Source organism: Alosa pseudoharengus, unplaced genomic scaffold (assembly GCF_046254945.1).
Source record: "Alosa pseudoharengus isolate Yale_2024_CS ecotype anadromous, Long Island Sound unplaced genomic scaffold, YU_APseudo_1.1 YU_APseudo_1.1_scf_23, whole genome shotgun sequence".
Lineage (NCBI taxonomy): Eukaryota > Metazoa > Chordata > Actinopteri > Clupeiformes > Clupeidae > Alosa > Alosa pseudoharengus.
The window spans coordinates 16,092,484-16,236,662 of NW_027468685.1; the positions used below are offsets into that span (position 1 = coordinate 16,092,484).

At 42.5% G+C, this 144,179-nt stretch overlaps 7 protein-coding genes across 18 annotated transcripts in view; 4 read left to right on the top strand and 3 right to left on the bottom strand.

Annotated features, from left to right (window-relative positions):
- Positions 1-3,814, bottom strand: part of ndrg1a (N-myc downstream regulated 1a) — a 12,390-nt gene extending 8,576 nt beyond the window's left edge. Inside the window, exon 1 of the mRNA XM_076301778.1 lies at positions 3,702-3,814. The gene's annotated coding sequence lies outside the window, so the exon portion shown is untranslated. The remainder of the gene's footprint in view (positions 1-3,701) is intronic.
- Positions 3,815-26,689: 22,875 nt separating this feature from the next.
- LOC143140725 (protein tyrosine phosphatase type IVA 3) lies at positions 26,690-51,650 on the top strand. Of its 3 annotated transcripts, none has more exons than XM_076301783.1 (6): positions 26,690-26,791; positions 40,990-41,708; positions 42,796-42,888; positions 47,305-47,435; positions 49,977-50,051; positions 50,248-51,650. In XM_076301783.1, exons 2-6 carry the CDS (start codon positions 41,502-41,504, stop codon positions 50,363-50,365), a joined length of 624 nt encoding a protein of 207 aa, XP_076157898.1. In that variant the 5' UTR covers positions 26,690-26,791; positions 40,990-41,501; the 3' UTR covers positions 50,366-51,650. The 3 variants fall into 3 exon arrangements, with proteins under 3 accessions (XP_076157898.1, XP_076157897.1, XP_076157899.1); XM_076301782.1 differs by lacking the exon at positions 26,690-26,791 and adding an exon at positions 39,725-40,313; XM_076301784.1 differs by lacking the exon at positions 26,690-26,791 and adding an exon at positions 39,782-40,313 and having other exon boundaries at positions 40,990-41,606.
- A 1,001-nt stretch (positions 51,651-52,651) lies between these two features.
- Positions 52,652-65,321, bottom strand: LOC143140726 (casein kinase II subunit alpha). 3 transcript variants are annotated; one of them, XM_076301786.1, is made up of 13 exons: positions 65,236-65,321; positions 60,746-60,882; positions 59,413-59,524; positions 58,647-58,748; positions 58,239-58,289; positions 58,073-58,132; positions 56,593-56,676; positions 55,868-55,978; positions 55,544-55,645; positions 55,242-55,342; positions 54,554-54,702; positions 53,399-53,476; positions 52,652-53,089 (listed from the first exon to the last, which is right to left on the bottom strand). In XM_076301786.1, the coding sequence occupies exons 2-13, from the start codon at positions 60,844-60,846 to the stop codon at positions 52,971-52,973; spliced, it is 1,170 nt and encodes a 389-aa protein (XP_076157901.1). In that variant the 5' UTR covers positions 60,847-60,882; positions 65,236-65,321; the 3' UTR covers positions 52,652-52,970. The 3 variants fall into 3 exon arrangements, with proteins under 3 accessions (XP_076157901.1, XP_076157900.1, XP_076157902.1); XM_076301785.1 differs by having other exon boundaries at positions 53,387-53,476; XM_076301787.1 differs by having other exon boundaries at positions 53,000-53,089; positions 53,325-53,476.
- A 4,767-nt stretch (positions 65,322-70,088) lies between these two features.
- On the top strand, positions 70,089-72,676 carry LOC143140141 (uncharacterized). Of its 2 annotated transcripts, none has more exons than XM_076300962.1 (6): positions 70,089-70,163; positions 70,964-70,996; positions 71,092-71,127; positions 71,241-71,270; positions 71,684-71,716; positions 71,861-72,676. In XM_076300962.1, the coding sequence occupies exons 1-6, from the start codon at positions 70,091-70,093 to the stop codon at positions 72,004-72,006; spliced, it is 351 nt and encodes a 116-aa protein (XP_076157077.1). In that variant the 5' UTR covers positions 70,089-70,090; the 3' UTR covers positions 72,007-72,676. The 2 variants fall into 2 exon arrangements, with proteins under 2 accessions (XP_076157077.1, XP_076157078.1); XM_076300963.1 differs by lacking the exon at positions 70,089-70,163 and adding an exon at positions 70,470-70,584.
- Positions 72,677-78,737: 6,061 nt separating this feature from the next.
- On the top strand, positions 78,738-88,413 carry stm (starmaker). Its single transcript, XM_076301788.1, has 19 exons — positions 78,738-78,846; positions 79,698-79,759; positions 80,170-80,187; positions 80,352-80,384; positions 80,722-80,760; positions 80,853-80,891; positions 81,069-81,098; positions 81,998-82,045; positions 82,359-82,412; positions 83,053-83,103; positions 84,576-85,562; positions 85,709-85,747; positions 86,002-86,052; positions 86,298-86,336; positions 86,701-86,727; positions 86,959-86,997; positions 87,196-87,249; positions 87,355-87,431; positions 87,591-88,413. The coding sequence occupies exons 1-18, from the start codon at positions 78,836-78,838 to the stop codon at positions 87,384-87,386; spliced, it is 1,653 nt and encodes a 550-aa protein (XP_076157903.1). The 5' UTR covers positions 78,738-78,835; the 3' UTR covers positions 87,387-87,431; positions 87,591-88,413.
- Positions 88,414-108,379: 19,966 nt separating this feature from the next.
- hsf1 (heat shock transcription factor 1) lies at positions 108,380-124,667 on the bottom strand. Of its 7 annotated transcripts, XM_076301798.1 has the most exons (16): positions 124,201-124,667; positions 123,284-123,392; positions 122,968-123,104; positions 122,027-122,151; positions 118,442-118,517; positions 117,942-118,003; positions 117,466-117,553; positions 117,005-117,135; positions 116,181-116,492; positions 114,052-114,129; positions 113,163-113,268; positions 111,695-111,748; positions 111,488-111,551; positions 110,828-110,862; positions 110,586-110,643; positions 110,209-110,266 (listed from the first exon to the last, which is right to left on the bottom strand). In XM_076301798.1, exons 1-15 carry the CDS (start codon positions 124,324-124,326, stop codon positions 110,629-110,631), a joined length of 1,518 nt encoding a protein of 505 aa, XP_076157913.1. In that variant the 5' UTR covers positions 124,327-124,667; the 3' UTR covers positions 110,209-110,266; positions 110,586-110,628. The 7 variants fall into 7 exon arrangements, with proteins under 7 accessions (XP_076157908.1, XP_076157907.1, XP_076157910.1 ...); XM_076301796.1 differs by lacking the exon at positions 110,586-110,643 and having other exon boundaries at positions 110,078-110,266; XM_076301797.1 differs by lacking the exon at positions 110,209-110,266 and having other exon boundaries at positions 110,348-110,643.
- Positions 124,668-125,040: 373 nt separating this feature from the next.
- The window catches only part of bop1 (BOP1 ribosomal biogenesis factor), a 78,292-nt gene continuing 59,153 nt past the window's right edge, over positions 125,041-144,179 (top strand). The window contains exons 1-3 of the mRNA XM_076301882.1: positions 125,041-125,171; positions 125,674-125,907; positions 139,126-139,290. Of these exons, the coding sequence (XP_076157997.1) occupies positions 125,046-125,171; positions 125,674-125,907; positions 139,126-139,290 (525 nt within the window). The 5' untranslated portion in view covers positions 125,041-125,045. The remainder of the gene's footprint in view (positions 125,172-125,673; positions 125,908-139,125; positions 139,291-144,179) is intronic.

The following is a 144,179-nucleotide window of genomic DNA, read 5'->3' on the forward strand; positions in this document are numbered from 1 at the left end:
TAGTTAGAACTTATATGAATATGCATTTATTATTTCTGGGAGCCGTTCCTACTGATGGCTTCCCATAGGGTTCATCCCACACCCCCAGAAAAGCAACAAAGGGAAGTATCAAATTACACACACACAGGAGGATCTTTGCACCTCCTGCTATTGTGTGCTGTTTTCAGTTTTTATGCCTGTGCCAGAAAATATGGCTGCATAAAAAAAAGAAAAAAGAAAAACAAGTTCTCACAACTTCATTTGCTTCCATTAGGGATACACGCTAGCCTATCCTCCCACTAACTCAGGCATTTCCATCAGAGGAAATGTTTCCAAAATGTCAAAATGCTCTTGTAAACAAAGGAAAAGAAACAGCTGTGTTTAATGCTACGTGGTGTGAGTAAGTTCCTTCAAGGACTTATTTCCCAACTGTCAGAAATACAGTTAACATTATGAAGCATGTTTTCAGACAACTTCCTTAAAAAAGTAAGTTGATTTCAAGGAATAAATGTTGTAAATTTCAAAAAATGTAAATTCCACAATATGTGTAACTCACATTTCCCAGTAAGAGGGAGTGGCACAGAGTGATGCAAGCATGCAACAGAAGAAAGACACTCCTCTAACAAGTTGAAGCCATGCTGCATTGACACAGAGCAGTTGACTTGAAGTTCAGGTGACATGAAATTACTTAGGGACCTATCCAATGCTCAGGACATGAGAAGAGACACACATTTGTCTCTCTGAGGACATCATGAGGAGCTAAATCCACTCAGTTTTCCTACTTCCTGCGCCATACTGAAAGGTTCATTATACACAGCACAACCCCCCCTCCACACACACACACACACACACACACATACACACACACACCTCCAACTACCCCCCATGACGCCACTCGTGCTGCGGGTCAGCAAGGTAATTTTGACCGAGCGACTGTGAGCGAGCGAAAATGCAATCACCCAGCGGAGATGGGCGCTGAACATCGGCCTTCTGGAGGCTGGAGAGCTGGCCGTAGCTCATGTCAATCGAATTAGGGGGCTTGAACAGGCCCTTTGTTTGGCAGGAGGTTTGGAAAGGTCACGAGTCAGGCTCTTCCTCTGTGGTAGGCTTGGCCCGAGCACACAGGAAGCCAGTGACACGGACGCTTCCATGCTGCCCCTTTTTCAGGCTCTCTCTCTCTCTCTCTCTCTCTCTCTCTGTTTCTCTTTCTCTCTCTTTCAATGGCGCAACTCATTTCTCTCTGTGGTCCTCGTGCCGGGAACAGCAAGGAGCGCTTTTGTGTTTTATCTGCCCACAGATTAAAGAATGGGGAGGAGAAAAAAAGAATCTCTCTCTCTTTCACTCTCTATTTTGAAGGGGTTGAAGGGGGATTGGCCTTTTAGGCAACTTGCAAAGACATCTGAGGTCAAGATTAATGGCACTTTTGTCTGAGAAGTTATCGCCCAAACTGAAACAAAATGTCACAAAGCCAATGCCAGATTTAACATGCTATAACTGGTCTGAACATGGCCCTTTGCTCTCCCACACAAATTCCACAGCGGAACCATGTGAGACTGGTGACAATGTCCACATGAGAGGCTGGAAATATCACTTGGAAAGCCTCACAAAAGCACTACTGACTAGAGCATTCTCTCCTTTATTGCAAAAGGGGCTGTGCACACAGACCCAAAAACAAACTTTTTTTTAGTGTTTGGGGGTAGCCTTGTAGACAGCGCTGAGGTGGCAGTCTTAAGTCAACTGGGTCACCTGCTGTTTTCAAACCCCGTTCCTTTTATGGCCCGAGCCTGGCTAATCTTTCACCTGGGCACAGGAAAAACAACACTCATGAGCAATTGGCTACGGTTCAGTGGTGTCTAAGTAGAGCACCTGCAAGACAAAGAGCGTGCCCTGGGCATGGGCCACTAATAGTGTCAGATAATCACCTGTGTGAACCTGCCTAATAAAACACAGCATAGCCTCGCGCTGGTGCTGATTGGGCCCAGCCCAGGGCCAGTTCTGGGCCAGAAGACCCCTATTGTCTCAGTCAGCTGCTGCGGACATGGAAAAGCATCCAGTCCAGCCCAGAGAAGAACCAGAACCAGAATCAGCATCAGTGACTACAGATACTGCATCCAGTGTGGACAACCGTGGTTATTGCTTTGTAATAAAGGTAGTGCAATGTTTGTAATTGACCGACAAAGACATTTGATGTCCATGATGCTATTCTGGACCTGTTCTGGGTGGAGTAAGCCTGAAGAAAACAAGCTACACTACTGTAGGACTGATACTCATCCTCTGTACAAAATGGCTTTTAAGATTGTTTTTAAATGCATCTTAAGAATGCAATAAAGCCCCTGACATCCGGGTCTATTATAGGTTTTAGTGAAAACTAGAAAAGGCACACTCAACTCCAAAAATGTAAAATTAAAGAGCAAACAATTTATTAAGAGCAAATGCTTGAGAGTGTGGTTTTCTACTTTATTATTCTGTTATAGGTTTTACTGTAGAGGTTTGGTCGTAGTAAAATAAAATAAGCAAAAGATGTCTAAGAAGAAAGATGTTCCTTTATGTCGATAATTAATAAAACTAAGAGACATTAATTATCCTAAAAAATAACATTCACAAACATATTGCAGCCCAGTGGTTTGATTCTGTCTGTTGCCAGTTACCACTGCTGCATACACTGCTGTGAGCCTTATACTATCTGTATTAATTGGAGAATGGAACATAATCTTATCATAACAGTCCAACAGATCCATGACTGCCGTTTGAGAAGAAACCATGTTGCCCGTATCAGTGGAATTTGTTTACACGAGTGAGCCCAAAACATCCCCATCACAAAATCCGAATTAAGGCCAGACTTGCACAGCAGTCACTTCCATAGGTTAAATCCAAGCAAGCCAAGCAGCTGCAGGAACAATGATTGCTTCCTTAATCTTGTAGGAGTCTGTTTTAATCTATCAAATCCTCGATTCTAAAATATCAACAAACAGCTTAGCTAGTTGAGACCTACATTGCAAACAGAGTAGAGCACAAAAAGATGTTGGTATAGCGACTAGACGCATTACAGTAGGCCTACTCTGCAGGGGGCGGGTGTCAGTAGCCTACAACAGGGGAGTGCATTCTCTGAGTAACGACGCGTGTAAACAAGGACGTCAAGTCATCCATCCCATGTGTTTCCGTGTCATCTGAGATGTAAGTCCAAAATAAAAAATAAAAAACAATGCTACGCTACGCGAGGTGTCATTAATGAACTGTTCACATAATATTCAAATGTTGTGAGAAAGTTAGATTAAAGTTATGGGGAGGAGATATGTTTACATTGTCTACTCTGAAGTCGATGCCATCGCTGACATTTTGACTGCTGATAGTGTCCCTCTCTCGGATGAAAGTTCGTCATTATGGCCAAGTTTGAGCCACACGCTAGAGCTGCAAGTGCGCACATGTGCCAGCTAAAATTATTCACAAGTCATAATTCCCCATAGATATGACTAGTGTTTCTATGCCATATGCATTTAAGTGAGGACATTAAAGTGAGAGTAAAACCGTCAGAATATAAACGTATTTGACTGCAGAGAAATAGATATGGCACCATTGATTATTATGCAAAATAATGGAAATTAGCTAATTAAAGCAAGAAAAACAAGCGAGGCTTCAGATCAAACATGTCATAACATGCATTTTTGTCACATGTCCATAAAGAAACATGATTAAGTTGTTAATGTCACATTTGCTTGACTTACCAGATAGCCTATATGTAAATATCCGCACTGAATGTCCTTAATTTTTCGGCACACGAAAGAAGTCAAAACCGAAATATACTAGCCTACCGAGTCAAAAGATATGTTGTGCTGATTACACTACGTGCAACCACGCGCAACAGAGAATTTTATAAAGAATTGAGCCCAACCCACTAGGAGCCTGTCCCCCTGCTATTGGGCAATTCTACCATATTTTGTAATCGCTGCGTTGCTGGGAGTTGCATTAGCCTACAAGTGATGACATAGCAACTGTTTGTAGCAATACCTTTGCAACTACGCCTTTTTCATCCGGGATTAAAACACTTCAGGTTTGGCTACGCCAGGCTAGTTGTGACCAGTTTCATGTTTAGAAAATACGTTTTACTGTATAGCTTACCGTTAATTGACCGATATGGCAGCGAAATGGAAATCAGGCCAAGCGAAGAAAAAATCTATGCCTATTCAGCATGGCAGACGCACTCCCACTTTAAATGTTAGACCTATATATTTTTTAAAACAACTTTTAGTGTGAGTGATAAGACAGATGTGGGGCGCTCATGCTTCATGTGCTGAACTGCTTGTTTCACACTGATTTCACCATCTCTGGTTTGAGTCATGAGCAAGCTCTCTCTCACCAGTGCTCCAACTCATTAATACATCTGTCATCTATTGGATATATTTAGTGCTATTTCTTCCATGGCACCATCAAACCCTTGTATGGGAATGTCCATGAGTAAACCCTCTGTTGTCATACAATGCCGCCTCTGTGGGTTACTAATGTGAGGTGCAGATAAGGAACGCATTCAGAGTGTAGGCGTTTAACAAGCGGGCACACTTAGGAGATGCATCACACACACACACACACACATGCACACACTTATTGCACACATCCACACCCTCTCTTTTATGATTATAGGCTACCGAGATAACTATAAATGTCTGTCTTAAACAGACTCAGGAGTAAAATGTCTCTAGATTTTCGTTTCTAGATCTTTCTAGAAGTCAATGATGATGTATTACTGAAGAGGAGTACGTGGCCCTGGCAATTCTTCAAATTTCCCTGTGGTGACCCATTAATGTTGACTTGAGGGTCCAACACTAGTATTCAGAGAGGTCATAACACTCATGCATTATCATACTGTATTTGAACTTTTTTACAGCATATGAGCTATTGGAATGTGGGCCAAAGAGCGAAATTGGCGATAAGGGCAGCGGACTTTCACCTGAACTGATTAGTTGGTTTGTGTGAACAGAAAGGTCCCTCTCATGCAGCCCATGCTTCATCACGTACCTCAGGGTTTCTTTTCTCACATATACTGTAAGATATTCCTAAGCACCTATCTAAGGTATTTCAGAGTTCAAGGTGTTGAGTGCATCATGCTAGTGGTCAGAAAGTCTAAGACAAAGACAGAAAGTGTTGAAGTTTTGTGGAAGAGACATTTGAATTGGCATAATTTTTATCAACACACACATGGTGTTGGAACAGATTTTGGCAATGTCAGAGACTACATTCTCCGTATTGTTAGTCAGTGCATGAAAGTGATTCTGAAGCGACTGAATAGGCCTTAAAATGTCTCAGTGCAAATCAGTATTGCATAGCTGGCACCGAGATAGTCCAGCTTGTGTTGTCCTGCAAGTGCAAACACCACCTTGTTCTATTTTTTGCACCGCAAACACTGGCATCAAAGTTTTATGGTTGCATAGCGGTCACTGAACCCCCCCAAGATAGGAGATAGACCTTTCCCACCTCGAAAGTTTTGTGACAAATTTCAGGGGTGGTGGTGGTGGTGGTGGGGAGGGAGGCTGGGAGAGAACAATAAGGGGAGAGGACAGTCCTCAGAACCCATAGTGACAACTCACACCTGTTACAAATGGCACAAATCAAGGAAAGATACAGGTGTGATTTAAAAGATTTAGGGAGGGATATAAATACTTTCTGGAAGAACTAACTAACAGTGAGTCCCACTACAATACTTCAAGTTAAAGTTTAAATACAGTTTCATTGCGTGTTCTATATTGTTGGTCTGGTTTTGACAAATGGATGCCCTTTCCTCCATCTCTGTGTGTCATATTCACCGTTTTGAGTTCGGACGAAGTGTGATGTAATTTAGGAGCAACGTTAATGATTCAGACGCACATGACTCCAGTAAGACTGGATAAAAGCAGCTAATGGGCGAGCCCATTGTGTGTCACAGGAACTGTAAATGCCTACCTTTCAGCATACATTATTTCACCTGGCTGTCATCAGAATGTTTTGCATGAGAATGTCCTTCCTTCTGTTGGGAGAAACTCATGGAGTGAGTTCATGTGTCTAGCTGAGCTAGACTAACAGAACATGATTGTATAATTTCCATAAAACGTCAAGTGATGAAGTGTTACCCAAAGAATGACCTTTAACCCTTGTGTTATCCTCAAATCTTACCGACACTCTTTATCCTTGGGGTCAATTTGACCCCAGCTAAATAAACCCTCAGAAAATGATTATAATTCATATTGTTACCCAGTTTTTTTGTGACAGGTAGTAAGAGTGTAATAACCACCATCAAAAGCCCTACAAAACAACCCCCCCCCCCCCCACACACACACACACACACCCCTTTATGAACCTTGGAACCCTGGCTGGCAATATTGCCCATCCAGTGTCGGCAGCCCAAAGGCTTGCTGTTGCTTCCCCTTTTGACTTATACAGTCCTGCCAAAATGACTTATATGTAATAAGTACTTGTGCATGTAATAACGAAAAATATTCATGTATCTTATGTTTCATACAGCTGGTGTCAAACTGACCCCAAGGAACATCAATGTACAAAATAGTTGTACAGGACATTGAAAACATATTATTGTACAAATTGTGAAAGTGAACCATATATTTTATGATGTTAAACGTTGCATGGGGTCAAATTGACCCCAAGGATAACAGGAGGGTTAATAGGGAACTAAATCATTCATGCCTGTACAACATGCCTGTGTAGCTTTCTAAAGTGTTTAATGGTTCTGAATGTTAGTCATGTTCTAATTGAATTAAGAACCACCAAATAGAACCACTGGGTATAAGAAAATGTGGTTCAAGGGACTATTGTTCAACATGAAGAAGTGCAATAAGATGTTGTTATCTTTGCCAGACAGGATTGTAAATGTTGGCAGATCAAGGGTATTGTGAAATAGCTGAAGGATGGTGAATAATAAACCAGGCAAAAAAAAAAAAAAACAAGACTGCATCCTTTTCTCAGTCCTCAGGATGTTTAGATAATCTATTAACGCCGTACCAGAAAATGTAGGACAAGCTCTGTGAAAATCTCCGGACCATCTCTTGACACACATTCACTTGTCAACATAGCTAGTGCCTTGCAATGAGTTAGGCTAACATTTTGCAATAGTTCAGAATTGACCCACTCCATGGCCACCGTTCTTGCCATGAAAAGTTTTCTGTGGGGAGCTGAAGTACATCTGCACACTGAACTGTCACACAACTGTTGCATAGATGGTTTCTGGATAAATTCTTCAGTAAAACTTCTTTTAGTTCTTCTTAGCAATCAACAAACAATGGCATTTGATATTGTTAAACACTGAGACCTGAGTACCCTGTCTGAGTACTTTTTCTTTTCTGTTATCTACAAATGACTCAAATGGGTAGGCCATAAGTCAGGATATGTATGACTAATGTATAATAATTTTAAGGATGCAACACTAAGTAAAATATGCTTTCTAAGAAGACATGCTACAAGAGTGTTCCAAGATAATACTTTAATCTTGCCAACCAATCTAAAATAACAACTGGCCCTCTTTGTTTGTGTTGATGTAAAAAGTGCTAAACAGTAATTAATGTCTTCACCCTTACTGAATGACTTGATGCACTTGCCAGACAAGTACTGATTGTTTTGTCTATAACAACTTGACCTTGTTTAGTCATAAACAAATCCATTTTGAAATGATAAACCATTTTCCCTGAGTAATAAAAATGTTGTATAACAATGTGAAATGGTAGTACGAGTCCTATGTGACCTTAAACTTCAAATGAAAAAAGAATTGCTGATATATTTTTCTTTCTTTCTTTGCCATTACAATTGAATCAGTTTTCAGTCATCAGTTTTTCTCTATTTGTATTTTTTTATTTTAACTTATAGCTTTTCAATAACATGCAATTCTTTCACAATGGTACTTAATCCATTCCATGAAGGCCATTTGGGCCGGCGCTTATGTCCGGTTTCCATGGTGCTAAGCAGACGAGAGCCGGAAACTCCTCCTGGACAGGACACCAGTCCATCAGAGGTAACTCCCAGCAGAAGCTGGTACCTATTTTACAGCTTGGTGGGCTGAGACAACGCAGATGACGTGCCTTGTCCAAGGGCACAACGTGCAACATCAAGTCATCTTCTGGGGCTCGATAACCGGGAGGATATTGATTTGGTATTTCAGACCAGAATGATTTTGTGTGTGTGTGTGTGTGTGTGTTTAGATACTACTACAGTAGGTGACCACTGGTAGAACTGGGCCAAGGTGATTGTACAAGCGTAGTTTGGACATAGGACTCCCAGGGAAAATCAATAGTGACCTGAGCAAACTCACTCACACTTTGGGAATCCACATAGTTTTGTGGTTGATGCTTGCGGGTTTCCATTCCCACCCATAACTGTTGCTGCTCATAATTTGAATGTCATGGCTTACCGCCATTCATTCAGTCCCAAGGGCTGTGGTTACCCACACTTGGTCTGTAACAGCGCTTATATATAACAAATATGGATCACTCTCTCTCTCCCTCCCTCTCTCTCTCTCTCTCTCTCTCTCTCTCTCTCTCTCTCTCAGCTATTGCAAAGAATTTAAGGAAGAACTCTGAGCCCTCCTTCACAACCTGACAAACCTGGCCTGGCAGCAAGTAATGAATTCCTGTTACAGGTCATTGCGTTGCCAGATAAGACACTACCACTCACTGAAGTGGAAAATACCCCATTACCTAGATCTGTTATGTTTTTCTAGTGTGATAACCTTTGATTGGAGGTCTACCAGTTTACCAGAATAGCATTTCCTCCCCAGAAAGAGGGCTTGGTCACAACTGTCTGCATCCATAAGTGAAAGCACAACAACAGACATTTTGAAGCTGACAACAATATAAACCGAGATCTTACACTAACCTCCTCTTCCGCACCGGATTAAGATCACTGGGTAGATAGGAGGTAAGCCTCTGAAAATGCTATAAGAGACAACATGACAATGAGTTAGTTTTTGAATTTGTTATCTAAAGAGCAAATTAAAGTTACTATTAAAAAGAGTGTCTGGAGCAAGCTTATTTATCTTGCCAGGTATTGGAGTGTTTCGGAAATAGCTCTCGTCTCGAATGCGCTCTTTTAACATGTACGGAGAGTACAACTTCAGAGGCCAGTTGGAGCCTAAATGATACTTCTGAGTAAATTCTGCAAATGTAAATGCATAAAGCTTCCAAGTCCTCATAATTGAAGAAGAATCCAAGTCCTCATCGTTGTTTGTGTCACGTTATAGAAGAAGTAGGCTAGAATGACAGAGAATGCCGAATGAAGCTTCAATGCTCTCTCCCTGACATGACAACCAAGGACTGAATTCGGAATCAAAAGTTCATCTGAGCAGCAGGCCATCGTGTATCAATTAAAGGGGAGAGCCCTTGTGGAGGGAGTTGAACAAGGCAAAAATAAAAGCACTTCATCCCCACTGAGTCTCAGGTGGAGGTCTGTCGTTGTTGTTACTCACACAGGAAGAGCAGGCCGGAATCTCAGATGAAAACAAGCACATGTGTAAACACACCATGTCTTCTCCAGAACAGCTGGACCAAGAGACATTGCAGATCTCATTGTCCTAGCAGGGGGCATCGGGGGGCTTGGACTGTAGAACTGCCGCCAGGAGAAAGGTTATTAGGGGGACAATTATGCAACCAGTGCCCGGACTGGTCAAATTGTCACTCACCTCCAGCATCAAGGAGATGGGGGTGGGGATGGGGTGAGGGGTATCAAAAACTATGAAGTTCTCCATAGCCTGCAGAGTGGATGTGTGGAGAGAGATCTTAAGGTCTGAGACACACGTGGGGGTGGTTTAATTGTTTAATGGGGGCAATGGTAAATGGTCAGGCTATATTTCAACTGAGAATAAGAAATGTCTCACTATGAAACAACTTGTGAAGCATCAGAGTTTCCACTGTCCAGAATATAACATGTCTGTTGCTAATGTTTAGTCCAGCAACTACTGTACCGGATAACAAAACACCAGAAACTTAGGACAGATGCCCCATAAAATACGGTTAGAGTCTGTTAATCATTCTGTTGATCTTATCCCTGACACTCATGTGATGTTTGGGTGATACCACCCCCCCGTATTCCACACCAGAAAACAAAGTCATCATCATAATATCACTTGCAACAAGGTTGCAAATCAAAGGTTATTCATTATCAGATGTGAATTATTAGCCTACAGTTAATCTATTAAAAGCTGGTCAAACTAGATGTACCGCATAGCGGTACAAAATATGACCGCCGCTCAGTCCTGTACATCCTTTCCGCGAAAATAAATCACACTAATCAATTTGTCTCCATCTTTTACTCCATCCCCCACTCTTGAAACTTTTGTGTAGGCTTGTTTGGCATGCCTGTGTGTGTGTGTGTGTGTGTGCGGCTGCACAGAAAGTAGCCTACTGGAGCTGAAAAGGTGAATAGATTGTAGAATAGCCAAAGAAGTTGTAGCATTGTTATAAAACCTTTAAAATCTCTAAACAATCACAAGTAGGGCAGTTCATCACAGTTCATCCATTGCAACTAGATTGATGAAAGGTCACTTACACCTGTAGGCTACATTGTATTTGGGAAAAGCAAAAGATATCAGCATAATGTTATATATGTATTTATTTATTTATTTATTTATTTATTTATTTATTTATTTATTTATTTATTTATTAATAAACAAAAACATCTCTGTCAGTTCCATGCCGTTTTCAACAGCTATCAAAAACAAAGGTCATTTTTGGATAGATGGATTTTTTGTGAATGTTTCTTCTTCTGCATAAGATTTTAGTCATCTTTAGTTCATGTGATACTTTATTGTCAATGCACAAATTAATTAACAGTAGTCTGAAACGAAATGCTGTTTTACATCTAACCAGTGGTGCAAATAACTGACATGTCCAAATGGGCCTTGATGAAATGCGTCGCTAGACTGTTCATACACATTTTAACGGGCCAAAGTTGAAGAGCTGTTGTCCGTTGTTGTTCGTGCAAATATAGGCTGATTCATGTTCCCTTGCATTGTGTAACTGAGGTCCATGGCTTGCCTGGCTTTCACCAGACCAAGCTCAATCTTTTAAGAAATCAAAAAATAAATAGCGGGCAGATCAGGCTGGGTTCACCCAGCCTAGTCCATAGGCGCCCGATATTGTTTAATTTTCCGATTGAGATATCCACGCTCTGGTTATTCTAAATGCAAAAATGCATCAGGGAGTTATGACAAAACTGTAACTAACAAACTAGATCCTAATAGAAAGTTGTTAGCTTCCCTAAGCTACAGGTAGGCCTATAAGGTAGGCCTATTTACAACATAAATTGTCAATAGGCTATGCTGGCGACACAAATAAAATCTCCTTTGGAAACCAATGGCTTACGCCTTACAGTATCAAGCGGACTTTAACTGCCATATCGTGCGAAAAGTTGTAATACAATTCACGCAGCTCCATGAGTCAAGGAAAGCGCGAATGAAGTAGCCACTTCTAAATGGGACCCACTACACAGTAGCTTAAGGTGTGTTGCTAAAGCAGCCATACTGAAATGAAGATGTCATTGTTTGGATACTTCACACACACGTGCTTTTAATCTCACAGACTACAACTACCAAGCTGGAATCAAAGCACATCGATTCCCCTCTCACACCCTGCACGCACTTAAAACAAATAAACAGGGGCCGGTTCCCCGATAACGCTCACTCTTAGCCCGCTAAGAAGACTCAAAAGATATATCTTTCCAAAGTTGTTTATGTTCCTAAGTGTGTTCCCCGAAGTGTCCCTTAGGAAGCTTCTTAACACGCTGCCTCTTACGTTCGACGTTACAAAGGCGCTGTCCCAAGTGAAGGTGCTGAATTAGTTGGCATCGATTGCTCAGGAATCGATTTTCTACTTCACGCGAAGGTGCATGACGGCGTTAAGAAAGACAACACGTTCTATGCAAATAAAACATTCCTCAAATTATTCCAGTAACATTTATTTGAACGTAGTTTAAGTTATCAGTAAAATATAAACTATTAACTAAATTATCAAATTGGCAGTAATATGTTGTGACGGGTAGACCGGGTATCCCTCGCTAATCATCCACCCTCCTTATCCCGTTGTGCCACTTGTGCCGCTTCTTGATGGGTTTAAGGACTTCTAAAAATTATGTGATACACTTTTATATTAATGGTAAGGTACCTTACAATTATAATTGATTGGCAAGCAGCTGCAGTTACTTCTGTTTAATGCGGTATTGATTGCCATTGGTTAATGTTTTCAATAAAAAGCAAATATCTACAATGAACAGAGAGAGTTAGATAGCCTACAGTATGCTGGGGAAGCAACGTAAAAAAAGGGCACCAAGCTTCTCGTCAGAGGAACTTGAAATTGTGCTGGACGAGGTGAGCTTGCACAAGGTGACACTGTTTTCCAGCTTTCGGAATAACTTGTGCAACAGCAGCACGGCTCCGAGGCCGGCGCCGTTTTTGATTCAATTCAAGGACACGTTGGATCGCTGCCATAGGCCTAGTTGGTCGCTTACTGGACACCACCATGCTTACCCATTTATAGATCTTAGCCATTTAGAGGCAAATTCTTTGCCAGCTTTTAATTATCAAAAGTGATTGCCAATTTTGTGACGCTTTAATGACATTCCGAAATAGCCTAGGCTTACCACCATATTAGTTCTGATACCAAATAAAGTAAACTTCATAAATAGGCCTGCATCCATTGCGAACATATTTTATTATTAGTCTTAAAATGTCCATAACATAAAATCATCGTTGAGCCACAACATCATCAACATACTGTACCATAGTTTGACTTGTACTGCGCTGCGCTGATTAAAGACTGCTGCACAGTGGCGGCGACTAGCGCCTTGAGAGCTCAAACAACGCTAAGAGAGAGCTACGAATGGTCCAGACCAACCTTACGAAAGTGTGACTTACAGAAGATATACTTAGCGTACGAACGTGTCGGGAATCATGCCATAACGTTAAGAGAGAGGTTAAGGAATAGGTTAAGAACTACTTAGCGATAAGAACGTTTTGGGAAACCGGCCCCAGGCGTCTCAGTCTCACGCATGTATAGGCAAAACTGTATCAGACCGGTGTAACGTTGGTAAATCTTCCATTGTACAGAATGATTTTTGTAGCACGTGCAACAAATGACAGTCGAAAGATACAATTACAGTGCTGCTATCAATTTGCTTGGTATAACCGAATTTATAGTTTTCTACAAATGCAATCAATTGGCCTTCATCACTCAACCAACTAACGGTAACATTATTGTACCTAGGTCCTTATTGATATTATAAGATTAACATACCTGCAGTAAAAACCAAGCATGTCCGATAAACATTCTCAGATTTATTTCGGCTTCAAGAAGAAATGGGAATTACATTTCATGTGAACATCTTCCTATCCTTATTAGACGTTCTCTGCGGTAAACTACAGTCCTTGTAGGAAGCGCCAGTTTTTTCCAACCCACTTTTAACTTCCAACAAAATTACGTCTCACTGCAACGATGCGCCATCTAGTGGACAAACGACTACTTATCGCCAATACTGGAAATGCAGCCATGATGATGATGATGAATATTTTCAGCCGTTCTAATACCAATAGTGCGTACCTGTGTGTGTGTGCATGTGTATATGTGTGCACCGCCATCTACAGGCCAATGAGTGTACAGTCACTAAATGTACACATAACGTAATTTTTTTTAGACCCCACCATGGATGAAATTCTACTCTTGGCATACCCCCAGAGAATGCCAGGTCAATCATACACATAAAATTTGGTGCAGTTCTGAACATCTTAACTGAAGATAGGGGCGATTAAAGCAGAATGATATTGCATTTTCATTTTTTACCGGGGGGGTGCAAATCACAAATGAGTGATTATGGGCCAGGTTGATGTGGGCCCTTGAGACCAACATACCATAAAAGATTCTTGATCCTCAGTGCCACGGTTCAGGTAGTTATTTAGGAAAAACTGTTTTTTTTGCGGTTCGGGGGGCCCAGCACTATGGGGCGCCAAATGTAACATGCCTTATTTCGTGGACAGAATGACTTTTGTGTGACGAAATACATATATTCATTACGAAACCATCATTACATTACATTACATCGTAACGCCTTTTGTCCACGGAATGCACAAATTGGTTTGCATTGTGTCCACGAAACACTAAGAGAGCACATCATTTCGTGGACGAAATTGACTGGCGGCCTTTTCCTTTCGTGGACATAATGCTGAATGCACTATTCACTGTCGTAGATGAAATAAACTCTTTTTTTGGTCAAAAGTAATTCTGTCTACGAAAATACGGAATGCACCTACACACATCATTCTGTAAATCCCATTTCAATTTCGTCCACGAAAGTATTGTGTTGTGTTACAGAAGGCATTCCGTCCACGCAATAGTAACTTAATAACTTACGAAATGCATTCAGTGACATATGCTTTCATTCTGTGGATGAAATGCATAATAGAATCACATACAATACATTTCGTGAGTTAGCAGTTTACGAAATGAATTATGTGTCACGATAATTTTATTACGTGGACAAAATCTGAATGAATTAGCCAGTGGGTCCCATTTAGAAGTGGCACTCGCGCCTCCAGTTATTCAGAGCTGCGTGAAATGTATTGCAACTTTTCGCCACGAGGTGGCAGCTTAAGTCCGCTGTAGCATTGCCGGTAAATGGGGCAGCTGGCTGCATTCAGAGGCTTTACAACGGTGATTGGCAATCCGCGAACCGGTGCCAGGCCGCGCTGGACCTAGCCTAGGTCCGCGAGAAGCAATTATCTATTTTCTTTCATTATTTATAATCTTCAAACTATGAGCCTCTTCGACGAGATTGCTGGTCCACTGGACCACGAATTTAGGCTAGATTAGGCCTATGCCCGGTGCTTCTGTCTGTTAATTTTGCGGCACAACTGCTGGAACCGTGGACCGAAAGAAAAATAAACTAAATGTTTCCCAGATCAATGCATAGGCCAACTTCTTAATTCATCAAATATAGAGGCATAACATTAGCCTAGGTGGTAGTGGTAGGCTGTGAGTGCTCATTCAAAGTCTATGCTTGTCTGTGCAAGTGAAACTGACAAACTCGTGGGTAGGCTAAGCAACTATATTTAAAACAATCAAGAAGTGGATTCCTGTAATGTTCCTGAAAACAGTATAGCGATTAGATAGCCTAATAAATCGCGACTTGTTGTAGGCCTAACAGTAGGGCTAGTTTATATAATCTCACTGGAGTCTGTGCATAATAGGCCTAATCGCTATGCCTACTTGCCCGTCCAAATAGAGGGCTTTCCTTTGTTTCACGGAGCTCTGAATAACGGGAGGCGCGAATGAAGTGGCCACTTCTAAATGGTAGGCCTAGGCTTCCCACTGGCTAATTCATTCCGCAAACTGCTGACTCACGAAATGTATTTTAGCAGGTCACAAAACTGATTTTGTGATTCTATTATGCATTTCGTCCACGTAATGAAATTATCGTGACACATAATTCGTTACGTAAACTGCTGACTCACGAAATGTATTGCAGCAGGTCACAAAACTGATTTCGTGATTCTGTTATGCATTTCGTCAACGTAATGAAATTATCATGACACATAATTCATTTCGTAAAATGGTGACTCACGAAATGTATTGTACGTGATTCTATTATGCATTTCGTCCACAGAATGAAAGCATATGTCACTGAGTGCATTTCGTAAGTTATTAAGTTACTATTGCGTGGACGGAATGCCTTCTGTAACACAACACAATACGTTCGTGGACGAAATTGAAATGGGATTCACAAAATGATGTGTGTAGGTGCATTCCGTATTTTCGTAGACAGAATTACTTTTGACCAAAAAAAGAGTTTATTTCGTCTACGACAGTGAATAGTGCATTCAGCATTATGTCCACGAAAGGAAAAGGGCATCAGTCAATTTCGTCCACGAAATGATGTGCTCTCTTAGTGTTTCGTGGACACATTGCAAACCAATTTGTGCATTCCGTGGACAAAAGGCGTTACGATGTAACATGGTTTCGTAATGAATTTATGTATTTCGTCAAAAGTCATTCTGTCCACGAAATAAGGCATGTTACATTTGGCGCTCCATGGTATGGGGGGGAGTGGCCCCAGGGGACGAAACAATTTTTTCTTTTGGTAAAAGTCTAGTGGGGCTACATACCCACCAATTTCATGTGCACCGGTGTTTCGGTGTCCCGGGTATCGTTGACCAAAAATTCAGGAAGTAGGGGAGACCGGGGCTGGTTGTCTCACGGGTTGGTTGTCACATTGCTTATTCCAGGCACACTAGGTGATGCTGTGGTAAAATTTTGATATCAAACTGTTACCCTTTGATAGCTTAATCATTTGCACTAGGAATTTTGCTGAGCAGACACACAGCATTGAAGTGAGGAGAACATTTTTACATTTCATGGGTCAGAGTAAATTTTCATGTTGGTGTTGTTTTTGTATTGAGAGCTTGTAGGATATTAGTAGTTCAAAAACAAAACACTCATTAAAAAGCCAAAGGTAGTAGCTTTATTTTGAGTCATATTTTAGCTATCAAGTTAAAGCCATGTGGCAGCTAGGTTAACATTTTTGTCAAGAGGTCAGTTGGGGATGGTTGTCACATAGCTCGTGGGGTTGGTTGTCACATGTGTTTGTTGTCACTGTGACACAGTTGTCACTGTGTTTGCAACTTTGTTTGCAACTTACATGATAATAAAGAGGTTTTAGCACTGAAAATGATTTTCATTTTATTTCTCAACACAGTAGACAATTCAAGTAACTGATCACCTCCTTTAATCCCATTGTTTAAACATAAGGGGCATTGATGACAACTATCATAGGGGTGGTATTCATATTAAAACTTATTTGCAGTTTCTAGCTTAAAAAACTAAAAAGTTATACATCATTTTTTAAGATCCCATTTTAGCACTGAAATCCCATTGAAACTCTATAGGGACAACCAACCCATTACCCTGTGACAACCAACCCCGTGATGGGGTTGATTGTCACATTGTGTCAGAGTGTCTTTGATGGTTAATTGCTCCCTGTTACAATACATTCTAAAAGTAAAAATTATTTTTGAAGATGAGCAATTCATGCATGAGTAAAAATTGTGACAACCAACCCCGGTCTCCCCTAGATGACGAAAAAAAAAGAAAAGAAAAAAAACTTTGACAATCAGTATATAATAATAATAATAATAATAATAATAATAATGATTCTTACTTTTATTTTTATGATTATTTATTTGACCTTTATTCAACTTTGGAAAAATGCAGTCATGACAGACTAACAGACACAAGCACATAGCAGGTATGAAAGTATGAAACTCATTAAGGTGACAGAAAAATTAAACTAACAAAATGCAAGTTATCATGACTTTAGCAATTATCATAAGGAAATTCGAAAACGGTTTAGGGAACTATTAAATAACAGCTAAATTAATATTATATATTAATTAAGCTAATTATATATATAATTATATGTATTTTTTTAAGATATACTGGAGTTGTTTAAGTTCATTGTTGTTGAAGGCTGCAGGTTATTGTAATCAGTCAAAGCTGTTACATCATCAAACTCTCAGGGTCTTGTGAATCAAAAGAGATTTATTGTTGTTCTCCACATCAGATATATATTTTACATATAAAGAATTTCATGTAGTGCCAGCAAGTATCCAATCCAAAGAGGCCATGAATTTAACAGTGCATGAGACTCTACAGGAAAGAAAACCTTGATTTCTTGTGGTGTCAAAGCATCATTTGACCAAATCACACAATCACATTCCTCAGTGGCTTGGACATGAATGAACTCAGCTCACTCAGAACACAATGCACTCAAAGACGTGCAAATATGCACAGCAGTATGGCTTCCTGGTCCTTAAGAGGCAGCCATAAACTGAATTCTTGGAGGGAAAAAACGTCCAAATGATGATTAACTTTAGTAGGTCTACCCTGGAATAGCCAATACTACAGACCCATGGGCGAAAATCCATACTGATAACAGAGAAGTGGAGGAATGTTTGTGAGTACCGGTATGTGTCTGGATATGTAGGCTAAGCCTGCTATTTCCTACTGTAGCCTATAGCCTATTTGATATATATATATAGATAGATAGATAGATAGATAGATAGATAGATAGATAGATAGAGAGAGAGAGAGAGAGAGAGAGAGAGAGAGAGAGATGTGTCTTAAACCTTTACACATTCTTTGTCAGAATAGACTGATTCAACTCTGTTTTCTCTCTCAGATTTCTGTTTGATGCTTCGTTTATTAAGCAGCTCATACAAGTCCATTAAGGCGAGGAAGTTCCTCTGACATTGATCTGAAAAGGGTCAGTACAAACTACATGAGGATTACAGAGGTTTTCCTGAACTGGTAATCACCCTACACAAGTTTGTTGTTGTCGTCTCTCTACGGTCGGTCATGTGCTGAAGGCGTGTCCCGGACATGATTCTCTACATGTCTTGAGGAAGACGTGCACAACGTGACTACTTTGTTGTGGGGCGGGGCACTTTCCCCTCGCCTTAGTTCAGCAGCCATGTGTGAACAGTTCAACATTTTACGATGCGGTCATCGCGTTTGTTTGTGCAAGATTGTCGTACTTCTTCGATAGTGAGGGTTTGGAGTGAAAGTGGATACGTGGAAAACACCTCGTATGCTGTGTGCTCTTGGCTAGTGCGAATTTTATGATCACTTTTGAGGTTTTGACAGTTATGTGCCAGTAGTCTAGGCTACAGTAGACTACCTGAATGGTCACAAACAGTGAAATATATGCTGACATTGCAGTGAATGTGTTCTTTATATGGGAACAAACAAAAATGCCTATATAAACTAAATGGGGTAGGTAGGCTATACATTGGCCAGGAAGCTGAACGGAGTCAAGCGAAACTGATGCATGCGTGCTGACCAAAGATTCTAGAATAGAGCTTTGCTCTAGAATATTTGGTGCTGACTCAAGCTCTGGGTTACACAAGCCAGAGTTACAGTAGCCTAGGCTACGTGTAACAGCGAATAAAGGAAATGACGCAGGCTCATCTCCATTTCACACTTTTCTACAGTGTCTTGCGTAGGCCTGCACGTTACTTGCTTGGACACAGCCCACCGTGAGCCTGCTTTGTGAAATTGGCTAAAATCAGAAGGGGAGAAAACTGGAAAAGGGGGAGCCTTAGACAAATATAGCCTAGATTAGCCTTTATATCTTAGCTGCAAATAATATGAAAGGTGCATACTGGGTAGAGTCAACATTGGACATACAAATTTCAGACCAGCCATAATAGACTACTACTATGGACAAACATAAGCTAAATTTAGTTTATGGAGCTAAATAAAGTTTTTGGAGCTAAATTTAGTCTGTTTCTTTTCCCTTATGGAGGTTTGAAGACTGTTGTTTAAGTATAATCTGCTGATTTATTTGACTGTCAGACGATATCCTGTTTATTCTGGAAGCAGAGAGAAACAGAAGTGTAACATTCTAAATATACAGCACTCACATCAACCATGTGGACTTTAACACTGTGTGGCCCACCCATGTAAAGACAGCAACAGAATCTTGCATAAGTGAAACTGTTACATTACAGCTATGCATATTGCACATGGCTTGCTAGTTGGTGTGGTTCATCTTTGGAAAGGTTTGTCTAGCTATGCTATGGGACTACAACTAAAGTTGTAGGGGAGTCAGTGCTGTACACGTTCCATGTCTCAGACAGTCCGCCTGGCTGGAGAAGCCCAGATGCAGCTGTGTTGACATTAGCCTGCCATTCCCCTGGGTTAAAGAAAGCATATGCGTGCAAAACTGCAAGATCAGGATATTTAGTGCAGGTTTTCTTACCAGATCCTTTCCCCATGCATGCATTCTGTTTTAAACCATTCATCTCTCCTTATGTATCTGTCCAGTAATAATGATTAATTGTTTACTGTTTACATATGTTAACATTTTATTTAAGAATTAAAGGAGATTAGCTGGTGAACTTGCTGGTTACTCATTCATTAAAAGATTATCCTTTCAGTTGAGATGATGGAGACATTGCTCAGAAAAACTGCAGTCACTCTAGTCACTGCAGTCACTTATGAAATTCATTGTTATGGATTATAAGGATATGAAATTAAAAAAAAAACGTGGACGTGTTTTCCAGGATTACCCAGCATTTTACGTATGACGTTATTTAATGTAATTCATTTCTCAGGATCTGTAAACATTTGGGACCAAACATAACCCTTGATAGATGCCCCCATCTGGCTACAACACAAATGTCATCAGGAATACCATGCTTTTTTGACTCTGAGCAAAAACATATCACGCTATATTGGATGCCTATGATACAATAGACTGTGCCATCCTTTGTACAAGTAGTGGGGGATAATAAATGAATAATTTATTGGAAAAAGTTTCAGATCAGCAAAAACAATGGAGAATGCAGGAGGAGGAATCCTCATGTGGTCTGTGCTGCCCCCCGTCAAAGAATCACATGGGTCAGTCTAACTGAATGTTTGCCAGGCTCTTTCAGTAATCTCTGATGATCAGTTAGTGTGTGTGTGTGTGTGGGGGGGGGGGGGGGGGGGGGGCTGTCTTAATCTAGGGCAGTCGTCAGTAATCCTGTCCAGTGGAAGAATGCCGTAGGCAGCGAGTGCTGACAACGCCAGCCTCAGCTCCCACACGTGTCTCCTGACAAGCTTTCGTCCTAAGACTGTAGGTGCCCTGCATAGTGGCCTCTTCAGTGCCTGGCCAGCATATCATACAAGTGTCACAACAACGCGCACACGGTGATTGTATGACTTGCACAGGATCTTAAAAACACGAAAAATTGAAGTTAGCAAGTGCATCAAGAACATGCAATGCCTAACTTTGAATTATTTTAGTATTGCCAACTCATTTCATGTAGAGCTCTGCTTAAGTGTGCAATGTCAGATTTATTCTCAAGGTAAACAACCTGAGGCATTTGTTTGCCATACAGTCAGTTACACTACTCAAACAGTTTATCAATGTTATGTGGTTTTATTCTGTTGCCAAAGACAAACCCAAATACATTCAGCAAGTGGCATCTCTGTCTTTACAAATCTGAATCTTTGATAGTAGTCGACAAAAGTATCACAAAAGTGCTATCTCTGAGACAATAAAACTTTGCTTGATGTAGAATACCCCATCAAAAATGTGTGGATTTAACATGGGGTTATTTTAAGACAGCATGGAGGATATCCGCATAGGAGAGGGGAAAAGGGAAGCTTTTTTTTTTCAAAAGGCTGCAGATAAGCATTTGGATTAAGGCTAGAAAAAAAAAAAAAATAACACTTGCATATTAATCCATACCCACAAGCAAAACCCAAACTCATCTCACATACATGATTCTCTGTAAAACTCTCCCAACAGTTGGTATGATGCCACGTGTGATGCATTTTTTGCTCTGTTAATAGAGTCTTCCGCCACCCAGTGTTCACTAGTTGACATTGCCATATCGCGACTTGGAAAAGCTTGGATTTGAGGTGGGCGCCACCTTATGGTTCACTGTTGGAGAACCTCATCGCCGGATGGATATACCGTATATGTTCACTTTCCAATGCTGTCTCAAGTGCAACCCTATTGCCTTAGCAACATCACTTTCAGTACAAAAAGATGCTCTGAAAAGCAAAGGTATCTGTGCTAATGTTTAGTGATTAGGGCGAGCATCATACAAAATGTGTACAGCTGTGAGGTGCACAGTACTGACTATGCAAGACCTGTTAGAGATGTGTGAGTTGTTTTGTTTAGTGGGGGCAATCATTGTTAATATATAAAGACATTTTGCCAACCAGGGAGTATGTTTTCACATATACTGTTGGCTTAGTAGTAAATGTAGGCATGTGTCACAACAATAACAATTACAGTAGTGATTTATTTTACTGAACACTAATGAATTAATTAATTCTGTAGTTAATGATGGGATTAATCACATTCACAGGAAGCAAGTGAATATAAAGAAAGTCTAAGTTATTTAACTATTGTAAATAGAAAGAACAAGAACATAATTTTAAACACAAGGTTTTGGTGATCCTTCCATAATATTGACAAACTAACTATAACATTTTAAGAAGTGGTTTGATGAAATATTTGAGTCTAATGAAGCTTGTGAATTCTTGACACTCCACAGCAGTTGTCTTGTGAATTGCCAATACGAATTCAGTTTTTGGTGGTATGTAAAAGACAACTTTCCCTTTACATGAGGTGATGAGTGATCTAACTTGTTGAGAGGAAGGGGACAATCTCTTACCCAGAGTACAAGCCATGCCTTGGGACCAACAAATCAGATTCTAAACATCTACGGGGTCAAAAGGCTATTATTGTAGGCACTGTAGCAAATAATTAGTATCAACTTATTATTTGAAGGACAAAACGGTATTTCATGAGTTTTCAAAACCATAATGGTATTTCAAAACCAACTGGGATGTTTAACAAAATAAAAAAGTTTCCAAGTGGCTTCCAGCTTCATGTTTATGTATGTTTGTAGATTTGATGAATAGGTCCAGTTAATCTCAGTATTACCATAGGTTTTTCTTAATGTGCACCATTTGTGTGTGTTATTTCTGCTGTTAGGCCTTACAAATGTAGAACCAAACCATTCCTGTAGCTGGATGTGTATCTTTGGGGACATCCATCTTTCATCACTCCACTCTCACACCCAGTCCTACAGACTACAGATAAGAAAGAACACGCAGAAGACATACACACAAGATTACACTGTCAAGATTGTTTGGCATTCGTTGAAGTCATAGCCTATGCTTAGGCTATACGAATAAGACTAATCAAACCAATCTTTGAAACACTAACACAAAGTTAACCATGATGTAAATCTAAATCAAACTATTCTTAATTTGACTTGATTAGCATTATGCAGCGAGTCATCTAATTACTATTCGTATTCTGTTGTGCACGACACAGCAAATGATCTCTGTCGGTAGGCCTACATGGAAATAGAATTACCACGAGATTTACGCAAATGCGTTTTATTGCAAAAATAAAAACAAAACCCATACACTGGTAGACCATTAAAGCTAGGGTTAGTAGGGTTCGTCACATGTCAAAAAATAACATACATATAAAAAAATGACACCTGTAGGGCATTCATTCATGTTAGGCTTTGGGTTAGTCGATAGTAATTATAATGCATGCATTGATCAGAAAATAGCAACATAGACATTGAAATAAACCGGCTGAGTGCATCGTTATGACTAAATGCATACTAAGATCAATCAAAAACTCCTCGAATCAAACGTATTCGCGCCGAGAGACCATCTCTTCAGAGCGAGCATATGTTCGTGAAAAAAGGGAGATCCACCTGCCGCGGCATACACTACGATTGGAGGAGACAGACGCGCTCTTTTGCAGAGCCTTCCGGTGTCCAGTGTGTACCCATTGCGCATCGATTCACGTGGGTCATATGCCAATCCCCCACACTGTGGGTGATTCTGAATGTCACCCATTGAATAGTCTCTGAATGAAGGCGTAGGTTTGATAGTTTCTCTTCCAAACTTCAGCGAATAGACACAATTCTTGCGTAAAAAGTTCACATCTCCAGTGTCATCGGTTGGTAAAGTGCTTGTAGAGCGGATCTCAGGGTCTTTCTTAAGAAGTGATTCAATGGAAAATGAACTGTTGAAATTCGAAGAGCGTTTGTCCTCCAACACAGGTAGTGGTGTTTCTGCCAACTTGAGGCTGGTCTTCATAGCGTTGGACACTGCTGGAATTCTGGAAGACAACCCTGTTAGAATATCCCGCGTACCGCTGAAATGGCGTCGAAGCATCTTCGGTGTGATCCGACTCTCGTCGACTTTCCAGTAGTTCCGTCTTGCATTCGGGTAGTCAGGGTTCACCGGAACCTACCATCAGATATAATAATTATAAGTCATTAATCAGGTCATATGAATTGAAGCAACTCTAATAAAAATGAAATGCATGAATTAAATTAAATTACATTAGCAAATAGCTTACCTTCACAAAGCAGTCGTTGGATGACAAACAAACTCGGACGTTATTTTCCAGACCCTTTCTTTCGCCGGAGACAAATGCACTCAAACTCTCCATCAGCTGTTGAGACAAATTACAGCAAATTGTAAATTTGTGCGAGGCAGAGAAACAAACTTCAGTTCTCCAGAGTCTGTGAAGTTGTAAACGTACCTGTCCAAATGTTAGCATCTTGTTTGGAGAGTTTTGAATTACATTCGCAATTAAACCAAGATAGGTGCTATACTTCTTCGAATATCGTTTATATTTCCTCTGTGGTGTCCAGGTGGATTCCTTCTTCAGAACGGGCGGTCTCTGTGTTTGTTCCATGTTGTGGTGGATCAGGCAATCACAGACAGCAGCAGTAAGACAAGTTTGAACTCTGTGGACTGAACTTGTGTGTAACCCTGGGTTTATATTCCTCCATGTAGATCAGACCAATCAAAGGTGTGCATTCCACGTTAAGTGAATGCTTTTCATGCAACGAAAGGTGTGAAACGCCGATGGCCAGGTGGGCATGCCCAGTAGGTAAGATGAATAGTTATATTGTGTTTAAGTGTTCTTTCGGGAATATCTTGGTTAACATTTCCATGTAGAGAGGTAACGGGCTAATTTGAAGTAATTGCAGCTTTAAAATGGAGAAAGCAGTCTGCAAATAGGCCTATTGCAACATGCAAAATGCTAGATAGTCTGTATGATGTATTAGGCCTACCCCTGGATGCGTAAAATAAATTCCATACTGTCTGGTACTTTCACATTTTTCAACAGACATGTATTCGGTTACTTTTGCCATACAATTTGATAAGAGTGCAGGGAACAAAACTAAAATGGTTAATGAGCATTGGGCAATCAAAGTCTGTCTGATGTCATCTGTACCCTAGTGGTTGAGTAAAATTTTATTTTATAGCGCCTGGTACTTTCAATTAACTTAACATAGAAGAATTGATTTGATTAAATGCACAGTGAAACATGGTAGAATACAGAAAAACTAAAATGCTTAATGCGCCAGTGGTGTTTTCTGCCGAGGGAAGCCTGGCTTCCCCTATCACGTCAGACAATCGCTGTTATTGTAAATAAAACATGTAGGCCTGTTTAATCGTTTTTACGGTTTGGTTCATTCTTTCTGTGCTGTCATCTCCCGTTTTCAATGTGCACTGAGAAACAAGGTCTGCTATGCCATATGAGTTGCATTAGGTATTAGAACATCTAGCATTCACCAAACTAACATTTAAATTCATCATGCATTGAAAATTGATTGATTGATTCAAAATGTAGTGCTAAAAGTTAAGCAAGTCTATGTGAATTCCCAAAACCCCACAGAAATTCCTTTTTGAATTGCTAATAGTTATTTAGGGTTGAGTTTGATTGTCCACTATTAGGTGATAATGAGGAGTCTAGCATATCGAACTGTAAGGCAGACAGCCTTTGCCTTTGTGTAAATAAACATTTTAAAGCAAACATGTCATGTCAGTTGTTCTAAGATAGAGACATTAAAAATTCTGGAGCATGTTGCACTTATGTAGCACTTATGTGTAACCATGACTCTGTTGTCCATTGCTTCTAGAAAATGATACTGCACCAGTGATGGGAATTACTGCATGGGACATAGCTTGCAAAGATTTGGTCCGATATTTGGGTGAGGGACTATAGGCTAGTGCCCAACCATTGAAACCATGTGGAAGATTTTTCATACAGATGGTAGGAAGATATCTGCAGAATAGCTGGACATGTTTTTTTAAAAGAAGTTTGTGGACAACAAACAATCTGCTAGATTCAGCAGAAAACCCATAGACCAAACAGGCTAATGAAACCTCCCTGCATCTCCCCCTCTATATATCTATATTACAGCTAACATTTGATTATGATGAAGTTCATGTTGGCTTGAATTTAGAACCCATTGTATTTGAAAAACACATGCTGTTTTGATTAAATCTTTGGGTCTGTTTGCCTGCTGTGAATTCCTAACATTCCACACTAATTGTCATGAGAGATCCTTTATAGTGAATGCACTGCACAGTCCTGAGGAGGTGAAAATGGGTGCAATTGCAGGTCTGTTTGAATACCCTCAAGAGCTGAAGGGCTATGCATGTATAATCTCATGGGGGGAGGGGGGACAGGCAGGAGCTGGAGCTCACACAACCTCTACTGGTGGTTCCATGTGGCTCTGATGACTGCAATTTGACAAGCCAAAAGCTAGTGATAAAGAAAGATTGATCATTATTCCTGCTTCAGGACAACTTTTGGAGAACATTTTCAGCTCATACATATATCATCAACCATTGATCATCCATGCTTTGGGCTTGTAATACAGGGATCTGTGCACATTTGTGGTCATCTTTTCTAAAAATTCTAGCCTGGCTAACACCAGAGTTAATTTTCTAACAGGTTTGTTATGGGTTCACCCAGGCTACACACATCTTAAAACCACAAGAACCCCTCTGAAATGGAGCTTGTTGACTTCCATCAACTAAGCTACACGGGCCTGTCACGGTAGAATGCATATTCTAAACTGATATATTTGTTTACACTGTGTATACATCATGGGTTTTAAGTGAATTTTAAGTAAAACAAAAGAAAATATATCCGCACACTGTGTCGAACGCTCCCAGTTTAATGGTGGGTGATACACAACGTTTCGACCACTCAGACCATTCACTTTAAGTGAATTTTAACAGAAAATGTTAGAGAAGTCTGCAGCTTCTTGGTCATGTTAAGGTTCAACCAGTGTTCGTGTTCTCTTGATCCCCACAGGGCGGCGCTCCGACGTTGAACAGTCTTTCAGGGGCAGGAACCACATTTGCACCAAGATCAGTCTGCCAGAGCAATCACATGGGCAGAAACTTAGATATTGTGTTTGACAGCCGCCGTTGTTTCAGTTGCCTGAGGAAAGACAACGCCGGTAAGTTAAGGCTTTTCAGATGTGTCAGCAAAGTGAATGTCAGTGTCTTGTAGTGCTAGCCTATTCAAAATGTAACATAGCCTACGCGTTGGATAGACTTGATGCGCGTCGCAAGAGTTTGGCGTCTCGCTGAAACTGGTTTCATAGGCAATTTCATCGACACTTGTGAAGTTAATCTGAGATGCTTCACCCGTGGTATAGGCGTTATCCCAAGCAGCCAACTAAAACCTACATAGAGGTATTTTAATTCGTCTGGTTAGAAACTAACGTTAGTTTAATGACGAAAGTAGTCGCACTGTTGTCAAAACCAAATAGTTTATTCTGCTTTCTCTTTTACATTTCCTCTTTGATTATAGACTGCGTCAGGGCTTTTTAACGTGAACTATAGGCTAGTAGCCTAAAATAAACAGGTCAGATGAGAAGGTTGGGAGGCTCAGAATCTAATGTGTTTCAATGGAATGCATTATTGGGTTAGTGTTTTAAACAGGGTTTCCTTTGCTGAATACAAAGGTTATCACAACTTTTCATGAATGGCGAAATAGTAAAATAGTGACAAATCGGAACGTCCGATTCCGGTGTTGCAGCATCATTTCTTGTAGTTTATCATGCTCACTTAACTGTGATGGGGACTTTGTGGGAGTGACGCTTTAATTGACTGTATTAAGGTCGTGGAACCTTTATGGATGATAAATCCAAGGACTTAATTATTTAAGTGTTTTGCGATTTTACACATGCAGTGTAAATCCTCTGGTACCGTGTCAGAGATAACACTTGATGAAATCTTTTTATGAGCTAGTGGTTGGTAACATGTGAAGTGTAGCCTACATTTAACATGTTGAACTAAAATACGGCATGAATGTCCTTTGCTGTCCAGAAACATTTCAAACAAACAAGAAAAAAATACATATGGGGTCGTACTTAATTTGCCAGGTTTAGGCTTTTAAAAAGTAAATGGGTTTTGCTGCAAATATGAACTGCTATGAAAACTGGTGAGAGGAACTGGTAGAGAAACAGGCCTAATCACTGTAATCAAACGACTTTTTAAATAACCAAAGCTGTTCTGCTTTAAAAATATTCCAGCTTCCATGAGTAAGTGAAATGTACGAAGTCTGTAGTGACTGATTGATTAAGCATATTGTTTTTGGAGCATCATACCTGAAAAGCGTGCTGCATCTTGTATGATGTCAATACTAATTTTGTCAAGTGACCTATCTGAAATTACAGTGTTTGTTTAGGAAAGTGTTAAGAGTAACTGCCTCTAAAGAGGTTAATTTGGGTGGAAGCTTGCAGTGTTGGAACTTTTTTCCCCTTCTTTAACACACAGCAGTTAATGAGAAGGCTTGCATGAAAATTATTATATACTTTCACCACAAGAGGGGTCTTGAAGCATTCCTCCTTTTTTTGTGGAGAACTGAAAAAAGGCAGTGCATTCTCAGGGCTGATGTGAATTCAACAGAGCTTCCCTCAAGAGGACCCCCAAATAAATACTTCCACATGACCTCCTGTTCCCGTGCCAGAAAAAGCGCTCTCGCTCTCTGTGCGCAGAGTGACGTTCTGGACTTTGACTAAACTTGCGATAGTTCAGTTTGCAGACTGACCCCAACTCCGGGGCTCCCACTCGGTCAAACAGGCGTTCTCATTTCGCCTATCTTTAAGGAAAGACTCTCAAAAGCTGAAGCTCAAGATATAGCATGAGAAAATCAAAGCTTCAGTTTTGCACATGTTTGGAAAGGATCAAATACTGCTCGCTGCTCCTTGCTTGTAGCAACATCCGCAGTTCTGTTCCCCTTAATGACTTGAACTAGCTGAGTAGTGTACTTCTTTTTAAAGTTTTTAAAGCTGTCTGCTGCAGAAAAGAGTTTAGGGTGGGAATATGAATGAAAGAATCTCACTGTTAGTTCTACTGTGCTTTTTTGTGCACCCTGTTGAAATGTGGGGAGGAGTATTTCAGACACATACAATCCGTACTTCCCAGTATCATGCGGATGGCATAGCCCATGTTAACAGTAAATTCCTTCATTTCTTTATTACTACACAGTAGATTAATTGTCAGCACATTTTAATGTGGAATAGAATTATAATTAAATGTGAAATGTCAAATTGGAGTTGATAAGCTGTATAAGAATAAAGAATAAACAATTACCAAATAGGTTACTGTCAACACATACAAATAATAGTCTGTACTATTAGGCTCAGTATATTTTGATATGGTAACCAACCAAAGGCCTTGCATTGAAATGATGATGACAATGATGTGGAGTTTTGGTTGGACGTTTGGTTTAGTTGGAGAGTTGCTTTTCAGGAGTTCGGAAGCCACTAGAGATGTAAAATTGTGTAAACATGACTAATGGCATCCCCCTACACACACACTCACACACACAATTCTTATGATCCTTATCCACCTCCATGGAGAGAGATTAAATAAACACACTCCCTTCGTTGGCTTTGAAGGCCTTGCCAGAACAGATGAGCATCTCAACAACACTTGACCCAAGACTGGTTTGAGGTCACAAGATGGGATGTTGATAAACAATTGTTAGCCACACACAGAGAGTGATGGCATTGGTAGCTGTCATGCTAGTGGCGTGACTTACCCCCCGAACGTGCTTTGATCAAACTGTTGGTGCAGAGTTGCACGTAGTCCAATGCCCGCTGCGCTTTAATCAGGGATTTTCATGAAATACATTCTTCATGTCTTCCTCTGACTCATGGATGTGTTTAAAAATCAATAGCCCTGAAGGACAGGGTTGGAACACAAGTAAATAAACATGAGTAACATACAAGCCCACCAGATCTGTGATTAATGTACAAGCTTGCAATGTGGCTGTTGGAGTCAGAAAGCTAGTGACTAAGGTAACGTTTCAATGTAAATAACATGAAAAGCAAAACAGTGTAAATCTTTGGTGTGAGGGCCCCATTTTATACTTTTATCTGTTGATGTAGTATCCAACTTCAAGGCATGGCAACTGTTTTTCCCGAAAGTGATCTAGGACTATGACATATTCTGTAGTGGTTTTAAATACCCATGAACAGACAATGTTAATTAAACATTAGTTGACGCATATAGTTTGAAATAACTTTCTTGACATATAGTCAGAAAGGCATCCTGATATACAGAATATACTGAATATACAGAAGATTATGACAAATAAGAGAAAACAACTTACACACGCACACACACACAGTTACGGCTGTGGAGCTATGACAACTTTTATGTCTATATTCTCAGTATTCATATTCTGCATTTTGCATGACAAACATGCAGTGGCTGTATTCTGACAGTGATATTTCCCACTTGACAGACAGAAGGTTGGACAGGATGCACTGAAGGGATGATAAATTCACTAGCTTCCATGTCCATCTGGCCAACAGGCATTTATGTTTCCAGAGGATTTTAGACACACAGAATTACAGTGAGGTTTCAGTATGGATATGGAAGGGTTAATACCTCATGTATTTAGAAAGCGATTATTTCTCCTTCCCAGCACTGCTCCAGGCGATCGTCTCAAGGCAGTAGTGTTCATAGTAACCGTGCTGACTCTTGAGGTTTAGCTTTAGACATGTGCCACTGAACTGCTCAGCAGTTGTTGTTTCCAGAGAGGAATCAATGCGAGTGACCCTAATTGGCTCAAATCTGACCAATAATAATTCTGGGTAGCATGTCCCTTAATCCTCCCTTCAGGAGAAAAGCCTGTATTTGACTTGAAGAGGTCCAGCATTAGTTGCCATCCGGGAAACAATAAGCATCTTGTTTTACTTACCTGTCCCCAGTCAACTGCCTACTTGCCCTAACTAAACACCTTTATCCCTTGTCTACCTTGACTGGCATGGTTGAAAGTGTGCACACAGATATCTGTGAAATCCCCCACCACTGAATTGTCTCTTCAACTAAAACTTGTATATATACAATAAAACTATGTCTCTGTCTCTCTCTCTCTCTCTCTCTCTCTATATCTATATCTATATCTATATATATATATATATATATATATATATATATATTAGTGTGTGTGTGCTGGGGGCCTTGTTAAGCTCTAAGCCCCACTACTCTCAGATCCTATACTAAGAATTTCCACCAGTGGAGATGTTTTAATCTGCACCCCACCTCAGCTGACTGATGGGCTTTGGTGCATCTGAGTGGTCTTTGCCAACCGGCAAAAGGGCAACGGGTGCAAACATCTATAGACCCTTTCATGGAATTTTCATTATCAGCATCATAGTTGGCCCCACAACACTTCCTTTTTAACATTCCATATGTTATCTTAATGCAGAGGAAGTAGATTGGGGCCCAAATAGAATGTTCAAGCATTGTTTTTGTTTACCTTGTTGAAAGGGTCTATACAACTCACCCCACTGCTTCTCCAAGCATGGAAATGAATTGCTTTGTTGCGAAATAAATGCTAAGAAATACCCGGCAATATGTTTGTAACTGGTTTAGGCAGATTGAAATATTTCGAGCTGCAGTTCAGGTAAGTAGGTCAGATTTTTTCCTCCCCTTTTTGATTTCTTAGTAAAGGCAGGAACCTGCAATGTCAGCTCCAGCGCTGAGCTTTTACGGGAGATATTTGATCATGTCTTGGCTGTGTTTGCGACTGTCATAACAGGTTGCGTATGTGAGGGGGGAAGGGAAGGCAGCCTACAGGGAACATGCATGGTGTCAAAGTTGGATGTCGTCAGGGCGATGAGACTTGTGGATTAGGTAAGAAGCTGTTCTGTAGAAGAGGTTTCCCTGGAGCATTGAGCATCAACTCCCCCAACTATAGTTAACCCCTCACTTTCATTTCCACCTGCAATGGCATCAATTCAGTTTAGAGGGTTTCTGGTTGCGGTCATTCTCTGAAGTGGCCAGACTGTCAAAATTAGAGTGACACACAGATGTGGTTATGGTGACCTGGTTGGGGGTCAACACAAATTGTATGTGCTGAAAAACAAGCAATCCAAACCTTAAAAAGGAGGAAAGAATGATCTTGCTTTTGTTTTCGGATTTATGGGGAACATGTCAAGAACTTTGGCACCCATAACAGAAAACTGCTCCCTTTGTTGAGTTTTCCAGTTAAAAAAAAGAGAGGGAAGGCATTTCTCACTATACTCTGGACACTGTTGCTGGGATACTGAAGGATCATAAAAAGTAGTGAACAATAAGCAGCCAGCATGTTATGTTATATCCTGTCGAATCGGACATTGTTTAGACAGGTTTTGATCCGGAGACTGTTTGGAAAACAATCGCTTACTCTAAGACCCTGGGGCTGTTGTGTTTTATGTGGCTGTTTAGTGTTCCCATCTCATGAAATGTTTATAATAAAAATCCCTCTAATTAATCCATTTGGGGGCCATGGCTGGCTGCCCGATCTTGCTGTGACGCAAGTCTGTGATTAAATCATGTGGAGAATAAGGGGGGGAAAAAGGTGGAAGTGTTTGAGGAGGCTGGATCTGTTTAGTGCACCTATCCTCGCTTTGCTTGTTTTCGCCCTCACTTCGGGGCTTGCGTGGGAGGTTTTTTAGAGCTGTCAGAGTTGGTGACACTGACTGAAGACAAAAATGCTGGTTCTCATTGTTGGTTCTGAGGCGGGGACTTGGCAATGCCATGACCATGAGTTCCAGTTCCAGAGTGCTCAAGCACAAATATGTCATAGGCATGAGTGTCTGCTGCCAGCGGTCACAATGCTGTGGTTCTTAATTCGTTTTTGACTCCCAATGTTCAGATGCCCAGCATCAGGCCCTATCAGTGAGCTATCTTCTGCTGAAGGTTTTTACTTGTTAAAAGAGAGTTTTCCTCCATCATATATGTGCTTGCTCTGGAGCATACAGGCTTCATCTACTATGCAAAGCAAACAAACAAGATTCAAATTTTGTCTCAGTTTCACAAAAGGTTGTTGATATTGTTGATGAGCTAATTGGCCTGAATTGGTGTGTTAGTGTGAATATATAATGATGAGGTTGGTCTTCCTTTTTCCTTTTTACGATCTGATTAAGGCCCCAGGCCGAATGTTATTTTAAATATAAAAAAACATCAATATGGAGCTGGTGTATGCAGTGCTACTCTACCCTCTTTGAATGATTTACCAGTGGCCAGCACCTGGCCAACAGTCCTAGGTGTGTGTTACACTTGGTGCGACTGGCTGGGGCACCTGCACCGCACACCGGCGACCTGGGTTCGATTCCCGCCCCGTGGTCCTTTCCGGATACCACCCCTGACTCTCTCTCCCGCTCGCTTACTGTCATTCTCCACTGTCCCGTCATTAAAAAGGTATAAAAAGGCCAAAAAAAACCACTTACTTTAAATAATTGGCCTGGATTGTTCATGGCTCAGTCTGAGCGTCTTTGTATAATTCCCAGCCACACAGCCAGGCCAGAAGGGGACTTCACATTACATGCGGCATGCGCTGCGCTCGCCGTTAGGTTGCTCTTGGTTGAGGTAATGTCCCAAAGATTTTTGTTGTGCTTGCCACCGGGCTCAGCGCAAAATACCTATGATTTGCAGCGCAGCGCGGTTTAAGTTCAACATGGTTCAACTTTGACCGTGGCACGCGCAAGAGCAGCAAATGCCGCTTGCACTGTACTTTGCTCGGCAGACCAGTTCTTGCGCGCAAGGCATTGAAAATAATTTCATAGCACAGCGCTGCCGTTTGCGCATGTAATGTGAAGTCCCCTTAAGGAGAAATTAGCTGAATTTGTCAAAAAGTCTGCTCCATCAAGGATGTATAAAATCTTCATTTTCATTTGCACTACATCTGTGGAGTCTGGCAACATGTCCAATGAGAAAGGCATTTGGTTCAGCAAATTATGTTTTTGTTTATGAGGGGTTGGGAGGGGGTGGGATCTGTTAAAATGTCATACCACTCTTAAGTCATTTGGCTCTGCAGGGGTTAAACAACAGCAGTGAAGACAACGTGCATTGAGCGGAAAAGTTCTGCTACAGAAAAGATGCAAGATTTGAGCTGTGGCCAATTAAACTACCCCAGCAAGGAGTCCCTGTGGAAGACGTCTTAATTCTGTTTTCACACTGGCATTCTAGGTCTCTAATTGAACACAGACATGATTGCGGCAGTGGAGTTCATTGTGGTAGTCCTGCAGAGATGCACAGACCCTCTCACCCCTAAGCTGGGTTCACTGGGGAGAGTAACAGCAGCAGGGAACATGACTGTTTGTGGTGAAGTGACCTACGCACTCAAGGGAGACCATGTGTTGACTGAGGAAAAGGCTTTGTGTGTGTATGTGTGTGTGTGTGTCTGTGTCAGTGAGAGACCGAGTGAGTGTGTGTGTGTATGTTTGTCTGTGAGTGTGTTTCTCTCAGGAATCAGTATCGAGGTATACCCCCCCCCCCCTTCCTCTTATTTTTTCACCAGACCCAAGGTCCAGCTGTGAGTCTTAGACAGGAAAACCTCTGACATCGGAATAACATTTGTGTGGCGTTTGAAACCTCCCAGCTGCAGATCAGGGGAATGTCCCAATAGAAAAAAAACAACAGGAATGCACTACATACCACCCAGCCCTGGATCACCGCTTAACTATGTGGGATTCTGTTGGGCCTGGAGCTTGATAGGCTTTTATATAAGGCGTTCCCAGCAAGGTTACAATGTTATGATGAGTCCCTGAAAGCTATGGTTGCGCAAGTTTTATGATCGCCCATTCTGTACTGTAATCAGTGAGAGTATGATCGGTAAGAGTCTGTCCTTTTCACAGTAGGTCAGAGCAAAGGGTCAGTCTCTCATTGCGACAGAATGAGCCAAGCCATAGGATTGATATGGAAGGCCTTGGTTATTTCACAGCAGATGTTGGGCTCTTCCAGCCCGGGGCGAATCCTCGGGGGAAACGGGGCCACTGGCCGTGACAGATGACGTCTCACTGACCCCTTACTGCTGTCAGGGCCGTCCCAGCAGGTTTGAGCACGCTCAGTGAGTGTCAGCGATGGGGGCCCTGGAGATCGGATACGGGATTTCCTGTGGCGGAATTCTCCATCGTCCGTCCGCCACATTTCGGCATTCCGGACGTTTTGATTACTGTGGGAATTCGGATTCTGCAAAGTCCGATGATGGATAAACAAAAGAGCAAGCGCGTCAGAGAGAGAGAGATAGAGATAGAGAGTGATTAATTTGTGTGTAGTTCAGAGCAGCGGGACTAATCAGGATGTGATTTGCCCTTTAAATATGTCTGCGTTTTGATGCACTTCTCTGATGGCCTTTTCGGAGTTAGAGCGCATGAGCAAAGAGTCACTGGTGTCAGCTGAGGAAGCCACTGCTGAGCTTTTTCTGCACCTGTCCAGGACAGTACTCACATCCTCCCGACACACAAAACAGTTCAGTGATCCCAAGGTTAAAAACAAATTCAGCACAAAAACAAGCCTCTTTTTTTTTTTTTTCACGGCTGACTCATGCAGATTTTCATATTCACTTCTGCTCACTTATCCGAGCGAAGAGAAATAAACAAGCGTCTGGTTCTTAATTGCGAGTTAATGAGTGTTATTGTGGGACACTTGCAAAAAAAACCCTTATTTGGGTGACGCGGATTACATCTGTAATCCTGTTCTACGTCACCTGGACGCCTAATTATTGGGTCCCAGACTCTCTTATTTGTGACAGAGATGACCGGTCATCTTCCATCACGGTTTTGGCTGGTCTTCCCCCACTGGCTCTTTTGACATGGGACTCATGCTGTCCTTGATGTCACGTATTAAGATTTGTGTTATGGGAAATCTGCAGAGTTGTACAGATGTACAGAGGCCAGATGCAAAGTGAGGAGTATGTAAGGGGAGATGGCTTTCCCTTGAACCAGCCAAAAAACATGTTGGAAGTGACCAGTATTTGTAAACAGTCAGATGGGTCTCGATGGGTTTCATATCGGCCTTGACAGTACGGAATGTTTCTGAGGACTTCCAGAAAGGAACTTCTTGAAGACTGTAAAAGAAGTGCACGTTAGACGTGCCCGTTTTTTTTTTTTTAGGGCGGCCCCTGGCCTCAGTCGTGGTGCGCTGTGATTGCATCTGACCTGCTTATTTCAAGCTCCGTCTGGTCTGTGCCGGCAGTTTGTCATGTTGCTAAGATGGAGAAAGCCCAAAGCGCCCCTGCGCAAAACAACCGCTCATTGTGTGCTGCTTTTCCTATCAGGTCACACCCAGGTGAAAATGCCAAGTGCAAAACTTTTTTCCCCCTCAGCCCAGTAATTATGCTGACCAACTGCGAGCTGACTTGAACCTCTGTATTTTCCAACCGGGGCAACACTTGCCGCTCCATGGTAATCATTTAGTGACTTGCGTTTTTGCAGGGCATAATTTGTTTTAATCTGGCCCCGAGGTGTAGACCACATATGACGTCAACAGCTGCATTTCACCGAGCGTACAAACAGAGATACAAGTGGATACATTGAAATCGTGCATTGGCGCCCTACACATGCATACCAAATCTAAAAGTGAGCGGTTTCCTTTAAGGGCCCATAAGCCGGGTCAGCGTAGTTCTTCCCTTGGTAAGGGAATAATGGGCATTGTGTGATGGAGGTAAGTGGGAGTTCAAGTTGAGCCCATTGTAGTGGAAAATATAGACCATGGACCTGTACCATACAAGGATGTTTTCGCTTTGAACGAGTGGTTGCTGTGTGAGTGTTGGCAGCTGCAGCTGTTACATCTATCATATGTACAGTATTATTGCGGAGTTACATGCCAAGCAGTTTGACAACAAACGACAGAAGAAAAACACAACCGGAGTTCCTCCCATCGGGTTGTATTGGGGTTGCAACACACACTCCCTCCAAATGAGTTACTTTATCAAAACAGAGCCACATGAAACCCGAGGCCCACAAGGCCTTGTAGGGATCACACACACATACGAGCACACATGCACACGCACGCACACACGCACGCACGAGGCACCGACACAGTCCTATTTTCCACTGGCGGGAACTGAACTTTGGAGGTTATTAAAAGCCAATCTAATGTGCAGCTGTTCAGCAGCCTTCGTATTTTAGGAGTAATGAGATTATGGCTTTTGGTGGCTTGTAAATCAAGTGGACCTCTCTATGACTATCTGAAGACAAGTGTTATCTGAAGACAAGTGTTGAAGGCCACACTGGTTGATAAATTAACAATCCTCTGCCAGACTTAAGAAGTAATTAAGATGCCACAAACTAGATTAATCATGAGATTGGCCTCCGTACTTGTGTATAGGATGAGCTGGTAGATTGCTTTTGAATGTGGTATATGTCCATACATTTAAGAGGATTCACCTCAGAAGGCAAAGGTTGTCTTGCATAACTTGTAATCAGACAGAGGAATATTTGTTCCAAGTTGAGGTGATGTATAGGGGTGCAAAGGACCCCCATCCTTCAGATAGACGTGTCATGCTGCTCGTATGGGATGGGGGGGGGGGCTGCTTTCAGCATGTCTGTTGTAAACCTTGACACGCACATCGATGTCGCAGTTATGCTTGCGTTCGAAATTGCTCAGAGGCCAGTGTCATCTCTGCAGGTCGGTGTGTATGTTGGGGTCGAAAAGGACGAGGGGTGGGTGGTGGGGTAGGTTGAGCACCTTTTCGTTTCCAAGCTCAGCTGCCGCACCACATCAGGAGTTCCTCCCTCGACAGCACACCAGGCCATGACCTTTCACCCCAAATGTTTCACAGTTTGCCACCATTGCAAGGGTTCGCTCTGTTATGCAATGCTGTCTCCATGGGGATTTTCCAACTCCCCAACACACCACAGAAGTGTTCTGTATCAATTCATCCAGCCTAGAAATGTAGCACCCTTTTAATTGGAGCTAAGTGGACTTTCTTCGAATCGTTGTTCCTCAGAGACAAAAGGGAATAGCACTGGCTGTTGTTTAATGTTTTATTAATTCAGTTATATTTTTAAGTCCATCAGCATTATCAGTGTTGGGGAATGGCAAGATTAGCGGCAAGTATCTTATCAGTTTTAACAGCAGCAGGGACGTCTCATTCGAGTCTCACTGGGCCGATGTGACTTCAAAACAAGATCCCCCCCTATGTTATCTCACAAACTGTCTTACGTCTCGGCCTGGCTAAATGCATCAGAGGGCAGCTGCTGGAGCTATTTTTAGAATGCAGGTGCTAGAGAGAGCACCGGGTCCGCCCTCATCACCACCGCAAAGTGTTTGTGAGTGAGAGCCTCGTGTCAAAACAAGACTATTCTGGCCAAGCCATCTTGTGCCCAGAGCCCGAGCAACCTGACACATACGTTAAAGGAACATATTGGCACCAGTGTGCCTCCAGCTAGGTCAATCTGGGTCGCTGCCAATGCTCAGCACTCTGGTGTGCAGTGATAGCACTTCATGTCCCCATCCGTCTCTTCCTGAAATGGATTGAGTTCATAATTTTTTAAGAGACCAAGAGTATCAGTGAAGTCTAGCGTTTAAAGGGCAGTCACAGTTTTTAGCACACTCAAGTCAGTTGACTCAACATGAAAATAGCAACTCGACCTATCGGATTCAAACATGTGCACCAGGGCAGATGCCACAACACAGTTTGAGCGTCAGATCCTGAGATCTTGGGGTCACCTGAAGAGCAGGAATAAAACAACACCTCAGGACCCCCCAGGGTTGGGGGACCCTTGGAGCTGATCCGCGGTTTCGGTTCCCCCAACGTGACCCGTGGGACCACGTGTACTGGGAGCGGGTGGTTCCGCGCGCACACACACACACACACACAGGTGACCCATGAGAGGCCGAGTTTGTTTTGCTCGCTCGCTCTTGCACGCTAATTTTGCACTGCAGTTGGCGAAGCTGCGGAGGTTTGGTGTGGTGGAGCAGAGCCAATCCTCAGGGTGCCCAAAAGTACCCCCTTACCTCCCTCCCTCCCCAGTCTAATCTCTCCAAACTCCCCGCTGTCAATTAAACTGTACTGCTTCACTACTTGCTCTGCTCTTAAGCATTTATTTATTTAGGCTGCATTATTCAATCTTATTTATTTTCATGCACAGCAGCACAGTAGGTAGCATAGCACTGCTTTTTTGTCATTGTCATTGGAAATGTTCATATCAAGTCTCAAAGGGGTAGAGGCTGCATAATTGATCTTGCCTTTTTGTGCAATAGGCTATGAAGACTCAGCATATGTAGTTGACTACACCTGATGCTGTTTACTGATCCTATGCAACTCCAGTTTATCACCTCAGTATGGCCTCTCCTGCACATTGTCACCCAATTAACACCACCACTGTCGGCATACTTTAACCTACAGAGAGTTGTCCCCCAAAGGATCACACTCTCTGATGATGGTGTCTTTAGGAGACAGGTGTTTGTTTGTTTACCTGGCTGTGTGTAGCCTACTCCTATGCTCATCACCTACGTTGCGTAGGCTAGCTCATTACATGTGCTGAGGAGTGTTATCTTATTTTAGGTGGTATATAACTGCTTTTCTAAACAAGAATGTGGACTAGAATGGGCTGTTCACCTTAGGAGAGAAGAGGAGACAGAACATGGTCCACTGTTACATCCATTTAACTTCACATGCTGTTACAGGAGGAGAAAACCCAAATGTCCACCAGCCATGGTGACCGTCAGACCCAACAGGTGGCATTGGTGTCCTATGGTTGTCTTTAAGAAATAAGTGAATGGTATAGCTATTATTTTCAGTAGGCCTCATTAAATAGTCCACTAATGTTTTTGGCTGCCTTAAGTCTTTGAAATTTCATTTTATTGTGCAGACTGTTTGTGCACAGTAAACAGAAGTCAAGATGTTGAAAGAAACAGGCAGCTTTTCTTTTTGTTCTACCAAAGCATTTGGGTGAAAGGGGTTTCAATTCTAATAGCTTATTCCAGACTTTCAGACTAATATGCAGCGACAACTAGGTTAAGAGATTACAATCTACTCCAGATAACACCCCTTCCAGGCAGGACTTATCCCCTACTCTCGTCATTTCTCAGGCTGGACATAAGTGGAACCTGTGTGTGAACACGTAGCCAACTAGCCTACATATTAAAAATGGTCCCATAGCAAGGGCAGGCTACTAAATATTAAATTGCTTCAGTGAGCAATGGGTGCGAGAATGGGTGGTCCTGTGTGTTCTTACATGGTAACGTGGACACACCATGTATGACACGAGCGGCGGATTCCTGTTAGCTTAGCCCCTTGTGGGGGCAGCCTCGACTGGATCACACAGGATTCATTTGTGTTAGGGACTGCTGCTGTTGCTGCTGCTGTTTACTCCGTGTTGTTCCCAATAGACAAGACACGATCCCGAGTGGGAGGCAGCGATACAATTGCCGAATGTAACTTACAGGAGAGGGGATTACCAAAGGACCAAACTCACTGGATATGCAGCAAAAAACCCTGGTTTGGCCACGTCTGCCGTAAAGCCAAGCGTGCCTCCGAGCCGGATGGTGTGTCTCGCCTACAGCTATAGCCTGCGCCGCCACACCGATAAGAGAGTAACCAGCTCGCCAAACGAACAAATTGTCTTAGAACATTGATCTGTGAAGATATTTCCAGGAAGATTTATACGTGTTCGAATGATTAAGCTGAATAAGAATCGGGAGAGCAGTATCACATTTCCTAGCATGTGTTCTGGAAAGTCTAAAGAGGTGAGGGTGTGAGTGGTGTCTGTGTTTCCGTCTACACCGGGTGTGCTGTTGCACGGATTTCAAGTTTTATACCAGATGGTCGCCGGACCAGAAAACCAGGAGTTCGTGTGCAAGTAATTGTCCTAGTAGCCTAGACTATATTAATCTATCAACGGGAATGCTGCACAACGCCACATGTTGTATAAATGGATTTCGACAAAGAAGGGGGAAAAAATCAGCGATATGGCAACAATGTTGCCTGTTTAACCCATTGAAAATAGCCCGGGTCTTGCGTAAGAAGACTGCATTGCTTATTTTGTTGCAAAACAGGTTTAATAAAATTATCGATCCACATTTACACCGTGTTCGCTTGATGTTGATCAAATCAGTCCGTAATTATTTTATTTGCTAGTTTTAGCTAGCTGGCTTGAAATTGTGAAGGGTGGTACAACAGTTGAGGTTTGCAACTCCACACAACGACGTTGTGGCTTCTTTTTAAATCTCGCTCTGATTGCTGGAAACAAAATCAAAGCCATGGGCCTACATTTGACAACGTTTGCTGTAGTTTAGAGTGTTCATTAAAATTGTGTTGTGATTTTCTTAACTACATTTTAGAAGTAGGCTATATACCCTTGTCTAATTCCCCTCCCCCTTTCTCTCCCTAAACTCTTCTCTCTGGTCTCATCCTCTTCGGCAGCCCCATCCTCCTGTCACTCGGTTGTAGATGGCGTTCCTGCAGCAGTCTGGAGACTACTGCCACGCGCAACATCCCCAGGTGTGACTCTGTGGGCTTTGTGACCAGTCTGGCACCCCTGTCTGACCTCCACGCAAGTTGTGGATCCAAAAAACGGTGCCCAAACCGGGGAACACTCTTTTTGACCCCCCACCCTTTCCAGTGCCCCGCGATCAACTCCTCAGATGGGGTCTACTACCCCCGCTGACCAAAGAAGTAAAGAGATAAAGGCCTGTCCAGCTGAAGGGAGGGAGTCGTAAGGATCTGAAGGACTTTAAGATTGTGTTTTATCAGAGGAGGAACAGTACGCGAGAAAGAGATACTTAAGATCAAGAACTGTGGCAAAGACTTTTTTAAAAAGGAAACAAAAAAAAATCAAGCCAATTGTGGACTTACAGGCGCAAGACAGCGTCGTCAGTGTTTTTTGAAAAATTGTACACTCTTGTACAAACATAGGTTTACCAACTGAAACAAGCATGGCTCGGATGAACAGGCCAGCTCCTGTGGAGGTGTGCTATAAGAACATGCGCTTCCTCATCACCCATAACCCCACCAACTCCACCTTAAACAGCTTCATCGAGGTGAGACACTTCTCCTCGCCGCCGCCTGTCCTCCGTCCATTAGCATCTCTTCCTCTGCTCCTTCCTCGCGCTCCTCCTCTTCCTCCTGCTGTCCATCCTCCTGTCAGTCAGTATGGTTTTATCTCTGTCTGTTTGTCCGTTTGTTTGTGTGTGTGTGTGTGTGTGTGTGTGTGTGTGTGTGTGTTTCCCTCCTTCATTTTCTTTGCCTTGTCGCAGCACTCTCATTCTTTTTTTCTATGTTTCTGTGGCTCTCTGTTTCTCTCCCTCTCTTAATTTCTCTCTCTCTCTGTCGCTTTTCCTGTCCATCCTGCTGCTTGTGCTTTGGCTTCACACTCCTCCATTTATTTGGCAGTACATCTGCGCTCGCGCTCCCACCATCCTTTTTAAGAAATGCGAGCTGCCGCTGTCACCAGGCCCTCCGTGTGACCCTCTTGCCGCTCCCCCCTACGCTTATCGCTCGGCGGAGAAACCAGTCTGACAGCCAGCGAGGGAGTATGAGCTAGCGCGAGCGAGTTAGCGCACGTCCACAGAAGGCCCTGGCTCTATAACAAACACGCTGCATCCACAAAGCCCGGGCTGTTGCCATGGAGACCCCGACCCAGCGCAGCCACCGTCACATGGCAAAGGCAGGGAGAGGAGCGTGCAGCGGACAATGGGACCCCCACCCCCTCACCACACACACACACACACACACACACACACACACACACACACACACACACACACACACACACACACACATCACCCTTCTCTTCTGCACCGAACGGCATAGTTCAGCACAGCACAACTCTGCTCTCCACCACCAAGCACAGCAGAGGCACAATAGAGTACAGTGTCGTGTGTTCGGTCCTTTACATGGTCAGCCACATGCCTTCCTCTTTTAAGCAGTTCCCGTAAAGAGCAGCACCTCGTAATAACACCGCTTCCCAGAACCCCTTCGCAAAGTAGCACCAAATGTCCCCTTGTATCAGCACACGGCTTGTTTCTTGCCGATATGTCAGTGACATTGTTATCCAGTCAACACTAGTGTGAACTCTCATCTCTCTCTCTCTTCTCCTCCTCCCTTCTTCCTTCCCCTCCACTTTGCACTTCTCTCTCTCTTTTCTTTCTCTCTCCCCCCTCCCACCTTCCTTCCCCTCCACTTTGCACCTCTCTGTCTTTCCCTCCCTCTCTATCTCTCCCTCTCCAGGACCTAAAGAAGTACGGCGCCACCACAGTAGTTCGAGTGTGTGAGGTGACCTATGACAAGGCCCCTCTGGAGAAGGACGGCATCACAGTGGTGGTGAGTGGCCTTGCCGCTGCATGAAGCTGGACCGGCCATGTGTCTCTCACATGGCGGCGCCTGAGGACGTGCAGCTCAGAGGAGCGCTGTCTGGGGTGGGGGGGGGGGGGGCTTGTTCAAAGCAGTCCACACATATCTGAAAAAGTGAGGGAGGGAGAGAGAAAGTAGGAAAGAAAGATACAGAGAGTCTGGGGTTAGAGAGAGGGAGTGACAAAGAAGAGTATGGCTTGTTTAAATCAGTTCACACACTATGGTACCAGGAGTGAGTGAGAGAGAAAGAGAAAATACAGGCGAGAGAAGAAAGAAATGAGGTTTCCATGTACACGCTAACGACAACTAAAACGAAAAGGATAGACAAGTAAAAAAGCATGGCAATGTGCACGGAATCTGAAGAAGGCGCCAGGACGTCAAGGACAACACAAACATGGTAGAACACGAGGCCTTGCATAATAAGCCTGGGGAAGCATGAATGCCGCACGCATGCTGAGTACGAGCGCAATGCCAATGCAACATTACTGAACTGATGAGCAGAGAGACAAAGGGGAACCTCGAGGTCAGTGGAGTGTGAGCGAGTTTGAAGGGTGTATCAGCAGGAGGAGAGTATGTAACACCTTGCCTTGAGAAACCCCACCCCACCCCACCATGTATCCCTAGCCTTCACACTTCTGTCTGCCTGTTGCATTTGTTCAGATTTCCGCAGGGAGAAGTATAATGGAGGAATGTACTGTAGACATATAGCCATGTGTAGTTATTTTGTCTGATTTTGTGGCTATTTGTGTTGTTGCCGTCGTAGTCCATCACACAAATGCTGGTGGTGTGTCTTTCATCGACCAAACACATGTGTGTGTGTGTGGTCTTTGCTCTTTGATGAAAACACAGAAATGGAAAGCAGAGATTGCAGCCATTTCTGTGCTGTATCAGTAAATGTAATGTAAATGTAAATTAGGTTTCTAGGCCAAGTATACTTGCGTATACAAGGAATTTGGTCTCTGCATTTATCCCATCTGTGAATTAGTGAACACAGAGCACACAGTGAACACACAGTGAGGTGAACCACATACTAACCCGGAGCAGTGAGCTACCGTGCTACACCGGCGCTCGAGGAGCAGTAAGGGGTTAAGTGCCTTGCTCAAGGGCACTTCAGCCGTTCCCACTGGTAGGGGATCGAACTAGCAACCCTTTGGTTACAACCCCGAAGCCCTATCCAGTAGGCCACGACTGCCCCACAGGGGAATGTATGAGTGAAGTTGATCAGACCTGTGGATTTTTGAAGCCAAGAGAAAACAAGCATCAAAGATGACATGTGGAAGACCACGAATAGGGAACTTGAGCTGGGTTTAGACCGTCGTGAGACAGGTTCGTTTTACCCTACTGATGATGTGTTGTTGTGTATTATACTTGTGAGAAGGAGGGCTTGAGAGGGAAGGGGGAAAGAGAACAGCAGAGAAAGAAAGGCCTTTAAAATTCTTAAGCACATGCAGACACACGTGTGCACAACCCCATTTACGATATACTGTGTGTGTGTGTGTGTGTGTGTGTGTGTGTGCGCACTCCTCGTTTCATCACAGGTTCTTGTGAGTCATCCCTGTTCTAGTTGCTCCTGCATCTAAGAGCCTTCTGTCCCCGTCTCATCTCCTCTGCTCCTCTCGCCTCACCTCTCATTTCCATCTCCTCTTTTCTCCTTTCCTCCCATCTCCTCTTTTTTCCTCTCCTCCTGTCTCCTCTTCCTCTTTTCTCCTCTCCTCCCCTTCGTTTTCTCTTCTCCTCTCGTCTTCTCTCCAGTCAGCCACACGTGTTACTTATTACCCTCTGTGCAACGTTTCAAGGTTGCCATGGTAGCCGTGGAGCAGAGCCCTCTCTCTCCGTGTGGCCTCCACTTCAATCATTTTTTTTTCTTTCTCTCCCTCCCTCTCTCTCCTTCACTCCCTTATCCTTGCTTTTCATCTCGTTCTCTGCTCTGCTGACTCGTTTTCTCTCTCTCTCTGTGTTTGTGTTTGTGTGTGTTTGTGTTTGTGTTTGTGTTTGTGTTTGTGTTTGTGTGTGTGTGTGTGTGTGTGTGTGTGTGTGTGTGTGTGTGTGTGTGTGTGTGTGTGTGTGTGTGTGTGTGTGTGTGTGTGTGTGTGTGTGTGTGTGTGTGTGTGTGTGTGTGTGTGTGTGTGTGTGTGTGTGTGTGTGTGTGCGTGCGCGTGCGCGTGTGCGTGCGTGTGTGTGTGTGAGTGTGTGTGCGCGCGCGTGCGTGTGCGCATTGTGAAATGCAAGCGAGAGAGAAAGAGGGCAAATCTGCATATAAGCAACATGGAGGCAACATGGAGGCAGTGCCCATATGTAGTCTCTCAGGAAAGTGAGGGAATTGCGAGGTGCACTGGTCAGGCCTTGGGGTGGAAAGGAAGACCTCCGTTCTACACCCGTTCCCCGGGTTCCGTTCTACACCCGTTCCCCGGCTTACGCACATATTAAAGAGCAGTGTGGGAAACGTCCAAAGAGAGCTTCATTCCATTAAGACGAGGAAGGAAGTCCAACTAATCAGAATCTCCAAGAATAACCAAAAAAGAAGGGGGGGAAAAATGAAACGGGCAGGACTCTGTCGTCACTCGCCCCCCGTAGCTTAATGGTGGGCGTGTTTTTGTTTGTTTGTGCTTCCAGTATAGCTAACCCAAACAAGAAGGGGGGTATTTTTGGACAAATTGAGAGTGAGGCTCACAAAAACATGTTATGTGACACAAAGAGGGACTCACGCAAAGGGTCCCAGTGTCCGGTGTGAACATGGGGAAAGTCTCGTACACAAGCACGCGTTGTGTGAAGGACATGCTCATCAACACGTGCATCTGCATGTTCCACTTTGGGCGTGTGAAGAGAGGTGTCTGTGTGTGTGCTGGGCCTCAGCTGTAGTTCAGCATCTCCAAAGAGTTTGCCCTTCCTATGCTCCAGGGAACTGACACACACACACTTTATCGCTCTTTGTGCTCCAACACCTGATTGAGCTCATCATGTGATTACAAAAGCCCTGATAAAGTGAATCAGGTGTGTGCAGCTGATGGCCATTGGGTGGGAGAGAAGGAGAGTGTGTGTGTCTGTGTGTGGGTGTGTGTGTGGGTGAGCTATGCCATGGATGATGGGCTAGAAGCAAATGGAGAAAAAAGGCTCAGAGGGTAAAGACTGACCGAAAAACACACACTGCTTTGTCCAGTGCAAGACTGCAGTTGGTGTGTGTCTGTATATCTCTGTGTTTATGTGTATGTATGTGTGTTTATGTGTATGTATGTGTGTGTGTGTGTCTGTGTTTATGTGTGTGTGTGTGGCGCATGTGTATGGCCTACCTCTTTCCTCGTGAGCTCCACACGTGCTTTTTAACGGTGTGCAGGATTCACGAGGCCACCAGCTCCGACATGTCCCGCTGCTTTTGGAGGTAAATGTGACCTCCCCTTTAGACCCCCCCCCACACACACACACACACCCCACCCCACCCCCCCTCTTAAGTAGGCCACGGCTGTTTTCTTGGCCTGATTTACGTCACAGCAGCAGCAGACACCCACCCATCCACCCTCTCCCGTACGCCCAGCCAAAGAGCAGAAAGGAGATGAAGGAAATCAGCCTTTTGACTCCTCCTGTCTCTGCACGCAGTATGAATGTCTGTCTCAAGCTCCTTTCCTCCCTCTCTCTCTCTCTCTCTTTTTTTTCTTCTATCCCTCTCTACCATCAAAGGCCCTTTGTCTGAGACTCCCAACACCTCCAGGAGGTGCGACTGTAGCAATTAAAGCGAGTTTACATTAAATGACCTACACCTGTTTGATGCTTGTGGTTGCTTTGGGCTGTAAAGTGTGTGTATGTGTGTGTGTTTGTGTGTTGCTATTCAGCTCTCTGCTCTCTGTCAGTTAGCAGCCAGTGGCGATGAGTAATCTGCGTGCGCTGTTATCTCTGCTGCCTGCGCTGTGAGTAAGCCCTTTTAATCAGGGACTGGCTCCCATCAGCGTAGGCCTGCGTCACAGCTACAAGTGTGTGTGTGTGTGCATATGTTGGTTGTTGTGGGGTTTCAGTGTAAGTGTGTGTGTGTCTGTCTGTCTGTGCGTGCCGTGTTCTTTGGCAGCTGCCCCACTTCAAAGGGGTTTGGTGTATGAGTGTGTGTGTGTGTGTGTGTGTGTGGTAGGGTAAGTGGTGTGGAATCCCACCCCCACTTGCTTCATAACAAAACAGTGTGACTCACCCTTCACCTTAGGGTGATATAGTAAGAGTAGTGTGTGTGTGTGTGTGTGTGAGAGAGAGAGAGAGAGAGAGAGAGAGAGAGCAAGAAAGAGGGAGATAGCTTGTCTATATTGTTGCCACACACAGTGCTCACAGATCTTGACACACACACACACTCACTTCTAGAAGGATACTCACACACACCTCACCTTCCTTCTCCGTCTCCTGCGTCCTCAGGATTGGCCGTTTGACGACGGCGCGCCGCCTCCCTCCAAGGTGGTGGAGGACTGGCTGAGCCTGCTCAGGAGCCGATTCCTGGATGAGCCCGGCTGCTGCGTCGCCGTGCACTGTGTGGCAGGACTGGGGAGGTCAGTCACACTCACTCACTCTCTCTCACACACACACACACACACACACACATATACTCTGTCGGTCACTCACACACTCTGTCGGTCACTCACTCACTCACTCACACTCAAGGATGCACAATAGTTCCTAAACACCCATAGTTGACTATATAGCAAACTAGTTAAATTAGCTTGTCCTGTTAGTTTAGTTTGCCACTTCTGTAGCTTGGTAGCGGTTGTGTAGCTTATTGAAATTTAAGCTAAAAGTCTGGACACATACATGTGTATCATTTGATTCTGCAGTGTCATGCTTCCTTCACTCCCATTGGTAGTTGCCAGAGGGTCAGTAGTTGTTGTAGTTGGCTTCCGCCAGTTAGCCTCCATTATCTTTAAAATGGTGTCCCTCAAGTGCACACTGGTTACAAATGCTTTTTGCGTCTGTGGATTGGGGGATGAGCTGTCAATTCCCTGCTGAGAGGATCAGCCAATCCACAATGACAACATAATTTGCGGTCATCGGCAATGTGGCACCAAATTGCTGCCTAAACGGTTTGTTTGTGAAAACAAGGGAGAAAATGAGTACATGTTGGATGCCCTTTTTAACCCTTAAAGGTGTAGGTTTTTGAACATTCTAAGTTCCGCAACAATTGAAGGTTCTAAAATTCTATGTTGAATTCAATGAACCCAGATATTCTTTAGAACGTTCATTTCTCAACATTCCCATCACACCGGTGTGACGGTACTCCTTTAAGGGTTAAAGAGCAGCCCACTGAGTACACTTTTGGCTAAATTAGCTAGCCTAGCATCGGCCATTGAATTGAATCGGGCCGGCACTTCCCAGTTCTATGGTAGTTGCCATGTTGTACCGTATTTCGTACCATCGGCAGCCATGTTTAGTTAGCTCTGCAATGGCCACTTGTCTCTCGTCTCTGTAAAGCACCATCTGTCACCCGAAAGTAAATGGCAGCCTGTTGCTTTGTCTCTCTCCTATGTGGCCCATGCTAGTGTGCAACACTAACATTAACTTCTCTAAAGGAGATGGATTAGATGATGGCTTCCCCGCTGCAAAGCGTCTCCTCATCGTCATCGACGAGCCGCTGTGCCGGTCGTGGTCATGAGGTGCCAGCGCTGTAACCCTGGACCGTGGCGCCCAGCGCCGTGCCAAAGTCAACTGTCCCCCGAGTGCCCTCTGTAGGGGTAGTAATCCCGCTGTATTATTCGCAGGAGCACGGGGTGAAGGCTGAAGACGAAACAGGAAGATACGTTTTCTTTTCTTAAAAAAAAAAAAAAAAAAGTGTTTGTTTTACTTTCCCTCTTCAAAAACGTATGGCCTCTCAGTGACCTATTCGCTTGGGTGCAGGGGGCAGTTGGGGGCTGTTGGTAGAAGATTGGAGAGTGAGGGCATGGGGTGCAGGGGCAGTGGAGAGTGATGGGGGACTGGTCCATACTGGCTGGAGCTAATACTCCGACCTTAATTGAATCTGGTGTTCCCTACCGATCTGTATTTATAACAGACTCCCACCCCAGTCTCCTGACTGAGAGCAGTTATGTGCTTGGCGTGCGTAACATATGTGGGGAATATGTGAAAGAAGAGATTGGGGATAGGGGGTATTGGCCTGAAAGAACCCCCCCTAAAAAAAATCAACAATGAAGAAATCACTCTCACCCAAGAGGGTGAAGACGCTAAAGCGTTTTTTCCCCCCACATTCTCTCGGTGTGGTATTGCATCAGAGCGGCTCTCTCCACATGCCTCCCACTGCTCTCAAAAAACACTCTTTACGATCATTTTGCAACGCAGGGAAAAAGAGAGAAAGGGAAGGGGGGTGCAAGAGATGGAGGGAGAAAGAGAGAGAGAGGGACTGTGAGAGAGGGAGAGTGACTGCCCAATGCTGTTCTCATCTTTTCGGGGCGGTAAACCTCAGGCTCTGACGCACTTGGGCCCCCTCCTCTGGGATTCAGGCCTTGGTTCTTGAAAGAGTGCCAATGTTTTCTTGGCCCTGCTTGTTTATTTTCATATTATTCAGATGGGAAACGCTCTCTCGTCTCTCCCCGCGTGTTGAGGTGAAGTCCTGTTGTGGGTTTGTGAGATCCACTGAGGAGGGGGCGAAAAAAAAAAAAAAAAAAAAAACCACTGCCACCAAAAAAAAAACACAGTTTTTTTAGGGTTCTTAGAATTCTGTTCCTTTTACGTACTTTTACGTATTCTCATAATTTGTCCTTATTTCCTGTTCTTTTTTTTTTTAGTTCTGATTCTATTTCTTTACCTGCCCAAAAAAGATAGATGATGATGGCCCATCTACGTCATCCACCTTGGTAGATCGTGACTAGTGGCACAAAAAAGAGCTAGATTTGCAAACACAAAAAATTTTCCATCTAATCCTCCAGCTCCTTTTCTATTTGTGAGCGTTAGCTGTGTTCAGAGAGAAAGAGGGAGCGTGAGTGGGTGGGTAAGGGCCAAAACATACACACACACACACACACACACACACACACACAGAGAGAGAAAGCTGGCATTGAAGAACTACATCCCTTTTCTTCATCTTTTCTAAAACTTTTCACCAGGGCTCCAGTCCTCGTGGCCTTGGCACTGATTGAGAGTGGAATGAAATACGAAGATGCCATCCAATTCATTCGACAGTGAGTATTCTGCAACCCCCTCTCCTCTCTGGCTCCTTTTGGTAGGAGCAGTCTGGTTGTGATGGGGACTTACTTAAGCGCTTTTCAGTCTCTTGAATAGTAAATTAAAAGGTCCATAAGGGAGTAATGACATTGACTGCTGCTGCTGCCGCCACTGCCATTGATTTTTAAGTTGCCATTTCTTGTTCTCTTTCAGAAAGCGCAGAGGAGCCATCAACAGCAAGCAGCTCACATACCTGGAGAAATATCGCCCCAAACAGAGACTGCGTTATAAGCACCCACACATTTTCAAGAACAAGTGCTGTATCATGTGACCCAATGGACTGCAAGATCCCACCCCCCCTTTTCCGACAGAAAATACGGATCTCGGATCGACGCGAAAAACAAAACGAATGGACTTGGACAGCCACCTGAGGCACTGTGCTGTTCTAGGATGACAATGCGAACTAGTCTAGGGTTAGGTGGAGTGGCCACGGGGTCTGAACGAACTCCTGGAGAAAGGGGGAAGAGAGTGGGAGCAGTTGCTCCCAGAAATTGGACTGCAGCCAAGACGTTGGAGATGATGGCGCCTCTGCCTTAAGCCATCCTAGTTCTTAGACATGCACCAACAGTTTGACCGACCCCCCACCCCACACACACACACACGCCAAAACATTACTATGGTCTTCTGTTATTGGCTGCATTTTGGGTCAACCAATGTCCCTCTTCCTGAAAAACACATCATAGAAGGAAAAAAAAAAAATGCCTTTGATGAGTGTTGGTAAGAGTGAGAGCTAGCTGTGCAACAACAAAATGTGAATCGTGTGGGGACATATGGGAAATGTATTCTATTGTGCCTGCTCTTTTAAATATCTCTCCCTCTCACTGTCTATGAATTGTAAACGGTCAGGAAAGAGGCCCTTTTTGCTCACCTGCTGTGGACATGCTACTATGCTGCTTTGTGCTGGTATACTTCCTCATGATGCTTCAGTGTTTCGTTTGTGAGCGTGCTCAGTGCAGCCGGTTTTAGCACTTGAAGGGGATAAAGCCTGTGTCACTTGACTGCAGCAAGGGGATTCGATGTGAGATTTAGTGCAACAACTTTTTTTTATATATATGTTGATGAAACCAAATGTCAGGTGAGGAGAACGCATTCTCCGAGTGAGGGGGTGTGTGTGCGTCAGTGGAAGTGTTTGACAGAATGCTGGCAGGTGTACTCATCCTTGTGAGGTTGCTCTGAGATTGTTCTCTTTTTTTTCCCTTTCTTTTTTGCTTGGTTTATGCCCCTGTTACATTATGGTGTGTGAATGAGGCCAAACTTACAAAGAAACTGCAAAGCACCCACAAGGAGGAGCCCTGGCCACAGATCTCATACACATGCACACACACCACACAAACACCCTCTCAATGGAGGGCCTTGGCGCCTGTGAGCCAGCCGGTTGGTTTGCTCCTCAACAGCACAGATTTCTCCACTGGAGAGGGAGGGAGGGAGACAACTTCGCTCTTGTCTTCCTCTTGCTTCTGACTTGCCTCTTTGTCTGCCTTTATCTTTTGTTGTCTCGGAAGGAACTGCCTTCACTTGTATAGAATTAATGAAATAATAAAAGGATGTGCACCTCCCTTTCTCGGCATTCTTTTTACCGTTATATCCATCAGATGACCAGGAGGATGACCACACCGGGAGTGAGCAAGGAGTGACTCATGGGCGGACTGTGAGTGCCAGCTCATCGTGTTTTAAAGCGTCAGTCCACTCACAGCAACAGACACCGTCGCCCTCTGCTGGGGGAAAGCTAGTATTAAAAAGGTGCCACGCCGCTCCTGTGTGAGTGGCCGAGGACGGGGCGATGTCTTGTTTTCCCCTGACATTCACGTCTTTCCAGGTCAACGCGACTCACCATCCCATCTCCGCTATCTAAGGAATCTAGGTCTAGTAGTAGTGCGTCACCAAGTAAAGGTCCTCCATATCATATGAAGAATCCTTGTAACCCAATCCCTCTCGACCAGATGTGACCACCGACAAGGAATTCCCCTCGTAGTGGCAGTGTGACTTCACTTCTGTCCGGCGCCACTGCATGCCATACAAACGTGTGTTTTGTTGTTGATAAAAAAAAAACGCGATAAAGGAGTGTCCTCTTCCTTTTGGCCTACCACCAATTTGTGGTGCATCTGAGGAATGCGGACCAGGGGAAGGATGTGATTGCAGAGGTGGTCGTGACCTTCCCACATGGGTGAAAGGACTGACAGAATAAGTCACTTAAACAGAGACATTGCTTAAAGGCAAGAGCTGGATTGTTCCAAATGGTCCAAAACATTTGTGAAAAGTTTGATCACGTATAGTATTGTGAATAAAGAGTCACTAACATAACACTGATTCAGCAAATAGGATACAGAAAAGTTAGGACAGAACTATATTTCAAAAGCTGTAGACAAGACTAGGAGAGATTGAGCCATTAGAGGTTTGACATGTGAAGTGATTGATGACTCAATTTCTTAATGTCCACTGAAACGTCTAGACTATGTGTTTCATCAGAAGATGCAACACATTTGTCCACAGTAGAATCTAGTCAGCCCCTCCTGAACACCGACGCACACACTAGTCACAAGCAAATAATGAATAGGACTTTAGGGACATATAAAATAAATTTTATTATCCATTTTTCATTTTCTACATTGTAGTTGCATTTCTAGACACTGTCATCAAAGAACGCAGCTACACTTTTTCAATCCGGACACAAAAGCAACGTCATATCTTCTGCTTTTTTGCGCCCGAATTTCAATATATAATTATTGTATGGAAAAAAGAAAACAAAAAAAGGAACCTAATTGTGTCTGTTCTCTTCTCTTGGTTCGGTATACTCGACATAAAAATGTGGCCGGGGAGGGGGGCCGGGTCGTTTGAGGGGGGGCGGGGTTTGACGGCAGCAGCACTGAAACAGTGGCTTAGGGCTGCGCCCCTGTTGCCGCGGGAACCTGCGTGGCCAGAGCGCTGGGGGACGAGATGACCGGAGAGCCAGCCATGTTGCCCAACGGCTGCTGGGAGGAGGACATGGACGTGATGCCTGCAACAGACCAAGAACACAGGGATTTGTACTGGGGGTTTTACATCTAAGCAGAACTGTACTATACAGTCTTCCGTATGTCTCTGTTAAAAGCGGTAGACTCATTAGCTTGAGCCGAACGACTAGCTGTTTAAAACCCATAAACAAACATTTGTCTGTCAGCATGAGAGATCAAATACTTTTCCAAATTCCACATTATATTCAAAGAAAGAACTTAAGCTATGGGTGAAATTACCCAAGACAACCAGTCAATTTAACCAGTCAACATGTAGCTGCATGTATCTGTGTGTGTTGTACCAGTCATCATACTGGACGAGCTGACGGGGGTGGAGCCTGTTGACAGTCCTGATGTGGAGCCCATCCTGGCCTGGTCTTTCACTATGGGATCTGATGAGGGACACACAGCAGAACGCCAGCGTGAGCACACGGGGCTGCAGAAGCTGGATATAAGAACTGTTAAGGTCCGTCCACAATGCTAACAATGCTAAGTAAACAACTATAATAAAACAACCGTGACTGTAAAAGAGTGTCCACTGTGACAAACGGGGAAAACCTCTGAGGAATATTCTTCATGCGATTCCTTAAACTCAGTCGATTCCAATGGGCTATCAGCATTTCTTTCGTTCACAAAATCACACTGAGTGCTCTTCATGTCGTTATTATAATGTGTGGTGTGGACGTTATGATCAGCTAGAGCGATCACATTATTACAGCAGTCATTGTCATGGTGACTGTGTGAATGAGCTGTTAAAGCCTCCGCACATAGGCGTGGATTACATTAGATTCCATTGGTTCCAATACAACCCCGCCTACCTGCGGAACCCGTCTGTTGCTGCCTTGTAGATTGCGATTTAGTTCCATTTTTGTCGCCTCCGTTCAATAAACTTTTCACTGAATTTCCTTGACCTACTACTAAAATTTATGGTACGTTGAAATGACGTCACTGACCAACGATTTAAGCAAAGTCGTGTAGGGTAGCCATTACTGTTTAGTGTCGTAAAGGTTGTAAAGATAAGGCAAAGTAAGAAGTAATGTTAGGAATCCTTGATGAATGTGATTGAAATCATTGGTCCAGCCTAACCAAAGTTAATGCTATGTCTATGCCCGTCACCATTGGAAAAGTTGGTGTTGGAAAAGTATCCCAATAGTGAGTCCCCAAACTCTATTCACAAAGTGTATAAGTCTGGTTTTAACAAGGCTATGAATTTGCACCAAAAGGTATGTAATTCCCTGACTTTCCATGTCTGGAATAGTCTTTATTAAAATGCCTTGATATTTCAGAAAATTCAAGACCCGTGGGGAACCCTGTGTTTATCGAATGCTTGTCAGCTGAAAATGTTGGTAAGTGAAAATTTCGGTGCACTTATGTCAGCGGCTATGTGCGGAGGCCTTCAGAATGGGAATTAGGGCGGGTGAGGGACCACAGAGCAGTTGGACATAAGGGAGGGGGAGAGGGACACTCACAGAAGTAGGGGTGCTCCATGGCCTCTCGGGCTGTGAGGCGTGCCTGGTGGTCGTAGCGCAGCAGCTTGTCCAGGAAATCCAAGGCCTCTGTGCTCACCAGATGCTGGTTCTCACTGTGCACAAAGCGCTCCCACCTCTTCCGAGAATGTCTGCGGAGGCAGAGAGAATAGGAGGTGAGTTATCGTTTCCAATTCAACTGTGCTAACAGTTTAAATGCTTCTGTACACAATAAATTCCTCATCACGGATTACAAAGAACACTGCGATAATCTGATCAGAGTTACTATCTTACAGATAAATGTCTAAGTACTGAATACTATTCTACAGATCCGCAAGGTGGAAATCCACTTTATACGTTGGGGACATGTCAAACTGATCTCAGGACAATAGCAACACACTTTTTTTTTTTTTTTTTTAAGTATATTTTTTGGGCTTTTTATGCCTTTAATTAGATAGGACAGTGGAGATTGACAGGAAGTGAGTGGGAGAGAGAGTCGGGGTGGGATCCGGAAAGGACCACGGGGCGGGAATCGAACCCGGGTCGCCGGCGTACAGTGCAGGTGCCCCAGCCAGTCGCGCCACTGCTGGGGCCAGCAACACACTTCTACTGATATGTTCTAGCAAAACATGCTATCAAACACTTGCAAAGGATGTTCTCGTATCTGAAAAAAATTGGGAGTTAAACCTACCTGCCCAATATGTCATTAAACCGAGGGTCTAATTCAATGTTGTACTTGTCAATGTAGTCATACAAGTCTTCTGTGCCCAGGACTTTTGCGATTCGTACAAGCTGATGGAGAAAAACAAGGAGGATGAGAGGGAGGAGGTTAAGAGGAAGAGATTGAGGACAAGTGCCTCTCAGACACCAGGTGGCAGTAGACACAAATGTGATCATAGATTTTACCTGTACCGCTCAGGGAAAACCACTTGGTGGCTGTATATGTATCGGTTTCTGTGTGTGTGCTTGCCTTTGCATGCACACCAGACATACCTGGTCATAGTTGTCGTGGCCGTGGAAAAAGGGCTCTTTCCTGAAGATCATACTGGCCAGCATGCATCCTAAGCTCCACATGTCTAAACTGTAGTCATACATCTGCAAAACAAACAAAAAATGAAATTCAAAACACACGTCAACGGTATTTTGTAGCTTTTGTTTCTGAAGCCATCAACAATGAGCATATTCCAGAGGCATCCCAACGACCCCAAAAATTAAAACATCCACAAGACAATGGGGGTGGCGGGGTTGGTTGGTTGAATTGAACCAAGCTCAATTCAATTCATTCACACTTGCAAAGAGGGGCTTTCCATTTCTGACCTGGTAGTCTACCAGTAGCTCCGGTCCCTTGAAGTATCGGGAAGCCACTCGCACGTTGTACTCCTGGCTTGGGTGGTAGAACTCTGCAAGACCCCAGTCTATCAGGCGGAGCTGCGGACAGACGGAACAGAAATTAGTATTTTCACTGAACCATGCAAACATTCAGCTTCCCCCATTCCTGACCTGAATCCATGGGCATGGAACCATCTTCATGTCCATCCAAAAACACATTTACATTGCACATGAAAAGCATTTTGGTCAGTGTATTACATTCAAAAGCATCATGGCCTTCCAAATGTTTCTGTCTCCAATAAATGTTTATGTTATGTTAAATGTTAATTAAAACTAGTCTGTCAGTGAAAGGGTCAAAAGGCTATAGAGTTGGTGCCTTACTAATGAATGTGTTACTGATAGACTAGGTGGATTAAGGACACACACTTAATAGAACTTTCCTTTGAATGAAACATGATTACCCTAAGAACTGAACAAAAGGTGATAATTAAACCCTCACGGATGGTGCCAACTTGCTTTGTATTGGTAAACCCTATTTAAATTTCTACTGAAACATATAGACTTCAAGAAAGGCTGGATAACACAAGAAGACATTCAAAGAACCTCATCCTTAACCTTTATATTTAAAGAATGATCACCACTGACAAATCTCTGTTCAGGGTCCACTGTTACACAGATAACAGAACATTTAACCAATCAGGAGGGACTATTACCTTTCTGTGTTCATGGTCAATCATGACGTTGTGTGGCTTAACATCTCTGTGCATGATTCCCATACTGTGGCAATAGTCCAAGGCCTATGGACACAGAAAGGACGTAAAGACGATTTCAGTTGATGGAAAATATTTTAAACATGAAAATGCCCCTCTTCGTCCCATTTCATATACAGCTTCTTTGACACACTGCTCTCTGGTAGTTGCACCCGATTGAACCTCCTTAGAAGAAGATCCGTTTGTAACCGAATGCACTGGTGACCCCGTTTCCCTGAGAGTGACCCCAGCTGACCCCTACAGAGCTGCGCAGAGCGCCACTGAGTCTCCTTTGAAGGTGGGGGAGGGGATGGAGGCTGGCCATGTTGTTTCTGTTCTGTGGGATGAAGAAGCGGCAGTGGCAGATGCTCTTTCTGCTTGAGCTGCGCTCGGCTTTCAGTGATCCAGCTTAACACACCTGAGTATGGCAGGAGTTACACCCTCCCCTTCACCTCCAAACCCCCACATGACCAACTAACTAGCCAATCAGTAGAAGAGAGGGCCCAGTTTGGCATCCATCCCAGCCAATGAGAGGAGAGAAAAAGACCCCTTGGATCAGAGCAGGAGACTACTGCAGAAATGAGAGCAACAAGGGCCTTGTTTCATTATAAGCTTCAATTCTAGAGCGTCACACCAACTGGAGCCCTTGAGACGTGTCACTGGAGGCATACAAGTGTAAATGGATGACCAACAGGCTGCAGTGGGGAGAGAAGTTTGTAGGCGTATGTTTACATGGGTGTTTATGTGTGTGTGTGTGTGTGTGTGTGTGCATCCGTGGTGTTTAAATATAAAAGATGACCAGTGTTGCTGTTTTTGAGCACTTCAAACAACAAAGAGCTGCTGAGGCTGAAATCTCGAGCACTGGGGCCCAAGTGTGAGAGAGGGAGGGAGGAGAGACAACATTGAGGAGGAGAGGAGGTCTCAGAGCAGGCCCCCCCGTCCACAAATAAGTTGTCATGACTTTAACACATGTCAGTTCCATATGGGGCTAGCCGGCCATTGCGAGGCCCTCACCACTAAGCTGATTCTCTGCAGCTGCAGCAGAGCAAAGGCCAAAGGGGAAGCTGGCGCCTAGCACCACCACAGCATCCACGGCCTCTTAGGGCGTAACTAAAGGGGAGGTATTCATGTAAGTGCACAATGCAATATCAGCAGCTTTTGAGGCTTTTACTCTACACATAAGACTCATTCGTCGCCTCAAAGCATGCATTAGTCTATATGATTCAGTGTAGGGCTGTGGTTACGTTACGAAGAGGGTTGGAGTGGCTGTGTGGGAGAAAAGGGTAATGCAAGATCAAACATGTCAATCCAGACTGATCATTTTCACTGGAATGGTATCACGCCTGATCAGACATGCATCTGATAATGTTTTGATGCCCTTATCCAAAAGGGACAACAAGAGCAAACAGAGAAGGGAGTGTGAAACAAAGAAGGGAGAGCTTACCTTTAATATCTCGTACATGTAAAACCGTATGTCGTAGTCCGATAGCGTTTGATACAATTGCTGGGGGTGAAAAAGGAAAGAAAAAGTTAGGTCATTTCACTCACATGTGCTAAGACTTAAGGACCTAAAAAGAGCATGAGAATATGAGAGGGAATGGAGCATTTACCTTGAAGTCTGTGTTGTTAACATGTTCAAAAACCAGAGCTGGCGTCCGAGACTGTAAAGTTCAGACACAGACAGACAGACAGACAGACAGGACAGACAGACAGAGAGAGAGATGTAGAGAAGGGTGGTAGATTTAATCAATCATTTCCGAGGCCCGGGCTACACTGGTCTGCAACTGAAGCGTTCCGTTCCCCAAGTGTAAAAATAGTTTTAGAAGACCGCTTTCATTTTTTCGAACGTACAAGCTGCCATCACGACTGGTGTAGCCAGTTCCATTGATTATAGTGGCAGCTAATTGTAGATGTACCACGAACAGAGAGCTTCAGTTACGTGCCCAGTGTATGCTCCCTGTGAGTGACCTGATAAGTGCTAGTAATGTTTCTTTGGCTGAGATTGTTGGGGCACTCACCACGGGGTCCTTGACGATGTCTAAAAGTGTGATGATGTTGGGACCTCCTCGCAGGTTTTCTAGAATTTTAATTTCTCGCTTGATTTTCTTCTTCTTTACTGGCTGCATGCGGAAAGAAACAAAATAACTCAAAAGGGAATGCCTAGGTCTATCCACTTGTCAATCAAGAATAAAACAGGAAATATGTAATAAGTCTTTTTTAATGATGACATTTGCCTATGGCCACACATTGGGTTAAAAAAACAAAACTGCTTGAATTCATAAAAGCTAAATTCAGACATAAACACGCATCCCACACATGTTCAACTGCAACAGCTTTAAGAAAAAGAATAACAATGTCCTCTGGCATTTAGCAAAAGGCACCCACTTGGTCTTTACAATGTCAAAATAAGCATGTACAATGGGGTAGGTTTGGCAGGGCTGGGGAAAAGGCTTCATTAGGCTGGATCCCATCCAGATGAATTTTCTCTCTGTAGACATTTACCCCTCAGTCTGCATCAGTAATACATCAAAATAAACATTCAAAAAAAAGGAAGGAAGGAAAAGGAAAGGGAAAAAAAGACACCATTTCCTGTTCCATCATGTTAGAAGGAATAGGACCAAGAACAGGAATAGGATATCATTTTCTGTGTATGTGTGTGTGTGTGTGTGTGTGTGTGTGTGGGGGGGGGGTCAGGAGATGGGAGTTGAAAAGGGAATGAATAGCCTCCCTCCATGGTCAGGCATAGAAGCTGTGCAGTGCTTTGTTTTCTCTTTTTCTCTTTACCTTTAGTATTTTGACGACGACTTTCTCATTGTTTGTGATGTTGATTGCCTCAAACACCTCACTGTATTTGCCTCGGCCGAGCTTTCGCACCAGCTGGTAGTCATCCTGATTCCTGAAGACGTGGCGAGGAAAAGGAAAAAACAGACAGACAAAGAAACAGAAAGTGGTAGGGGAGAGAGAGAGAGAGAGAGAGAGAGAGAGAGAGAGAGAGAGAGAGAGAGAGAGATCAGACAGACCAACACAGACAGATAGAGAGAATATAGAAAAGAGATATAGGTAGAGAGAGAAAGAGGGGAGAGAAAGCGTAAATGTCAGTGCATGATCTGCGGCTGCTGAAGCTCGGGGCCTGCCTGCTGCAGTGAGGAGGCCAGCGCATTCCTGCGAAGCCCTGGGTTAGAGACGGGCCATAAAACAAGCACATATGGAAGCAAATACCTGCAGCAGTCTCCCTCTCTCCCTCCGTCTCTGTCTCCCCTCTCCCTCTCTCTCCCTCTCTCCCTCCGTCTCTGTCTCCCCTCTCCCTCTCTCTTCCTCTCATTCTTCGTCTCCCCCTCTCTGTCTCAGTGGTAGGGAGGACAGGCCTGCCGGTGGAGCACACCGCTTTGCAGCACAGGCCACGCCACACCACACCACATCCGGCTTAGACCATCTCTGCCACCATCCCCATCACCTACTGCCTTCGTATCCTCTCAATTCCCAATCCAGTGACAGAAATGAATGGGGGCAAAGGGCAAAATGCCCCGCCCCCCCCTCCCCCCCAAAAAAAACTCAGAATACTCTGAAAACTATTTGAGGGTTGTCTCCCAACATTTTAGCACCATTTTAAGGCAGTGGTGAAAAAAATTGCCCCCAGACCCCCCAAAATGTACATCTCCAACATGGAATCACTCCATCTCCAAAACCCCTCTGGTCCCATTCTCTACATGGACATCCCCAAGAAATGTAACATGATTTAAGGACTCTTCGGTGATGGGAGAGGGAAGGGAGTTTGTTGAGAGATGGAAAAAGAAAAACGTTTCAAATCCACAGCAGAATCCATATTCCCGATCCTGGAGGCTGATGTGTATAATGGGAGGTATGTGCCACAGCCTCTGCATCAACACACACCTCACAAAACACACACTTCAGGCATTTCTAAAACATCTCCCACCCCAAGATACCCTGACATGCATGCCCATCTCAGCCATTTGTACATGCCACCCACTGCTTTCACTACCACTTCTTCCACTCACCATTCAACACCCACCTCACTCCATCCCTCCATCCATCCATCCATTCATTTATTCATTCATTCATTCATTCATTCATTCTTCATCTGTGGTGCAACACTCACCCCCACTCCACCACGTGTGACTCATAGTCCCAGTACTCGCGCGGCCTCTGTGTGTTGACGTCGGGGTAGACCCGGGATCGGCTGGTGACCGGACCAGACATGACCAGGAGAATGCTGCGGCGGCTCTGTGCTCAAGGCTGGAAGAGAAACAGGAAGAGAGGGAGGGAAGGAAAGAAAGAAAGAAAGAAAGAAAGAAGAAGAGAGGGAAAGAGATCAAAAGACAGATAAGAAGGTGATACAAAATCCAGAAGAAAATACATCAGGCTACACGTGTTTGTTTAGCGTGGTGCCCGGCGATGCACGTCACCGTCCCGTGGAGCTCCATGCTTCGTCAACATCGCTGAAGGCATGAAATCCATGACCTAGTTTGCATGCAGCCTCCTCACACTGACAAAAGCGAGCATTGCACAAGTCGTGCACAAACTAAAAATACGGGGCCTTACTTTAAAAGCTTGCAAATAAAAGACTCAACAAGAAAGTGGAATGGCAAATGAAAGAAAGAACAAAAAGAAAAAAAAGTTCCATGCCTCAGATTAAACCATTTCCTGTTCTCAATAGTTGTGAGACTGCTGAGTTGGGACCAAAGTGAGCTCTTCTTCTCTTGTTGATGGGGCCGCGAGGCTGTGACTCGTACGGCGTTTGAAAACTTGAACTTTACTCTGCGCCAGATAGGCTAATGGCACAACAAGAGCAGGCTGAACTAAATGGATTCAGATGCACAGTTTTGTGGGCTTAATCACCAAGAATGTGCCTCTGTTTGTTCTCCGCTGCTTTCATTCTCTGGTCTTATGACTTGGAAGTGATGAGCATTCTGAAAAGTAACAACAGCTACTGACCAGCAGGTCCCACAATTTCCTGAAAATCAAAAGGGGGTTTCAAAGGATGCTTTATGCTGGCACTTAAGCTACACCTTGGGCTGTGCTGAGTGTTCCAAAGAATACGTTCTCATACATTCCTTGTGGATTCAGTGCAGTTACGGAAAAAGATGATACTATTCCAAAAGGTCCATATTTAACCTTTTGGCATGGCTATGTACTGATGTATACTAAGGTTTGGACACTACTGCCACAATTTATCCACGTAAATTTGTTCCAACATGTCCCTATGCAGGTAAATAATATACAGACAAATATTACAGTATAAAAATTACACTCAGCCATACTCTAGGCAATTGAGACTAAAACAGATAACAAACCAGTTCCAGGGCTAGTCAAGGGAGCTCTTTAGAAACAGTCTTACTGATCCACTTTCATACAAGTAGGACTCATAAATAAGAGCCACTGCATGCTGGGCTCAGTCACAAGGTCTGCGCCACCTTCAGAGTAGAGCAGCTTTATTTACCTCGAGCTTAGAGTGGGAGGTGGGGTGGTCACAGTAGGAGAGTAGACTACATCCAATTACTCAACATTCAGGAATCAAAAGGCCAAGTCTCAACATCGGCCTCTGAACCCGAACTGAACAGCAGAAGGTAAGCAGCCAACGGGAAGATGCCGGGAAGAAGAACAGGAAGAAGTCTGTTGTGGTTACCGGTGTCCTCTGCATCTTTCCCCTCCATCAACTCAACTTCCCGACCTCATCAATGACAGATGCTTCCAGTCACAAAATAGAGCTTCCATTTCCCATATCCTGTTATCTTTTGGTTGCTTGCTGGCTCTGAACTTCAACGTGACTGATTTTTAGGTAGCTTAAAGCTAAAGATCTGGTAGAAGCAAGGCATACTGGACCCAAACAAAGAGAGAAGAGAATCTGGGGTCAAGTGAAAGTAGAGCACACACCAATGGCAGGCTGATCGGTGTAACAGTGACACCCATCCTCACTTGAGCAGTCAGCGCTTGCCTTCAGGTGGGAGACAACAGATGAGAGTGAGGTGGGATTAAATACTAAATCATCCTGTTACTAACTCACTCATCAGTATCACAGATACTAAATGTACACATACTAAAATACAGTAATATCACAGGCAATTCACAGACACACGTGTACATAAACAAGCGTCACCGATAACAGGTAAATAAAAAAAAAAGCCTATAGGCTTTATATTATCTAAAATAAATAAGCCTATAGGCTTTATATTGCCTTTATATATATATATATGGGTAGATTTATCTAGAGACGTTGGAATTTAGCAATTACAATTACGTAACAATTTGCTCCAGGGTGAACGTGCTGATTGTTCGCCTAGTTTGACATTTATTTTAATTAATTTAATTTTAAGTAATCAAATTCAATGCTTTAACAAGTGGGATTCAAATGTTGAGGCTGAACTGTGCTGTGTTGAGATTATGGGTGGAACACAGCACAGTTGGGTGAATGAATGTAAGCTTGCAAACAAAGCCACACCTGGCCCTGTGACACCATGCACTTCACCTACCATCGTACTGTTGAGCAAGTCAAATATAGGTAATGCAAAGACACTGACGTAAAGTCCAAACTATGGCATGCCCTGTTCCACACACTGACGGAGGTCATAAGGCCGAAACATTTGTTCACTTACCCCTGTTGCTAGTAAAATAAATAAGCGAGAAAAAAAAAATTGGAGTGCGACCAATTTTTGATTTTCTGAAAGTTTCCTGGATCACGCACCCACAAGAAAACAAACGGGAAAGCCCTTTTCTTTCCCATCTTTTGAGGGTTGGCTGTATTAATCAGTACTCCTGATATGCACTCGGGTTCATGGTTGGCATGATCAATACCTAGCCTCGCTACAGGCCTCGATGGAGTGGCAGTACATGAAGCTGAAATGAACTAGTTTGACAACAGGAGACATTGGCAGAGAAGCAGGAGTGGGCAGGCCGGTAGTGGTGGAGATTGGCGAGGGCACAACGGAGGAAAGAGGCGCCATCATAATTATCATTTATGCAGGGCAGAATTGGGTTACGTGATGAATCTGCCATGAATCTGCTAAAAGTCAGAGGGGGGTGCAGGGTGTGTGTTAGTCATCAAAGGATCTGAGAAGCTGAGGAGCAGAAACAAGCTGACAATTTTTAATGTAGCCATTCAAATTCGATCTGTTCAAGCGATTGTCAATCTATTGTATATCCACAATAGATACCAATGATTGATTGTTCTAGGCCAGGGAGGTAAGCGTATGTAAGAATGGTTTGGCCAGCTTTCTACTTGGTTTACGTATTCTGTAAGCAAACTACCACTTCCTTAATGTAACTAAGTTAGCGATACTTGGTTTACGTATTCTGTAAGCAAACTACCACTTCCTTAATGTAACTAAGTTAGCGATTCTAGCTATACACTAATGATCAGAGTAAAATTCTGCATCAGAAAGGTGGACATGTCAGAATGAACATTCCCTTTATTTCTGCCAGGTACATGGGGTGCATTTGCAATCATTAGATTAGGGCCATAAATGGCAAGTTAACTTCAACCAATGCATGAAAGTAGGAGGAGGGTAAGCATTCGCTAAATCATTCTTCTACTAGTCCGCCCCCCCAACTGGCTTGTTGAATCACTTGAACGTTAGCTACTATTATTGCTGCAATCCACCATCACCTACCAAACTAGCTAACCAGTACCGCGCCAGCAGATCCACTTTTATTTGTCGTTTCGAGGAGTTTAGCGCCAGTTAACAGTGAATCCAGAGGTTCCAGCCGGCTAACGTTGGGATCTGTTTTCCTTGTTACAAGGTTGGCGTTACCTACGCTAGAAAGCTATCTAGATAACTAAACTGCATCAAATCCATCAATGATGAGCGTGCGTTATTAACTCTTGACCAAGACCAACCTCGCATCAAAGCTAGGCGAGCAAGTTAGCTTGCTCAGTAAGGTGACTGACGTTAGCCATCTACCAACCAAGTTAGCTATGGATAACTCACAGCTAGGCTAGCTACTAGATAGCTATCGTTAGCTGGTTAAGGTTAGATTAATGTGGCACACTTGTAGTTACCGACCACCTCTCGACGAACGATACGGCAATATTAGTGATGTTTATAAAAAAATATATACGCTTAACAATAATTACCCACTGGCTTTTAACAAACTTGTCAGCATTTCAGGCTGACTAAGAGAAAACTACAACGTTATCTTTACTCGTTAAGAACATGATTGACTGGAGGATCTGGCTTTGGGGGATGCAGCCATCTTCAGATGATGAAAATCGGTTAAAGACTAAGAAAATGTGGAGACCGTTTACACGTCATTGCTACACAATCAACATTTAAAGCATTACTTAGTGAACACAGTGTATTGTTATATCTATCGTTGGTTGTTCAAAAGCTCTCTCGTGGTATCCAGAAGGCAGAGGCACAATCTAGAAATCCCAGGCTACGAGTAAAGCCCCAACGCCTAGCTGGCTAAAAGCGCCACCACGATAGCTCGCTAGTTAGCGCGCTAGCTGGATGCCCACTAATTCTAAACGTTCGAAAAATCGCACGCACTGAGAACTGACAGCAGCAAAGCTTCACACTTCAATAACATCCTTCATATAGTGTTAGGCGGGGGGAAACATGTATTATAAGTCCAAAAGACACAGTGAATTACCTCTCGTTTCTTCAGGGATGACAATATGGCGGCTCCCGCAGACCATAGACTAGACTCCGGCAAACAAGTTTTGTAATGAAAGCGATGAATGCACTTGTGAATGAATAGCCTCCCTACCTCATGGTGGCGCAAACACAAAAACATGATAAGTTGTGCTTGGGTGGAACTATTGGTGAAATCAGTCAGAGAATGTGATTATTACCAGAGCCCTAGACATTCTCTGTTATTACACATAATATTATGTGTATCATTTCTGTTTGTTTTTATGAGCAATACGAAGTGTTGTGGAAGGATGCAGCCACGCCTATAATAGCCTACCTTGTGTCATCTTTATACTGAAATGTGAAATATCTGAAGAACAACTCCACATGGAAAATAGATAGGCCTATGGCTAGATAACGAGATGTATAGAGACAGATATTTTATTTATCCTGGGGAAAATTTAGGAAATGGCATAGGGCAGAAATTAGGCAGAAGTCATATATGCAGCTTGATACAAGTCACAGCATCCACACAGCAGGCTATCTCACAGACCTAATAATTTCATAAAAAAACATAATCTATTGCCTATTACCTCAATAGGCTAGTTTAAACTCGGCATTAAATATCATGCGAGTTCAACTAAGTAAAAAAAAAACAGAAGAGATCATTGGGCATTGTTTTAGAATCTCGGCTAAATAACTTTTATGTAGTTAAGTGTAGCAGATGCCCTGTAGATTCCAATGGTGTGCAGGCAAAGCAAGCCTCTTATCTGACTTGGCAATGCCACACTGCCTCATATGGCTCACCGGAGAGCTCTGCAGGAAGTCTCATAAACACCGAGTTCATCAACCAGTGAGGCCTGCAGATCAGCAGTCTACCATCAGATCTGACAGCACCTCGAGTGCATGTCCATAGATTATTCCTCCCACACCACTGGACACACAAAGGCATCATGTGTGACAGTTTATATTAAAAAGCCATCCAATACCATCGCTGCTTTAATAAATCCTGTCTGGTATGTGCCGGTTATGGGGTGTAATTTTTCATGATGATGGAAAGTGAGGGAAATTGCCTCTAAATAATTACAGTTAATTTACTAGGTTGGCCTCAATCCTTAGATCAAGTGCCGGCCTTGACAGAATGCCTTCTCCTTCTCAGACCTTGACGGTGTTATGCATTTGTGTCATCACGCTACAGAGTGTGTAACAGAACTCTGAGTCAAATGAGGAATTTGAGCATGGGAGAAATGGTGATAGCAGGCTGTTGCTGTCTGGAAAATATCAGAATATAAAATTAAATTTTAGGACAAATGTGCTGTATATCAGCTTTCTTTCCCCCCTCCTTCCAACAAACATTCTGAAGCTTTCTCAAGATGATAAGAATCTGTACTGTTGTCATTGTAATAAGTTTCTACCCAAACTGTGCTGTTCTGTTTATAGTAAATATAAAAAAATAGACAGGGTCAGCAAGTGCAGTCTGATGTTTATAAACCCTTGAACTTTTCCCAAGTGGTTAAATGCTCTAATGCACAGGCTGGAGTTATATGGCATATCTTTTTTTATCTTATCGACTGTATAAGAATCCTGCCAGTAACGTTGAAATACACTTCCTTTCAAATGTGTTGCTTAGGTTGGAACTTTAGGAGACCAGTCTACTCATGCACATGTTAATCTGACATTACCAGCTTTCAAAGGCTCTCATCTCGACTATTTTGCGTGAAAAGACCGATAAACTGCTTGGTCAGCCCCACCACAATGTGACCGAGGGAAGGATCCTCAACGGTTAATTATCCCTTTACACTTACAGAGTGAAATCCTTTTAGTGCGCAGACAGAGGGCTCCTTTGATACGAGGAAAAAGCAAAGCCTAAATACCAGCCGCACTGGACGTGTGAGATGTAACTCTATTACAGAGGACCACTTTCTCCTATTATCACCGCCCTCACCCCTTGCTCTACTCCAGAGAAGACCTCTCCATTTTTCTGCTCTGGGCCTCCTTACAAACCAGGGAAAGGTAAAACCCAGATGGGTAGACTTCCTGTCTTGTCTGAAGACGGCCCATTCATTTTTTCCATTGGCATTTGTTCCGTCTGATAAAGAGCAAAAAGACCCGGCAGATCAGGTGACTGGTGCGGATGAGGTTCTGGAGGAGACTGTACACTACAAGGGCATTAGTCTTAGCTGCGTGAGCCTGTGAAATCGACCATGTCTTGAGCTGGATTTCTCCTGACTTTCTTTTTTTTCCAAATGCGACATTGCAAAGAAGGCCAGCCACCATGGTTCAAAATTAAAGTCACATTCCCCCTACCACTGCCAAGTTTGTTACAGAGTTCCCAAATTGGGTTCAGTGGTTTCAGATGTATATCACATGTGATCACAGTGCACTGCTAAAAAGTATAGATTCTCTGACATTTCCACAAAACCTTCCACACAACCTTTTTTTGTCTCAAGGTTGTACTGTATTGTACATATCCTATGTTCAACACTCAAAATGAGTTAAGGACATATAATACCAACCATTTAGAGGGTAGGAGTGCTGTTTTAAGATGTACAGTATAACCTTATACACAATTCTTCACAGCTCTTCATAATGTCAAGGACGCATGAAAGTTTCCCCTCTTTGAAGTAGCTATCACTTTATATGTAAATGAACTTAGCATTTAGCAACACAATTGTAATGGTGATCTGGAGATTCCCCTTCTCTCTCTCTCTCTCTTTCTCTCATGAGACTGTCCCACTTTGATGAAAAATGCTGGAAAGTACACCCAATCCCCAGAGGGTACCATGGGGGCATTCACGTCAGTCCGGCAGGTTCAGACCTCACCTCAAGGTTCAGAGCTCCCCGTCAGCGGCCAATGCCATCAGCTCTGCGCAAAGCTATGACCTTGTTACCTGGCACCGGCTCTTAGCAACGCTTTAGTCACTGTAGCATAAAAGGGTGAACTTTCAAGACTGGCACTTCCACACCCTCCCTTTCCCCCTGCTCTGAAACAAATAGGGTATCATTAAAATATGAGTTATACAAAGGAAGAAAGCAACACAAATATGAGATGAGATATTCCTCAAGTGACAGCCATTTCCCTTGCCTTTGATATGCCCTTTGGGATGAGAGAAATATATCAGAGAGAAAAAAAGTGTACTAAAGACAGATGAATCCTTACATTAAGGCTGGCAATTAATGAAATCTAAGATGAGGCTGTGTGTGTAGGCCTATGTGTGCGTTTTTTTGTGTGTCTTTCCTCCTCTTTCAAGAGTCCACAATGAGAGGGCCTCCCCCTCCCACGTCCCCGATGGCCTTTGGAAAGGTATAAAAGCTACAGGTTCGGCCCATGCCTCACGACCAGCCGAGGTGCAATATTCAACCCCGCACTGTAACCATTCAGGACCCGGACTCTGACCTCCCAACATGCTGTCAAGGTGAGCACAGGAAATCTTCTCTCTTAAACCACAGATATAAGGTAATTTACTGCTAGCGGCGTACAACAATGACTGTCATTGATGTCTACTTTTACATCATATTTCATATTGAGCCTCTTACACTGATAGGAGAAGATAAAACAATTAAATCAAAGGCCTGTTATGTCTAAGTATAAACAAGATTTCTGGTAATTATTGTCTGTAAAAGACAGAGGGCTCCACAGTTCTAAAATACTCACATATAATCAAGAGGTTCAGGGGTACGTCTGAAAACTCATTGTAGTCACGTTCCAGAATACAGTCTGTTACAGAATCCAAAATAACTTAGCTGAAGGAATGATTACTAACATGATTCCACCTTTAAAAGAAATGGGTTTGTACGAGTTTTGACATAACAGAAAAGCTCTTGTATACCCAATGAAACCACATATAAGACTCATTGTATGCCATAAGTTCCAATAAGTGTATATAATTAAACACTTAAGAAAAATAAATATTTGAACGATAATGTAATGATAAAGACCATTATAACAACTTTAAAATGGCTCTTTGCCATGGTATAGAAGCCATTGAAGGCATTTGGCAGAGGGAAAGGCAGAACTGTTAAAGTCTCTTTGGACCTGGGTTCTGACCCTCAACATAAATCACTGTCTTTGGTTACCACATGGGAATATGAACTCGGAGTAAACCCAGGCTATTTATGTGCTTCCTGGTCGGCAGTGATGCCCCCTCATTGACCACTTCAAATTAAATAGGGTCCTTATGGGTTCTGTGCTTTATCACTAACATTCGGTGTCCATCCATGTTTCCTTTCCTCTCTTTGCCCCAGGAATATTCTCATCCTCTGCTCCCTGGGAGTCCTACTGGTGAAGGCCGACCTTGAAGCAGGTACTGCGAGTGCCCTTGGAGGACTAGATATTGATTTAATATGATCTGCCTTCCAAAAATGACCAGACCAAGTTCTGAATGGAGAACACAAGCGTTGAAGAATGAACAGGAGGAACTTGTCAAGGGGAGGAGAAAGCTGAGCTAAATGTCAGAAGCCAGCTGGAACGGGCATTTTAAGATTTATTTAAAGCATGTTTTAAGTGTCTTTTAAAACTAATATGCTTGTTTTATGTCCACACTACAGGCACTGATCCTCAAGCCATGTCCACAGGTAAATATAAAGGGCTGAAAATTTGACCAATTTTACAGTTTCTAATTTTCCAAGTATTTTGAAAATAGCGCAGCTTAGTGTAGGCAGCCACTGCATAATCATATATAACAATCAGACATAACACAACCAAGTATAGCCAGCCAGACGGTTTCTTTTGCTGTGACGGTGAATTAAGACTTCGCCTTTTCTCCACCCACAGACCAGGACTCCACCTCAGACGAGGCCCCCACCGGCAAGTACTGTTTTTTTACGGTCACATAGCATCTGCAACATGTCACTGCTTGTGGTACAGTATGTTCATGCCAGTCACAGCCATGTTGTTTCCTCTCTACACAGAGAGCATGAATGCTGTCTTCCCCCATCTGCCCAACGGTGAGTCGTACATTATTCGTCATTATTAAATGAAAAAAAAAAAACCTTAAGGGCACAAGCTTCTACCTGATCCCTATGGGAACATCAAAGCTTCTTTGTATGTGTGTGTGTGTGCGTGAGTGTGTGTATGCGTAAGTGTGTGTGTGTCTAGGAGTGGCCCCAAATGAAACTTTTAACCGAATGCATCATCCCCACCCTTCCGTAGAATGACTTGGAGTGGGGGCCCTTATTATTGAGGCCATGATCAAGTCCAAACAAGTTTGAAGAAAAAGCAAATGGCGTAAACCACTTTACCTCCAGCATAACTGAGGAGCTGCCTATTAGTCCTTAAATAAACACCTGCTTGTCTGAGGAACAAAGATAGATAAAGAAGAACAATTTCGAGGAAAAATGAACCTGACTCCTGCTCTGACAACACAAGGTGATGATTTCCACACTACCCGATACCAGACAGCATAGTGATAATTCTAGGGAGAGGGTGAACCACGCCGCGGCCTTGTTCGGCCGCATTCCTGGGCTGAGGATCACGCTTTAGGGTGGCTTGCTGCTGCTGCGTCTTGAGTGACAGCCGTGGGCCGTCTCCGCATCCTGCCATGCCATGTGGGCAGGCGGAATATTTTTACGGGCTCATAGTGTCACATTCCTCAGGCGGGACGGCGACCCTCAACACCAGGTCCTATGGTGCCATCTGGAGGCCCAAAGAGGAAATGCAAAACAGAAATGGGAGTCTTTTTTTTTGTAAGAATGTCTGTGCACTATTGAGAGGTCTGTTATAACCAACCATGTTTTTTGTTGTCCAGATGAACCACAGTATTACAATGGAGGAACTACAGGTAAGGATTTAAATCTGCCATTAATTTGCATGTGGCAATGCAAGAAATAATGGTTGTCTTTCAGCGTGTTAATGTGTTATTACTGTTACATTTAGATTTGAGCAGCACAAGTGCAGAGGCAGGGGGCAATGGTGAGTCTTGTGTTCTCTGTGGCTGTATATAGAGTGAGTAATGGTATTATGAATCTATGAGACATTTAGGGAAATTAAACAGATTAATAAATGTTCTGTTTTCTTCACAAAAGGTCAAAAACTCAATGACGTACATGCAGCAGGTGAGCATGAATCCATCTGATCATCTTCAATATAGGAATTTAAAAATGAGTGCCAAATACTTGGGCATTGACATGTATGGGCTATAAGCATATTGTGTTGCCAGCAGCTTTTTGATATGTCTAACCTGGAGAAAGATATACAGTAAGCTCAACTGAATAGTATTCCATATGTAAATTGTAGCTATAACATGTTAATTATGATTATGTACACACAAAACAGTACATCACCTTTCATCTGTGTGAAGATGAAACTAGGCCTTGTTCGTCTGCATTCCTGGGCTGTGAATCGTGATTCACGCTTCACTCATTTCAGGCTGTAGGACAGTAGAAGTGACATCTATTTAGTTGGGTGTTTCATGTCTGTTTTGATGTGAGCATTTAGCTACTTTAATCACTCTTTGTTTTCACCACAGATTCCACTAAAACCAGCACTGAGGAACAGGATGGTAAAGAGAAATAGAGCCACACACCACACCACAGATTGCTTCCTTAAGTGTAGTGCTTGGCCATGTGTTAACGACAATGAATAATTAATGACAAAAGAAATTAATGACAAAATAAATTGATCCCCCTCCTTTTTCCCACCACAGAAAACGAGAGTGCAGACTCTGATGAAGCTGTGAAAAACGTCCCCGTTCAGCGCTCTGCAAAGTCTCAAAAGCCGGCAGCAGCTGTAGGCAAACGACGCAAGCCGGCCACCACAAAGAGAAGATCTCGGCCCCGCCGCCACATATGAGGTGTCCGTGTCCGAGGCAGACGTTGGATCGAATGGCTTCGGCTACGGCAGTCAAATATGGAAGATGATACTGTATACTCAGAGGCATTTGTGTCTGAGGAACCTTGAATTAGAGAACCGACGGTGTGATATTTTGTAGCCATCAAGGGAACACTGAAGCATGCGCATGCACATGCACACACACACACACACACAAACACACACACTCACACAGTCTGTTCTCATAGTCACTCCTTTTCTACTCAGTCTCATACAATACATCTGTATATCTCATAATGCTCAAAAACATTTCCAAAGATCCATTTTATCTCAGAGTCAAGGCTGTTTTTTTTTTATCTGTAGCCTGAATAGATTCCTTCTGAGCAGTAACTGCAATTCAGATTTGAAACCAAGAGATGGCAATATCGAGTTGTGAGCATAAGGCACTTTAACGGCCTGGTGAATTCACTTCATGTTTCCAAAGCTCATACAGTCACTAAGCTCTCACTTTTATACACACTTCCGTCTATAAGCAGCACACTAAACACTAAATTCAGACTTGACTAACTTACATTGGTGCTGGCAACCTGAAGATTCTTATGCTCAGCTTTAATATATATCTATATGTTTAATACACAGACGGTAGATTAAATAATGCTTACACAATGACAGTGTTTCAATGAAAAGTGTGTCTCTCTTTTATTGAAAATCATTTTTATACACCAAGTATTTAACATTTTGAAATAATGTTTTCAAAGAAATCACATGTTAATGTTTTTCTTTCATTGTATTTCTTCACAATAAACCTCTTTAAGCAATTGAATGACCTATATTTAAAAAGTTTGACTCGTCATTTTACAATGATCATTTCTGTCATACTTTCAGAGGTCATTTTCATGACCCTTATTCAATTGTCATAGTTATAAAATTAAATAGTTACAGTTGTTGTATGCCTATGGATAATGCAACCTTCTCAACTTTTTTGTTAAGCCCGTTTGTATGTATATAAGTTTCAATGAAGTATATAACAAAATAATGAACCCTCACACACTTTCTGTCTGACTATGAAGTCATAAAGCCATATGGTTCTAAATGGTCCTAGTTGAAGTGCTCCGTTACAAGGTGTTTTTTCTATCTCTAGTAAACTATTTCCACTACTCTGTCCACACCAGCCGTAAAGGTCGCATTATACTTTCCTCCTCGATTGGCATTAGCCCTCTAGTTTTGCTGTGACGTCCTGCAGACATATTAAACCCCTGGTACCGGGGGACTCCTGTCGTATGGGAGGGATAAGCTTTTGGGTCTGTTTCTTTGTGGAAAAGGTGTGGTGGTCTCATTACTGTCTCAGCCCCCAGCAATCCAACTCCAGCGAAAGGTTAAAGAGCTAAAATCCACCACAACCTCATGAGGTCTTTTTTGTTTCCTTTTCTTGCCTCTGCCCTAAACCCTGATGGTCATCTGTTTTCTGGGAGACTTGTGAGGGCAAACTTCTTGTGTGACACCGCAGCCACCACACACACACACACACACACACACACACACACACAACCACACACAGACACAAACACAGACACAAACACACACACACACATACACACACACACACACACACACACACACACACACACACACACACACACACACACACACACACACACACATAAAGGCGGGAGAAAACAACACTGAGCCTCGTCTCGATCAACCTTTATATGGTTCAGCAGGCCCCGGTGTCAACTTCCCCTCGGCTCTCCTCTTATCCCACTACAAACGCTCCCCTGTTGGACCCACGCACCACCCAGAAGCCTTTCCCCCAGTCCCGAGCCTCCTTCGGCACCTGAAGCGGTTAAAAACAGGGTTCGGTTTCAAATGCCAGCACTAAAGGCCAGTCTGTGGAAGAAAAGGTTACATGATTCTACAATGTAACCAAAATAATGTTTCAGTGTATTTGGGGACGTTTTTGGAGTTTTTCTGGGCTCCACGGCCTCACCAGTTGTGAAGTTAATGGGATCACAGGTCGTTTCAAGCACATTACACTGACATTCTCCATGTTCAACAGTTTTCAAGAGTGGAGAGACCACACACACCTTTCTTCAAGTCTAACACCACCTCCAGTAATGGACGAATGGTCATTCAGATCAGTATACATCACTGCCCATATCATATTGCGTCCCGCTTGGTGGTAGAACAAAATGTCCCAACTATAAGCCACTTTTTCGATTGAGAAGAGAGAGTGGGCGTCTATGTCTTTAAGAATGGGGTCAGGTACCACACACTCACGTGGGTCTTCTTAGTCACTAAAGGGTGAGTGGACCCCAGCAATCTCATATGTGTATAACACCCGACTCCTTCTTTCAGTCCTAAAACCTTAATCTCCACTTGAGGCATTCATGTGACCCACAAAAAATTCAGCTTAAGCCAGTGGTTGAACTGGTATCAGCTGAGCCCAGCACGCAGACAGAAAATGTGAACTTCTAGCCACTAAAATTGTCGTCTCAGAGTATTTTTAAGTCAGTAACTTGCTCAGGGGTGCCTCCCGATGGCGATAAGACAGGGAGGACAAAGCATCAGTGTTATGAGGCAAGGCCTCATTCAGCTATCACCAACCCCACACGCCACATGCTGATCCAAGATCAGAAACACTGTAGATTTTGGAATGCTTCTATCAAAAATAATTCTACCCCTATCTGACACACACACGCATGAAAATCAAAATGAATGTCTATTATCCTGATGTCAATAATGATCATGAATGTTAAAAAATAAAAACTGGGAAAATACTGTAAACAAACACAGATCAAGATGATTCCATTCTTTTGAAAAGTTCAATTGCCCACTACTAAAAAAAGGCATGTGATTAGATGTCAATGCTGCTGCCTACTGTTCAAAAGTGGCATTGCAGAGGGAAAGGCACACAAAACATGTCCTGCAGATGCAAGCCAACAGCTCTTTCCGTAAAATTTCCAAGTTAAATATGTAAATTTGAATACATTACTTATGCCATGAATATAGTGAAATACAAAGGGAGTAAACAGAGTGAAATGACACAGCACACCAACCTTTGTGTATGCAGACCTGATTCTTTAGTCTGAGTCATGTGTGAGTCAGGTTTGAAAAGACTTGACATAAAACGAAAGAGAAAAAAAATGAGTCTGTCTCTGCGTGACTTTCACACACCAATAGCTACAAACACATTTTGGGGGGTGCATATGCCGTTAACGTCACAGAAAGAAGGATTTGCTGGAGAACACGAAAACAAAGTTCTTTCTTCTGTGCCTTGAAGCATTCCTACATCTCCAAACACTGTTGCTATTGACACCTCACCAATCACAAAGGCTTTAATTTGGTACCAAGACCCTTCACCAATGTACTTGAATAAAATCAGGAAAGGTCAATCAGGTAAGGTCCTCTACCTACACATTCCATGCAACAATGAGTCGATGATCCGGTTAATACTCAAATTAAAACTGATTTACTGGAAAGCTTACACCATGCCGATTTCATATAAAGTACTAGGATTATACACTAGAGGGCGGTGTCAGGAACCCATCAGTCTGCTTCAGCTTGGTAAGGAAGAACAATGCACTTCAAAGACCAATGGTGGGACTCTGGCAGGGAACCTAAGGCCTTTTTTTGGTAAATGGCCTCCATCTTAAAACGGGACGTCAAGTGGATTTAAATCTCTGCCCCCTTCTTCTGGGAAGTGAACTCTGTTTACCTTCCGTTGCCTTAAATGACCACACTTTGTGGTCTTCTGTTCTTGTTGTGTTTCTCTTCTTCCGTAAGGGTAACATTGCCTGTACTCTTTTCTACCTCTTGGAGGATACAAGGCTGCTACAGCTCCTACAGTTGTGTGAGAAATGTCTCCTGTTTTTTAAATGAAATGTAGCTTTGATACATTGCAGAGGGGAACAAAACTTGAAATGTTACTTATTAAACTACAGTTTATATCACTGAGCAGAAATAATGAAACAATCAATTACTGACTGTTGGACAGTTAATTCTGCATGAATGCATTTCTGAGATATTGGCATGAAGTGAACTGTTCTTCACATAAAGGCCATTGAATTCGATGGAACTTTCTGCTGCATGGGCCATATCATAAAAGTATGTTGAAACAACTCCACAGTCAGTTTTGGTGTCATTTGTACAACCTGTCCTATAGTCACAAAAATGCTTTCAATTTCCTGATGACACAGAAAATGGAAACGACCAGGAAGCATGCACGTTTGGTAACATAAAACATTTGGCATGCACGTTTGGTAAACATAATTTTTTTTTTATAAAGTTACACCCATGCAAATATTTCCAAAGACATATTGTTATATGCAGGATTGACATATTTAGTAAATTTGACCAAATGTTGTATAATTTTGAGATATGGAATAAACAGACTCACCTCTCTAAGATTAAAGTGGTCAGCCTTTAAAATCATTCGGGTCAGTAAGTTCATCTTGTACTCTTACAGGTGGCTCTGCTACTGCCAAAAAGAAACAATACAGCGCATTTCAAACGGGAATTAAACCTGAATAGGTAACCCTTGGTTTCCTGAGGTTGATTTTGACTGCAACTGACTTAAGGAATTAAAGGTACAACTTCATCTATGTAGAAGAGTGATAGGTATTTTGCCTTTCAATTGGATAATTCAGGGAAATTCTTGAAACATACACACGACACAACAGTCCACACACAAATGAATAGTTTTTAGTAAATAACAGCTGCATTTTCAACCATGGTCCACTGTTGGTGGTCCACATTGAATTCTCCCTGTCAATGACTTTTCCCTCCTAGGACTCTGTCTTCTGGTCTGCATCACTGCAGTTTATCAGAACGAGCACAGCAAAAAACCCAACCAGGTTAAAGAGTTAAACCTTGAAAAATAATTGCCCTGTTGGATAGAAAAAAAACAATGTGAAAATGTGTCACAATCAATTGTGTGACAACAGGAGAGAGGAATTATCCCATTCCAGCTTTCACCCACTGACTTGGCCTGGGCCTACCATGCCACCCGACGCACAATGGGAATTAGTAAGGAAAAGACCCAACTGCCAACTTGCCAGTTTCCTGCCGAGCGGGACAAAACCACTCCATCACCCCCGACTTGGAAACTTTTTAATCTGATTGACTTTAAGAGGAAGACATAAGAAACGGATTACTGTCGAAACCTTCCTGTGGAGTTTTTCATTACTGACAGTAACAAGTCCACGATTATTAAACATGTTTAAACAAAACAACTTAAGCAGGACAAAAACAGTTTTATGACTGAAACAAGTAGCAGAGTTGATGTTATAAGTTAGGGGGTCAGTTGTTTGGCGAAACTTGCAACTACATGAATGTGATTTAATAGATATTCCCCATGTTATATCATGTTAGTCAACTTAGGAAAAAGAGAAAACATTTGTAACAAAAACCCTCCCTCATTTACAACAAAACAACTTTAGCATGATTTTTTATGATTGAAACAAATATTAGTAGCTGAATGGATGTTACAAGTTAGAGGGTGAGTTGTTTGGCGAAACAAATCAACTACGTGTTGATTAAGGTGATGTTATACCCTGTTGGTCAACTTATGAAACGTGTAAATCCTTCCTTTATTTTACACCCCCATACTCCACACCATTCTAATCAACAGTCTAAATCTGATTTTCTTGCAACTTATATTTGACCACAGCATCCTGATGTAAGTTTAGCACTATAAATAACTAAATACGCAGAATGGCTGTGGGCCAGGTAACATCTTCCCAGAAGGAAATGATGTTTGCATACAATGAATTACAAACCTGCTTTTGAAAAGAATTGCCCTGCACAAGTAGGCTCCTACATGAAGAAGTATTACACGTGTCATGCAGGCATGTGTGGTTCATATGCGATATTTGTCAACTTATGAAACGTGTAAATCCTTCCTTTATTTTACACGCCCTACTCCACACCATTCATCAACAGTCTAAATCTGATTTTCTTGGAACTTATGTTTGATCAATGCATCCTGATGTAAGTTTAGCTATATAAATAACTAAATACACAGAATGGCTGTGGGCCAGGTAACATCTTCCCAGAAGGAAATTTTGTTTGCATACAATGAATCACAAACCTGCTTTTGAAAAGAATTGCCCTGCACAAGTACTACATGAAGAAGTATTACACGTGTCATGCAGGCATGTGTGGTTCATATGCACTATATGTTGGCCTGCTGCATATTCACTGACAATATGTGCTTCTTTGGGTCGCAATGCTCACCAGTCACAAAATTAATCATTAAAAGTCAACAAACTATCACCTCTTTGTTAAGAAGCATGCGGAAATTCAGCAAAAAATGTGCGTTACTATCATTCAGCATGCCTCATAGCCTATTTCAGAGAATTGGAACATTTCCTGCTGGATGACTTTTTGCTCGGCTGTTTGGAGTGACAGCCCCACCCATCACCAGCATCAACCAAAACAAAAAGTACTGTGCACTGCTGTGCAAAAATAAAGGAACATGTCTGTCAAAATAAATAAAAAGACAGCAATGTAGCAGGTGTTTGTGGGAGGGACAGGGTTTTTTTGCGTATTTGTAGGATTTGTTTTTGAGGGGGGGGGGTGACTGAAGCCAGTACTTACAAGGGCTGTTTGAAAACACAAACAAAGCTTTGCACGGACCCGACTCTTAACCCTGTTTTAATGAGCGTAACCTTAGAAGTGCCTTTGTGACGCCTCTGATTGGCAGGCCTGCCCCCCTCAGCGCCAGGGAGGGTATAAAAGCAATGAGGCTCGTTCCAACAAGGCTTCAGACCTACGGGAGAGTACACACACACGAGACACACCGGTGTTGTTTCTCCCTCAGCTTCGTGGCTTTTTAGAGATTCCTGTCAAAATGTTGTCACGGTAAGTGCACTTATTACGAGGTCTGAGTGGTGTGGAGGGATGGAATGTGTTTTTTTCTGCTTCCTCGTGTGTCAGCCACCTTAGAAGATAGTAAATGTATTGTGACTGTTTTATATTATATGTGGACTTCCCTAATCAAACAAGATGAAATGTTTTCTTAAATATATTAATGTATTTATGACAGTTAAAATTGCTGTGTATTTGTGGCCTGCCGAGGATGTTTTTTTCCTACTCCATTCCAAATATTCAATTTCATTCAAGCAATATTGTGTTCTTATCACTACAAAAAGCAAGAACAAAAAATGTAAATTACCAACATTTAAAGATTTAGATCTTTTAATGAAGAACAATTTGAATTTCAATGTCTGTGTACAGTAGAATTGTTTAAAAGGATTTCAGGTCACTCCATCACAATATGATGTCATCTGTCTTGTAAGAGGCTTGAAAAGGGATGAAATGAATGTGCTGTATATAATATATATATATATATATATATATATATATATATATAAATTACCAACATGTGCATCTGAGTTTAAGTATTGCCTTGCATGCACAACATTATATATATATATATATATATATATATATATATATATATATATATATACACTTAAACTCAGGTGCACATGTTGCACCTCAGGTGCACCAGCCTCACAACTTACAAAATGGCGACAACAGCTCACAAGAGCATTATAAGTTATAGCTGTAACAACTTCAAAAAAACACAGGCCTCAAGTAACTATTTTAACTAATTGAAAATGAAATTCACAACATGGCGAATACGTTTATCGCTTAAGATTTTTTACAGACATTGTGATAATTTATCTTTTGCATGTTTTCCTACACAGGACACTTGTTGTTTGCTTGGTCTTTGCTGTGGCTGGTGTTGTTTTATCAGCCCCTGTGACAGGTAAGAAATACTGTGTGTACAGTGAACTTGCTCGAACACTGATAACACTGCACGGATAATCCCCCTCAACCCGCCCCCCACCCACCCACACACACACACTCACTTTTGAATGGCCACTTTTTTGAGATGCTACACAGTGGTGCTCGTCTGCTAGCTTGACACACAACAATCCCCCGCTTTCAATCAGCAAATCTGCTCACTGCCTGCCTCCCCTGCACCAAGCCTGTAATCAGAGCCCAGGTCTCCCTGAAAGGCACAAAAGAGTTCTGTTCCCGTCTGGATGTAGGATTAGAGAAATAAGTGAGGCCTCCATAGGAGAAGCTTTTAGGCAGCACCTCACTAAACATGGCTAACACGTCCTCTCTCTCTCTCTCTCTCTCTCTCTCTCTCTCTATGGCATTATCATACAGATGGACAAGATTCAGATGGTAAGGACAGCTTTGATAAAGATAACATTCTCTTACCATATACTATTTACAAAATCTGTTTACTAAAATGTTACCAAACTATTACTAACAATAACTAATGGGGATATGTATTCACGTAGCTGTTGCATGACCATCCCATTGTTTTGTCCCTTTTTTGTTTTTAGACAGAGTAGCTCCAGTAATTGCCTTCCTGAATGGTAAGTAACTTCGTAACCAGTTCTCGGAAATTATCTCTAACACTAGATATCAAACAGAGTAGCCATACTGCCCATACAGGCTCCTGTAAAACGGGTCAGTCTGTGGAACAAAGTAGAACAATGTGGCTTGAGACCTCCCATTCACTGGCCATGTTTATGTAATCCACAAATTACGCAACATGAGTGATGCCTTCACTTCATGATTACTTCACTTCATGATTACATTAACATGAAAAATATTATATGAAATCATAATTTAGATGTGGGGCCTATTGTCTAAGGCAAAGTGTGTACAGCAAAAAATGCTAAATAATGACATGATAAATTGCCTCTTCAGGAGATGCCAATGGCCACCCCACTTCAAGGCCTAACCAAGGTAAGTCTCTGTCTTCTACACGAAAACCATGAGAGATTCTGCCCCTGTTGTGGTGCCAACAGAGGAGCTAATAATGTCCCATCTTATCATAGGAATCACAGATGGGACAGACTCAGCTGAGAAGATGGAAGGTATGAGCATTGTCTGACTGGTTTTGCACATAACTCTGTCGGTCCAGGAAGTAGGAAAGGCTGGATACTGGATAGTCTTAAAACACAAGGAAGTTAAAATGTCCATGGTGTCACAAGAATGGGAAACAACTGTCATGAGAATACTTGATGACAATTTGATGTTGTCCCTTTTTTTAGGTGCAGACCCAACTGACTCAAACCAGCCAGGTCAGTTTTGCCAGATATTTGTTTGACTCTAAAGTCAGATATGCCGGTCTCTAATTCTAATCAGGCCTTTAATGTGACAAATATATAACAATATTTTTTAAGATATAACATATCTTAGTTAAATGTACACCTGTATCTTATCTTAGATCCACCTTCACATAGCAATCCAATATCCCAGTCATGACCTCAAATGTCATAGAGAAACATTGTAATTCAGAAGCCATCCTAAGAATACAAATCACCCTCTAAACTCTATCTGTTTCAACAACAACACCAAAAATGTTACTCATCCACTGACCATACAAATATTGACTTTGCATGAGCAAGTAATTCCTTTCTTATCACTAATGGGCACAGTTGAGCCACAGACAGGTCATGTTTCAGTCAGAACATAACCACATATTTGCTTTGCCTGGGTTATTCATGTGTGGGTAGCAGATAGCAAGCCCTTTATCACACGTCCATATTCATTCTTCATTCAACCTTTATTTATTCTCTGAAGTTCATGTAGTCCTAGTGTATATAGTCCTTATTTTCAGTGATGCCGAGATTACAATACCAATAAAAAAACAACAAAAGGAATAGTAGCCAATAGTTGTAGTGACATATACAAATAAACCAAAAGAGGTTCAAATTGACATAGGAAGGTTACAGATCTGAATTGACCATGGAAAAGTAGAGAGTTAGAGGAAATAAGAAGGTAGTAGAGGAAATAGGGGCATTATAGCAAAAGGCTCACTTTCCCAGATAAGAATGAATATGAGGAACCTTGAGCATCAAACATCATTGATCTGGTCTGATATTAACCAAATTCCAAACAATTGAACAATATGTAGCACACTGAAAGGGTTTTGCAATAGTTTAGAAGGAAACACATTCATAATTTCTCTGTTTAATAGATGGGGATGAAAGTGTGGAGGACACTACAACAAGCCCTGATTCCCAAGGTAAGACCACAGAAAGGCCAACGGTTATGGACTACACTACACATGCAGAAAAATGGTTACATAAGTAATCTTTTCAGTCGAAACTCAAGCTAAAAATCTTCTCTTTATAGCAATAACCTAGCCTGACATCGTCATACTCAATGGGCGGGGGCTAAGTTCGGCTGGCTTTCAGGCTAGCGATAACCTGAAACGTAAATTAAATACAGAAAGCATTATCAAGTGAAGATAACTAATTGAGTTTTTTGTTCTGTTATGACTGATTGATTCATACATTGATAATTACTGTAAAGACTAATTTACAATTCATTTACAGAGCTATCTGAGGCTATAACTGACCCAGACACATCCGAAGAGACAGACAACACAGGTAAATGTCTGCAAAGTACAAATAAACAAAAATATAAGACCACAGTTATATTTCTTTCAACATTTCATGTTGGTGCACCAGTTGCTGCTAGGTCAGACTTCACAGGCCAGTGAGCAAGGCTAATGGAAAATAGTTAGCTTGCCAAACATTAACCAACACCAATTAGAAAGTCAATTCAAGCCAACTCCTTTGAGGCCGAGGAAAGATGTATAGGCTATTTTAAATGCTAGATGGGGGATTAACACAGAGCAACACATTTCAAATCTGATTTCAGCCTTTGGAAAGTTGGTGACCCCATTACATGATACCTGTCAAAAAGAGCCCCATCTTTTCAGGTTTTGCCAAACTGCTAATGTGACTTAAGATAAGAGCAGCCCTCCCTCCAGTCATGACATTTAGGCAGCCAGTGTTAATGAGGTTCACTGGAGTGGTGATTAAGATGTCTGACAAAAAGTCAGGCCTGTGAGCCCATTCAGATGATAACAATGTAGCCAAATGGTCAACTCCTGTCTAAAACCTTTTGGCCTCTCTTTGCACCTTGTCCATTTACTACAGTTACCATTTCACTGGTCAGTTCGATGTCTACGATTAGGTTCCCTGGTAGAATTAATTTCTTTCTTTCCTTGTCTTTTTTTTGTAGAGACTGCTGAGCCCGACACGACTGAGGAAGCCACGGAGTCAGATATCTCAGGTTAGCATTCCTCAAAACAAATGAACAGGCCGTTGAGACCACATTAAGAGCAATGGCAATCCTAGATAACAGTCTCAGAGCTACTGAGTTCCATTTGTAGGGGTCCCATTGATCCTCTCACCAGTGAGGGAAAAAGTGTTGCGTCTGATTCCACAATTTGTTTTTAGCTTGCAAACCTATGATAAAAATGTTATCAATACAATAACAGCCCTGCAACAAACCATACAGAATTCTATAAGAAGTCTAAAAGTATTTTTTGAAATTATAGAAGCAATTTTGTCTTTGACCTGGTCAGAGGTCTTGGACAAGCAATTATCACACAACTATGCTCAGTTCTGTAAAAAGCATCAGAGACAAAATTTTGACAAAATTACTAGGGCTGTCAAAATAACTGATTCATTTCGATTAATTAATTTGAGAAAAAATAACTGATTAAAAAAATTAGTGCAGATTAATCGATTCCGTATGACCTTTGACCCCGAGCCGTTCTAGTCAGTAAAACTTAGACTGTAAAATGAAGGAGAGAGAAGAAAACGTGCTGCTTGGATCATTGATTGGAACATTTACTTTTAAAAAACGGCCTGATGGTGTTGATAAAAAATAAAGTGTTGAAAATAAAGTCCTATGCAATGTCTGCAGCAAGGAATTTGCATATCACCGGAGTTCATCAACTCTATCACATCAATGCAAAGAAATAAGTGTTGACATTGAGGGGAGTATTAATTTATTTTCATTGTGTCCCCTAGGTTATATCTGTGGCCTGAAATGCCTTGTATGTAAAAAAAACTTCTTCCCGAAGCACTTTATTTTGAATTTATTTGAATTTGAAGCACTTTGAATTTATTTCCTCAGCATATTAGGTCATATCATAAATTATTATGGCAATTATTTGAACAGTGAAAATAATAATAAAAGAGTTTTTGAACTTTAATGTCACTAATGCTGATTATTCAATGATTAATTTGAATTTAAATATTTAAAATACTTTCACAGCAAAAATGATATATGCGATTAATTTAGATTAATTAATCACAGAGTATGTAATTAATTAGATTAATTTTTTTAATCGATTGACAGCCCTAAAAATTACACATCATTGCTTTACATATCCATACACATTATCCATCCATCATTCCAGTTCATCAGAACTCTTTCATTTCCTTATTACACTTAACTTACACAATCCACAAGACGCAAGTCTCACTGTATTCTACACTTAACTTAGACAAGACGCAAATCTTGTACCTGTACTGTAGCCTGTACTAAAATGACATAGCTATGTTACTTTTGAAAGAGGTTTTGGATATTATGTTTCAATTAAAACAACTGTAGAGCAATTTACAGAAATATTTAAATCCCATAAATTAAAGTATTTTAATTAAATTTAAATCCCATAAATGAAAGTCTTTTAAATTTTAAAATCAAACGTGATTCTGCTTTGAAATGCACAATCCTATTTAACCTGTAAACAGAGTCTGAACAAGACGATGATGCCACTGCCGATAAGGATGACACCAGTGAAGAGGCAGGTGCCAGCGAGATGGCAGATGCCAGTGAGCAGCAGGATTCCCCAGACAGCGACAGCGACGAGGCTTCTCCAGACAAGGACGACAGTGAGGAAAACACAATGGAAGTCAGTGAGCAGGAAGCAACTGACAAGGTTGATACTGAAAGTACAGAGGCTGGAGAGGGCAAAGACTCAAAGGAGAAGAACACTGACGAGGACACATCGGATTCAGCAGACGATGAGGAACCAGGAATGGTAGCCAATCAAGAATCTGAAAGCACAGAGGCAGGTGCTGACATCAAAGACAGCACAGAAATGAACAGCATGCCGTCATCAAAGGATGATGACAAAGTGGAGGCTAAAGAGGACAGCTCAAACTCTGAGGATGACGACAATGACGACATGGTTTCCAAAGACTCAACTGAGAAAGAGTCAATGATGGACTCCAGCAGCGAGGAAGACTCTGCCGACAAAGAGGCCGGAGTCAAAGAGGCCAAAGACACAAGCTCCAAATTCGAGGGAGACACTGAGGAGGAAAGTGAGGCCAAAGAGACAGGAGAAAGCAAGCAGAAGGAGGAGGCTGGGGACGACAGTGACGAGGAGGGATCCAAGAGTCTAGCTGAAAAGGAGGAAGGGGAGACCATCAGCAGCCAGGAGGAGGACGAGGAGGACAAAGGCACCACTATTGAGGAAGGGGACCCCATCAGTGCGGAGGAGGAGGAGGCTGAGATGGAGAAGATGCCAGTCCTGGAGGAAGGCATGCCCATAGGAAGCCAGGACACCTTCGAGGTGCAGATGCAGGACAGCGCCAGCGACGACTCGGAGTTCGCCACCAGGGAGGAGAGCGACGAGGAGAAGAGCGTGGAGGAGAAAAGTGACGAGTCGTCGGACGACAAAGAGAGTGAAGATGCCAGTGAGAAAGACACCGACAGCATGGAGGACAAATCAGAAGGTGCGTGGGTCAAGCTCATCTCAAAATCACAGAATATAACCAACTATACAGAGGAGTATTAAAACCTATAGATATGCAGAATATAGATATGCCTATAGATATGCAGAAATGTCATCATGACTAATCAATGCATGTTCTCTTCATAGCTCCAACCAGTGAGGCAGCAGGAAGCTCAGAGACCATGGGTGTGTAAAATAATCTCATTTTAATCCTCTGTTTGGCCCTGTCTTCAGGTTCCAAAGTGTGACAACAACATGTTAATTGTACTCTGTACATATGCATCAACAATGAATTCACATTTTCCATACAATTATCCATGGTTGCCTATATTGTAGCATCTCTTTGTGTTATGAATGTTACAAAGTCTATTTTCTCAGATTTCATGTTTCTAGCCCAACTAACTAGCCCAACTAACTAGCTTATTTATCTCTCCTAATAGAGTCAGCAGACAAAGATGAACAGGATGATGCATCAGAGTCAACCTCAAAAGGTAGTGAAATGTCATTACAGATTTCCTTGTGTTTTTGTCCTGTATTGGATGAAGTGTTACTATAAGTCTTAGCATACTTCAAACAAATGAACAAAGTCATTAAAACATTACATTTAAACTGAGCAAATCAAATATTTTAAGTTTAACATCTGAGAATAATTGATTGTGGCAGTGTGAGCGAGTGGTTTGAACTCTATAGATATTATTGTGGTTCATGTAATAACTGACTCTGTTTGTCACCCCAGAGGAGAGCATGGAGAAGAGCACTGAGCTAGATTCCACAGGTAAGGACTGACTAGATGTCTTACACACACACACACACACACACACACACACACACACACACACACACACACACACACACACACACACACACACACACACACACACACACACACACACACACACACACACACACACACACACACACTCTGTGATTCACAATGCCAACACTGTGTGTACACTGCTCTGTCAACAAGCTAGGTCCCAAAGAAACGTTATTGAGCCAAACTGATTACTTAGGCTAGTATTCGGCTAGTATTGATTTGAGTTTTTTACACATATAATTGCCATTGAAATGTTGCCCATAACAAAAAAAGGTACCTAAATGTCATCTGCTTTCTGTGTCTGCTTTCTCTCTATCTGAAGATGATGATATGGATACCACATCTGAGGGTAAGCCCATTGCTAAACTAACACATGGATAGGTGGGTGGGTAGTGGGTAGTGCTGGTGGGCTGATGAAACACCACAGGGCCCATCATTCTGAGATTTGGCCCGGCCAAAGAAGAAACACTATATTTGTGTGAAATGGAAGGCTCACGTGAGTGCCTGAGAAGCCACCATTGTTCCCTCAATTAGGGGATTTTTTTTTTTTTGCTAAAGAAGTGTTTGCTTGTTTCCACAGAGATAGTACCGTCCTCTGAGGCAGAGGACCTGTCTGCAGGTAAGCAGACACACCCCATCCCATCAATAAAACATTTAGGCCACCGTACCGTAATAATTTGACAAAACTCGATCTAAGATTTAGGTCATCAAAATAGTATTGAATGGCAATTACTGTAACAATTGGGGATGGTAAAAGTCTAGGACAGATTTCCTTTGGTTTCCTAGAAATTTGACCGACTGATTTTCTTCTTATTAGCCGTCACCGCTGAGGCACCGGATCAGCCAGATAAACCAGACGACACAACACCAGGTACCATACCTCTCAGGCCAAGTTGCCATGCATGTACAATGGTTTCAAATATGCACATTGCCAGGTATTAACTTTCTGTTTTGTGTTCCATGGGTTACTTTTCAGGGGTTGCCAATAACACCAATCAGAGTTCCTAGCATTCTGGCTTGTACCAGTAGGTTATGGTGGAGTCTATACAACAGGTATACAAAAACCGTCCACAGGTTTTGTGACTTTGTGCCAAACAGTTTGAAGGAGAGATCTAACTGCATCAAATGATCAAAAGACTACAACGGAATGCTGCCAATCAGTGACGAGAAGAGCACTGTATTCATTTTGTGTTTTTGTTTTCTTCCTGGCAGAATCATCATGAAAAGACACAAAGGAAATCTACTGATGCAGTCACAATAACAAAACAGCATTTTCAGGCTGGACATACTATTTCTTCTTTCCTCTACACTTTCTCACTCCCCCAACATTCTCCCCAAAAGGCAACCTTTTTGTTAATAGGGTGAGCAACAAATTAAATTATTCAATCTTTTGTGCACAGAATTCATAACTGACATAGAATATTTTTCATTTTTCTAACACCTATGCAAAATTACAGTTATTTGAATGTTGGCTTTAGGAGCCCTCAAATTATGATGTTCATGCAGCTAATAGGCTTAAAATCATTGACATTTTGAAATCTGAGCACACAACTGTTACTTTTGCTGAAAAGAACATTTGTTTGATCTTTTACTGCAATTCTGCTTGATACTGTCTCTAAAAAATTGCAGTGCTTGAATGTTGTGGGGCTGGCATGTTTTCGCAGGTTGTGGGATTTTTTTAGTTCTGCTTTTTCAACATGCTACAACACTTTCTGACAGATAACTGCTGCTATGACAAAACAAAAAATTCCTGACTCTCAGAAAAACGTTTTGCTTGTTTTTAAACAACAGACAAATTTCTCACTGTATAACAAGACGATTTCCACAACAAATGGAGTGTACAGACATTTTATGAGACAATTTTGTTATGCACATCTCTTCATTTTCAGAATTTATGACTAATATTGTAGTGTGCGTGTAAGAGCAATGTTGAAGAATTATTGTAATGACAAGAGATGTATAGATGTATCAATAATGTCATTTAATATGTACACAGGGAGCAAATTGAATAAAGCCTGAGTGGTCAGAAAAAAAATCACATTTCCTTGGGTGGTGGGATTGGGGTCAGTTTGTGGTCTTGGGTGAACTGCACATGTTAGAGAATGTGGTTCGAGTGTCTTTGGTCTTTGGGGGCAAAGAACTATGGCGCCTTTGTGGACTTCATGTCTCCCCTGATGGAGAGTATGTCCTGAAAGCCAAAAAACAAGAGATGTTTCACCTTCGAACGGTTTCTTGGTTTACTTTAAAAGGTTCTCTGTCTGGCATATAAATGAGGGATCATCCACAGGTGAAAAAGAGTATCTTAAGATGGTCCCTCTGGCTCTGTTGGCTTTGAAAAGGGGCCAGTGTGTGTGACAACAGATGAAATCCATTCAGCAGAGAGCAAAAAACTTTAACATACCACAAAATGAAAAAATCTGGGGGAATTTGGTAAAGGGTGTCAACTTATTTACTTGAACAGCCTAAACATTAAGGTAATACAGAGAAATTAGAGAAAAATATATTGGAAATGCTTGAAGAACAAAATCAAGAAAAAGACGGATGAACAATAGCAAAGGAAAATTACACCACTAAGGTGAATTGGACACATAAGGTGTTTTCCAACAACTGAGGTCTTGTTATATCTATTGCTAGGGTAGTTTTTTCACCTAATCCAGGCACATTAGGCTTTCAAAAACAAATATTATAACATTACTTATTAATTAACATTACTTATCACTGAAGTAACATAATGAAACATTCAAAGCAGAATAAACAGTAAAAGTCCACCCCCAGACTGGACTAGTTTGCGAGAAGGGGCCCAACCTGGACTATATGCAGAAATCTTCTTCTGAGAGATAAGTACCTGGCATTGAGACAGACTGAAAGTGACGTGTCACTTCATTGTCATAAAGACTGGAACATTTGGGGAAGCTGATTATTTAAGAATGAGGAGGAACATGTCTTGAATTAGGCTTTTAAACATTTCCTTCTTCCTTCTGGATAGTTCTAATTAGTTCACAAAACACAGCTTGACAAAACACAACACATGAAACAATAAGAATACGCTCAAAGACACAACAAAGGATACACAATGCTGTAGGAAAACATGCCAGTGACAGCATACTAAAAACTTGTGAGACTATTGTTCTGTGAAGCAGGGGGAAGTCCGGTGGATTGAAGCAGAATCATTGTTGGTTCTCTGTGTCCCTCCAGTGGTAGACTCAAGCACTAGCAACCTGGCCATACAAACATTTCTCCTGCCATTTGTTGTGTCTTATCGGAGTTTCACAGACTTGCAAGTCGCTTTCTGCACCTACAGAGACCATTTTAAATATCCGCCAATTCAAGGTTCCCCCACCTACGGCAGTTAAGGAGGCCAGTTATTGTCAAGAGGACATTCAAAATGTTTGTGCACAAGGCAGCACAAGATCTAAACAATTTCTTAGCCACTATTTGACCTTAGGGACGTCTTCAAAAAGACGCTGAAGATAAAAACAGAATGATCGTTATCTTGCCGATTTTCTTTTAAGTCAAGCAGCCAATCACTTGACCCTCCATCCTTCGCCCCCTCCATTGCCCGAAAGAAAGACCTCCTGGAAGGGGTAAAGTTTCTGAGCACGTCCTTACAGAGCCCCTTGGAGCTCAGGGCGTATTGCTCATGTTACACATTGGCTACACTTGGTGGTCCAAACCCCTGGCCTTGGAGGTGCAGGAGGTGAAGGAGGAGGGAGAAGGAGGAGAAGAGGAGGTGCGATATCACACAAAAGCCAGCAAACAGCTATGAACAATGGCAGGTGACCTTGCCAGAGGGAGCGTGACTTGCTTCCCTCTGTGCAAATGGCCAACCATGTGTGTGTGTGTGAGTGCGTGAGTGTATGTATGTGCGTATATGCTTAGGTGTGTGTGTGTATGTGTGTGCGTATTCATGTGAGAGGGGTCTACACTGGTTAGCTCCGCTCACCTCACACGTTGCATAAGAAAACCTCCACTCCTTTTACCCCAGAAGTTGAGAAGGTAAGCCGGGCAACGGGGTGTGGGGTGAAGTGGCAAGCAAAAGGATGTTTGTGAAATCTTAAGAAATATTATACTTCTTAACGTAAAGTATAAGAGCCTCTTCAATGTCTGCACTGATGGAGTGACTGATATTGGTGAGAAAAGTATTGCCTTTAACTGGAAAAGGTAAACCCCCTCTGTAGACTGAATGATTCGCTTTAGCTTGCAGTTCATGGTATTGTGCACTTCAAGTAAACTAATCCAGAGGAAATCACATTGGACTTGCAAGGTCACAGCAGTGTTAAATTGTTTTATATACTGATAATGCTCTCTGTGAGAGATTTACTGTCTATAATCTTCGCATTAGACTTTTTAACAATTCAGCTGCCATTTGCTTTTTGGAAAGCTATTATGCTCAGATTCCATTTCAAAAGTGAGTTCTGGATCTGGACAATACATTTTGACAGCTGGCCGAAGTTAAACAAATACTCGAGCCAGCCAATTCACGGTCTGCATATGATTTATATGACACCAGATGTACAAAGGTAGGCTGTGGAGCTATTGTACAGAGTGACTGTTTTCTAGTTGTCTGATTAATGACAGGCAGTTTAACTGATTGCAGCTTAGAGTGGGCTCCTATAAGTGCAATACACTAGAGCTGAGTTCTGTTTCAAGCACCCCCCCCCCCCCCCCCCATCGCGATTATATTTAATGCCCACCTAAAATGTGTATGCACCTTGTTTCTAGGGCTTACAATGCAGAATGCACTCAGCTCAGTTCTGACTGATTCATTGCACCATGAATTTGGGGGAGCCCAACATCAGCTATCCTGTTATTTCGGGCAGATCATGTTTCCAAACAGAATGGCTCCTTCTGGAAGACCTGAGGTAGATCATGATTCTGAGCACAAAAAGCCTTAACAGGACTCGAGCTGAAACTCGAGTCGACTCAGCAATCTGCATGGAGGACCACGTGTGAGGAGATATCTGAGACAAGTTCCTCAACCATGTCGTAAATCTAACACGTCTATTGGTGTCAGCACATTACAAAGTATGGCACTGTATAAATTATTCTCAAAAACAAGCAAAATAACTGCTACCAGCTACCTTGTGATTGAATTATTCAAGACTTAATTTTGCTACCACTATACTCAATGCTAATCAATTGTTTGGAGTGATGTAAAGATGACACTTTTAAGGCCCCGATATGCGTGCAGCACTCTCAGCTTTTAAAGTCTGAATACATTAGATTCCATTGTTTTCAATACAACCAAGCACACCACCACCAAACCCTTGAATTTCCCCTTGGGGATCAATAGTAAGTATCAATAAGTATCTATCTATCTATCTATCTATCTATCTATCTTTCGCCGTCATCGTGTAGATTACGATTCAGTTCTGTTTTTATAGTTTGATAGTTCGGCACCGCTCAATAAAAACTATTGGATTTCAGCGCTGGTGTGCGTGGGCAAGTCACAGAAAGTGTCGGCGCACTCATGTCTGCACATACATGCAGTGCGCTTTATGGTAAAATGTCACAGTACCTGCTGCAAAGTTACCTGTGCACCCTAACGTTTTATTCACACTGACAGTCTAAAAACAGTCACCAACCACAGTGGGATGTGATCCCAGGACTCCCACTGGTCCTGCTGGGGCTCACCTGGCTGGGATGAGATGGATCAAACCAGTACTCTGGTCTCTAATCTCGTCACCCAAGGTTAGATCCAAGGCCAGCCTGGTTTCTCCACAACAACAGAGGACCATTGTCCAAGCTCGCAGAGCCATTGGAGTATCGAGGGGAGGTGTTGGACACAGGTCTGACTAAGAGGAATCTTGGCAAATGGTTGCCCAGGGGGGCTCCATATCGCACAATAACATTGCCTTTTTTCTATATGTCCCACTCCCTCCCTTCAACACGGTGAATTTAATGTCACTCTGGAAGAGAAGGTTTCCACTTTCAAAGGTCATTCCGCATTCGGACTACCGGGGGGCTGGCTGGCCCATTTGTTTGTGTTGAAAAGGTAGATTACTTGAAAATATGAAGTTAAGGAACAGAGGAACATTGCCCTTGGGTCTCATGAATGCATGTGTTGTTCCTTCCTGCAAATAATTAGCTTCAATGGGTTATTGGCCAGCAAGAGAAGCTGCAAACCTTCAAAATTGGCCTGAGGAAGACCCAGCCGGGTCGAAACGTTGCAGCACAAGTTTTTAGCAGAGTGCAGGCATTTCATCCTTTTTTGAGTTCTAGTTCCATTTGCCCTGTACCTCACCAGTGGGGATGTGCACACTACTACAACTACTCTAAACCTTCAAAATAACTTCAAAAACACTGAGTGAATAACTGTTTCTGTGACATATGAATCTTACCTGAATTACCCATGCATAATATAAAAACAAATCTCTAATGAAAATCTCACTATAACATATTTTCATATTTTCTTTAATGGGGTGGATACACTCCACTCCATCACCATACGACTAATGAGGGAAAAAAAAAACGTTTTGAGTTTCACCAGACAATGAGAGCTTGTTTAACATAGAGGCTAATGAGGCTTGTTATGAAAGATATCAATCCCTGCTCATCGGGGGAGCTTTTTTATTAAAGCAATAAGTCCCTGAGCCTGTAGATATTCATTACAGTGTGAAACGGGAGGCTTGCCTTGCCACCGATACCGATTGGCAGCCTTGGCTGGAATGCAATCAGGCCTCACAGGAGCTAAGGATAAGATAACGCCTGCTTCGCTCAGCTGTGCTAACCTGCGACACACAGGGCAGACAACTCAACTTCCAAGTTAATACTGCTGCTGGTTCAGAAAGTAAGTAGGAAAATGAAAAATGGAGTTTCACTGAAGAAGAGAGAAATAGATTTCTGATGATGTGAAGATGTTTCGGTAGCAGATTAAAAGTATAATCTTCACATTATACCAAAAGGAAGAAATATCCTACAAGGACACCAGGCGCCAGCAATTAGAGATGGACAGTAATCACCATCAGCCTGAGGAAGCCCTTCTTCATTAACAGGGACATGGAAAAAAGGTCCCAGACCCATCTCAGTCTCTGAGCCTCAGCTTGCCTTCCAGTCTCCTGGCCACCATCGAGTAAGGCCCCTGTTAGTGTGAGGAGTGTGGTCTATTCAATTTATAAGAGGGCTGGCTATGCCCTCCTCTGGCAGTCTCCCTCCACTGTTGATAACAGCTTGACAGACAAATCTAGAGGTGATGACAGGTGACTGGATTATTTCTTATAGGTGCAGACCAGTGCAAAAAGGAAACATACTGTGTCAGTTATGAGTAAAAGTGGTACTAAGTACACTGTAAAAACATCTTTTGTTAGTTTTCGGGCCAAAAATGATGGATGAAATTAGAACTATAAGGGGCTAAACTGCTAAACCTGAATGAAAAAAGTAATGACATTAGGGCAAGGTGAGGGCGGTGTGACTTCAGTGGAAGGGGCAGGGGTTTGAACCGAGGTCCAGCCCCCTGCAAAGATGGGGGGCTGAGAGGGTATATAACATATAGAGGAGCTCAGTCAAGCATAAGGAAGTCAAAGCCCCTGTTATCTACCTGCTCTATGTCTACTTCTGTGTTTCCCACATAGACCTTAACAAAAGATGTTGTCACGGTAAGGAATCAATGTGCCTATATTCTAATTAGTCTATTTTGCTCTTTTTTAAATAAACAAACAAAGAGAAAGACTAAATTATATCTGATTAGAGATATGCCAAGGCCTATTAAGTGGTATTCTGGAGACCAATCTGAGTATTTGTCATTTAAGAGGTGTAATAATATTCTATTAATGTAAAACATTTTGAATGTTGATAATTTTATCATTTTTTCCCCTTTTCAAGGGGACACGTGTCATATTCCATAATTAATATGTTTGATGCTAATCTGTTCACTTTAGTGATATCTAAACTGCAGTTAGGAGTAAAGGTTTCAAAAATGTTTTCTTCTTTGTCTTAATATTTCCAGTTACTGGTAGATGTTTTGCACATTATTTTTCAGATAAGAAACTGACTATGTGAACGACGTGTGTTGTGAATGTGCAAAGAATTGTATTTTGATGATAATGTTGGCCTTCAGTATTTAGATGATTTAGATGTTAATGTTTATACTAATATGTTCAAAATGTAAAGATAACAATGTCTGATTTTCAATCAACTTTCTGATCTGGCAGTTGTTAACCTAATGCATATACAGTACATAGCTGGGTAATACATATAATTTAAGGCTCTTAAGATTTTCCCGTGTCACATAACAAGAGAAACCCACATCTTTGTGTATTTGTGGATGATTCTTGCAGCAACAGGACTTGATAGCCTGATAGTTATAATGACAGAAAGACAGAAGCAATCCTTCACAATGCGCCACTGATTTACGTTCTGTATGCAACAGATTCTGAGAGAGGATGTGTGCCTTCTGTGCTTTAGATGATACATGCATATTGCTATTAAATATTATTGCTAAATAATACTATAATTTGTCATTCTTCTGCAGAAATCTTTTAATTGCATCTGCAGTTGTCTTCTTGGCCACTACAGTTTCAACAGCTCCAGTTGAAGGTATACTGATTTCTGGAGTCATATTTCAAACTTATTGCCAGTGTGTCTGCTTTACTGTATACACTGAGGAGAAACTGTGTGATGAAACTACACTGTTGTCCCCCCAGAGAAAGAACCTGAGGACACTGAGGTCGAGACAGAGGATGGGGAAGAGGAGGTGTCTGAGGAGGATGCGGGTAGGGAAGGATGGGTCATATCTCACACCACCACGCTAACAAACACTCAACTGGCATAAATGTGTTAGGAGGACCAAAGCACAAAGTGGGGACCATATAAGACAGGAAAACCAGGGGACGCCTGTATTTTAATCTTAACAGTCCTTCATTTATGCACATTTCACAAGGCAAAAGGATTAACAAGGGAAAGATTTTGAGGGCTTAAAAAGAAATGGATCCTTTAAAAAAAGTTTTAAAATATATATATAACATGACATGACATTCCATATGCATCCGTTAAATCATACATTTTAACTGAATAATGTGTGATGGTTCTGCATATAACAAATGATAAACGCTTTCGATGGTAATAATCATCTGGCATAGTTTGCTATACTCAATATAAAAATATATAACATCAAGGTAGAGACCAAACGGACATAAAAAGAGCCATTAAAACCGCACAAGAGAAGTGTGAGCAGTTTTATGAAATGTTTCAATTTCCCTTTCTTTTCAGATGATGATGATGACTCAAGTCAGGATTTGAATAAGGGTGAGAAGTTAACAACTTACCACCAATGTGCAAAACATTCCCCATTTCGACATTTTACCATAAATCTTGAAGCTTGAAGCCAATGAAACACATACTCAACATATTAACTAAGCTCCTGAGTCTTTTCCCAGCCAAACTCCTCATTAAAGGCATACTAAAGTGTATGACGACAATTTAATATAAATACAGCTCAAGCCAATCTAGAATGAAGAAGAGTAGAAATAAACTATTTTAACCCAAACCTCAAGAGGAAGATATATTTAATGGTTGCTATTGCTTTCATCATATTTCGTTAATAAAATCTGTTTTATGTGAGACAAATACAATTTAGGAATCTTGAGCTCAATGATCATGGATTCTTAATGGAGCCTCAAAATGTTCTATTTGAGGGTCTTTCTGTCTATGCAATGTATTTGTGTGCAAGCATGGACATCTAACCTGGCAGTCATTTTCCAGGGAAGAGTAGTTTGATTGAATGAGTGATAATCATTCTCTCAACAAATTTACTCTTTTTTCCAAAGGAACTGGAGCACAGCATGCTACTACAGTATCAAAAGACCTGGGTAAGATGATGCTAATCCGCTTTTAGCTAAGGGATAGATGGATGAAGAAAAATAAGACAAGCTCTCTCGTGGGGAGAGAACTCTAGTGGGTGCAGATTAGGATTTTTGTTTTGTTCATGCAATATGAAGAGGTCTGAAGTCTGATAGCTAGTCTGGATAAGGCACAGTTAGTCTAAGATATTGCAGTGGTCACCACACACAGCAAAAAGTAGATGACACAACTCCCCATTGGCCCATTCATAAATGTAGCTGCTTAAAAAAAGCATATATTCCTCAATAAAGTTCTGCTATAATGTTAGTCATGAACAAATGGTTGAAAGGGAATGAGTTGAGCAGAGTATTTAAAAATATATATATATTAATGGACTATGAAACTGGTCTAGACTGAAGGAGTAAAGGACTGTTCTTTTCTTCAAGGTGCAACTCCTCACCCTGGAATTTCTGCCGGCGAATCTTCAAACGGTAAGAGAAAAGTCTGTTAAAATGTCTGAAAGTGGGGAAAGCCTTTACTGGAGTTTTCCCCAATTCTGTGACGCTTTTCATTAATTAGGGTTGAACTGGAGTGATGGTCTTTATAAGCTAAGCGTGACCATGGATCTTTAATATGGATATATTCGGTAACATGTGTGTATGTGTAAACTGAAGCTCTAATGACAAACTGTTTTATTTCCCTTCTAACAGGTCAGAAACATACAGCAGACAGTGCTGCCCATTCGGGCCAGGACGGTAAGTCTCAAAAGCCTGAGATTAAACAACCCATGCAACCTTTAAGCTAGTTTATGGTGCAATGATGTAATGGTAATAAAATCATGTCTCTCATCTTGTTGTAGCATCAAGCAGTTCTTCTGCAGCTGGAGGAGTTAACGGTAAAAATCCCACAGTTCTCATTCATTCTTTTAATGCCTGTACCAAGAAGTGAGGGCCAATCTGGCTGTGTGCATGCTCTGACACAAGTCAACCCCTCCAAGAGTATAAGACCTGCTGTCTTAACAATGGGTATATATTACTAGGCTTACTAACATAATTTTTTGAAGTGACGTATAGTACAAAACGGGCATTGACAAGCATGAGTTCATTCTGGGTTGAGCCTAAGCATTTGTCCTTCACTGCATTTGTGAAACAGGGGAATCCGGGAGAGATCCCCACACCATCTCTTCTGATCCAAGTACTCATGGTAAAGCCATAATGTTTTATTTCTCCTAAAACTCCTCACCAACTTTTTTTTTCCTGCCTAAATGTGTTTTATTATTTTTCCTTTCTTTTAGCCTCCACTGTAAATGGAGGAAGTTCCACTTCAGAGGCGGGTGCTGCAGGTAAATAACATTTTTTAAATTAAAAGTAAGAAGTTTGGCCCAACAAGCCTCTATTTTCCAATCTTGTGAACATAATTGGAATGTACACTATATCTGAATTACAGTTAAATAGTAGACAATAGATAAATAATACATATTTCTACACATGGAGGTATTCAATGTAAACATTCCGCATCAGAGTATACAATCCTGTGATGTCATCAGGTGCAGAGGATCATGGGATTTCAGTGTCACAGGTCCATGGTAAAACCTCTCTCTTCCTCACTCAAGAATAGTATTAACATATACCCAATTACATATTCTTTACAGTGCATGCAAGAGCTACTTTATGTTTTTGACATCATAATAGCTAAACAAACTGGCTTGCACCTTTGATCAGTCAGGCCCCACATACGTAATACTCAACTTTACATATTTCTTGAGGTGAGCCTATGCCCTTGAGTTGAATAACATGCAAATATGTGCTTTTAATTAGAAATAAGCTAAAAAGCAATATTGTTTGTCACAAGCATCTAGAACATTCCTTTAAACCACTAACTGTATGACAGATCATGCCAACATATTCAGAAACGACAAACCATTGCTTTGAATTTCATACCCAACTGGATATATCAGTCTTTTAAATCAGCCACTTTACTTTGCATATGAACTGGGGCAGACTTTTGTGAGCCTGTTTTTTTAACCTACAACTGAAGCAATAAAACAACAACAGATAAAAAAGAGATTCATAAATTTAAAAGATAAGTAATAGAATTATATTAAGAGTAAAGTGCTGTAAGAATAGTGCAGGGTTTGGAACTCAGTCATGGACAAATAAAAAGACAAATGGTTTTAACCTGAATTCTAACATCATAATTAGGGGCATTTTAAAGATCTTCTGGCAGTCTGTTCTAGTTGATGCAGCCTAGTAGCCAAATGTTGCTACACTGTTTAGTTTGGACTATGGACTCTGGTAGCTAACCTGAGGCCATGACCAAAATTCATTTTATGTACAAGCTTATCAGATATATATTGGCCTAAGCTATTCAGTGATGTATAGATCAGAAGCAGCATTTTTATTTTTTTTCTGTAACTAGCTGAAAGCAAGTGAAAAGACTTGTAGAAATGTGCTTTCTTCACTTGGTCCTAGATAAAACTCTAGCTGCAGCATGCTGTCTTTGAGCTGTCTTTTTGGGACACCTAACCCTTGATTCTAGCTATATGGAAAATGATAGAAACCAGTTTGGTGATTGCTTTAACTGCTGAAAGTGACATCTGTGCCTCTGTCTATCTATATGTCTGTTTCTCTCTCACTCATTCACTCTCTCTTCCAAGTCTTTAATTTTTCTTTCTCTTGACCCCTTATCACCACTTACCACTTATCTCTGTCATTATAACTCCATCATTCTATGACTGTCACTATCATCATCACTGTACAGCCACTTTACTGTCTCTTTATTTTTCGTCTTTCCCACAATCTCAATATCTAATATCTATCTTTCTCTTTCACTCTTTCTCTATTATTCAATCAGTTTCATTTCATTCTCTCTCTCTGTCTCTCTCTATACATCTATCTAACTTTACACACCCCTCTCTCCTTTTAGTTATGCAACATCTTTCAGTCTTTTACCTTTTTTTATGTTTTTCTTTGCATGCACTGGTACTGTATTACCTTCAAAAACACAAATCTAGTTCAAGATAATAATACTGTTCTGCGCTCAAGGGTGACGTTTAACTTCATTGCAATTTGATTTTTGTTTTTTGTACAGCTGATTCTCACACCAGCAGTGTCTCCCATGGTAAGAAAGCACACCATACAACACCTGTCTAAAAATCTCTTTGAGTGAAAGCATTAGCTCATTTAACATATTTTTGCTAATTCTTTACTTTATATTTGAAATGATCATGCCATGAAGACACATACTATATAAGTCACTGATGCAACAATTGTTCTGTCTAGACTCGAGCAGTTCAGCCAGGGGTGACTCAGTTGCAGTACATTCCCACGAGCACTCACATCCTGACCCTGCAGGTAAAACAGTGTTGTGGTAAACTAGCATTATGCTACTTAAATTCAAAATTTTTCTCTCTTAGTGTGAAAATGGCTTAGTTACTTCCGTGAATTTGTAGAGTAGGTTAATCATTTTTGTCTCTGTATTTTAGAGTCTGATCCACATTTGGGTGAATCTCAGGTCGGAGGACATGGTATGTTCTTATTAAAAGTTGTTGGTCTCAATACAGTGTTTTAATGCTCATGATGATCTTTGTATAAATCCAAAAATGTATAAAACAGAAGAACAGAATATAGCTTCAGCTATATCAGTTTTTTGTCATCAAAATCCATTTAACATTTGTAGACAGAGTAGTAATGACACAGGTGACATTGGTTACCAATTATGTCTTAAGTGGGTGTGATATGCTCAATTTAGGTGATCCCTTCCGTGACCCCTCTCAAATTGAGGCACCAGGTAAGTCAGCACAAATCGTACTGGTGAAATAGTATTTGCTACTTTACTGTGCAAAATACTGTATTAAGTGCAAAGTATTCCACTCACGTGATGGCCCGAATGTTGTTTCTGTTTTACATCACACCTCATTTCTACAGGGTCTTCATCAGCAGGCGCAGAGGTCCCTGAAACAGAGAATAATGGTGTGTATAGTATATGATCAATACATTTCCATCATGAATACATCTCTTGTTTAGTAACTGCTACCCAATGTCAGTACGTCCATCTCACACATATTTTCCAAATAATTCATTTACTGATGAGATTGCATTGAATGTCCCATCCATCACTGTTTTGTTTTCCCAGGAAATGGTCACAAACATTTAGTCGGGGGACCAGTTGCAGAACAGGCAGGTGAGGCAATCTAGTGAACATCATGACAGCCTTTTAATATAAGAATAGTATTCATATATTCAATAGGTAATGTTTGGAATTCAGTAAGCTACAAATTGTGTGTATTTGATTTTCTGTATCAGATGTTGACCACTTTATCGAAGGGACAACACAAATAGACTCTACAGGTAAGCTGTTACAGCAGAAATTTTGGTCCAACTGATTATCAAGTATTTTCACAAGTTAGTACTTAAAACACTATTTATTTATAATAATGATAATTGACACATGATGATGATAATGTATTTATTTTGCATTTCCAAAATAACTATCTATTTTTGCATATTAGCAAACTTGGCCCTGAACAAAAGCCTAACCATTCACACCGTTTTAAATTGTACATTGTACATCTACAGTGAACTACTTAACTACATAGCATCTATGGACAATTCATGTAAAAAGGGCTTACGATTCTTTCAAAAATGGCAAAATGGCAGGTGTGTGCTCATCTTGATGGCTGATAGATAACAGGTAACACTTGCATTCTGATTTTTGCAGGTGGAGTTGATGCATTTGGAGATTCTCACGGGGAACTCACAGGTGATGTGGATAGAAAGCACAGAAGAGAAGGAACAAGGTCCCGTTCGGCTCTCCAGCATAGTCATGCCTTTTTGCATTTCCCTCTCTTTCAGGCATAGTAGACCAAGCCAACGCAGATTTCTTCATAGACTTAATGGGTATGCGTCCTTTTCCCTCAGATGTATTCAAAAGAAAGCAAAACAAAAGACAAAACAACTTTAAAAAAAAACACATATTCTACTTTATGATCTTTATGTAGGCGGAATGGTGGATGCTTATGGCCCAGATGCACACGTGGATACCTTAGGTATGCTTTCAGTCCTCACCGAGTCTCCTTCAAAAACTATTCCCAAATGCCTAATCACTGAAGCTGTCTCAGCAGATCACATGGGCTTCACTTTTCCCTTAGATCCAACAGGTTGGTGCTCATTCTCTCACCCTCTGACTAACTCTTGCATGGATACGAATCTCTTTGCATGGACTATGATGGCAGAGCTATCATACTGCCAATCAGATACTAATTGGGATCACTTGTCACATTATCCTACTTTATGTATCCAATAATACTAATCCTGAACGCTTTATTTGATTTGGGCTGGTGTGAATTCTCTCTCTCTACAACAGTTTAAAGATAGTACTGGGAACACTTGAACTCTCTGTTCCGCTTCTGTCATATCGTGCTAATTATCTGCGCGCGTTGACATAGCGTAAAAAAACAGCCAGGCTGTCGTAGTTGTTTTTCCTCTCGTAATTCACCCAAGGAAAAACTGGTTTAAATCAGGTTTGATTTTTTTTTTTTTTTTTTTTTTGCTGTTTTCTCACTGGCGCGCACTTCCAGCTGTCGGGTTGGATCCAGGACAGCCGTCCAGTAGCAGCCGGGCTCCAGACGCTCCACCAGGTACCGCTGGCACGGTCCACTCCGCCAGGCCTCGTAAATCTCCCCGCACCTCTCTCCCCCGCCGCTCGTCCCGTTTTGGGCTCAGCTTACTCGGCCACGCCTTGCAAAAAAAAAAAAAAAGACAAAAAGAAGGACGCAGCTCGCAGGCTTGTAATCGTGACAGAGATTTCAGAGCGTCTGCTGGATATTTATGGCCCCGCTTTTTAACACTCCAAGTTATCATTAGGTCCATGTGTGTGTGGGGGGCTTTTTTTAGTCTCTTTTTCATTGTTTCTGTGCAGAGGTCTACAGAGTACTGGTTTAATGTGCGACTAAGCCCCATGCGTGTGAACTTGCACCTTGCTTGTGTTAAGTTTCAGAATTGGTTTCACTCTGTTGATTTTCCTAAGAGGCCATGAACAGCTTCCCTCCTTCAGATCTACAGAATATAAGTTACAAAGGCCTGTGTGTCATTAGCTGTTCTCACACTGTCATTACTGATGGGGGGGTTATCTCCTTGTCTTAGCAGGCTCACTCGATCCTTCATCCTTTGATCACCATAGTCCAGATCTTTCTGGTGCGGACCACAGTGCAGTGGACCACACTCGTTTTGACCATGTGAGTGTAGACCATGCAGGTCTAGACTATTGGCCTGATGCCTTGGCCCACACACATGTGGACGCAGGTGAGGAGGTGAACCCTGTTTTTTTTGGGTAAACTCAATGTTCTCACTCACATGCATGCATTCAAGCATCTGTCCCAAACGTAACTGTCATAAATTTATGGATTTGTGATCTGGCAAGTGATCTGGAAAATCATTTCATGACATTTGCATTTAGGCACAGCTGACCATATCCACTCAAATTCGGGCTTTACAGCAGATGCCACAGGTATATTCTAATCACTGATTTACTGAATGTCACTTTAAATCAACCTTTGAAAACAGGCTAACCTGTTTTCAATGATGTTTTTCAGATCCAGCACTCCCATCTGATATTATGTTACATGCAGATCACTCCATTATTGATTACCCAGGTTAATATACACTACAGTACTTAATGTAGAGTCAACATAGATAGATAATCTGAATTTACCAGCAAGATATCTTTTGGACACAATAGGCTAATTAACATTTTTCTTTTTTTATCCAATCCACTGCAGAAGGTGGAGCTGATACAACCAGCACTGACACTGCACATTCAAATGGTAGGCCTAAATCCACAATAAACCACTGAATAATGCTGAGGACATTCAGTCTAATGTCAGTTTTGGTGCTAACCTATTATCATTCTGTCACAGGTAATGGTCGTCACAGACCAGTGACAGAGCCGCTCAGAGGTACAAAATGTTTAAAACTTCACCAACCATAAATTTTCCACTTAGGCTTACATTTTACACACAAATCTACTTCACTTGGCTACACCATGGCCTTTAAATCTGTGCTCTTTATTTATACAGGGGACCATCCTGGTTTTGATATCCATCATGACAGTTCGAGTGAGTCAGTGTTTCAATATGCCAAGTGGTGAAGATGTTCAGTGAAAATTCTGAAACCATTGAGGAAACCATGCTTGCCTCCTCTATAACAAAAACTATTCATCAAACGGTGTTCTCATCGTCCACATGACTGCAGTTGTCTGCTTTTTTCTGCAGGTACAGTGCACCAACCAATTACTGCAGCAGACACACCAGACACTGGTTAGTATTTATTGTCAGCAGCTCGTCTTCGACTATTGATTTGTTAGTCATAACTCAAAGTTCACATCTTTCCTGTTTGCCAAGATGGGCCTACCTTCAATGAAAAGTCTTGGCGAACTTTGCATGTGGAAAATCCATATAAACTGGGCCAGGCCTCTCTGGCAAGCTCTGGGTTGGAGAAGCGCGTTGAGATGAATATCCACTGTATTGTTATAAAACGTCTTGACAAGGAAAGGAATCCCCTAAAAAAGGATTCCAAGCAGTAAACCATCCATCAAACGGTCATGTTTTGTGTTTGTCCAGGTGAGCGGCATGGCGTTGTTTCACCGCTGGACACGACAGGTTGGTGCTTCCCTTTTAAATGGCACCGCATGGGATCAGGGGAATTTCACGTTCATACTTTATAATGTTGTTACAGCAGATTCCCAGCATGAGGCGTCAGTATGAATTTATAAGTAGGCCTACTTCGCCATTGAACTCAACGAGTCTCTTGTGATCAGAGGAACATTGTGAAGAAAAAACAAGCTTAAAACCACATATTCCTTCTCTAACGATGTTCGAATTCCTTTTAGCTAGGACATTTGAGGGGATCGACCACACTCACGGTCCGCAGACAGACATGGCTGGTCAGTGCACGGTTCATGGAGTGGAAAAATCTTTTTGGCCTATATTATTTTATAGAGTAGTATATTAAATCTAATTGATACAATAAGACTAACAGGAAAGCTGTTAAATCTGTTCGGACGCTGAAGGAGGTAACCAAAGATATGTTCAATCACCTATTTCTTTATTTTGTTTTTAAAGGAGGTCCCTCGGATGCAGGTACTCACGTGATAGGTAGGCTATTTGATTGACTAATGTCAAAGTGCACTGCTGGGATGTTTGGCAGCGTGCATGGTTAACTCGGGTGTTGCTCTACAATCAGGTGGAGATGCAGCAGGTGGGGAACCTGTGACTAATGTCCATATCCAGGTGGAAGCAACAGGTATGGGTATATTTTTTAACTGTATGTTTTTTAAGAGTACGTTGTTAGCTGTCTCACCGTCTCCTTAGCTATCCTACCCTTTTTCATGTCTTATGTTTGTAGAATGGTTTCTGTACAAACACAACATGCGTGATAGCTCAAGACCAATTATAGGACAATGATGTGAATGTTGAAAACCTGCACATGTTTTGCTACATCGTAAAACCCATCTGCAGAATTCCCTATGACATTTAACAAAGCAGTGAAATTAATTGGTTAAATCTGTGCTCTGTGCCCTAGCAATGGGTGCCATTTATGGCTCAAGTCCACCGGACACTGTGGGTACGTTGCTTTCTGATGACCAATCTCTTTATTTTTAAATGTGACTTGGAATTGGAACTCAATTGTTAGCCAAGGTCAGACTGACCATACCGTAATGCTTTACTGCAGCCAGACAGAATGTTGTTCAAAGTAAAAGAGAGAGACTTAGAACGAGTATCTCTTCCAAGTCTAATTTTGATTTAGAGTGAACTGGAGCTGGACTCTTAGCCAAATGGATCACTGTTCAATATTACCTAAGCCAGAACAAAGCCATCTACCAATCAAATGTAGTTATCTACTGACAGTTATACTGTTATTAAAAAATATCCATCAAAACCCTCTGTGTCTGCTATAGGCCATGAGGGAGTGACCGATGCTCAAGCCAGATTCACAGGTATCCTAAGTGAAATAAATTGACTTAAAGTTACAATATGCAGCATGTCATTGCATGCAATCCATGTAGGATTAATGTAATAACATTTATTTGTTTACCGCAGATTCTCAGTCTGGTCCCAGGCATAGCTTTACAGGTAAGTTTCTAATGGGACATTGTTGTGGTAAAGACCCCTTTTTATCAATACCTGCTCTCTGAACCAGGGTTGTGCACAATTCGAATTGCAATTCTGCTTCCTGTTTGCTACCTCAATTGAAATGCAAGTGAATGAAATGCAAGTTTCAATTAAATTCTGGAATTTTGCACAAGCCTGCTCTGAACATAGGAGAAATGTTACTATAAGACATACCTTTAAGCCGACTCCTGTATTTTTGTCTCAGATATGGTGGATTCTCACAGTCTCCTCACTCAGACAGACGCACCAGGTGGGTTGCCATGGACACACAGGCTTTTACACCTTTTCACGCGAGGTTGACAAATCCAGCCCCTCTTGCATATGAGAGAAAATCAAACCTAATCAACATAACATATTAGAAGTCAGATCCTCTGACATACTGTTGAGGGTCTACCCATCTGAGACGTGTCAGTCAAATGACATCTCTGTGAAATGCTTCATTATCTGCAAGAGACCTTGTTAAATAGTGCTTCAGTGTGCTAATTTACCCTCAGAACTGCCAAGTGTCCATTTGGACAGTGCCAACAGTCCCCTTATGAATGCACAGTAAAAACTTTAACAAACAAAACAAAAAATATAATAGAAAGTGATGAATGTGATGTTTCAGTTACAGAGCATGCACATGGAGTCTTAGACCACACAGGTGTCATGGACTCAGGTAAGTAGGCCTTTGCAACTTGGCAAGGACCATTAGTTTTGTACTTTTACCCATACTGTGTGTGTGTGTGTGTGTGTGTGTGTGTGTGTGTGTGTGTGTGCAAGCGCGTCTGATTGTTAATGGCATGCATGTCTTCTAATCACAGTAACAGCAGGTCCACAAGGAACTGTGGGGGGTTCAAGTAAGTTCTTTCCTCATCTTGGACTCATATAATCCTGCACATTTATACCTAAACAAATCACATTCACTGATGTGTACCATGACAAAACCCGTTATTGCACTTAGAAACTGTCCTTGCTGTAAATCAGGTGGTTTTTAAAAATATGTGATACTAGCATGTGCAGTAAGTAATGACAACACTAAAGTGCACTCCTGGCATCTTAGACAGGAGCTGATGAAAGCAAGGCTGATGTTAATCCAGTCCCTTTAGTCATGCATGGTCTTTGTTCAAAACAGGTCAGCCAGGAGTTACAGAACAGACACAAGCAGCTGGTAAGCTTCATGGAAGTTTGCACTTTCACTTCAACTTATGATTGGCCTTGTATATTAAATTAAATATGTGATATGTCTTGAGCTAGTCCAGCTTCCTGACAGCAGGGTCAATCAATCAGTCAAAGGACTAAATTATACCATGGCTAATTTCAGTGTGACACATATTTTGGGATACCTGGAGTATACGAAGAACAAAGCTTTCTCAAAAGCATTATATAACAGTGTTTACACACAAATAAACAGATGGGCAAACACACTAATGTTTGTTGAAATGAAGAGGATTGTGGTCTTTGGGAAGGATATCGCTCAAAATCAAGACATTTATACTGCCTTTAACTCGGCTCTTGGTTAACTCTTAAGTCTAGCAACTTTATCATCAAAGTAAATGTGTGATCATCATGTGCAATTACGGTACCTTTGGAGCCGGTGCTCAAGAGCTCTTCTCTTTTCCCTGTTTTGCTTGCGCCTTCCAGTTTCCGCAGGTGAACAGTACAACACATCTGGTCAGGGTCCTGAAGGTGGGTTCACGCTCATATCTGTCTCCCACCATATCAGAAACAGGCTATCAAATGAACATTCGCTTTTCATGTCAAAGGTGCTGGGCTGTGTGTAAGCAGAATCAGAAATGCTCAATGTGCAGTAATTGTCTTTTGTTGTCAAAAATAAAATTCTCCAGTCCTCCTACCAATGTAATTATGAGGGAACAGCATGTTTCCAATGTACAGTATTTGTTTAAATTATCCACGAAAAATGCATATTGATACAATTGCTACAGACGGTCTGAAACAGGGGATTTAGTACAGGATGCACAGTAGAATCTGGAAACATTGCATCCATCATGCCCTGACATTGACATTCTGACACTGACATTCTACAGGGAATTCTTTTTATATTCTTGACATCTAATACCTCTGTATACATGTACAAATGTGCTATATACTTGTTTCAAGTTGAGGTTAGGGAACTTCCTCCACAGGGTCTGATGACATTAAAAACTGGTAAATTGAAGACGTATGGAAAAAATCTAACAAGCTTCAGTTACATGTATCTGTGCAACTGGAAGCAATCAGGATCCTTGCACATGTTTTTTTCTTCTGGTGTAAATATACATTACTACACATCCCATATGTATGTATATGTAGTTGTAGGCATTGTACTTAGACTTAGAATGTGCTGTTGTCCCACCTAACTACACCCATATTTTGTGAAGGTGCAGAAAATGTGGAACTGGAGGATACCTGCTGACTTTCACATCAAGCCCCGTGTCCGCTTCCTACGATACAGATTCCAGTGTACTGACCAGTCAGCCCGACAGAGGACCACTGACCCAGACCACTAGCAATAGTCTCTGTGTGTATGCGTGTGTGTATGTGTGTGTGTGATTTTTTGACTATTTAAACTTTAAGATGACACTGTAACTTAACTTTTTACTGTGCATGTTTATAAGTACCCTGGATTTTTTGATGTATTCATTCATGGGGAAGAGACCATTGTGGGTAATTCTTGGTTCAAAAATGTACAAAAACAACAAAGTTATTTCCTGCAATTGTCTAATTGCACTGTTCCATAGCTCGGATGTGTCAAAAAATATTATTTGAGGTGTCTGAATTGTACATTAATGAATGAGTGTCATGGAAGAGAGTCAATCATACATTAAATTTTACATCTATTTTGAACATCAAAAATGTAGAGCATTTTGGTATAATAGAAAATAGTGAGTCATAAAAGCATGACAAGAAATTTTAAATTCTCTCCCATTCAAGTATGAATAATCCTTAACTCGTAAAACACATACAGAATATTCGCAAAGCTATAATTATTAGAAGATCCCGTTTGAAATCAGCAGTTCTTTCTACAGCAATATTTAAAAAGAAAAATAAATTACTCATATCCCTGTACCATATGTATATCTGATAGCATGTGTATTGCAACTGGTTTTATTTTGAAACATACCAATACACAGTGTTTTCCATTACATGCGTAATAAAATAATTTCTTAAAGTCCCCCCAAAGACGGTGACAAATCAACTACCAAACTTATTATACTAAGTTACAGGCAAGAAGCTTTGCACAAATAAACTTTAGTAAGCAAAGCCAACATTGAGCAAGCCTTTCCACTGAATATTCACAACTCCTTCTGTAACCTCTTGGTGGCGCTATGATTATGCCCACACACGACCCAAGTCATTCTCCACACAAAAAAAGACAATGCTTTTTTGTCACTCTGTCTCAGACAAGGACATTCCATTAAATATTTTAATTGTTTCCAAGAGAAGTGGGTGATGAGAAGTCAAAGTTTTGCTTATTATAAATAGGAGAGGACTTTACAATTAAAGTCATGTAATTGTCAATCAATATCCATGTACATAAGGATAACCACTGTGGAGATATGATATCAAATAATCTTCACATCCTTAAGTTTACATTTATCAATTGAAAAGCAAGCCATTATGGTATCCATTTTGCTGTTGCGTACATATAGTTTGCTTCAGAGCCCCTTATTTGGCTATGTACACGTTGGTATTCTTTCTAGTTCTGAACTGCTTTGAGAAAGGCAGATGGATAATTCAGCTTATAAAAACTCTTTTCTAAAGTAAACCTCTGAGCCATAGTATATTTCAGAACGGGTATACACATAGAAAACAATATTTTATAGTTTCATTATATTACTCAAAATAAATATGACTGAAATATAGATGTGTTAGACAGACCATGGGGAAAAATGTGTCTGTAATTCAACTTGACCGGGAATAACTGTCTATAAAAAGTGCAATCTGGATGGATCATGACCGTGATAAAACTGCATAATCTCTATACATTTAGACATTTTGTCCTCTCCTCCGGCTAAAAATTATGATAAAACACAAAAAGATTATGAAAAACAAAAACAGCATTCCGTACAATCTAAACAGGCTAAAACGGTCAGGAAGTTCAAGCTCAACGTGACTTGAGTTGATGGTGCTACCTATGGTGAATAAAAAGTCAAAAAACAAAACAATAAAACAGTTTTTTTTTTGTATAGCACAACAATCTCTTGCTAAACCAATAGATGAGTAACATGAGTGACCATAATGATTAGGACAGCTCAGATGCATTCTTTGCGAAAGACATGTTAGCCCAGCCTGAGCCTAGATCCAAAAAAATTAAAATTAATAACGACCCGACACTTCCAGACGATTTGTTTCCTCAATGTCCGGGTTAAAGTCAGCATGAATGAAGCATTGCTTAAAAAAACCACTGTGCTTTCTAAATATCAAAAAGCCTGACCTAATGATTATCTGTAGCTTGAAGTCAGTCTTCACTCTGCCAATTTCCAGGCCATTTTCTTGCTACAGGCAAGATAAACAAGATGACAAGATAAAACTGCATTGCCTGGTCACAATACATCCTCCCCGAAATATCTATGGTAATACATTTTTTGGACTAAATTCGTCTTAGAAAGACTAGTAGTGCAGAAAGGTGCTTGGGGTATTTGACAATCAATAAAAACAAAAATAATAAAACCCAAGAATAAAGGGGAAAAGTCAAATAAAGAAGACAAAAACACTGTGGTACACATCCCTTAACAAAATATTGTAAGAGTGTTGTTTTAGGTGAGTTTGGGGTCGTCCGGTGTAACCGCTTGATAGTCGTCAGAGAGAAGAGAGATGGTAGGGTCCTCGGCAGGGTCCTGGCCAAAGTAATTGTCCCTTTCGAGCTCCAGTAACATGGGCAGGTCCTCCCCTGGTACGTCTGTGTTGATCGGGTCGCTCAGGAGAACAGGCTGGGCGGTGTACTGGACAAGCTGCTTCCCTATAACACATTGGAAAGTGCAACCAACTGAGCCACAAGTTCGGCTGGCAATAGTTAAACTATAGCAAGGTGTTAACGCCACCATTAAGCAGGGTGGGATACTATTACGGACCAAAATGACTGGATATCCATCACTCCCTCACTGACAACAGCAACACTCTAAACTTTCCTTATCTCAAATCTGTAATGAGCTAGCCACGGCTGCATGTAACAGTCTAGCAGATAACTTTACCAACCATCACACATCATCCCCTCCATACCACAACCTAATAAGAATAGGCTACACAACAACATAATTGAACATTAATTTCATACTTACCATTAGGAAGTCCATGTTCTGATTTTTCTCAGACATTTCCTAGTTACTGGTGGTGCCACTTGGCATGAAATCAAACGTGAGGTAGAGAAAATTGACCACCAAATACAGGGTGTGGGGTGAAGAGGCCGAGTAGGCCTAGTGCTCACTCCACAGTGGAACTGTGATGATGACTACAGTGGCACTGGTTATATGTAAATTGTTAACTTATTTATTAGTTAATCATTTATTTTAATATTATTCACCTGCTTATTTGAGGACTTGTATCTTGGTCGTGGCACTGTAACACATAGGAATAATAAACCACCTTTGCAGGAACGTGCAATTGTAGCAGAGCTATAATTTAATTGCAATGCTGGACTGAACCAATTGGTTTGTTTTGCACATGCATCCAGGAAAATGTATTATTAACAGCTTATTTATTTTAAAAAAGGGAAAAAGATGGTATTTGCTTGGTATTGGCAAATAATCAAGGTTGTGGTGTTGGTACCATATCGGTATGAAAAGGTCATGTCGTCCCGGGGTGCATTTCCCAAATCCATAGTTTCTAACCTGTTAGCAACTTAGTTGGTTGGCAATGAGAAATTGCATTGCAACCACAAAGTTGCTAACTTAAGTTAGCAACTATGGTTTTGGGAAACGCGCCCCCGACCAGTAAGGTCATTGATTTTAAGAGGGTTCACGCACTTTTTACTCCAACTGAATCAGGGATATTTAGACAGCACAATGTTGCTAGTTCACCATCAGAGAAGATGCCCAAGACCCAACTGTCAACAGAATGGTATGGTGTGTTGATAAGGCCTAAATAATGCATTCTGACAAAAACCTGTTTCACTAACTCATTGGGATGGGAAGACAATCTGTTTTTTATCTCTACATTTACTCAAATCACCAAATGCTCAAACCTGCGTTTGTGGAGTTATTGCTTGACGGAGCATCCTTGGGCGAATCGGAGAGGAGCTCCTGGATCTGTGGGGAACATGAAAAGACTGCAGTGAGAACAAAAAACAAAGAAACAAGCAACAACAACAACAACAACAACTCAGGGACAGGAGACGCTCTTTTAAGTAATTAAGTGGCTGATTGAGAGGAAAACAATTCCAAACACTTACAGTGGCCAGGCTGTCCAAGTCGAAGTCTGTGTTTATGGAGGAGGAACTGAAGATCTGTGATGACATTAGACAATTAGTTGGACAGAAACAGAAAAAAAACCCATCTGGAATAGTAATCAGTGAAGCTATAGGTACTGTACTCTCATAGGTTACTGACATATCAGTAGGCCTTTTCAGACGGCCAAAATCGCCGCGATTTTTATGTACCAGAATCGCGGAACGACTGTGCCTTTCACATAGACCGAGGCGGAACGGCGGGACAAAGTGTCTCGCCAAATGTACTACCAAGCCCCCTAGACATTTTGCCGAGTTTTTTCGTTCCGGCACCAGTGTGAATGGGTCAAGGCGGAAAGGGGAATCTGGGCGGGCATTTTGATGCGTCCAGCCCACGACAGGAGATTGCAAATAAATCTAACTGATCAAAAGCAGCAATAGCAGAGACAGCACATTATGTCAATCTTTAAATTCACAAAGTCTCCAGTCATTTAATGCCAGCTAGAGTTGACTGTAGCTCGGTTGCCATAATAGGCTATCCTAAAATCCAGCGATATGACTGAATGACTTGAATGATTTATGACTGAATGGAACGTTGTGTTTTTAAGCGCCAGAACTGCTTATCACGTCGTGTGACAAAGTTTACACCAATCATCATCTTCTAATGTATCCTTATGTTGAGATGTCCATTCTCTTTGCCCTAGGCTATCATTTGTGCGCGAAGCATGTTTCAATTAAGACAGTACACAAGCTATTTTTATTGTTGTAATATTGAATGATTTCATGAATAAAGCATTGAAAAATTGTACACACAGTGCGGCTGGCGGCGGCACTGACCAAGGCCACAGTAGCCTGTGAACCTCTGATTTTCAAAGGGGAATCACGGCCAACGCAGGGGGCAACTCTTCTCTTCTATTTCCCTTCCAAATTACTTTTTATTGTCTGAAGACATCAATCGCAAGAATCTAACATTCTAAGCAACAGCAAAGCAACTTCACTTGCATTTGTAGGGTAGGCTACTACAAATGCAAGCTAAACAAACTGCAGTCGGTTCTCCCGCCATGGTTTTGGAAATCACACACCTGCTGCATCTGAAGGCCCACGCATAATAAGGACTATCACTCTACACGCCCCCTGTTGCACGTCACATTTTAATTTGCTAGCTGATCCTGCCTCCTGGCTCCCCAAAATGCCGCATCATGTAAACAGATCAGCAGGCCGGCAAATTTTCACCTCGTTTTCAGACACACGTTGCGGCAAAAAGACGTCTCCTCTTCCCGCAAATTTAGCGTAATCTCTGTGTGAAAAGGCCTAGTCTGTACCATCAGCAGGTTGGGATTTCTACTCAAATTAATCAATGGAAACCTAATATACACCTAAATCTGCTGTGGTGTTCAAAATCATCTTAGTATTTATGATCTATCAAAAACAGGAGTGCAGTGCACAATGCAAGTTTTGAGAAATGGCAACTCACATCAAAGAGAGGCGAGGACTCAAAGTTGATGGACTGGGCATTCAGGATGGACTGTAGGTTCTCCAAGCCGTTATCAATGTTATCCAGGTGGTCATGGAGTTCCGTTCTGGGCCAGAAAATGAAATAAGTGTGATTAGCATGCAAGCTTGCACTGACCTCAACTACGCTTACATGATAGAACACAATAGTGACAAATCAATGAGTTTCATGTGATTACATAAGCAAACGACAGTCAATGTAACAGCAACAAAAATACACATAGCTGACATTTGCACACACATCATTGAATTGATTTTATTTATTTATTTTTGAGAAGGAGCAAGTCCCCAGAAAGGTTAAGATTGGTGTCGCCTGACGGGAGATAGCCTAGGCTTGCCAAATTTTTGATTGCTAACACAATTGGCATTTTTGGGGCTTGGGGTGGTGGGTCAAAAAAAAAAAATGCATCAGCACCAACTGCAAGCCCAGAACAAAGTCACCTGCACATTACAACACCCAATGCTTTTTGTTTGTTTGTTTATTGTTTTTTTGTAGGGCCACGGCACCACTTACATGTTGCATCAGTCTAATTCACAGATGGAAAAATCATGTGGACCACGTGGGAGTTGGGGAGGGGGGTGTGGGGGAGAATGGTGCAACACAGAGCAACAGGCAAGCTATTAGCATAAGCACACCACACACACAATAGAAACTAAAATCGAAACAAAGTGGGAGGTAGAGTGGAAGGGAGTGTGTGTGTGTGTGTGTGTGTGTGTGTGTGTGGGTGTGTGTGTGTGTGGGTGTGGGGGGGGGGGGTGTTAGTTGTCAGAAGAGGCTAATGGGGACAGTCAGGCACAGTGTTTTAAATGTTCTGGGGACATCTGTCTCGCGGCAGACTGGCAATGCTAACCCTGGGAGAAGTCGGGGGTGAAGAGACGAGGAGGTGGGGCTGGGGAAAAGGTGATAGACCTCAGACATCTGTGGAGAACTGAAAAGATAGAAGCACAACATGGCACCATTGTGAAGGTGTAGGAGATCAGTTATAACACCACCACCACCCTGATGTGGATACAGGCCTGTCCGGTCCCTCTCACTATACTATGAGAAGATGGGACATTGGCTAGGTGACAATCACAACACACGCAATCTTTAGGGCGCCTTTAAGCATTAGATACAGGTACTGTAATAGTAATCATGAACTAGATCTTTAATAATTAGCTACGTCTTGTACACAGGATGAAATGTAAACACAGGTACAGCAACAGACAAAACATCATGAGGGAGAAATTTTACAAAGTCAGATGTTTTGATTCTGTGGCATATAATATATATTGTCCTATAGGTAGATGTTGCAGATGTTATGTAGTCATTATGCACCTATAGAGTAAACACTTACAGAAACTGAATCTCTACCTGTGATGTGGCTGTGTGGTGTAGTGTAGTGTGCCATGAGATAGGGGAGGTCTCCTGCATACTTCAGCCAAAAGATCACATGCCACAGTTAGCGTACCACAGCCACAGTGGGCTGGCTTGCATATCATACTGCCATTATGCAATGGCACACACCAGGAACGAAAGACTAATGGCCAGTAACAAACAGCACAAAAAATGTGGAGGAGCCTATTGCGAGCGGTCCTGAGAAGTGGCTTTGTAGCCATAACCTGAACCCATGTGTTGTACCACTGCATAATTCACTGCTAAGTTACAGAGCACTGGAGGTGGTTTGTATAGATCAAAACCTTTGTTCTTTGTTCAAATGTTAGGCAAAGGTGTGCAATCAGGGTGTTTTCTGTGTGCCCAGAAAAAGAGCTCAATATGTGAGAAAAGCGTAGATTTATAAACAGAGACAGGACTGAGGGAAGGAGGGAAGAAGTAGTGCGTACTGTTAGGCATTTATTAGGCTGATGTTACATGATGGAACTCACTGAACAAGTTGCAGCTCACACTCTTAAAACAAATGTGTTGAAAACAACACAACTTGCATTGTTTTTTTAACACATCTCTGAGTCCAGATAGGGACAACACATTTGTTTTAAGAGTGCATAGACTGCACGATAGAGCAACACAACTTTTATCATCGTCATTATGCAATGGAAGTCACATGGAACATAATTAGATGTTTTCCACCTAGGTGTTAATATCACTGTAGGCCTGTAAATGTCATTGCAAGCCTGATAATGTGACTGGGCCATTCAGGTGAATGCACTGTGCAAAGAAATCCCCTAATGTGAAGGAGAGCAATGGTCCTGATTGCCATGATTTCATGTGGAGTACTTAAAAACACAATTAAAAATAACATGCTTGAGATAATAAGGAGATTAAGAAAAGCAGAATGCCCATTTAAGGAGGGCTACTGCTTTCACTACACAGGTCAATTGCCTAATTAAAGCACAAGAGCAAGTGTCTGTGATGAGAGAAGTAATAAATTACACATTTATTTGCATTTTGGAGAAAAGGTTCTCAAAACTGATCCATGTCCAGCCAGACATCTCTTAAAGACTGTTTGCAACTGTCAGAGACGAAACAGGGTTCATGTAACTTGCAGAGCCCTTCACACTATAAAATGCAAGTCATGCAACTTGGATGCATGCAAGTTTCAACCAACTAGAGCTGTGCTGAAAGTTCCACCATGTAACGCTAGTCTGGTGGGACCAAGTTCCACTGAAGCCAGAGGAAGGGACACGAACAGGCTGAGACTCAGGGTTCCCACATCTTCTTAAAGGAACATGCCAACCTTTTTGGAAAATAAGCTTAGCCAGTTAGATAAGAGGACACATGCCCTTTTCTTCTCTGTGCTTGCTATAACCCAGTCTGACACTGTTAGCCTAGCTTAGCGGAACTCATTGGAGGTGGGTTTATTTGTATTCACAGTAAAAAGGATATGCATCCTCTTATCGAACTCAGTGGTAGACGGCAAATAAGTTAATTTCCCAAAAAGTTGACGTGTTCCTTTAAACATCAAATTCAGGGATACGCCATAGTTTGAGACAAGTGGGAACCCTGTCAACTGTTAAGACTCAAAAAGCTTTGACGTCTCACCTATCGATGCAGGCGAGGCTGAGGCACCTGGGACTGCCCGGCGGTGCATCGTGGGCTGAAGAGGTGGGGGCGAGGACCGGAGCCGTAGGGGCCAGGGACGTGGTGGCGGTGGCGTTGGCCGTGGCAGTAGCGGTGGTCGGCTCGTTCTCTTGCAGGATGGAGTTGATGAAGGTGGTGGGGGAGAGAGGCGTGTCTGGCATCGTGCCCACCTCCACCTCCACCGGACACACCTCCTCCACCTCCGAGTCGTGGGTGGTGGTGGGGCTGGACGGCTCCTCCTTGATGTGCACCAGCGGGCTTGTCCTTTCACTGCTTAATCACACCAAATACACACCCCATCAAAATCACCAACCCAGAGCTACACATAACTAACGGAAATACACTGATCAAAAACATAATTGCTTTAAGTCAAGTCTTGGTCCACGAAATAAACAGTTCAGAAATGTCTCTATGCTCACAAAAAGCTGTGGACAAATTCATATTTAAGCCACGTGGTGACCCTCGTAAAATTGTTGCTGCATTCATATATTTTATCAGTATGCATAAATACATATGCATACTCAGATGCTCGTAGACAAATACAAACAAACCAACAATAAGCTCAAGCATTGCTTAAATACTGAATCTACCATACGCTCTTCTTAAAAGCCCTAACACTAGACATGCTAAACCTTTCTTGGATGGATCACTTGTAATATATCAGGGTAAAATGTCACAGAAGGGCAGTCCCGACAAGCATGCCAGGGGCCAGGGCAAGGCCTGTGTGAGTTACAGGTTGCTGGCAGACAGGCTGCCGTGCACTGCGGGAGTTGTAGGCCACTTGCCTGTCCTCGATCCACTCCGAGGTAACCGGACTGGTCTGGGCCAAGTCGGTGATGTCAGAGATGATTGGGCCCGTCTTAAGCAGCCCGTCCGAGGCGAAGAGATTTGCAGCGGAGAAACCAGTAGAGGGAGCCTGGGAGGGAGGGAGAGGGGGAGGGAGAGAGAGATTCATGTCACTAGTTATTTAATAGTCATGACTTTGACATCCTCCTGTGAAAGTGTAGGATAGAGCCAACCGAAGGTTTTCAAGTATTTTCTAGTATGTATTGGTACCCAAGGTCTCCTCTGCATTGTAGCTGGAATGCTATTCCTCATTTTCTAAGTCGCTTTGGATAAAAGAGTATGAAAGCGAAAAAGTATGTTTGTTTGTGTTTAGGTGGAGTTGTTAAAACAAATCTTGTGTTTTGCGCCTGGAGTCATGGCGACACGTGTCAGGGCACACCAGGCTTCCACTTGTACGTACCGAGATAGCCGGGGAAGGTTCTAGAGAGTACTGCCGAGAGTACTTGGGCAGCGAGTGAGCGGAGGTGCTGTCATTCAACATCAGGGGCCTGGCAGAGAGAACAGACAAAAAAAAGCAGAGAGAGAGAGAGAGAGAGAGAGAGAGAGAGAGAGAAAAAAAATGGAAGATAGAAGGAGAGCAGAGACAACAAGACAGGGAGAGAGAGAGAGAGAGAGAGAGAGAGAGAGAGAAGAGAACAAGACAGTGTAAGAGAGGCAGAAAAAGGAACAGATCACGACAGAGATATCGTGAGAGCGAGAGAGTGAAAAAGATAACATGAGAGAGCAAGACAGCCAGAGAAAGAGAAAACAAGAGGATGAGAAAGAGGAACAAGACGCAGCAAGAGAGAGAGAGAGAGGGGGTAGAATACACTTAATACAATCATTCACATGGGAACGTGTTTGAAAATGTGTTCAGGGCGGGATGAAGGAACTTGCATCTTTCTTTTCATCCCCATCACTCTGTTGGACTGCACCAGGGTTATGAGGAACTGGATGAGCTGCAGAGACACAAGGAACGGTTACACACAAAAACATAACAAACACGTACACGTACACAAAACCAAAGATGACAAGACCAGTGGAGTCACTGTTTTCATACTCATTTTGCCTGGAGCACCACTGCAGTCCTCACTTGTTGTCAGCTTTAAATACTAGCTGAAACACATTGTCTTGGCCGAGTTGGTTAAGGCAGCTGTAGCACTGTGTCACTTGCATGGCAGCAAATCTTCCAAATGACTAAATATCACTGTACTTGCCTTAACATGCAAATCAACATGACTCATCAACTGCTCGGCAGACATCAGCTGTCTGTTTTAAGCCGTTTCAAGCTCATTAAATGGGCACAGGAGCTGAACCGGGACTGGGCCATGTGGCATTCTTCGGTTGCTTCGCAATCAGGAAGTGTTTGAGGTGCTGAGGTGTGGGAATGGTGTTACCTTATTGACGACTTTCTGCTGCTGCGCGTGCTTCTGCCTCAGGCTGGCCACCTCCCTCCACAGTGCCTCATTCTCCCTGCAAAACAAAACAAAAAAGAAAAACAGCTAAGCGAAGCTAACGTCAGCACACGCAGAGCCATTCCCTCACTCAAATGCAGCAGATGTCAGTCACATCAGACAGTGTCTGATTTTGCTCACCCATCCACTATATCCCTTCACCCCCCACTGGCACACAGGATTAATCCTTTCCCTCCACGGAGCCTTTAAAACAAGGGAATGGAGGGCTGAGGCTGTGGGGTGACAGTGCACTTTTTTTTTTTTTTTAAACCAAAACTGTAAAAGACTTGAGGAATACTTCAGGACGTTTATTTAGCTAAGTTAATGGCTATTGAAAGATCTTAGCGGCCTCTGTTTGTTCAGCTTTTTAAAGTGCGCCCCATAAAGCAGTCCCCCCCTTCCACCTGGACCTCTTAAAACGGGTTCCCTGTGGGGCTGGTAAAAGTGCTTGGAGTGTGTGCTCATGAGCCCGGTTTTGGGTCCACGGACGCACAGCTCACGATGAAAAAATGCTGCTGCCCTCGACGAGCGCTGAGGTGGACCTCAAAATGGCCCCCCCTGCTACTCCAGCGGATGGAAAGTCTGACCCGTGTTGTGTTTTCATGGCCGATTTGCAATGATAAAACAGACATCAAACATGCCTGGCATCGTGCAAGCAACGACAGACCACAACTCAATATTCAACTCTTGTTTCCACCATAAAAATTAAACTCGTTATAAATACGTCAATAAAACAAAAGACAAAATGTCAACTGGGGACCCCAAACTATGGAGGACTTCTACTGATGTAGGAGACTGAATGGAAACAAAATTGAAAATGCTTATCTTCTGGGCGTCTACATTGTCAAACAGACGTGCGCTTATCAATGACACCAGGCGTTATGAATTCCAGGCATGACTTGAGACACTGAGGAACGGGGTGCGTGTGCGCTGTGCGTGTGTAATGATTTTGCAACTATAGATCATTGAGGTGTGTGAGTGTTCCATGTTGCCTGAAGTGTGTGTGTGTGTGCCCATATTGAGTAAGGTGTAGGCCTGGCCTCCCACTGAGGTGTGTGTAAGAGCATGTATGCAAGTGTGAGTGTGTGTGTACACATATGACATATGAGTTTGTGTATGTGTGTGTGTGTGTGTGTGTGTGTGTGGTGTTGTGGTGGCCCCGGTGCTCCCGGGCCGAGTGGATTCTTTATCTGCGTTAGTGGGGCTTATCTGAGGGGCTCGGCTGCCTTGTAAATCAGCGCAGCCCAGTAAAAAGCCTCCGCTGAGCAGGAAGGGCCCTCTCCAGCCACCCGCTCTCTCTCCCGGGCCTAGGAACCCCCCTCCCCCCAAACCCCCACCCAACATACCTCCCTCCCTGCCTCTGAGACAGATGGAGCAACTTTATGGGGGCAGGTGTGGATTCCTCCTAGTGGGAAGATGAGTGCCCCCACATCACAACCCCCACCTTCCTCCACAACCACCACCACCTTTCCTACCCCTAATTACAACACTAGAGGTCTTAGACGAGGCAGACAAACACCACCACATGGATTAAAAAGGTCGAGCTAATGCACTTTAGTCAAAGTGACCTACAAGCTCTGAACTCAATGAGGAGACACATGGAAATGAATAAGGACTGGACAAGAGGATGAGGAACCATCTGTTGTATTAACACTTACTCTCTCAGTTCCGCCAGATGAGCAGAATGAGTAAAAAACAGAAGAAAGAAACCTCCAATACACCCAAGACCGTGATATCTTGCACACAGGCAGAGCTTTCAGAATGCACTGTTAAAAAAAAAAAAAAAAAAAAAGCGATCTGCCCAAGGCCGTGTCAAAAGCACCCGAGCCCATCGCTACATGACACAATATCTCCCGCTGGAAAGAGACGGCTGAGAGCGAGCGGCCACGCTGAGTTGATGGACAGGCTGCGGTGAGCTCATCTGTGATATCCTGTGTGAGGGTGTGTGTGTGTGTGTGTGTGCGTGACTGCACGTGTGTTGTGGTGAAAGAGAGCGAGAGTGAGGCTATGCGTGTGAGAGAGGACACGTCACAACACCACGGTGAATTGGCTCATCTTTTTGTGAGCATGTGTGCAGACCAGGGGGCCGAGGCCCCCAGTGGCAATGACAATACAGCTGAGAGAGTGTGAGTGTGTGTGTGTGTGTGTGTGTGTGTGTGTGTGGGGGGGGGGGGTATACATGTCACAGATGGAGACCCAAATGGGTGCTAATGGTATGTGAGATACCATTAGTGAGCACCCAATTGGGTCTCCATCTGTGACATGTATACAACAAGAATTTTCACATTCATATGACACGAGTCTAATACAAATGTGGCTGTTTGCCTGTGTTGCCTGTGTACGACCCCCATTCCCACCACAACCCCACCCCCAGCAGTGAGCCTGCAGCTGGCGAGGCACATCACTCAGGCATGAGCGGGCCTTGGGCTCCTCCGGGAGTGCTGACTAACCCCAACAGAGGTGAGGGCCCCCAGCCTGCCACTTCGTCACCCACGGACAGATACTCAGAGCCGGGAGGGATTAGCGCACATTAGCCATGCACCAACCCGAAGTAAGAGTGCGTGAACTCTGGGTACGGGGTGGCTTGGTAGCACGTATCGAAGCGTGGGCCAGGAGATAGCTCTCAAGTGTCAAACTGATAAAACCAGCTCGGCTAGAAGCCATGCAAGGCATTTCAGCCTGCTCATTCAGCCGCTGAGTTTTTATAAGGTTTTTCCGAGGCTACGTTGTGGAATATTATCTACAGCAAAACCGGTTGCTGGTATTCTCACATGTAGGCTTCCATTTCCTATTCTAGAGGCTCTATGTCTGTGGCTCTACTGTAGTAGATATATTAAATACAAGACAACTAACAGCTGGTTGTATGACCTCGCTTCTATTTTCTGTTTAGTTATATTTGTGAGCCTTGCCAGCCATGACTCACCTTTTTATTTCTGAAATATTTCTAAAGGTCTAATATGTGTGTTTGTGTGTGTGTGTGTGTTTGTGTGTGTGAGAGAGAGGCATGGAGTATGTGGGTCTTCCTTGTGTGTGTGTGCGCGCAAGTGGAAGAAAGGGAGAGCAGCTATCTGCATCACCCCTCTGTGTATATTTCAGTCTCTGACTGAGCCCAAGAAATTCTGCATCTAATCACCGGCTTTAAATAAACTGGCTTACACAGCCCTAATGCTACGGGCTAGCTGCTCCCCAGGGCGGCCAGCCACATACCTCTGCTTTCTAATTGAGCCAGGAGGAGCGCTGGGTTAAAATATTAAAATGGCCTGCGAGGGACTCGCAGAGCAAACAGCCCTTCAGCTTCACACATGGAAGCCATTTCTTCACGACAATCCTTGGACAGAGAAATCCTTCACAGCATGTCAGCGAAAAGGGGAAGAAGAAGAGGAGCTTCTTGAATCATCAGCAATTGGGGTTTCTTAGTTGTGACATCGGTCATCGCGATTACTGCCGCAAGAGAAGTAGCAGCCACATAGCTGACTGGCTGGCTTTGGAGTTTGCTGATTAGTGAATAATGAACTTGGGTGGACTCACTGTTTCATTGCACTGAGCTTGCTGTCCATGCTCTCCTGCCTGCCCCGCATCTGCTGCACGTCGCTGAGCACTTTGCTGATCTCGTCCGTGCTCAGCCTGACATCCTCTTGTTTAATATTTGACACCTGAGGAGAGGAGAGGAGGGGAGGGGGAGAGGGGAAAGGAGGATGAAACCGTTAGGAGGCACAGCCAGTAAAAGTGTGTGGGACGTGCGTGCACATCTGTGCGTGTCTGTGCGTGTCTCTGTGTGTGTGTGTGTGTTTGGTAACAACTCGGCCCTGGTCATGAACTCTGGCATCTGACAATGGAAACAGTGTGTGTGCTCAGGGCCTTCAGATTTCAGTGTGAACTGATCACTTGGCCAGAAAAAGAAGACACGGGCCCAGAGGCAGAGAGAGAGAGAGAGAGAGAGAGAGAGACACTATAAATCAGCCCAGTGGAAAAGTTGCCTGTACTGAGTGGTCAGGCGGCGGCAGATTATACGTGCTCTCGGCCTGCACTCTCTAATCCTATCCACCTAGCTCCAGCTGGCAGTCTCCACACTGGGCCTCCAGATTAGCTAGGCTATGTGTCCCCCCCCGCACAATGCAAAAGACGAGGTGTCCAGGTGTGATTACTGTATCGGAGCCCACTATTCCGATGTCTCATAGATGTGCACCATATGGTAGGTTGGCCCAGTGCCTCATAATGGGATTTAATGTGGGGGATCAAATTGTAACCACAGCTCGAAAACGAACTATTGTATAGACAGACACATGGATGAGTAGCCATGACTGATATACTGTATAAGAGGCCTGTATCCAAACCATCTTCCAGTTTAGTCACAACTGGGATGCATGACCCCATCCACAAACAGGACGAGTATGTCCATTCTACAATTTACTTAGACTTCACAGATTTTTTTTTTAATAGGACAGAGTCCAAACTTCCAAAATACTTACATTTGTAACTTTTCGTTTTATGTTTTCCAATAGGTGCTCCTGTCCACGTATAAAATAGGGATGCTGAAATTCTGTGTCATCTTTCTCTGGTTTCACCAAACCTCCCTGTTCTATATGAACGACTTTACGGAAGCCATCTACAGTAAGTGCAGAAGAGAAAAAAAAAATAAGTGGATGCTTCATTCATTGTACATCATATTATTACATGATTATTTATGATCCCAGTCTAAAAAAGTGTTGGAACTGGAATACAATATAATACCTTGATATGAAATCCCCCCCTTCCTTGCAGTACAACCCAGACTGAAACACTTACACATGTTGAGCTGGCGGACGAAGCTAGCCATGTTGTTGTGTTTGAAGTATTTCGGAAGCACCTCTTTGGAGAAGCGGCCTTGGTCAAATACGTGAAAACTGCTTCCACTCTAAAAAGAAAGGGAAAGAGAAAGACAAAAATCAACTGCACTGAATGACTGTGCAAGAGTGCAAGGCATGCTTTGAAGTCTCAGTCACCATACACTCTATTAACCAGTTATTTTTTTGTAGATTAAAGGGTTGATAGGATACATATATATTAAAATATATGTTTGAGATCAAAATGTAAGGTTATAGAAATATAGAGATCGAAAACTCAGATAATTTCACGGAGCATATAATATTTCTATAGGACATTAATTATAGTGTTTTAAGCGGAACCTTTTATTGTGAGGATGACTAGTCTATTCTAAGGAAAATAATTAGAGTCGTTCCACAGGACAATGACACACTGTTTTCCACCAACCTACCTAGGCTAAAAAAACAAGAGGTGTGACACCATATATGATTTCCCAGCTAGCTTGTTATCTGCACAGCTAACTAACTGACAAGTCACATGATAGTTTATTTACTATTCCAACAAAACACACACGTTTCTAACTTTGCAATTTTATTTAACTAGCTTGTTAGTCAGCTGTTATTAGCTAAACAGCTTGGCTAACGCTACCTGTTAGCGCCTACATAATCGATACCTATATAAGCGCTAGCAAGCTAACTTGATTGGGTACTGAACTTCAACTACTTTGGGTTTATCATGTCATTAGCATTATGTGAGGGTTAAGTATATTTATGACATCAGACAACAAACTATTCATGTGAAGCAGTTATTTGACTGCCTTCTGATATCCACAATCACTCTCATTAAAAGTTACCCAACTTCGAAAACGCGACGAGTTACCTAGCTTGCATGCTACTTACTGGGCTCCAGCATATTAGAGGGTCAGTTTCAGGATCCTCAACCAACGTCCAAAGTTTCGTCAGAAAAGCAGGAACATTACTACCACTGACCAAGACCGCACCAGCTCCACCACCATGGTACTCCATGTCAGCCAAGTCAAAACGAACACCTGTCAATACAGTCAGTCTACGTATACCTCAACTACCCTGAGAAATTAAATCCTGAATGATGTTGGCCAAAGCAAGCTAGCTAGCAAGCTAGCTCCAACTATCAGGCTATCCGCTAGCTAGTAGTATCTACACCAACAATTCTTGACAGAATCCGCTTTGCTTTCGTTCACACTAGTGCAATGGTTGCTATCTAGAACGCCCCTGTCCTTTGCTTAATTCAAACTTTGATATATGTGTGTACGCAAATACATAATATAGATGAACTGAGAGAGTGGAAATTTCCATTAGAACGACATCTCTACGAACTGCGTAGAAAACAACTGTCGCACATACGCATGGCAGTCGCCATTTTGTGACATCATCGATGAAAAGTTGCTAAAATATATAAAAATGATAAAAACATAACATGGATGACAAACATTAAACCCTAATTCAGATATATTTCATAATTTACGAATTATAAAAATGAAATAATTGAAAATGATGTTTAAAAGTAACATATGTGAAGACATTATCTTTGAACTTTAACCCTTTGTAAACATTTTTAACATACAATTTAAAATTCTAAACGTATCAACATCAATATACATAATGTTTCTCTAAACACAGATTTGAATAAAATATATAGAAAAATATACTTAAAGAATAGATCGCGTGTACCTATCAACTTTGAACTTTGACCCCTCCGAACCCACATGGCCAGTGTGGTCCTCGAAGTAAGCATGCCTGCTCCGAAAATTGAGCAGGAACCTAAAGACACAATGAGTAAAGGAAAAAAGGAAACAGCGAAAAGAAAAAATACAGAAGAGGAGGGTGACCAGGTATTATGCATGGATATAAACAGTATTGACACATGAAATGACAAAAGTTGATAAGTAAACAGCCAGCAGCAAGCTAGCTAACTGGACATCTGTAGTTGTCATTCCTTTCATGCTACCGTCAGTTCGTGTTAACTTCTTGTTGAGGCATTTGTTTTGCAGTGCGTAAGGCGTTATAGATTTGTGATATTTTTCCTGACCTGATGTATGTGTTTTGTCTGTTCATTGCTAGTTACATTGAACGGTAGTAAATGTACTTAATCTGACGGCTAAAACGAGCCTGCTAGCTAGCTGACAAACTTCTCAAAGGTTAACGTTATCTCATAGGCAAAGCTTGGTTTTATTCAGGCAAACCTGTTAAAATGTATGAACATGCTTGCTATGCTTATTACACCCTATCGTCTATCCCTGAAAAAGTTATTTCAACGTACAGCAGCACCGTGGGTAATTTAAGTTTTCAGTCGGTATCAATAACTTATGTGCCGTTGGTCCTGATGTTGTACAGATGCCTATATTTGATGGCAAGGATGGCACTGCCATTGCGGGAGATGACGACGACCTTTCAGACAGCGAGGAGAGCGTGTACTCTGGGCTTGAGGACTCTGGGTCTGACAGCGACGATGTAGATGATGAGGATGACCTGGAAGACGAGAATGATGAAGATATATCGGTTGAGGGTTTGGAAATTGACACAGACGACAACAAGATCGATGATGGTGAAGCAGTAAACAACTCTGAGGTATTTTGCACAAGTGACATCTAAATTGGACACAATTGTAGAATACTAGGATGTAGCCACACTAGGTAGTATTATTTAAGCTGGTCTTGGTTGAGCTCAGTTCAATTCAGTGCCTCAATTTCTCTTGTCCAGACACTAGGCCTACTCTTCACCCTCTCATGTTTCCTTTTCCATGCCAATTTGTTAATTTGCTTGCTGTTTTTACTTGCAAAGTTTCCTCTTACCTTATAACAGCTGGGCTGCACACTTATTGCAATCGCCAGTCGCATGCAATTATCTCTTAATGCAAAAGCTACAAATAATTGTGCACAGTTAATTATTCATGTCAGCCTCCTTGACTGTGTTACTTTTTGGTGAATGTGCATGTTGCCTGAGAAGTACAGAACTTCTGATTGGTGAGCTTCACTGTCAATCAGGAGCCTATTCTAGAAAGCGGGTTTTGTTAGAAATCTGAGTTTGTTGACCCTGAGTTGAGGGGAAACTCAGGGTTTCTCATTCCAGTAAAAAACTTTGGGTCCGTTACCACAGTAACTGACTCTGTGAACATAACTTGCTCCCAAGTGTTTCTCCATATCTCCTCCCTCCTAATGAGTTGTTATTGGACACATGGGTTGTAATTTTCTCCTCTATCAGCCCGACGCAAGAGTGAATTAATTTGCACAGCCTAGGCTATGCCCAGGGAGGATTTTGAGATCCCGAATATTAACCTCAATCAAACGTTATCCTTTTGAAATTAAAATAGGCCCAGAATTGTATTCAGCTAAGTAGCCTATGTCACCACTTTTTCCACCTAGGCTATAAGCTAATAGCCCATTAAAAGTAATTTAAAATTAATCTAGGCTATTGTATTAAATTCATTGCCAGGTGCAGCAACATAGTAGGTTAAACATATAAAAATAGTAGTGTAATCTTAGTAGGGGAAAGTTTTTGTGCTAAAGTTTTTAAGTAATTTTTAAGTCACTGGTCAGCAAATATAGAGCTCATAAAACAATTAACAGCACAAACAATTTGAAAACTATACAATGTTGCACTGCATTTTTATTTTGACGCTGTGCTCATAGGAATAACTTCTTAAATTGAGTGACGTAGGAAGTGAGGTAAGTTTTCTAACTAGTTGCCATGGTGACTCATCAATTCTGAGCTCCATTGATGATGGCTTTTCAAAGTCATCAGGCACGCGCTGAACTTTTCTTGAACAAACTCTGTATAGATTGAACTAACCCATGTCCGCTGTATTGGAACTGAAGTCTCAGAATTTGCCATCTCAGGGTTGATCAACCCAGAGATCAGGGCTAGATAAAGAGTTATAATACCCCCCTGGAGTGCTGTGCTTCTCATGCAATAGACATGCTCACCAATCAGAAGTGGCACAACTTTAACAGGCATTTGGAATATTGAACTGAATCACTTCTTTGACACTCAAAAATCAAAGCTCAAAACGCAATCGCAATTAGATATTTTCCCCAAATGCTGCAGCCCTAATAACAGCATTATTTCAGATACAAAGATTTGTAGGCTCTCAGAATCTTTTGAGTCTCAGCAGCACTGGTTCAGGAGGTAGAGGAGTCGGCCAGCAACTGGAAGGTTGCCAGTTCGAGCCCAAGTCCTCCTGACCCTGTCAAAGTGAAGACACTCAACTCCAAAAGTATTGGAGTTCCCGATGTATTGTGTTCCATGAGTACCAGAAATATTTCTTTTGTCGACTGCTTATGTCCACTGAAGATGTGACCTACATTTGTATGTCTATGCAACATTCACTTTATGACAGACGTGACCACACGTTCAAATGTATGTTATTGCTCACCTCACAAAACGGCCATCTATGTCAAGTAATGTTTCAATTCCACCTCATTTAGAATCCCAGTTGTTATAGTTTGATTGTTGCGCATGTAAAGCGCTTTGAGTGCTCAGAGGAGTATAAAAGCACTATAAATGCCGTCCATTTTACCAGTTATCTTTGAAATCAGACTACATGGCTAGAAGTGGTGCACCAGACATCAGCTCATTTCCATTTTGTGAAATAGCTAACTGTGCTGATGACCATCAGGCAGTTATTCAGCATTGGCCATTCACTTGTGATTCATATCCAGTATTCTATCATTTTTAATTTACATGACAGGGCTGCACAATTTGGGAAAAATATCTACCGGTAATTGCGTTCTGTCTGACAGATGTTGTGATTGCGTTTTGATTTGCGATGTAGGCTTCAGTTCATTATTCCAAATTTTGCTTTAAGTTGGGTCGCTTCTGATTGGAGAGCATGCCAAGTGCATGAGAAGCACAGCACTCCTGTTAGGTGAGCTTTACTGTAGTCACACAAGGAGGATAACATGAATATGAAAATCATAGATGTGACAAGATTAACCATTGGGACAGAGTTGGGAGTAGGGGTGAACGATTTTGGGAAAAAATCTAATTGCGATTTTTCTCACCAATATTGCGATTGCGATGCAATATGCGATTATTTTTAAGCTCTTTATCTTCTGTCTTATTCAACAAAGACAAGCAATATATTACTCTATAGCAGCGTTTCTCAAACTGTGGGTCGAGACCCACTACTGGGTCGCGGAGACATGCCAGATGGGGCGCGAACTGACGTGAAAAACAGAGTTTTTTTATTTATTTTTTTATCTGTAGCCTGGGCCCAGGTAGCACCCGATGCGCAATGGACGCACTGTGTTATTCACAGGGAAGCGCTCGTGTCAAGGCAGCTTAGTTAGTCCCGACCTACATGAGATTTTGAACGTTGTTGTGAGTGGTGAATTTCATCAAAACCCGGCCCTTAAAAGCCCGTCTATTCTCTGCACTTTGCGAAGAGATGGTAGCTGACCAAAAGGCTGTACTGTTTCACAGCGAGGCAAGGTGGCTTTCCCAAGGTAAAGTGCTGTTGCGCGTGTTTGAGCTCCGAGTCGCCTCTTCTTGGAGGAAGAGCGCATGTTTGAATCTGCAAGCACGTTCACTAATGAACATTTCTTGACGAAGCTGGCCTATCTTAGCGATATATTTGATATATCTTAGCGATACATTTGAGTTAAATGTCCAGTTACAAGGCAAAGACAAGCACCTACCTCACCTAGCAAATAAGATTACTGCATTCACCAAAAAAACTTGAGTATGGGACAGGCGCCTCGATCGCGACAGTATTATGCCTTTGAGATTTCTGAGCGAAATCGCTGAAACGTCTGATTGGGAGCCACTCTTGTGATCCCATGTATTAAACAGTAGGCCTACATCACATCCCTGCAAAGTTTATTTCAAAAATATTTCCCAACCAGCAGTGCTCAGTATGACTGGATTATGGATCCATTTAATGCAGCATGTTGGTATTTCATTGAATATATTGTACAATGCTGTAAAATGCTTCCTAATATGTTGCTGGAAAACAGAAATATGTGTGTTATGTATTTATTTATTATTATATCTGCAGCACCAGCTGATTTTAACTCTGTTGAAGAGGATATATTTAGAACATAAATTTGACAAATTTAAATTTGACCTACCACTTTCTTAGAGCGACGAGGGACAGGTGGGGCTCGAGAATGCCCCCTTGATCAAAGTGAGGAATGAAAGAAAAAGTTTGAGAACCACTGATCTAGTTTGTTAACTACCACAGTCACGAGTTGGGTCGCGATAGTCTGTCATTTTTAAAAAGTGGGTCCCCAGAAAAAAAGTTTGAGAAACACTGCTCTATAGTATGACCAACACAAAATTAGATAAGTTAAACATAAACTGTTCTTTCCTGGAGCCCAGGCCTATGTTATGATGGCATTAGGTAATTGAATAAGACTGATGAATGAAATATTTTTTATTTAACTATTTTACTCACATTAGTAGACCTATATTTGTTGAACTTCCAGCCTTGTAAACATTTAATGATTCTTATACGTTTCTATTTTGTTTCTATTTCATGTAGATATGATCTTCTTTCGTTAGTTAACAGTTAGGTCTACTACATGCAGTGGCACTGACACGGCTTCTCCTTGTCCTGTGCTCTCCGCGCGCACACACACACACACATGAATCGGAACAAACTACTGTAGATTGTTGCAGCACAAATAAATGCGGCCAAATGACCGGTCCGCTCAGTGTTAACTAAAGGTTAGCATCATCAACACCGCAGCGCCATACGCATGCATGCAAATTAACTAGTTTGTTTATATCACAACAAAACTCTTTAAACAGGCAAAGTTAGCAGCAGTTAGCAGCATATGTAGCCTAGAGCCTTAGCAGGTAAGCTAATGTTGGAACAGCTGGGTTTTTGGTGGTTGTGTCAACTACTTGCGGATAACATTATGCATCAATTCATTTACCTGTGAGATCAAATGTTTGCGCAGCCAACCCCCTTGGATATCGCAAATGCCCCCACTGTCACTGTACTCCAGTAAACAAAGTCCCCAGTGCACAGGTGAATGGCTGCTGTGCAGCCTAAACAGTCGTGGAGTTTTAATCGTCAGCTGGACACGTGAACGAAGTTACCAGCCAGAGTAGCAGCAGAGGGGAATTATGAACTAGAACCAGGGACATGGCAGGTTCGAGCAAAAGGTAATGAAGAGGTTTAGTTTTAACCAAAGAAGCTCTTCTGATCAGATCTTTCTTGACACTGTTAGCTGGTCCTCTTGTTTACGTTTTTTTGCTTCTTCAGTGGTCGTGTGAAGAATTGTGGCGCGTCGGCAAGCGCAAGTATAAATGCGTTTTGGTGACGTCGCATATTACCAAGCGTAATCGCAGCCTTTGCGGTTTGAAAATCGCGTTTCATCATATCGCGATATTATCGCAAATGCAATAAATCGTTCAGCCCTAGTTGGGAGCTGCACGATTAATGACTAATGCCTTAGGTCAAATTGCGATTTCAATTAAAAATCTATTATTTGTGCAGCCAGTCATGAAACCTGTCAAACTGTTCTTGTTTAAAGAAAGGAGGAAAGACACAGCTGGTATATTGTTTGTCAGATTATGGTCAAACAGGATTAAAGTTATCATCAGTGATTCTGGCGAAAGGTTGTTAATATTTAGGGTCAAGAGCCAATAATACCAACCCCAAAACAAGTTTGTAGTGATGTATTAGTGGCAATAGACCTTTGTATGCTGGAATTATCATGAACTACCATGCAAACTTTTAATGAAAGTTGCTGCCTGTTTTGTTCACGTGTTGTGTTTAAATAAGTATTCATTCATGTCTCGAGAACTGTCAAACTACCTCATTATCAGGCTAAGTAAGTGGGAATAGTCCATGTTCATATTATATTTTTAGGTTTTGGTATAAGTTCATATTCTCTGCCATTTGCGTGTATAGTGGTCTGTTTATTCTAGCCGAAGAGGTGATGTGCCACATCATCAGTAATTGACGTCTCTTAAAAGTGATGCTTGAGTGAGCAGGACATTTTGAGGTCTTCTCATCTGTCTTTTTGTCCATCCTCCCTTCCTTCCTCCTGTCCTAACCCCTCCTTCTAATTAATTTTGTGAAGGAAACGAGGAAGGAACGATAGGAGGATGGAGGAATGAAGGAGAGACCGATATGAGAGATGAGATGTTCTGCTCACTCACGCATCACTTTTAGGAGTCGTCAATTACTGATGATGTGGCGCATCACCTCTTACTTACTTATTATACAACGTGTGCATTTTGCATGGTGGTTCATGATAATTCCTGCATATAAAGGTCTTTTTTTTGGTTGATCTACTAGTTTATCAGTGTTTTACATCGACTTATTTGTGGCGTCCCACCACAATATCAACACTAACCACCACACAATGATTTTCCATGTTGTACTATTTAAATTGGATGGAATTAGTTTATAGTAGAGCTATGTGCACCTTTGCACAGCCTCTCCCTGTATCTCAACAACCTACATGCACGTTTAAAGAAAACATTAACGATCCTGCAGTTGTTGGCATAAAAGTCGACTGGCTAAATTGTGCTTAAATCTGCATCATAACCAAGCTGTGCTAATTTGTTAAAAACTGTTGCATTCAAGTTAATTCTACAAACCTACCACCACAAATAGAATTCAATTCTGTGGGAAACACTGTTTATTGACACAAATAAATCCCTACAAACTTGTTTGAAAACGAAAGTTGACAGACGTGGGAGGGAACTTTTTACCTTGGCAGCTTGGACCAATGATCGCACAATTCCGACTGAAAGGACACTCTTGTGTTTCCTCGCGTATCGGGCCTTCCACCTCCCTCCTCTCCTCAGTCCTCTGGTTGCAATTAGATGAATGAGATGTCCGCGATGACCTCAGGCTTTGAACGATTTCCGGGGCACAGGCTGGAGGACCGAGGAGACAGGCCGTATGCAAATACAGGTTTGAGAAGACCCCCTTATTTCTCATATCGGTCTCTCCTTCATTCCTCCATCCTCCTATTGTTCCTTCCTTATTTCCTTCACAAAATTAATTAGAAGGAGGGCTTAGGACAGGAGGGAGGAAGGGAGGATGAACAAATAGAGAAATTATCTGCTCCCTGTGTCTTGATTGGCTTGAATTATATACAGTATATCTCAGTCCAAGCCACTATATTTTATATTTTGTTTACAGAGACATGACTGTGTATGGACATTAGTTTTTTTTTTATTTTGAGGACAAACAAAGTAGACAGACAACCATGAAGAGCAATTCACTGAATTTGATAAAAGCTCTATTATATATTGAATAGGGCTGTCACGATTTCGTAGTCGAAAATCGATTGAAATTACATCTCAAACTTTGAAATCAAGGGTAGAATCGATAAAGTAGCCACATCCCCAATGTCACATCCAGCATGTATGCCAAGAGGCAAAAAAAACACACGTGTTGAACTGTGGCGCGTCATCATGATCTCTTCCAAATCTACAGCCAGTTAAAAAACACGTCAACCAAACTCAAAGTCCCTCTTGCTACTCTGAAATCACTGGTATGGAAGTATTTTGTCGTTCATTCACATCAGTTAACTCTAAGTTACTGAACTTTGCTAGTGAAAGTTTGTAGTTGCAGTCCAAAATTACATAAAATACACATTGATAATAACAATGTTCCATGAACACTAACTTTGTGTCTCTTTGGAGTGTGCTGAAATAATCAAATTATCAATATGTTGTTTCATTTCACTATGTTTAATGTCTGTCTGGAATAGTTTCAAAATAAAAGCCCTCCAAAACAGAACTGGAAATAAGGCAAAAAAGTAAACAACATAAGAAATGCTTTAATAGAAATATAATTTAAAAAAAACATTGATGAATATCTAATATTGAATAGAGAGATAGTAACATTTATTCCTAATGACTATAGCAGAAAGTACCATATTTCTTAATACCTGATCACTGCAACACATTTTGAGCCTGTAGATTACAATACAGTGAAAATTCAGCTCTGAAATAATTTGTCAGCATTCAGCACCAGGATAACTCTATTCACAGAACTCTCATTCATTGCCGTGTGAGATCAGGGTCAGTTTCCCAGTCTGCTGCCCCCTAGTGGCTGATTGATGACATGCAGGGTCGGACTGGGAACAAAATTCGGCCCTGGCAATTTTCTCCTGGACCGGCCCACTACTGGACCGACGACCTGCCTGTTCCCAGGGATGGGTAGTATTTCTGAAACATGTAATATGTGTTTCAAATGCAAAATAGTAATTTTGTAATTTTAAAAATACTGCAAAATACTATATGTGAAAAACACAAAAAAAGTAGATACTACAGACAGGTGTAATGAATAATGAATATTACCATCTATTGATGTCATTGTGGTTGAGATATCTGACATTTTTCTGTTAAAGATTGGCATGGAGACAATGGGACATGGTTGCCTTTTTCAGTGTCCTTATGTGAACTTGCACAGGTCAACTTGCTCATCTTTACTTGCATACCACTTCACACCAGTGCTTCAGACCAGAGCTGATGCTTCAGCAATAGCCGTCACTGAAAAGCTGTAAGTGTTGTTGAACACCGCTGTTCTCACATTAGCTGATTGCGATAAACATAAACCATTGTTGCCTTATTACCAATTATTCATTACACCTGTGTGTAGTATCTACTTTTTTTTTTTTTTTTTTCACATTTAGTATTTTGCAGTATTTTTAAAATACAAAAATACGCACCAATAAAGTATTTTGATACAAAGCCACACATACAGAGCCATTTCCTTCAACCCAATAAAATACAAATGACAAAATACTATTTTGCATTTGAAACACATATTACATGTTTCAGAAATACTACCCATCCCTGGGAACAGGCAGATTACATCTTTATAGTTGGCCATATGATGACATACTTAGGTTAATACTTTAGTGCACCAAAATGGCCAGTAGCTGCACTGTGTAGCCTATATTGACATGTCTTTAAGTTTTGGGTTACAATATACAGGTAGTGGGCTCTCTGTTGATTTTAATGAGTAGGCCTAAGCCTAAAGTTACAGCATTTTTATCACAATTGACCAGACTTTGACCTTTTGTCTTCTTTAAACAAAATTCTGGCTATGATTGTTCCTTGTATTGCATCATGAGCCATCACTGCACCTATTGCATTCTACTGTAGCCTTAAGCCTAGCTCAGTCATTATGTTGTACCACATCACCCTCCATTAGAAGTGCAATGAGCTGCATTGAGCATAATAAACAGCATTTAGAATTCCAAATCCATATTTGGTAAAAGTAACTTAAAAGTAATACAATAGTAGTGTTATGCCTTACAATTCAGAGACAGTAATATTATAATGTAATACTTTGAAATGACAGTAATAAGTAATACATAATATATTACGATTTTGAAGTAACTTGCCCAACACTGATTAAACCACATGTCACTGCTTGACTAAATGAAAAATATAGGCTACTGAACATGCATGGAGATCGTCATAGAAATCGTGACAGAAATTACGATTTGTGCCAACATGTTGTAGAAACACAACCACATCCTTAAGGCCTATTTGGTGCAAATCTTCTACATTGGTTATAGTCAGCGATTCACATTAACTGTAGGCTATCACCACAAGTGTATACTAAACGTTTTTGCCCAAGTTTGTGTGCCGTCATCACATTTTGCAAAATTAGGCTACCTTCGTTACTAACCTACCAGTTGATACTTTTTACGTGCATCGACTCGCGATTGATTGTGCATCTAATGTAACACTCGGTGGAGAGACTTCCACTTTCCAAGTTCCACTTTCACTGTCGTTGTGAGCTAAAAGGCTACTATATGGGAAATACTTTGAAGTTCCTTTTGAGTCCAAACATGAATAGGTTTTCTTTAACCTGTGCTACACTTTTCCACCAAGTTGTGCGAAAATTGTAGGTACCCGGAGTTTTTTTTATGTTGACAGACAAACCGCACTACAGTAGTCTACATGGTGCAGTAAATGGAAGCTCTTCGTAGCGCGTGCAACTTACGTCTATAAAAACAATATATTTATGGAATAAAATTAGACACCTCTGATTGCTGTTTACGGTTAAACTGCGATGATGTGAACACCAGCCAGCGGAGGGCACTTATATAGCCTAGGCTACCATGCATGGACTCGTAGGCTATATTTCCCCACAAACCAAGCGGCTGCTTGGACAAATCCACTTGAGGGGTGGGGCAGGGGGGCGTGATCGTAACACACGCTGAACCTGTCATGAAGAGGCCAAAATGATTGACCTGCCACCCCCCAATCCAAATGGATGCAACTGGTCTACATGACGGGCCGCAAATAGGCTAAATAACTTTAAAAAAAAAAAAAAATCCCGGAGGTCACCGGCCCACATGTGGACCGGTACAGATTGCCAGTCCGAGCCTGATGACATGATATGGGGTGAAAAAAGGAAGCCTTCATCACTTTTCCTGATTTTTTTTTTTCTCTCTGTCTCTCTACCTCACTCCATGACTGACATTCCTCTGCTTTTGCCATCAGGAAATGTAACACAAAGAATTGAGTCAGGGGTTCGGAGCCTTTCTGTTAGTGCTGTTAGTGATTATTAGAGACAGTTCATAGGTTGGGCCAGGTGCTTACCAGGACCGGTTACTATATTTTAACATTTATCAGCCTCCTACAACACTTAGGCCAGTCGCAGGGTGCAGTCATAATTCTCCAGCTGCGAGCAGACAGGGCATGACTTCATTTGATTGCGTCAGCTCACCTCGAGACTAAGAAGATTAGGGCAGAAATGCTCCTCATCGTCCAGTGTTTGTTCCTGTTGGACAGCACATGCGGTATCTACTGCCATCAGAGGAATAGGAGGAAGGTGCTTTTTAAAAGACCAGCAGTGGTTTGCGTATTGGTCATAACACGCAAGCTGCATGTGGTCCTATAAGTGGATCATTGTTATGGAGCATGTTCATGCCTCCTCTCAAGCATATTTTACGGAGTGTAATGGGGTTGAGAGGGTTTAGGAGATGTTTGACTGCCATGTGCTATTGTTATCACAGGACACAAGGGCTTGTTTGAAACCTTAGAGTTTGTGAGGATGTACCCAAGAGGAAAATAGTAGGAAGTATTGTTCCCTGTCTTTTTTGTTAGTTGACCTCATTTGTCTCTCAACCATTTTATCTTTTATTTTTTTTAATTCTTTTCTGTTCTCTGTTACCAAAATCTTTCTTTGTTGTATTCACTTCTTTGCTCATTTCTTTCTTTCATTCATTCTTTTGTCCATTTTCTTGTCTTTGAGTCTCTCTCTTGCTCTCTTTTTCTTTTTCTCTCATGTCTTTCTTTATCTCCTAGATTGTTTCTTTTAGTCTCTCTCTTTCTCTTCTCTCTTCCATCTTTCCTTCTCTCAATTCTCTCTATCATCATTCAGCCTGTTTCTAGCTCTCTTTTCTATTCTTTTCCCCCTCCCTCCATCCAAATGAGTGTTCTGGGGCCTGATGCGGAGCAGGCCGAAGTGGATGTGGCTGCTGGAGGCTTTATGACCCCAGAGGGAGCCCCCCCTCATACACCCCCCCCACCCACTCCCTCCCCAGAACTGCTGCAGCCACTCTTGGATCCGGCAGCAGCGGCCATCTTGGCGCTCACGCTCGTGGCGTGTGAGTGGGTGGGAGATTGGGGAGGAGGGGGGTTGTGAATGTGTGTGTGTGTGTGTGTAAAGGGGGGGGGGGGGGAACAGCAGCAGCAGCCGAGCTCTCATCTTACCAGGAAAGGCTTCACTCCTCCAGGGCACCCACGCAAAGAGCGTTCCTGCCTCCGCCAACACGTCTGGGCCGCTTCCATGTGTGCCGGGACACATGACGTCGTCTGTTCGTTGGGGTCTCAGGGTGAGGTGATGATGGTAGGGTGGATGGAGAGACAGAGTCAACCATGTCCAACTTCTTAATCCCCAGAGGAGATTGGCAGGGATAAAATGAGTGGTGTAGAATTGCCAGAGGCACGCCAGTGTGAATCTTAACAAGCTCTACCCATCTTCTCTCAATTGTTTCTGTCTTGGGTCACCCTATAATTCAGCCTCACTTCAGAGGAAGCAACAGAATAATGGCTAACAAGGGGCCCCGAGTCCGTCCGCCTCTGCCGAGCGGAACCCAGGACCGCCGGCCAACACACATTAAAAACAAGTTATTGGCTAGCATGTGTGTGTATGTGTGTGTGTGTGTTCGCGCAAGTGAGAGGGAGGCCCAGTGGGAGGGAGTGTGTTTGTGCGCACGTCTGCCTTCGAGTCAGGGTGTACGGTACGCGTGGGTGTGTGTATCCCCAAAGAGCCTCCGGAGATGGTCTGATTCAAAACGGATGTCCACAAGCGCAAAGAAATCAATTAGGCCACAGTGTATCTGCGATGACAACTGTCTGGAGATGAGTAGCGGCCTACTCATGGGTAACCCAGGCCAAGTCACTGACTGCTTTTGCTACATGTGAGTGGGGCTGGGAATTGGAGGCGACTTGCTTGGTCGTAGTTCCCCCTTGACCCAGCGTTGTTGCGTTCGTCAGTCTCCCACACTTCATCTGGATTGACGCTTGTGGTCGGTCAGGCGGAGAGCCAGGCCCGGCTGGAAGTCCGGTGGAGCTTGTTTTCTGACTGGATCCACTCCGTCAGCCTCTCGCTGTTGGCTGGCCAGTCACACATCATCTGGACAAGTCATCTGTCATTGCCCCCCACCCACAACCTCTCTGTCTTTAGCCAATCACTGAACAGCTTTCATCTCTCCGGTTGAGGTTTTTTTTTTTACTGTAAACTGATTGACCTGGCCTCACTTCCAGTTTTTTTTGTCCACACAGAACTGCACCATAACACCCCGTAACAAGATGTTTGGCTTTGCCTGGATGAATGGACAGAATTTGGGGTTTTTCCCCTCTCATTTCTACTGGAAAAAACATGCAGTAGTAAACAAGTGGTCACACATCTCTCTTCCCCTTTCATTTGAGTTTCTCTGAGCTTTCCTTTTTTTGTTGTCAAATTTTGGAAAGTCGTGGGGGGAAGGGGGACAAAAAAGGGCGGGGGGTGGAATCTTGGATTCCCTGAGGAGTGCCTACATGCATTTTTGTATTAAACTGCACAAGTCGTCTTGATGTGGATTTAACTGGGCTTAGGGGAGGAAGTGTTTCACTTAGCTCTCCAGTCCAAAAGAGATAGGGGGGAGCAAAGGAGGCATAAATCAGTGCAGGTTGCTCACCTGCCTCTCTGAGTCACCTGGGAGAAGCTCCAGCCAGCCTCAAAGAGCCTCCTTCTTCCCCACATGTCCCCCCCCCACACACACACCACCTCACCCCGAGGCTTCCCCCCAGTTAAGAGCACCTCTGACGGCCTGGCCTTCGTGAGTGATGGCCGCGTGCGAATAACAGTCGGTTTGGTGGATCCTTTCATCCGTGCTGTCCCTCCTTCCCCTGCAGGATGTGCAGTTCCCAGTGACTGCTCTCCAGGCTGCTGGGGTGTAAATCACCCCCGAGGAAGTTTGCGCACTAAGCAAAGTGAACGTGAATCCTAAAACATGCGTGCGGTTATCGTTGCACCTCCACCCTCCGCCTCTATCCCAGTTCCAAGAAAGGACACAAATGCTGGCGCTCCGCATTGGCAGGAAATCATGTTGCTTTACAGAGCCAAACTATTAATGACAACCAATTTGTTTTATGGAATGTTTACCCATGTTTACTCTGCATGTGAAGTCATAGGCTGGCCATCACTCAATAGAACAATATATTTGTCACTGGAACCTAAAGACAATGTCAAATATTACTGCATGTGTTTCTTGACAGATTGAATTCTCCTCTTCTAGTTTAGATGGGTGTCCAGCGTTGGAGCCAAGTTTTGAAAAATAATGCTTTTTCTGTTTTTGTTCATAGACTGGAGAGAAGTCTACCAAGACGCTGACGAAGAAAAATAAGAATAAGCGGGAGAAGACCACAAACAACGCTGAAGAAAAAGAGAAGGGTGAGAAGGTCAGCAGAGATGGTGGACTGACTCTCCCTCGATCAAATGAGTATGACGAGGACACATCGGACGAGGAGGTAAATTCATGCCCTCCGTCAAACTCAGATGTTAATCTGAGCAAAAATGTGAATCCCTATTTCTGTGCCACAATGTCACCTTGAACATGTATTGTATATCAAGTGTGCAAGCATTGGCCATTTAAAAGGCATTTGTGTTACAGTCAAAACTGAGGCAGTGTTGTTTTTGGTTAATTTCCATCAAAAGTGCACCTATTTGAATATCAGTTCTTGGCCACCTGTTTGCTTCTTTTAACAAATTAGTGATTTGTGTAAAGCATGGAAATCAGTGTCATTGGGTGCATGTGAAAGACCAGGTAGGTAATGCTTCCCTACTTGCTTTGATTGTGTATGCATATAAACATGGAGCAAAAAAATACGACCAGCACATACAAAAAAATCAGTTGCCTTGTTCTGGCATTTGTACTTAAAAAGCTGTGTTGTGTAATAACCCTAGGCGGGCCCTCTTGATGGGTGATTCTGTCCAAACCTCATATTGTGTCTTGATAGGTTGTTCAAACAGTGAGTACAGAAGCTGGCACAGTCTCCCAGAGCTCTGTAGTTTCTAAAACACTTCAGAGCCACTTCCTCCGGCCTGGCTCTCATTACACGATTTTGTCTGAGTTGTTTGCAAAAAGCTCCGAAAGCACACTCCACAATGTGTGTAACGCAGTCCTCACGCAATGCGGAGCAGCAGTTCTACAGGGTTTCAGAATTTGCATGCTCAGTCATTACTGAATTCTTCTCTCTGCTATTTAATTTACAAGGTCCATTGCAAAGCAGTGAACCCTGCTGCAATGTGGTCTGCACCATTTGCCAGGCTATACAACCTTAAACTCGTCCGCCATCCAAAACTGTTCTTGGCATTGGGCGGGAGATGAGGAATTTGTTTCGCAACTCGTGTTGTTCTTGGACAAGGTCTCGGTCTTTAAGAGAGGGTTTATTTTTAAAGCCCTTTGAAACAGCAGAGAAAACAACCGGAATGATAACTGCTGTCTTTATTTAGTTTGTTAAAATACTTCACCTCTTTTGAAGGCTCTAGTTGGTTCTTTTAAGAGAACCGGCTCCCCTTGAAAAAGACGATATAGTCCAGTGAGCTTGACTGCTATTGATGAGCTTGACTCCCACTGACAACCATTGAAGACATCCATGTGCATATGGTCTCTCTGTGACTCCCCGAGTGCCTTAAATGATGGAGCATGACAGAAGATCTATCAAGCTTGCAGTTTGCCCTGGTAGTGTTGAAATGTTCACTCTACTGTTGACCATTGGACATGGGACATATCCAAGTTGTGTAATGAAAATGCAATGAGCTTGCTATTCTAAGGACATGAAGAAGCTTCATTTGTGGTGGGAAGTACCCAAGGCCTGTTTCTCAAGCCCAGCTAATATCTCGGCTCATTTTCATTTCATTGAGATACTAGTCTGGCTATTCTCGATCCACAGTTTCCCCTCAGCCATCAGGATGGCAATAGCAATGACATTTGTTTCTAAATCAAAAGTGGCAGTGGTAAACATTAGTAGTAATGCGTGCACACATTAAAGCAATGGCAAAGACATTGTTTCCTTACTGCCGATGCGGTTTATTATCAGTTTGCCACGGTAGGAGGCAAAGTAAGAAGTAACGTTAGGAATCACTGATGAACGCGATTGGCTTGGCTGGAACAATGATTTTAAAGGTAAGCTAACGCATAAGTCTACACCATTATGATGCTAGAATTGGAAACATTTTCCAATGGAGAGTACCCAGACCTTCACAAAGTGAATGGTCTAGTGATACCAGGCTAGTGTTTCTCTGCTTCCTCTGGTTTATTCTCTCAACACGGTTAAAGACAGATGTTTTAGTTCCCACCTACACTCTTGATTGCTGCAGACGAGACAAGACGGGACTCGAGAGAAGTTTACGTTTTTTCTGAAACCATTATCTACCTTTTCCCCTCATTGGAGGCGGTTTATTTTTTCACTTTTTCACAGGAAGGGTTTTTTAGTGGTTAGTTGTGTAGTGTGTTAGTGTGTAGTTGGACGAAGAGAATGGAGGAAATGGGAGATGGTTTGCGTTCAATCTCGTCTACGCCTGTCCCACAGCCCTATTCCCTCATTAGAGAGAGGCACTGCAGCCGGTGTTTCTCCTGTGTGGTCACACCGTTCCTCGCTCAGCACGGGCCGAGAACCGTGGTGGTCCAAGGCCCTTTTGGCGCACATTAAATTAGCCCCCTGCCTGGGGACACCAGATCTGGTTGCCTCGTGGTCCCTAGCAGCCCTCGACACAAGTTGTCTACAAATAAAACTTCCAGACTTTCAAATCCCTTGTTTTTTTTCGTCTCTTACTACTACCTCTCCTCCACCTCCCATCTCCCACCTCCTCCTCCTCCTCCACCTCCACCTCCTCCTCTCCTTTCCCCTCCTTTGTAATAAAGGGCTGTTTCCTGTTCGCAGAGCGAAAGGGGAATACGCGAGACTGCAGTGCCTGTCCGAGGCCTCGCCGGCAGGAAGGGGGTTTTTCCCCCGCAATGGCTTTTCCATGTGCGCTGCGAGATGAATGAAGACACATTGTGGAATAGAGGGGGGGGGGGAGAAGAAAAAGGCCCTGGCTCCTGGCTGCAACTGCAGCTTCCTGCCCCGGTGCAGCTACTGCGCGCGTGAGAGAGGACCTTGCCGCCGCCGGCGCGCGCTGTGAGCCGGAGAACTCAATTCAGTAGCAGCGGACACGGAGCCTGTGTGTGTGTGCACCCGTCGCTGCGTGTGTGGGTGTTTTCTAGAAAATGAGCGCAGACGTTTGAAACAAGGGGAGGTTTGTTTGGGTTAAACAGATGCTCGACTGGGATGTGTGTGTGTGTGCGCGTGTGTGTGTCTAGTTGAGTTTGGTTAAGGCAGCTAGAGGGCCTTGGCCCTAAGAGGTAGCAGGGTTCAGAGTTGTGCGGCTGGTGCTGGCCTTCTCTCTGGGCTGCAGCAAGGCTCATTGTTTGGGCCGCACGCCAGAGAGGGAGCGCTTGCGGATTAGCCGCTCACCCGTGTCTTTGACGGGCCACAGACGAGCCTAATGCGTCTGGGTCCACAGGCAGAAAGTTGGACTGGCTTCCTGAGGGAAGGCATTGATTTAGGTCATCCAGTCCCCTTTGCCCCACCCCACCCTCCACCACAGAATCTCCCATATCCCCCATGTTGACGGCTTCTGCCAAACTGTGCTCATGATGAAAATTTGAGTCGGGGTCCAGACTGGTGCGGTTCATTTATACCTGAGACGCTAGACAGTAGGCAATCATGAAGTCAGCCCGTATTTTTAGTCCACTGTGCAAATCGGCTGCCATCAGTGGTTTGGGCTCGGAGTTTTGGGGGTTAGAGTGAGGGCTGGTAAAGAGGTCCATTACATCATCACCTGCGTGATGAATTGGCACCTCAGATTGACCCCTTGAAACACAGGGATTTTCACTCCTTCACTCTCGCACCCCGCAAGCTCTTCCGTCATTCATCCTGTCATCCCTCTTGCTTACTCAACACCTCGGAAACTGGATTTCAGCAGTTGATCATACTCGAGCTGGAGACTGGAGAAGAGGAGCACTTGCTGCGCTGTTCGAGCACTGATTTCCATAGGCCTGTAGAGGGCGTTGTTCCCACTGTCAGCTCAATTGTCCAGAGGCAAAGCAAATGTTCAAATCGCTGTTTTGCTTAATGCACATTTTTAAACCGTGAACGGTCTGTCATGTATGTGAGCGATTCCATATGATCCCTTCCAGATTGCATAAGTGAGTATACATCTTCAAGCATTTGGCGACCAAGAAACATCCTTTGTTCTCTCCCAGTAGATTGTACTGCAAAGCCAGAGTGATGTATAGAGGACTTGTTCTGGCAATTGCATTGAGCTGTGTCCTTTGCTGGCTGCAGCTATGTCCAGTTTCAATGACCCATTTTAAGGTTTCACCCAAAGGGAAAGGTTTGTTCTTGAACGCCACAGTATAACCTGAAGGCACCCTCAGGTAACCTGCTTCTTTTTTAGGCCCTTTGAACACCGTAGAACAAGGAATGTTGTCTGTGTCCTTGAAACCAGATGCAGGTCTCCTGTAAATCACTGACTGCCCTCACCTCATAACCCCATTAGACGTGTGTGTTTTCTTTACCCTTAACATGCTAATCCTCTCCTCCCCTTTGTGTTGTTTTTAGTCTTAATCTCGGACCCTTGTGTTGTAGTTTTAGGCTGGCTTTAATCACCTGATCAGATCTCGGTCAGGAAGGTGGGCAGACCATGCCTCGGCCTCATCCAGGCTGGGAGGCTCCCTTGAGGCGTCAGAGTTTACAGACCAAACGAGGTGGCCTGTTTTCATTTCATTATGAAGCTAAACATACACACACTCATAATGCGATGGGTTAGGTGTCCCATGTAGCAACCAACCAAGAGCCAGTCTCTTATAGCCACAGCACCCTTTCCTCCCCCTCCTTTGGAAATATGATAAAACCAGATTTGGGAAGAGGGGGAGGGAAAAAAAATAGTGGCCCATATGTCTGGAAGTGAACTTTTTTCCTCTCTAAATTTTGGTAATCCCAAAGTTTAATTTTGTGATTGGGTTGTCTCCAGGTGGTGGGTTCTAATTCATTCCAGATGGATCTCTTGCGATCCCCGTCAAAGTCAAAGTCATGGCAGTAAAAAAACAACAAAAAAAAGTGAGCATGGATTTTCACAGTTCTGCAGACACCCTCTTGCGTGGGCTTCAGCCCCCTTGTCTCTCAAAAGTATAATGAGAGAGAGGGAGAAGGAAAGGAAGAGAGAAGGAAAAAGAGTGGGGAGGGAGAGAGACCACAGCGTCCTGCTCAACTGTTATTAAACCTTTTGATTGACAGCGGGGAGAACTTTCCCTTCCCCGAGTGCTCAAGTCCAGACTCGGTAACCCAGGGCAGCGTGATTTCGGCCCAGTGTC

Bases quoted from the DNA above. Each gene is read 5' to 3' on its own strand.
- LOC143140725 (XM_076301783.1), top strand. From the start codon at position 41,502: ATGGCTCGGATGAACAGGCCAGCTCCTGTGGAGGTGTGCTATAAGAAC. The intron at 41,709-42,795 runs GTCAGTCAGTAT...CTCCCTCTCCAG, and splicing joins CTCCTGCTGTCCATCCTCCT to GACCTAAAGAAGTACGGCGC. The intron at 50,052-50,247 runs GTGAGTATTCTG...GTTCTCTTTCAG, and splicing joins GCCATCCAATTCATTCGACA to AAAGCGCAGAGGAGCCATCA.
- LOC143140726 (XM_076301785.1), bottom strand. From the start codon at position 60,846: ATGTCTGGTCCGGTCACCAGCCGATCCCGGGTCTACCCCGACGTCAAC. The intron at 55,343-55,543 runs GTATGTCTGGTG...TTTCTCCATCAG, and splicing joins GCCACGACAACTATGACCAG to CTTGTACGAATCGCAAAAGT. The intron at 54,703-55,241 runs GTAGGTTTAACT...CTGCCTCCGCAG, and splicing joins TTTAATGACATATTGGGCAG to ACATTCTCGGAAGAGGTGGG.
- LOC143140141 (XM_076300962.1), top strand. From the start codon at position 70,091: ATGCCAGTCACAGCCATGTTGTTTCCTCTCTACACAGAGAGCATGAAT. The intron at 70,164-70,963 runs GTGAGTCGTACA...TTTGTTGTCCAG, and splicing joins CTTCCCCCATCTGCCCAACG to ATGAACCACAGTATTACAAT. The intron at 71,717-71,860 runs GTAAAGAGAAAT...TTCCCACCACAG, and splicing joins CAGCACTGAGGAACAGGATG to AAAACGAGAGTGCAGACTCT.
- stm (XM_076301788.1), top strand. The intron at 82,046-82,358 runs GTAAGACCACAG...ATTCATTTACAG, and splicing joins AACAAGCCCTGATTCCCAAG to AGCTATCTGAGGCTATAACT. The intron at 85,748-86,001 runs GTGTGTAAAATA...CTCTCCTAATAG, and splicing joins AGGAAGCTCAGAGACCATGG to AGTCAGCAGACAAAGATGAA.
- hsf1 (XM_076301792.1), bottom strand. From the start codon at position 124,326: ATGGAGTACCATGGTGGTGGAGCTGGTGCGGTCTTGGTCAGTGGTAGT. The intron at 123,105-123,283 runs GTAAGTGTTTCA...CACTTACTGTAG, and splicing joins CGTCCGCCAGCTCAACATGT to ATGGCTTCCGTAAAGTCGTT. The intron at 117,136-117,465 runs GTACGTACAAGT...CCTCCCTCCCAG, and splicing joins AACCTTCCCCGGCTATCTCG to GCTCCCTCTACTGGTTTCTC.